This window comes from Acanthochromis polyacanthus, chromosome 9 (assembly GCF_021347895.1).
Source record: "Acanthochromis polyacanthus isolate Apoly-LR-REF ecotype Palm Island chromosome 9, KAUST_Apoly_ChrSc, whole genome shotgun sequence".
In the NCBI taxonomy this organism is placed as follows: Eukaryota; Metazoa; Chordata; class Actinopteri; family Pomacentridae; genus Acanthochromis; species Acanthochromis polyacanthus.
This window is the reverse complement of record NC_067121.1, coordinates 38,402,582-38,546,760: the sequence shown is the minus strand read 5'-3', so window position 1 is coordinate 38,546,760 and position 144,179 is coordinate 38,402,582. Positions and strand designations below refer to the sequence as shown.

General features: G+C 40.6%; 2 protein-coding genes across 5 annotated transcripts in view; both read right to left on the bottom strand.

Moving 5' to 3' along the window:
* st6galnac5a (ST6 (alpha-N-acetyl-neuraminyl-2,3-beta-galactosyl-1,3)-N-acetylgalactosaminide alpha-2,6-sialyltransferase 5a) overlaps nucleotides 1-3,334 on the bottom strand; it is a 107,472-nt gene extending 104,138 nt beyond the window's left edge. Inside the window, exons 1-2 of one of the 2 annotated variants that reach the window (XM_022209606.2) lie at nucleotides 3,007-3,334; nucleotides 251-460 (exon numbers count right to left, since the gene is read on the bottom strand). In XM_022209606.2, coding sequence (XP_022065298.1) covers nucleotides 251-460; nucleotides 3,007-3,021 — 225 coding nt within the window. In that variant the 5' untranslated portion in view covers nucleotides 3,022-3,334. Of the gene's footprint in view, nucleotides 1-250; nucleotides 461-580; nucleotides 2,922-3,006 lie in introns of those variants that run through there. The other variant, XM_051952923.1, reaches the window with a different exon arrangement.
* Nucleotides 3,335-38,573: 35,239 nt separating this feature from the next.
* Nucleotides 38,574-141,113, bottom strand: st6galnac3 (ST6 (alpha-N-acetyl-neuraminyl-2,3-beta-galactosyl-1,3)-N-acetylgalactosaminide alpha-2,6-sialyltransferase 3). 3 transcript variants are annotated; one of them, XR_007944159.1, is made up of 6 exons: nucleotides 140,831-141,113; nucleotides 107,461-107,655; nucleotides 100,890-101,299; nucleotides 52,022-52,129; nucleotides 47,069-49,347; nucleotides 38,574-46,516 (listed from the first exon to the last, which is right to left on the bottom strand). XR_007944159.1 is itself a non-coding variant. In XM_022209607.2 (5 exons), exons 1-5 carry the CDS (start codon nucleotides 140,846-140,848, stop codon nucleotides 49,158-49,160), a joined length of 921 nt encoding a protein of 306 aa, XP_022065299.1. In that variant the 5' UTR covers nucleotides 140,849-141,113; the 3' UTR covers nucleotides 38,574-49,157. The 3 variants fall into 3 exon arrangements, 2 of the variants coding, with proteins under 2 accessions (XP_022065299.1, XP_051808884.1); XM_022209607.2 differs by having other exon boundaries at nucleotides 38,574-49,347; XM_051952924.1 differs by lacking the exons at nucleotides 107,461-107,655; nucleotides 140,831-141,113 and adding an exon at nucleotides 105,476-105,641 and having other exon boundaries at nucleotides 38,574-49,347.
* Nucleotides 141,114-144,179: the final 3,066 nt, after the last annotated feature.

Here is a 144,179-nt window from a genome sequence, read left to right as displayed (position 1 = left end):
TCTTCAGTCGCCCACAGTACAGGTCTGGTGTGTCATCCCTCCCTGTCCAATCAGTGGCCTGCATTCTGTAGCCGCCACATTATCGGATCAACTTGGTACTAAAATAGCAGCTGGAAGCAGGAACTACGTCCTGATGGAAAACCTCACAAACCCAGTAGAGTCGAGCTCAGTCGGTGCTTTTGGAAAAGTGCCAAAAGCGAACCCGTCTCTGCTGCATGCGAAGCCCTCTGCCTGCACCACATCTGCTTACCTTATGGTCGATGATGCCGCTGTATCCCTGCAGCGCCGGTGGGTGAGGCTTGGCCACCCGGACCGAGGCCTCGGTGGGCCGCCGCTGCTGCTCATGCTGCCGGATGCGCGTGTCGTTGGCGTCCCTGGAGGCGCTGTAGAAGCTGCCGTTGTAGACCAGGAAGAGGCTGGCGCACAGGAGGAGCACGAGGAGCACGGCCACCCCATGGCGCTGACACGGAGACACAAGCAGACATCCACAGATTAGCCCTGTTGCACCGGACTGAGTTTAGGCTGCAGCTAAACGACGAAACTCACCACTATTCAGCCTAAAAACACAGCTTCTACTAACCTAATGTATGACCACAGCCTCATCACTCACACTGACAACACTCCTGCCTGTTAGAGATATTTCTTTTCTTAGTTTGCATGCAGAAAATAAAAAGCAAAAAATGACAACAGAGACACAAAATGACTAACTAGCGGAGCAAAATCACAGTAAAGGGATACAAAATGAGTCCAGACAAAAGGAAAATTGCTGCACAGAGAGACAAAATTAGTGGAGAGAGACACCGAATTAGCACAAACAGAGACAAAATGAGGAGAAAGAGGCGCCAAAAAAAGGAGTAGAAAAGAAAATGATCACATATTGATGCAAAATGAAGACAGTGGAGGGATGCAAAATTAGTAGAGATGTAAAATAAGTGCACAGAGATGCAGAATGAGTAGAGACAGCAGCAAAATATATACAGAAATATGCAGAATACCGGCAGAGACACAAAGTGACGACAGGGAGATGCAAAAAATGACAATGAAGGGATGCAAAAAAAGATTACAAAGATGCAAAATATATGTGCAGAGAGATGCAAGTTTAGTAGAGAGAGATGTAAAATAAAATATATAGAAATGTTCGAAATGACTGCAGAGAGGTGCAAGATGACAATGAAGGGATGCAAACAGATTACAGAGACGCAAAGTGAGGAGACAGAAATGCAAAATAAGCAAGAGATGCAAAATTAGAGTGAAGGGATGCAAAATGACTGAGAAGAGACACAAAAATGAGTATAAAGAAATGCAAATTAAGTACAAAGACAGACTAAATGAGAGAAGAAAGATGCAAAATTACTACAAAGAGATGCAAAATGAGCAGAAAAATGACAGTGGAGGGATGCAAAATGAGTAAAGAGATGCAAAATGAGCACAGAGACACAAAATGAGGAGAGAAGCGCATATTTATACACAAATATGCAAAATGACAATAAAGGAATGCAAAAGGATTACACCATGTGAGTACAGAGAAATGCAAAATTAGTAGAAATGAAAAATAATGAGGACAGGGAGATGCAAAATTACAACAGAGGGATGCAAAATGAGCAGAGAGGTGCAGAATGGGTATAAATAAACACAAAATTAGTGCAAAGAGATGCAAAACGATTGGGGAAAAAAACACAAAATGAGTAGAAAGACATGAAAAATTACAATGGAGGGTGTAGAATGAGCAAAGAGGTGCAAGATGAGGGCAGAGAAATGCAAAAAAATAGCACAAGGATACGCAAAATGAATAGAGAGACACAAAAATTACTACAGAGATGCAAAATGGCAATGAAGAAACGTAAAACAAGTGAGTACAGACGGATGCAAAACAGAGACGCAAAAATGACAACGGAGAAATACAAAATGGCTAAAGAGAAACAATGTGTACAGAGAGATGCTCATTTAGAAAAGAAACACTAAAAATTACTATTCAGAGATGCAAAAAATAAAGACGTGCAAAATATATGCCAAAAGATGTAAATTGAGAAGAGAAAGACTCAAAATTAGTGTACAGAGCTGCAAAAAATGAGCAAAGAGATGAAAGATGATTGGGAAAAAAACACAAAATGAGTAGAAAGACATGAAAAATGACAATGGAGGGGTCTAGAATGAGCAAAGAGGTGCAAAATGAGGGCAGAGAAATGCAAAAAATAGCACAAGGAGATGGAAAATGAATAGAGACGAAAAATGACTACGGAGATGCAAAATGAATAGATGCAAAAATGACAACAAAGAAATAAAAAATGACTAGAGACACACAATGAGCACAGAGAGATGCTCATTTAGAAAGAAACACTCAAAATTACCATACAGAGATGCAAAATATGTACAGAAAGATGTAAATTTAGAAGAGAAAGACTCCAAATATTATACAGAGATGCAAAAAATGACCAGAGATGTAAAAAAAATAATAGTGCAACGATTTGCAAAATGTGTGCAGAAAGATGCAGATTTCTAAGAGAAAGACTGAACATTAATATACATAAATGCAAAAACGACTACAGAGATTCAAATGACGACGGAACGACGCAAAACCACCAGAGAAGGACTGTAAAAAGAAGTCGAGACAAGTTGAAAAGAGGAATCAGTTCTGAAACATTCGCACCAAATCGCGGACTAATGAGAAAAGCAGCACTTTTTATCTGCCATGAGGTGACATTTTAAAACACAACAGCTGTCCGTGAACACTAATGAACTCCCGGAGCGGTGAGATCTGCTGCACTTTTCAGGTAAAAGCTGGAGGAGAGGCAGCATCAGGCGGAGAGAAGCAGAACGCAGCGCTGCGATCCAGGAGAGGAGCTTTAACGGAGCAGCTGGAGGTCCATTGTTCACATCCTAATCTTTTGATCCGACACGGCGCGCACACGCACACGCACTCACGCACACACACGGCGGCGTTATTATGGCGACACTTGACAGAACAATGCCGGATTTGGCAGCGGGCTGCACGGCGGGGACCTTTACCATGGGGGTCTTCATGGTGTCTGCTCGCTGCGTCCCGCTCCGCTCTCGGTCATCTTCCCCGGTTCCCGCTCCCCGGTCCCCGGTCCTCTCCGCCAGCCCTCCGTCGCCGCTGTGTCTTCAGCCCGGAGTCCAGCAGTGTTTCATCCAGAGGAGACCGAGGCGACAGATGTTCGCTGGTGGACCTCTGCTGGGTCTTAACGCCCCCGAGTTTCCTGGTGGAGCTGAAGGCGGCAGCGGTAATTAACGGGACTCTACCTGCACGGGACCGGGAACAGCCTTCCGCTCTGAGGACTCTGAGTCTCTACACTTACAGTAAACTCAGAACAGGACTCCTGCTGCTGCATAAAACATGAGAGCATGGAGACAAGAGGAGTCAGAGTCATAGATTAAACCACAGAGATGAAATATGGCCCACAAGTTAACAGATAAATATTCCCACGTCAGAGCATCAAACCATTCTACTGTCTGCACTTTTATTCAGTTACTTTTTGTCTTACTAGAAACACTCAACAAAAATATAAACGCAACACTTTTCTTTTTGCTCCCATTTTTTATGAGATGAACTCAAAGATGTAAAACTTTTTCCACATACACAAAGTCACCATTTCTCTCAAATATTGTTCACAAATCTGTCTATAAGTCTGTGATAGTGAGCACTTCTCCTTTGCTGAGATAATCCATCCCACCTCACAGGTGTGCCCTAGTCTGGCCACAATAAAAGGACACTGAAAGGTGCAGTCCAAAAATTCACATAAATACGACAGAAAACGGTTCAAACGGTTCAAAGGATGTGTTCAAACTTATAAGCAGCTAGTGGGGACAAGGTGTTACGGTGAAGAAATGAGGGAAGGACAGAAAGATGAATCTGTGTTCACATAAGGCTGACGGCTGAACTTAACATGTCAGGATGGGGTTTGCTACATACATGACCTAAATATGTAGCGGTCGGCAGGAATTGATGGGACTCAGAAACACCTCAGAGTTTAATCATTTGTTCCTTCCATGATTTCCAACTCATAAATCATGGTCATTTTGTAGGAGGATCTCAGTCATGTGATCCTCAGCAGGTGTTCACGTCATGTTATAGCGATGCCGTGCAGCCTGCTGTGTCTGGCAATGGGAAATCTTTAACAAAGCCGTGGATCCACAGTATGAGCCGCATCAATGCCAAAATCTAATCACTTGGTCCTTGTGTCATTTCTGACCTTACCTGAAAATTTCATCCAAATCTGTTGCTCCATTTTTGAGTAAAGTTGCACGCGGACAGACAGATTAACAGACTAACGTAGGCCGATCGTCACATAACTCCGCCATTTCCTTGGTGCAGTAATAATAGCAGCAGCTAACGTTAGCTAACTACACCTATGTACTGTAACGTTAAGTAACCAGTAACAAGTTAAGGTTGCTGTAGCACCTTTTGGCACTTAAAAAGCACATGTCACTACGAATATTACTTTTCCCTCTTCTTTTTACAAAAGAAATTATGACTTACTCATAGTCCTTTGTTCAGATCGGTGCTGCTGATCGAAGCGGATCCGTGGCGATGCTGTCGGCAACCTACTCGGAGCCAGTGCAACAAGTCCTCGAACTCATACGACCACACAGGTCGTATGTAACGTGCCCTGGAATATGACCCATGAGAGTGTATTTACGTTGTCAGACAGGAACACATTACGGGATATAATTCGCGAAACGGCTTTTTCCTCACTTTCGCAACATGGGTTTAGGGTTAGGGTTATGGTTAGGGTTAGGGATAGTGTTAGGTAAAAGTTTGTTCATGGTGACGTTTCAGCTGAGACACCGGAGTGTCGATATTTACTCAACCGCTAGAGGTCGCTTAACGTCAAAACGTAACACTCGGTTGTAATACAGGCGTGTACAGACGACCTATGTGGTCGTTTTTTTCAAGGAGGACAGGCTCAATGAATGAGTGTCCTTGCCTCAGTGTGAACTTAACTGGTAATCCATATCTGTGACTGGCCAGTGGGGTGAGCAGCAGATTTGTAGGGGTGCCCACGGCCACGCCAGCCCACCACCTGGTGGCGCCATTGATGTGGATGTTCTTACAGTATATTATGTCTGCACATACACATAAATATTCCAGAAATATACAACATTTCTGAAGTTGATAAAGTAAGAAATGAAACAATGAAGTCAAATGAGAGACGAAGAATGAAAACAGTAAGATGACGTTGGTGAAGTGAAAGCAGCTGATGATGGTGATGGAGTTAATCCATCAGTTTCATCCATTCTGCTGCTGTTGGAGCTTCACAGATCTCACTGAGATTAACAGAAAGCATCCTGCACTGTTCATAGATCAGATCAGAGATGTTTGCTGTGTGCTCGTCCTGATTTAATAAGTGATCAAGAAATGCTAAAAGTCTTTTCTAGAACAGACGTTGATCCCTGCAGGTGGAGTCAGTCTGACGTATGGAGAACTAGAGGTTAAAGAATAGATGGTTTCAAAGCATTTCTCTACTCTAATGATGAGCAGATGCGTGTGTCCTGGAGATATTTGTGTGAAGGAGATAATTGAACATCGGCAGAAATAGACACGATGGATGATTAGAAGAAGGAGAAACTAAACTCGATCACAGAAAATAAGTTGATCACAAACAGACGAGGAAAGACGCTGATGTTCTATTTTTTATTCACTGTCAACGAGTTCCATAAAAAGAAATCAACACTGTGTCCCATTATTTCCTATATTTCAGTATCTATTGCTTCAGGTTATAAAATGGCCTCAATTTCTTACAATAGCTCTATTTTTTTTTCAAATGTTACTTTAGCAAGAATAAATAGTCATTTCTGAGGATTGTTTTCAGCCATGCAGGCTTGAGTGATTATTTCCCAATAATTCATCCAAATACAACTTAAAATATATATATTTTTAGAACTGCCTTTTATCCCTGTTAGCAGCATTATTTATTTATTTCAGCACAGATCATTGCTGCATAAACAAGAGATGGTCAAGTCCTCCCTACCAACTCATACAAACACAGACTGTCAGCGGCTGCAATTAATGCTCTAGTAAAGTTTTGGTTGGGTTCAGGCACAAAAACAAATTGATTAGGTTTAAGAGAAGATTGTAGTTAAAGTTAAAATAAGTGCTGGTTACAATAAATAAACACCTGGTTAAGGTTTTGGATTAAAAAAATGAAGAAAAAAACAGACTTTTGATGGTTTGTTACAAGAAACAAAAAGTGCTTTTCAGGTTCCTGGACCTGCCGGAGCGCAAAGCCAAAGAGAACCAGATCATCATCGAGGAGAAAAGTTTTGTTCCCTGTGAGGATCTGAGGTTTGGTTGAATTTCCTTCAAAGGTTTTAATCCAGATGTCGAGGAACTGATGCCGCTGATGAATCCTGAAGAGGAAGAGGAGGAACGAGACGAATCCAGACGGACGTCACCGACGAGGAAATGGATTTACGATACGAGAGTTTAGTGCTAAGAAGCGAGAACGAGCAGTGATTGACGAAGCTAGAAACAGAACGTCATGGAAATGAAGTTTAATTTTTTGTACGCAGTCAGTTAACGTTGACTTCTTTCCTGTTTTCACTTAGTGTGGTTTGACTTCAAGTTAACATGACCCCAAATTAAAAAATGAGGACAACAGGAGAGTTAATTTGGAGACTTCAGGACTCCACTGAAGAATTTTCTTGACACCGGGTGAACATCTGAGCTCTGTTGTGTTCCACGGGTTCTCCTGAGCACTTTTTGTGCTGTGTTGGGGTGGATTTTCCTGCTGAAGGTGGAAACTGGCATCAAATACTGCTGTTGTCATGGAGAGGTGTTGGGGGTTGTTTACCTGCAATGTTTAGGTGGGCGGTACGCGTCAAACATCCACATGAATGTCAGGACTCAAAGTTTCCCAGCAGAATGTTGCATTAGAACCGGATGGTCGATGTTCTTCACCTGTCAGTCGTCAGATTGCTGTAGCTGATGGGTGTAAATATAACATGTGTGTCTGAGTGGCTCAAAATAAACCACTGCTGGGCTTCCCACAATAAAGGAACATGTCAGGAGGTGCAACAGTGTGGCTGACTGATGTGTTTTAAATGGTTTTTGGACAGAAGTGGAGCTCCTGAGGCTCAGAGGAAGAAAACAAACCCGCTCTGACGGCACAGACGACACCGGTCGCATCCCTTTATGGTTGGTTTTAATCTTTGTTCAGAAATATATATACATAGATAGACAGATTATCACCAGATTTATCCTTTAAGAGGTGCAGAAGGAGGATTTCCAGGTACCTGACACTGGAGCTTGTATTCAGCACAAAGGGCTGTATCATCACAATGCATTAAATCCAGAGAGGAGCTGCTGCATGTTTCACCCCCATTTGCCAGTGATTGTGTATAATCTGCTCACAACAAAAAAAACCAAGGACTCCCCCTGGGAGGCACAAGAGAGACTTCCCAGAAGCAATAACTCACATCGGTGTTGCCATCAGAGTCACTGGGGAATAATGTGCAATAACACATGGTGAGGGTGGAAAAGCTCAGCAACAACAACAACAACACATCAGGAAGGCAGTTTAGCAGAAAGGCTGTCTCTTATTGTAGGGCACTTAAAGGGCACGTGGAGCCTTAACGGGGTATTCAGGAAAATGTGAGCAATTTGGCAAATCGGGCGCTTTTCAAGGGTAACTGTTGCTCCAGTCTTTATTTATGTTTTTGCTCCGTCGCTGTTTTGATCCGCAGCCGCAGTTAGTTAAAATCCAGACGACATAAAACTACAATATCCCCAAGTACACAACATTCAGACCATTCAGTGCGACATCGGAGGGCTTTAGGAGAACAAAGCCGGGTTTTATGCCCACATTTCCTCCTGGGGAGCCAAACAAAAAGTGCAACAAAAGTCTAAACAAGCACTTAGCGGACAACAGGACTTCTATATGGCAACGGCGGCACTTTAATTCCCCTCAGAGCAGATTTTTATCTTCAGCCACTCGACAGGAAGCTGGAGCAGAATCCAAATGAATGTAACACGCTGGTTTCTATGAACACTTCTGTATCTTAATGACTGGTGTGCTTTACTGCTGTGTTTCCTGTTGAAAAGGGATGTTTTTTAACAAGTGCGATTAATACAGCTTTAGTCTTTATTGTCTCCATTTTGGGAAAATGTGAGTCGGGCATTAAGAAAACCCACACGGTAAAAAAAAATTGTTGTTCTTACAGTAAAATTCCTGCAGCTGTTGTCACAAGAACAAAAATTACAGTAAAATATTTTCTACATTTATGGTAAAGATGTTGATTTTAGGGTTAAAAAAACGTGCTTCATTCCATATTTTACTGCAAAAAAGTTTTCACCTTTAAAAATTTGAAAATATACTTGAAAATGTCTTATAAAATAAACTTTGTGTAACTTATAAATATTACAGCATTTTTTCATCAGCAGCACAACAGCTTTTGTATTTAACGTTTAATATGTGTATTTTTGGCAAACGTAGTTAAAACTGTTATAAATATTTAAGCATATGTCTGTTATTAACACAAAACAACATCAGTTTGACCACTACAAACTGTGTTTTTAACATGTAATAAAGCAAAATTCTCCATGTTACTTGTTATAAATATTACAGCATGTTTCCACTATAGTACAACAATACGTGCATTTAACTAGGCAAAAATCGGATTCTTTTTGAAAATTAAATGCAAAAACAACAGTATTGTTATACATACTATGGTATTTTTTTTGCTAAAAACTGTGCAGGAGTCGGGAAATGTATTTTTTCAAGAGAAAAAATATCTGAAAAACACATTTTTCTCCTGATTATGGTGATTTAGTGTTAAATAAACAGCATGAAACTGTTTTAGAGTTCACAGATTTTTACCATAGTTTTTCCACCATAAAATATACAAACATATTTTTTACAGTGCAGACTATGAGCAGCAGCATGGTCTGACTAGTTTAAACTAGATGAGCCCTCAGTAGAGGGCAGAACCACGCCCTCTGCTGGCGAAAACCCTGTCCTCTCTATACAACTGATGCAATATGTATCAATTTTGATCATCGTACGTATCTCCCTCCCTACTTGATCTGCTGACCTGTAACTCCACAACTGAACAGGGGACCTTAGACTGATCTTCAGTGCCAAATTTGATTATCCTGACTTCAGCGGTTGCAGAGATATCGGACCGGACATAGCCACATACATACATACATACATACATACATATTTACTTACCCAGCCAGATACCGCACCGAATGCAATAACCCCGCCGACGTGGTTAACTCGTTTCTGCTGTAAGATTAAAGCATCAGGCCTGCGGTGTGAGCTTACTGTATTCTTTTCTTTTCTGCTGGCTATTTAAATGCATTGTGTCTGCTTTTCAGACAAATGTGCACAAAATCCCAAAGTCACTGCAGGTCTCAGTGAACTTTTAACTGGAGTCATTCTTTAAAACGAGCCTCCCTGTGAGTATTCATGAGGGGTCGGTGCAGATCGCTGCTGCGTGGGCGGCGCCGGCTCTGTTTTAGCTCGACTATCGGGCCGTGAGCAGTCATACAAATTTAAAATGCAATCACCATGCTAGCAATCCAGCTGGCCGGCAGCAGCAGCAGGAGATGAACGCTGATCGATCGGTCCTCGTAGCTCCCAGGTTATGGCGGTGTGGACGCCATGATAAAGATGATGATGATGATAATGAGGCTAGGATGCTGATCAGCAGGTGTTTGTCTGCTCTACCATTCAGGATGACTCCCACTTCCATGGTGATTGTGTGAGGTCCTCGTGGGCCTATATTTCTCCCCTTTATCTTGTCTCTAAATCTGCATCCCGCCTCTGATTTATAAGTGAAAGCGGCTCCCAGGGGTGCAGCAGGATGGGGACCTTGACAAGGGAATCTGACTGGCTTTTTGTCCTTTCCATAATTAGAGAGTACATCCAATTCACCCCGTTCATTACCCCTGGGCCCGGTGACAAATGATGAGCAGGCCTGCTTTAATGCAGGCTCGCTGGCTGCCGTTCAGGGTGAATGAGCAACAGTCCACACAAGAACACCAGCGATAGGAGCTGCATTCACAAGCTGCTTCAATTATCATATCACTAAATGTTAAGAGGGATTTTTTCCCTTCTTCTGACATCCCTCTGAGACAGCAGCTGCACCGGAGGACTGCACAAACAGGAAGGACTTAAAGGACGACACGAGTCACTTTGAATGTTTTGGCACCTCTGTTGGATGTGGGGTTCATGAGACGAATCAGTCCCTCCAGGGATTCACGACACTATGATCACAACAACTAACATAAATTCAAACAATCTCCGTGAATTCTGTGCAACCTCGCAATTTTGTCCAATCGCGGCAACTTTTCCACAATTTTACCACAACAGTACCAGACCTCTACCAGACCAGTACCAGACCTCTAACAGACCAGTACTAGACCTCTAACAGACCAGTACTAGACCTCTACCAGACCAGTACTAGACCTCTAACAGACCAGTACTAGACCTCTACCAGACCAGTACTAGACCTCTAACAGACCAGTACCAGACCTCTAACAGACCAGTACTAGACCTCTAACAGACCTCTACCAGAACAGTATCAGACTAGTACCAGACCTCTACCAGACCTCTAACAGACCAGTACTAGACCTCTAACAGACCTCTACCAGACCTCTAACAGACCAGTACTAGACCTCTAACAGACCTCTACCAGACCTCTAACAGACCAGTACCAGACCTCTAACAGACCAGTACTAGACCTCTAACAGACCTCTAACAGACCAGTACTAGACCTCTATCAGACCAGTACCAGACCTCTAACAGATCAGTACTAGACCTCTAACAGAACAGTATCAGACTAGTACCAGACCTCTACCAGACCAGTACACGACCTCTACCAGACTTCTATCAGACCACGACGGGACCAGTACCAGACTAGCACCAGACTTCTATCAAACCAGAACCAGACCTCTACCAGACCTCTACCCGACCTCTAGTAGATCAGTACCAGACAACTTCCAGACCACTACCAGACCTCTACCAGAACAGTACCAGACTAGTACCAGACTTCTATCAGACCACGACCAGACCAGTACCAGACTAGTACCAGACTTCTATCAAACCAGAACAAGACCTCTACCAGACCTCTACCAGACTTTTATCAGACCACTACCAGACTAGTACCAGACCTCTACCAGACTTATATCAGACCACTACCAGACCTCTACCCGACCTCTAGTAGATCAGTACCAAACAACTTCCAGACCACTCCCAGACCAGTATCAGACAACTACCAGACTGAAGGTTATGGCATTTTGGAGGACATAGTTTGTCGTCCTGCTCAGAAGTATTGTGTGTTTGATGGGAGTGAAGGTGGGATAAATAAATCAGTACAACTGCATCAACACGATTTAAACCTTCATAAATTTATTCAGTGTTATTTGGTGTTTCTTTAGCTGGAGGTATTAAATAAATTGGGAACCTTGTTTTACAGTGAACTTTTGGATTAAAGTATGTTCAGTTGTTTTTTATGCCGTGAAAATCAGTTACGCTTGAAGCTCGCCTGAGCAAAGCTGAAGTCTGCATTTATTCATGAAGGTAAAGAAGCAGGAATCAATATTCTGTAAACAATAAAATATGAAAGGGCTCACCTGTAGGAGAGAATCCACAGATGTGTTCAGTCCTTTCCATTGATTTGAAGGGTCCTAAACGTGGTGACTTTGGCTAAAATGGTCACTTTTCCATTAAAGTAATGTTCATAACATCTCTGTATCACAACTCTGATCATCTTTCTAACACCTGTAGCATCAGACGGCAGCAGAAATCCAAACGAGCATCGCCAAAACAAGAGAGCAGATAGAATAGAATAGAATAGAATAGAATAGAATAGAATAGAATAGAATAGAATAGAATAGGTCTTTATTATCACTGTTACAAAAACAATGAAAATCAGTTTGGCACTCTGTACTAGCAGCATTAAAAACAAACTGTATAAGGCAATATTAACACACACTAAAAATATATACAGTCAAAATGTATACAAAAGAGCAAATATGGACCAGAGATATGAACAATATACAACCATAAATATTTCAATTAAGCATACATATTGCACTTGTAGCCGTATGATATTATCATTCAAGGGGGAATTATAACTGAGGGGCTTTTGAAGTCCATGGGATGTATCGGCATACATTTTTATTAAAAGTAATATATATATATATATATATATATATATATATATATATATATATATATATATATATCATTATGATCATGTCCATAATTATTTATTATGGAAACAATCACTTATTAATAAAAAATGTCTGGACATCACTGAAATGTCAACTATGATACAAAATGTCCCACAATTATACATTGATTCGTCCAGAATGACTTGAAAATGATCCATAATTACAGAAAACTAGTCCAGAATGACATGAAATTTGCCCTAAATGATTTGAAAATGATCCCAAAGACACAACAATGATCCAAAATGACTCGAAAATTGTTCGGGTCAATCTATACCTGAGGGACTTTTGAAGTCCATGGGATATATATGGCATTCATTTTTATTAAAAGTAAAAGAAAAACTCATCTAACTTCTAGATTAGGAGTTGATGAAGCTGCTGTGGCCTTAAGAAGGTAAAAAAAAAAATCAATTAATGCAAGTTAAAAGTCACATTGTTGTTCATACAAATAACAGTGCAGCTTTTTGCCGCACACAGAGAGAATACAGATCCCACCTAATTAATGCATATTCACTGTGACAGATTATACAGTTCAGACACATTTATAAGCTTTTAGATCTGCTAATTGATTTTCATACCGTCACAAAAAAATTCAATGAACCAACCTGTCACCGATAAAGTGAAGTGTGCTCCACGTTAGAAGGACTTTAGAAGAGGGATTTTTTCTAAATTACTGCATTTACACCTCAGTTTCATGCATGTGAAGAGTCACTTCTCCAGTGGAAGTCATGTTTCACCTTTTTAACATGTTCACATGGTGTTTTTATATCTGGAAGACACTCCAGGCACAGAAAGCTGACTGCTTCCTCATTGAAACTACGGATTCAGACTTTACAAACCAAAGGAACCAAACTGGCAGGAGGGAGTTTTCTGTCTCATTTTTCTTCTTAATCTGCTTCCAGTGCAAACATGTATGACTGATTTACTCCGATTTTCAACAGCAAGAGCCACAACATTCAGTTTCATGAGGAAACCACCGTCTGACATCCATCATTATGTACAGTCAGCGATCGTCACATGCAGAACTGATGTATTAAAACTAATATGTCCAATATGTGATGTTTGTTGTGCTTTGGGAAGCAGAGGAAACCTGGAATTAAATTAGCATTGAGACCAGAATGTACTCGTCTGGTAGAAACTTGGCCGAAGTTTGTTGTTTCTTTTCCTTTCCCAAACATTTTAGGCTCCTGATGCTTCCATAACCTCAAGCTTGTGTTTAGCTCTTATTTTAACCCAAACCGTGATCTTCCTCTGAACCCAGTCTGGTTGTTTTTGTGCCTAAATCCAATCAAACCTTTACTAGAGCATTTGTAAATGAGAACATAACAGCATGTTCTGCCTCTGATTGGCTGCTGTTGGGCATGTCAGACACATTTTTGGATTAACCAGGAGTCAGAAGGCATCAGGCGCTGCCAAGATGGCAACGGCAAGAGCCACCACATTCAGTTACACGAGGAAATCACCATCTGACATCCATCATTATGTACAGTCAGTGACTGTCACATGCAGAACTGATGTAGCAAAACTAATATATCTAATAATTAATCTTTATTGAGCTTTTGGGAAACAGAGGAAACCTGGAATCAAAGGAGCGCTGAGACCAGAACATATTAGTTTAGTAGAATCTGAAGTCCACGCAGGGAAAGATTCTGGATGGACTTTACTTTCTTTTTTGTTTCCTTCTCTGTCTAAAAGCCAGTTTTACACTCATGATGCTTCCAAACCTCAAGCATGTGTTCAGCTCTTATTTTAACCCAAACTATGATCTTCCTCTAAACCTAGTTTGGTTGATTTCGTGCCTAAATCCAAGCATCAGTGAATAAGAACATAACAGCATCTCCTGCCTCTGACTGGCTGCTGTGGGGCACATTTCTGGATTAACCAGGAGTCAGGAGGCGTCAGGCGCTGCCAAGATGGTGGAGAAGAACCACACTGAGCTTCAAAACAAGTCTTCAGGAGAACTACGGGTGGTTTCACAGAGGGCTCATCCATATTTATAAGAAAAACAGTTGGACCAACAGAGGACACCTCCAGTCTTCAGATCTGAGAAGCTGGAACTGTTTGGCATTTTCATGTGAATAAACTTTTGTCAATTAATCCTCAGAAATGCTTTTTTTTTCTTTTCTTAACTGAACATTCAGTGAATCGACTGATCACTTACATGATTTCAGAAGAGAAGCAGAGATAATGAGGTCGTTTGAGATGAACTGTGGTTTTAAAGTCAGCGGTGAAGACGGACATTTTCCAGCAGCCTGGAGAGGAAATAACAGAAACATAGATTTATTAAAATGCTATCAGTACCACGGTCTCCAATAATTTAATGACGACAGGGCAGCCTATTAAAATGCTATCCAGGTGATCTGTGATGTCTGCTAATGGTTCTACCTCCATTTTACACAAATTTTCATGTAAATCAGCATCAGATCAGTTCGCTGCTGCATATAAATCAGCTGAGCAGAGCTCTCCCTCTCAAACTACAGAAATAGACTGAACACACTGATAAACTGTCAAATACAGTACAAAGAAATACAAGGCATGAGCTTTCATCACTGATCTGAACCCTCACACCCCATTTACCAGGAGTTCTGGTGCTAAAAAATACAATAGGAGTTTAAAAAAGACCAGTGTTAACAGACAATAGACTAGAATAACATTCTGTATGAAGCTTACGATGTGTAATCTGACTGTTTTTAGCTTCACCATCAACCAAATAAAATTAAAATCTCTAATTCAACCACAATAGAACATTTCTATCAAACATCATATCATTGAGCCAACTTCTACCAATCAGCTGTTAGATCAGCTGGCAACAAAATGTTTCCCATCATGCCCTGGGACTGTACAGTCAGTAAAGAACAGCACCTGGCTTCAAAAACTGTACCTGTCTTGATCTTGCGATGTTCCTCTTGCCTTCGTTTTAGACGTCAGTGTGAGTTGATAGAAATCTGACCAACATGCATTATGAGTTAAACAAATCTTTGCACATCTGGATCATCTCAAATCTGCCTATTGTGTCTTATTTCACGCTTTGTGTAGACTTTGCTCAGGCATTTGACTCTGTCGACCACTTCATTCTGTTGGAAGGGTTACGAAATATTGTTTTTTTTTCAAGAATTATGTAAGTTGGTTCAGAAGGTACTGTTCTGGGTGGAGGATCTTCTCTCGGACCCTTTACCAATTCACAAAGGCATCCCACAGGGTTCAATGCTTGGTCCAACACTCTTTAACATTTACATCAAAAATACAACCCATGCCGTAACCAATTCACACATCCATCTGTACGCCGATGATACCATTCTCTATACATCTAGTTCCTCCCTCTACAGTGCCCTGTCTACACTACAGATTAGCTTCAATAGCATTAAACACACTTTTTCTGATCTTCTTATCTCATTAAACATAAGTAAAACTAAATCTATAGCCTTCAACAGAAACCTCCCACAAATCGAAAACCCAATCAAACGTCTATCACTCAACGGCTCTGAGATTCAGTTTGTGTCCTGCTAGAAATATCTGGGAATTTGGTTTGATTGTTCACTTTCATTTGAAACATATATCAGCACTCTCCTCTCCAAAGTTAAATCCAGAATCAGCTTTCTCTACTGCAATGAATCTTCATTCATGCATTCTGCAAATGGAACTACAGTCAAGAACAGAAGTTTGCAGACACTTGTGAAGGCCATATTTATCGTGGTGGTCCTGAGGTTCCAATGACTCCTATAACTCTGAAGATTCTATATCTGCTGCTCATCACATTTGCAAAGACAAGGACTTCTGAAGGAAAGTTCAAGAACTTTTGCCCACAATGACCAGAAATGTTTGATGTTTGGATGGCAGAAGGTGAGGCCTTTAACCCCACCAACACAACACCTACTGTCAAGCATGGTGGTGGCGATATCATGCTCTGGGGCTGTTTTTATTGGTCTGGTGCTTCAAACAGAGTAAATGGAATAACAAAGCAGATTCTTCAGGAAAACTTGACATTATAAGCCAGTAGTTTGGGCCTTGGATGCTGTTGGATGTTCCAACAAGACAATGAACCCAAACACACATCAGACGTGGTTTATACATGGCTAAATCAGGCTAGCATCAAGGTTTCAGACTGCTCTTCCTAATGTTTTGACTTAAACTCCATCAAGAACCTGTAGACTGTGATGAAGAAACAAGTCTTAAAGTCAACAAAAACACTTCTGGGAGGCGACCATAGTGCCTAGTTAAGGCGAGGATGACCGAGGGGACCTTTCACCAAATATTACCAACGCTGTGTGGATATTTTGATACAGTGGATTCTGGCATATTTTTTTAAAAATATCGACATATTAACAAAATGCTTGTTTTGTTTGACTCATAGGTTTCAATGATTCCACCATAGAACATTCAGAGTTCACAGAGTTTATGGAAAATTCAAAACTGCCATGATTCACATCAAGTAAACCTTTGCTGATGACGATACTTGCTGACAGTTTAATCAAAGATTCACGAATGCTATCTGGGTTAATACTGCTACCCTCCAGCAGAGATGAGACAAAAGCTACAGAGATACAAAGACGCCTCCAGTTATGTGATTTATACGTACGTTTCCCACATGCAGCCTTTGATATGTAAAATCAGTCCCCAGTGAAGTCCTAAAAGTGCAGAATCTTGGCTTTGGCCCTTTAACTGGGAAATGTGAGAGATGAAGCTGAAATGTTCAGCTGCTGCTTAACCTCCTTCATCTCTGCAGGAACGTGAGGCTGGCTCTTTGTGTGATGAACACATTGTTAACATGATAATAACGGCTGACAGGCCATTACGGGGAAATGAATGGACTGTGTCACCAGATGGGACAAAAAAAATTAAGCCTATTCATGTTGGGCAGCAGGTAAATTAGAAAACAGAAAGGATTTCCAGGACCGCATTCAATTAAATAACGTCAGTCATCAGGACGGTTCTTGTGAGAATGAAGCCCAAACAATATTTAATCCTCTCTCTTTATCCAGTAAATTAGAATCATTACGCCCCAATCTGTTGGCCTGCTGTGTGTTTACCGTTAGTGTAGCAGGGCCAGGCCATCGTCCACTGGGGGATCGGTTTGGTTTCCACGTTTGTTGACTGTGGGAGCATCAGGAATAGGGTGATGGGTGTCCTTTGCTCTGCGCTGGCCTTTAATTAAATTGCTCCCTGAGGCATGATGGGAGAGGGAATCTGGTTTCAGGGGTGACTGGACCATGGGTGAGGAGGCAGACCTGGAGCTTTGTGAAGATCCGGCTTTGTTGTGTCTCTGCTGGAGGCGAAACAAACACTGAGTGTCTGACTTCACCACCTCTGAGAAAATAGGAAATGCATCAGTGTTGCAATCCACTGCTTTAACCAGTCAGCTTCATGGGGTATATACAGCATATATATATATATATATATATATATATATATATATATATATGTGTGTGTGTGTGTGTGTGTGTGTGTGTGTGTGTACAAAAAACAAGTGAGACAAAAACGAAACATAAAACAACAAATAAAGCAAAAGACAAAATGACAAAAATGAGACAAAAAACACAAAACGACAAAAAATGAGACAAATGACGTGAAACAAAAGAACAAAGAGACAAAAAATGAGATAAAAAAAGAATAAAATGACAAAAAAATAAGACAAAATAACACAAGTGAGACAAAAAGGAAACACAAAACGACAAAAGTCAGAGGAAAAAACACAAAAACAAGATAAATATTACAAAAAATGAGATACAAAATGACAAAAGAACAACGAACAATCTAGTATTTTACTTTATGATCAAAACAACTTTTCATGGTATAGAAATTTTGTAAATTTATGGTTTTACTATTTTACAATCTGCAGTTAATGTCTTCTGTTGAATTTTTACATTTTGAGGTCCGGACTGGACCCTCTGGAGGACCGCTTTTGGACCACGGGCCGCATGTTGGTCACCCCTACCCAAAGGCCTTCATATGTGAAAAGGAAACCATTCCGATCAACCACAGTCTTTTGGTTTTGTTGCTGTTGTGCAGCATTGAGGTGTAGTAAACGCCTCTTGCTGCTGCTTTTATTGCTTATTTCAGCTGCAGAGACTTTTCGCCCCGTTCAGCTAAAGAGCTGTCGTTTCTCTCTTCCTCCAAATGTAGGTGTAATGCAAACCCTTCTCCAAATGTTGCTGCGCTCGCTGCCATTAACGTGTCCATCCGCCGTTCCAGCTAATGGAAGGTCCCATTTGCTGTACCTAAGTGCTTCTTCTCCCAGTGCTGCTCTAATGTCTGAGCTCAGCCCCTGATGGCTGCCGGTTGGGAGGCGGATTACCGTTTGTGTCTGAGGTAATTTCCACAATCAGACGCTTCCCCTCCATCCTAATTTCAATGTGATGCTCTTCTGGGCATCCAGGCAGAGACTCTTTTCTCCACTTCCTCCCCGGTAATAAGTGGCGGAGGTGAGGGCCAGGAGTCTGTCTCCCCTTTTTGGCTGATAACTGGTTTGGCTGAGTGAGTAATGGCTAATTAACTCCTGAATATGATTGTTTATCTGACTTTATGATCTGACTGCGAGCCAGTTAGTCTGCTGCGAGCCTCGGTGTCGTCGGTGAGTCTGTCCTGACGCTAGCTCAAACCCAGCAGATGCTCCAGCTGGCAGGCTGCCACCGCTGCTGCTTCACCGGGCTGATGGAAACGCTCCGTCTATCATCCGGCCCTGAGGGAGGCTCATCGTCTGCCTCGACATGCTCGCTCTCACCGGGAGGAGAGGAAGCAAGTGGGCCAGATGCCGGGGAGAACTCCTCCTGGAGGTCAGGAGTGAAGGACTGCTAAACATGCAGAGTGAAACCATTCATGATGCTGTCAGAGGGTGAGGCGGCGCTGCTTTTAAACCGCTGCTATCCTGGCAGAATGTGTCATTCAGGATTTTTGAAGCATCGCGTCTTCATTTCAGTTAGCAATTATTTTTATCTGACAAAGTTAGTAAGGGTTTTATGTTGCTGACATGTTTGTGCTACGTCTGCAGTCTTCCTCAGCGTGTCATCCAACGTGATCACGTGTTGATGACGTGTTGATGACGTGTTGATGGCGTGTGAATACGTGTTGATGGCGTGTGATGACGTGTTGATGACGTGCTGATGATGTGTTGATGATGTGTGAATACGTGTTGATGGCGTGTGATGACGTGTTGATGACGTGTGAATACGTGTTGATGACGTGCTGATGACGTGTTGATGACGTGCTGATGACGTGTTGATGACGTGCTGATGACGTGTTGATGACGTGTGAATACGTGTTGATGGCGTGTGATGACGTGTTGATGACGTGTGAATACGTGTTGATGACGTGCTGATGACGTGTTGATGGCGTGTGATGACGTGTTGATGACGTGTGAATACGTGTTGATGGCATGTGATGACGTGCTGATGATGTGTGATGACGTGTGAATACGTGTTGATGGCGTGTGATGACGTGTTGATGACGTGTGAATACGTGTTGATGACGTGTGATGACGTGTTGATGACGTGTGATGACGTGTTGATGACGTGTGATGACGTGTTGATGACGTGTGAATACGTGTTGATGGCGTGTGAATACGTGTTGATGACGTGTGATGACGTGTTGATGACGTGTGAATACGTGTTGATGACGTGTGAATACGTGTTGATGACGTGTGAATACGTGTTGATGACGTGTGATGACGTGTTGATGACGTGTGATGACGTGTTGATGACGTGCTGATGACGTGCTGATGACGTGTTGATGACGTGTTGATGGCGTGTTGATGACGTGTGAATACGTGTTGATGACGTGTGATGACGTGTTGATGACGTGTGATGACGTGTTGATGACGTGTGAATACGTGTTGATGGCGTGTGATGACGTGTTGATGACGTGTGAATACGTGTTGATGATGTGTGATGACGTGTTGATGACGTGTGAATACGTGTTGATGGCGTGTGATGACGTGCTGATGACGTGTTGAGGATGTGTGAATACGTGTTGATGACGTTTTGATGACGTGTTGATGACGTGTTGATAGCGTGTGATGACGTGCTGATGACGTGTTGGACAGATCTGTCAGACTGATCACCTGATAAAAACGACACGCCATCAACATGTCACATAACGCTCTGAGGAAGACTGCAGATGTAGTTGAAGCATGTCAGAAGGTAAAAACACTCATCCTTTCTGACTTTGTCAGATAAAAACAATTGCTAATTGAATCTCAGAAAACAATAAAATGACCATAATATCTCTTCATTTCATTTTGAGCTTTTCAACCTTGGTAGCTAATCGGCTAAAAGAGGCCACTGTGTGGTTTGTTTTTCATGGCAGTAATCCTGTGAAAGCAGCTGAAGCTCCTCTGGACTGATTTCTTCCACTTAAAGGCTAAATTTCAGCTTCAGGTGATGAAACCGGTCTCATTAAAAGCACCTCACAGTCAGGGGGAATCCAATTTTTGTAGAGTCCTGACAATATGTGCAGACTCTCCTCTGCAAAAACTGGTTTTCACGCCTACACAAAGTCTATAGTTCAGAACTGCTCAACCTTCAGGCCTCTGAGGTTCTTTTAACTGCTCTGGTCAGTAAAAGAGACATCCAGCCTTTACAGCTCCAAAGCTTTGGAACAGATTCTCTCTTTTAATCAAATGTTCCTCCATTGATACTAAGAAAACTTCAACACGTTCTCTATGGGTTTTTGCTTCTCTCTATGGTCTTCAGATTTCATGTTTTATCTTATTTTAGAAACTCATCTTACAAGTTGTGAACCTCTTTTGTCTTGTTTCGGTGTTTTATAGTCTTTATTTCTGTTCACACGGATACTTTCATGATTTCTCGTCTTTGAACAAAGTTTTCGTTGCTGCTGACTGATTTCTTCTGCAGGACTCCGGTTGTTTTAAAACTGCTGTTTAAATAAATTCATCTGATTTGATTGCATGCAGATGTTTTGACTGTATTTAATTGAGAGGTTTTTAGAAACTTCTCCAACCATCTCAGAAGTTAAATGAAATAAAACTAACAGAGCACATAGAAATGGAGTAGGTTATACAAACAAAGGTTAAAAATGTAGTTCTACATTCCTAAAATAAAGCAAAGATGTTTTTTTTTAATAAGTGTTGGACAATTATTATGATTCAAGGTTGAAAGAAAATGGAAATTAATTTTCCATTTTTAGAACAAACGGGCTTTGTCTGACTCCTTGAAGTGCCAATTCAAAGTCAAATCCGACAAGACTGGTTTAACTTTACGTGACACTCGCTGGTACTTTTTGGTTTCACCACAAAGGAGACAAATTCTCTTATTAAGGCTAAGAAATGTTTTTAAGCTTGACTGGAGCAAAATAATAGAGAAAAGAATTCAACAGCTCCATTTTCTTGTGTCCCTGGAACTATTAATAATCCAGAGGTGAAGCTATCTGGAGCAGAAAATGCACCAGGACACAGAAAACCCAAATTATCTCCAACAGTGGAGGCAAAATCAGTTGTTTTTGGTCATTTAAAATCCCAGTGTTCCTTCCTGAAAGCTGTCAATCCTAAACAAAGCACAGACGGATCACGGCGTCGATGTACAGCTTGTCATCAGCGCTCACATGGAGACAGACAACCTGATCCTGTTCTGGAAGTTTTCCTCAGCGATTTCCGATTGGTTTGGACAGATCTCATGTTCAGGAGGCTTTGAAAGGTTCTTCAGTCTCTGCAGCCAGATCAGCGGCCCCTCGGAGGATTGGACCGACAAGCAGCCGCTCAGAATAACGCCGGGCTTCTGAGGCTGCATGATAACCGTGTTCATTTGTGTTTGGTTAGAAGCAGAACAACGGATGTGTGTGTGTGTGTGTGTGTGTGTGTGTGTGTGTAATTTGTACTTTGCTTCAGGGCTGGAAAGCTGCAGTTTTTTAGTGTATTTCCGGCAGAGGAAGGATTCATCAAACTGTCAGTGGGTTCCAGAATTTCACCTTTCAGCTGGCGAGGAGCGTCACAGGAATCCTTCATGTCTTCAGCTGCTGCCACGGCTGCAAACATCTCCTGTGAAATCATGGCCCAGATGATTGGAGGCGGCTCTTCTCCACGGCTGGAACGGTTAGCGAAGCCGGCTCGGTGCAATCTGAACCCTTCTATTGAATATAAACAGGCGAGGTTGGATCATTTATTGAAAAACCAGCCTTCAGATTCAGGTTCCAAGCAGTAATGTGATGCAGACTTTGTCCAGATCTCACCGCCTGCAGGCCAGAAGCTGATCCGAATGATAAAACTTTGCGGCTCAGTGAGGCAGCAGAGATTTTCTTCTCCGGTGAAACCACAACAAATACTGCAAACAGCAACACGGATGTTTTTGCAGCTTGAATAAAAAAATAGATTTTGGCAGCTGAATGAGACGATCCCACTGTGGGAAAGGAACTGAACGGTAAATAACCACCACACAACACACCGGATGGGTTTGTGTTTGCAGAGTTTGTGTCGCTTTTTATTCACCACAAAACTTTTGGGGGAATTCTCTCATTAAGAAACGCACCGAATACCAATGCATGGTGTTAACGGTCTGCTGGGCTCAGATCAGGAGACGTCTGGACCCGGTTCTTGGTGGTGTTTTTTGTGTGATTTCAGATCATCTGTGACTGGCTGTTCTCTGATGTTTAGTTAAGGATCGTGAAACTGGAATGTTCTTGACTGCAGAGGTGTCCAAGGCTGAAGCAGTTCAGATTTAAAATATTCAGCTTCTACATTCAGCACACGGACCTGAAATGCAGACACTAGAGGTGCAAGCCGGCCTGGTTCCAGAATGAAAATGACTTTGGGTGCATCTGAAATTACGTCCTCGAAATACGGATTATCTTCCAATTTAAAGCTGCTTTAATCCTCCTGTTGTCCTCATTTACAGACACCAAAAATTATTGTTTCCTTGTGTGAAAAAAATCCAAAAATTCAGCAAAAAAAACCAAAGAAACCCAAATTTCTGAAAATTTGCAAAACCTTCAGGAAGAAAATTCCAATAATTCCTTAAATGTTTCCCTTAAACGTTTGGTTTTAAAAATTCCCCCAATTTGGCAAGAAAATTCTTACAAATATTTTTTAAAAATGAGCAAAAATCTTTTAAAAAAATCCTAAAAATACATTACATAAATATCATTACATCATTACATAAATATCAATAAAACTTGTAATGTTTTCTGAAAGAACTTCACAAAAATTCACTGGATTTTGGTTGATTTTTTTGTGAATTTTCTTAAGAAACAGTTTGAACATTTCTTTTTTCCACTGAAAAATGTTCAAAGATTTCCCTAAAATGTTAAAAAAATGTGGACATCAGAGGTTTCACTGTGAAAATATATATTTTTTCCACATTTTCAAACTTTAAAACGGATCAATCTGACCTGCAGGACAACACGAGGGTTGAACTTATTTTGAGATTTCTCGTAAAATTCAACTCATAACAAGATTATTTCAAGATTGTTTGATTTAACAAAAGATGCATTGTCTTAAAACAAGTCCCTCCATCTGCTGAAATGTCTCTTGTGAAGTGAATTTATCTTAAATCAAGTGGGATGAGACATTTAGACTAAAAATGAGACAAACAGACTCGTTGGGATTTTGAGTTTTTGTCGCTTTATTTGAGCACGGCTGCAGGTTAAACAGGTTGGAACAAACGCTGCTCAGGTGATGTCCATCTCTAGCAAAAGTAAAAGCACTTCTTGTTACTAAATGATCCAAATATTCTTGCTTAGGCTAATTATATTTGGAAACTAGACTGTAATTAAAATGATTTATTTGTGGTTTGCATATAAAACAACACAGAAACAGCAATAAAACGAATAGCGTTGGTTCCAAATGTGGTCTGCAGAGCACAGATTATGTTGAACACATAAACTGTCATCGTTTCTGTGAGACGATTCTCGCTGTTCCCAGTAAATCAGAGACTCCCAAACACAGCTGCAGAACAGAACAGTTTAAACGCCGGTTCACAATGAAACGATAACACATTTGTTGTTCGCTCTGAAGCTGCAGAGTATTTTCCAGTAGAAGTGAGTCTGACTTTAGAAGCTGCTGCTGATGCTAATGAGCCTCCATGAGCTGCAGGTGTGGAACCGTCTGCCTCACGTCTCTGTGGTTTCTGATCACTTCACACATGCAGTCATATAATCTGTGCTGTAGTCAAATTATTCTGCTTATTGAGTCCTGTGTTCGGGTTAAACCTGCAGCCATGCTGAAATAATGCAGGTCACACTGCAAAAACTCAAAATACTACCAAGTCTGTTTGTCTCATTTTTAGTCTAAATGTCCCATCCCATTTGATTAACCACGCCTGACGTACGTCAGCGGGGTTACTGCATTCGCTTTGGTATCTGGATGGGTAAGTATGTATGTGGGTGGCTGTGTGGGTGGGTGGGTATGTCCGGTCAGATATCTCTGCAAGTGCTGAAGTCAGGATAATCAAACTTGGCACTGAAGATCAGTCTAAGGCAGCGGTGTCAAACTCAGTTCCTGGAGGGCCACTATCCTGCATGTTTTAGAGGTTTCCCTCTTCCAACACACCTGATTCAAATGATCAGGCTCGTTATCAGGCTTCTACTGAGCTTGATGATGAGCTGATAATTTGAATCAGTTGTGTTGGAAGAGGGAAACATCTAAAACATGCAGGATAGTGGCCCTCCAGGAACTGAGTTTGACACCCCTGGTCTAAGGTCCCCTGCTCAGCTGTGAAGTTAGAGGTCTGTGTGTGGTTCTGCCATCTACTGAGGGCTCGTCTAGTTTAAGATAAATTCACTTCTAATTTATTAAACAACCTATTTTGTTACAAATTCTAAACAATCAACACAAAACTTGGCACAAAGAAAGATAGATTTAGTAGAAGCATTTTACATTTAGCTAAAGTCTGCCACATTTTATAGTTTCCATGGTAACAACAGATTTGGCAAGATACAAAAAATCTTATGGGACAAATATCTTCAGAAGGAAAACAGCTATCAACACCAAATTTGGTGCTGACTCCTTATGTTACTATGCATGTTTTAAGTAGACAATTTTTCCTATTTTTGTATACTTGAATGATAACCATGAAAAGAGTCCTTTTTTTCTATTTGAGCAGAAATATTAGATGAAGTAAAAAATCTGTCTACTTAAAACATGCATAATAACATAAGGAGTCAGCACACCAAATCTGGTGTTGATAGCTGTTTTCCTTCTGAACATATTTGTTCCATAAGATTTTTTGTATCTCACCAAATCTGTTGTTACCATGGAAACTATAAAATGTGGCAGACTTTAGCTAAATGTAAAATGCTTCTACTGAATCTATCTTTCTTTGTGTCAAGTTTTGTGTTGATTGGTTGCATTGTTTAGAAATTAAAACAAAATAAGTTGTTTAATAAATTAGGGCAGACTACCACCTTAACAAGTGACATTTCAGCAGATGGAGGGACTTGTTTAAAGACAACGCATCTTAAATATCTTGTTAAGTCAAACAATCTTGAAATGATCTTGTTTTGAGTTGAATTTTATAAGAAAACTCAAAATAAGTTTAACCCTCGTGTCATCCTGCAGGTGAAAATTGCAAGTCATATGTATAAAAATATATTTACATGCTGAATATATGTCCGTGTGTGTATGTCAAACCCTCATGAATATTTTACATTTTTCTCATTGTGATTTTTTTCTGTCTTTATTTATTTATGTATAGTGTGTTTTGTTGTTCCAGCTGTAATGTAAATTCCTGACAGATTCGTCCATACAAGCTCACATTCAACAAACAAAACAGGACGGTCTGCATCTGCACGGCATCTATATGTTCCATGCATCTAATGTTGTCTTTATTCGGCATTTCATCTCTAATTAAACATGCTTTATAATCCGTCTTGGTTCAGGAATGTTTGGCCGTATTTTTTCAACTGTATAATTAAAACATGTAAGCGTGTCAGCGCTCACAATGGATTGTTTGTGGGGATGAATCCACAGTAAACTATCTGCAGACTTCTCAGCTCTACTCCTTCATTATTATTTCAGACCACAGTTCTGCTCTCATCAGGTCTGTTTTCTGTTCTACCTGCCAAACACCAGGAAAACCCGATCAGGAGCTGCTGAAGAAAACTGCTTTCGTGAGCTGAAGAGCAAGATCTGCCTTTTTTTCAGACGTTTCCGGAGTCAGAAACATAAAGAGGAATATCTGCTGTGGTGTGCAGGTGAATGTGAATGATGCTCTTCATCTGCTGAATATTTAAACAAGCAGCTGATTTCAGGTTGATAGAGAGACTAAATAATGCAGCGCTAAAGGCAAACACCACCACTTAGTGTTATGGACAACTATATTTGTTGTACAGACGTAGCACGGATCTCAACAAGCGGATCATTGATTTAAACGTGTCAGAAAAGTCACCTGGAGCCATTTCAGATCCAAAACCATCACTGCAAACTCTTACATGTCAGTATGAAACCAAAATCCAGCAAAATTCGCTGGATTTTGGTTGATTTTTTTGTGAATGTTCTTAAAGAAAATATTAGAAGTTTTACTCCGGGCTTTGCAAAAGTTCTGTTACACTCGGTTTCATGATCTTTAGAGACGTTTACATGTCGGAGTGAAAAATTCCATTAAACAAACTGAAAGTTCTACCTTATAGGCAGGTGTCCTTAATACAAATTTTTTTCTCCGGTGAAGTTGTATCAAGATGGAAGTCAAAAGAGTTGAGATATCTGCTCTCCTTTGTGCTGAACATCAGCCGGATGACCGTCCACAGAGTCATGGAGAGGATAAAGAATGGTGAAGATCTTTCAGGTCTTCACCATTCTTGAAAGATCACTGAAAGATCTTCGCCATTCTTGAGCCTCTCCGCGACTCTGTGGACGGTCATCCGGCTGATGTTCAGCTGCTTGGCTCTGTCAGACTTGTTGTGGCCAGCATGAAGGAGAGCAGATATCTCAACTCTTTTGACTTCCATCTTGATACAACTTCACCGGAGAAAAAAATTGGATTAAGGACACCTGCCTATGAGGTAGAACTTTCAGTTTATTTAATGGAATTTTTCACTCCGACATTTAAACGTCTCTAAAGATCATGAAACCGTGTAACAGAACTTTGGCAAAGCCCGGTACATGTAATCACTTCAGATATTTTTAGGATTTTTTTTGGAAGCGGGTCAAAATTTACCCGTTTTAAAGTTTGAAAATGTGGGAAAAAATTTCTTTTCGCAGTGAAACTTCTGATGTCCACATTTTCTGCATTTTTGGGAAATTTTTGAAAATTTTTGGTGAAAAAAAAAGAAATGTTGAAAATGTTTCTTAAGAACATTCACAAAAAAATCAACCAAAATCCAGCGAATTTCGCTGGATTTTGGTTGATTTTTTTGTAAATGTTCTTTTAAAAATATTAGAAGTTTTACTGATATATATGGAATCACTTTAGATATCTTTAGGATTTTTTTGAAGATTTTTACTAATTTTTTTGAAAATATTTACAAGAATTTTCTTACCAAATTTGGGGGATTTTTAAAAAATATATTGTTTAAGGGAAACTTTTAAGGAATTATTGGAATTTTCTTTCTGAAGGGTTTGCAAAATTTCAGAAATTTGGGATCTTTTTTTTCAGAATTTTTGGAAGCGATATTTTTTGGTGCCCCAAAGTGAGGACAACAGGAGGGTTAAATACTCCCATATATGGGCATGTAAATCAATATTGCATTAGCTGCTGTACTTTCTAAATGGTTCCCTCCTCCTGGGTTCAGCAGCAGGCTGTGGGTGTACCGTATTATTATTATTATTATTATTATTAGTGGGGTGCTGTATTAGGAGTATAAATGTGAATCTGCGTGATGAGGAGAAGCTTTCATCTCCTCTTGATTCTGATGCACCTTGAAAGCAGCTGACGCCTCCCAGCAGAGCGTCTGACGGAGCAGTCAGTCAATCATCGGCATAAAACCCAAACCGAATAAAGAAGACGTGGGGCGGATGCATGTGGAAGGAATATAACGAGGCATCGGAGGGGGTGATTGATTGAGCTGAGTGGAGGGAGGCTTTGCACAGAGAAGACCTTTTAGAACAATTCAATTACTGCAGACCCTCAGGAGCAGCAGGATGTTATAAAGTCTGATTACCTGAAGGCTGATGAAAGAACGGGAGGGCCGGCTGTAAACAGACATTAACCGGAGCATTATTTAGCTTCAGCTCATATATTAAACCATCTCTCTGTTATTAAAGGAGGAAAAGCCTGCATCCATGCGTGAGGATGAAACACAGATTTATTCTGTGGGAGCTCCGGCTGTAATTAGTCACAGCTGAATGTTTTCTTTGCCTCGGATACTCTGGAAATCGTTGACATTTAGCTCCATCTAACGCTTTATCTGTCCAACGCCGCTGATTGCTGACAGCCTCAATATGCTGGGAGAACGTGGAGACGGAGGATGAGAAAGTGCTGCAGGAGGTGGAGTGATCGATACGAACGCGGGCTAATTAGTGTAGCGCTCATCTTTCTGCAGGAGGTGGGCGTTAAACCGAGTGATGAGGGCTCCATTAATGAGGCACTGCAGGGTTTACTGTTAGAGAGCCTTTAAGAAACACTAATTAAAACACAATGCAGGCCTGAAACCAACATGGCCGCCTGTAACCGAACAGCACATGGCATTTTTACACAAAGATTCCTCTAAACATTATATATACAACTGAGTAAGACTAAAACTGAAGTTATTTACAAAGATATTGTAGTAAATCTCATTTCAAGTCGTTTAGAACAAATTTTATGTAATTTTGGACAAGTTTTGAGTCATTTTGGGCAATTTTTGAGTCATTTTGGGCAATTTTTGAATCATTTAGGATCATTTTCAAGCCATTTAGGACAAGTTTTATTTCAGCTTGGATCATTTCTTGTCATTTTGGATAATTTTTGTGTCTTTGGGATAATTTTAAGTCATTTTGGACAATTTTCGAGTCATTTAGGAATATTTTTGGTGTCTTTGGGATAATTTTCGAGTCATTTAAGATAAATTTCATGTCGTTCTGGACTAATTTTCTGTAATTATGGATTTTTGAGTCATTTAGGACAATTTCGAGTAATTTTTGACCAGTTTTGAGTCATTTCGGGCAACTTTTGAGTCATTTAGGATAATTTTTGAGTCATTTAGGACAAGTTTTATGTCAAATTGGATCATTTCTCCTCATTTTGGATATTTTTGTGTCTTTGGGATAATTTTTGAGTCATTTAGGACAAACTTCGAGTCTTTTTGGACAATTTTCGAGTCATTTTGGACAATTTTCGAGTCATTTAGGAATATTTTTGGTGTCTTTCGGATAATTTTGAGTCATTTAAGACAATTTCATGTCGTTCTGGACTGATTTTCTGTAATTATGGATTTTTTAATCATTTAGGACAATTTTCGAGTTATTTTTGACAAGTTTGAGTCATTTTGGACAATTTTTGAGTCACTTTGGGCAATTTTTGAATCATTTAGGATAATTTTCAAGTCATGTAGGACAAGTTTTATTTCAGCATGGATCATTTCGGATAATTTTTGTGTCTTTGGGATAATTTTTGAGTCATTTAGGACAAACTCGAGTCTTTTTGGATAATATTCGAGTCATTTAGGAATATTTTTGGTGTCTTTGGGATAATTTTTGAGTCATTTAAGACAAATTCATGTCATTCTGGACTGATTTTCTGTAATTATGGATTTTTTGAGTCAATTAGGACAATTTTCGAGTAATTTTTGACAGATTTTGAGTCATTTTGGGCTTAATAATTTTGAATTATTTCGGATAATTTTCGAGTCATTTAGGACAAGTTTTATGTCAGCTGGATCATTTCTTGTCATTTTGGATAATTTTGTGTCTTTGGGATAATTTTTGAGTAATTTAGGACAAACTTCGAGTCTTTTTGGGCAATTTTCTAGTCATTTAGCATCATTTTTGGTGTCCTTGGGATAATTTTTGAGTCATTTAAGACAATTTCATGTCATTCTGGACTGATATTCTGTAATTATGGATCATTTTCGAGTCCATTTTGGAAAAGTTTTGAGTCATTTAGGAAGCTTTATGTCAGCTTGTATCATTTCTCATCATTTGGATCATTTTTGTGTCTTTGGGATCATGTTCGAGTCATTTAGGACAAATATTCATGTCATTCGGGGACTAATTTTCTGTAATTATGGATTTTTGAGTCATTTAGGACAATTTCCGAGGTAATTTTTGACAAGTTTTGGGTCATTTGGACCAATTTTGAATAATTTGGGACAGGTTTTGAGTTATTTGGAAAATTTCGAGTCAGTTGGGACAAATTTCATGTCTTCTGGCTTATTTTCCGTAATTACGGATCATTTTCAAGTCATCTGGACGAGTCAACATGTAATTGTGGGACTTTTTGTATCATCGTTGACATTTTAGTGATTTCCAGTCATTTTATTAATAAGTGATTGTTCCATAATAAATATTTATGGAGTTTGAAGACATGATCATAATGAACATAAAAATGTTAGTTTTTTTACTTTTAATAAAAATGTATGCAGATGATATCTCATGGACTTCAATAGTCTCTCAGTTACAGATTGACCCACAGTAATCTAATATGGATGAACTAAAAGCTGGTTAAAATCATCTCCATGGATGTCACACAGATGGAACAAACAGGAAGTGTTACCCCGCGGACATGGTTGTCTCCTGACACAGACAGATCAAAAATCTCTCCTAGATTTCCCCTAAGGTTCAGAGAAGCTGTTCTCTCCCACACCGACTCGTTTATTTCTGCTCCTAACTGGACACAGTTTCTGTTGGAACTGAAAGGCTCCAATTAACTGGATCTGGCAGCGAACCTGGAGAGCAGCGCCAAGCGGAGAGTCCAGAAAACATGGGGCTCATTTCAGCCCTCATGGAGGATGCAAATGAGCAGAGAGAGAAACGCAAACATCTGAAGGCAAAACAAGAAAATAAACAAACAGGAAGCGGTGAAGCTTCTTCAGCTGGAGATCAGCGCCGGAGGGAAAAAGATGCTTCACACCTGACTAATTAACTGCACCTGAATAGTAACAAGTACAATCAGTTATTAGAGCAACAGAAGAAGAAGGGAGGAGGAGGAGGAGAGGAAGGAGGAGAAGAAGGAGGAGGAGAGGAGAGGAAGGAGGAGAAGAAGAAGAGGAAGGAGAAGGAGGAGGAGGAAGGAGAGGAAGGAGGAGAAGAGAAGAGGAAAGAAGGAGGAGGGAGGAGAAGGAGAGGAAGGAGGAGAAGAAGGAGGAGAAGAAGAAGGAGGAGGAGAAGAAAAGAAGAGAAGGAGAAGAAGAAGAAGAAAGAGGAGGAGAAGAAGGAGAGAAGAGAAAGATGAAGGAGAAGAAGAAAGAGAAGAAGAAAAGAGAAAGAAGAAGAAGAACGTTGAATGAATCCCAGAAAATAGGAGAATTATGTTCAGTTCACTTATTAGAAACAAATTTCAAAATGCAGAGTGGTGAAAATTCATGGGATGCAAACGAGATCTGATCAGAAATCATCGCCTGCAGGCCAGAAAACCATCTGAATGATAGATTTTTACAAAGAGCAGCTCAGGGAGGCAGAAATCTACAACTCTGAACATCTGCAGCTGGATAATAAACTGTTTAGACGGTTGGTAGAAAACAAAAAGGAAGACTGCATGCTGGGAATCCTGTAAATAAGCTCCAGTTTTCAGCAGCTTTGACTCATTAAATGTTGATGGATTAGTCTTTATGATGTCGAGGACTGAATCCAAACCACGATCAGCTGTTTCTGCAGCAGTTTAAATTAAAATGCAGCTTTTGTGTGAAGACTTTTCAGAGAGCCACTCTGTGCTGCTGAAAATGCTTTTTACCGCATTTTCCCAAAAGATGAAGGAGCTCAACAAAAACAACATTTTCTGGACGCTTATAATCGGTGAAACGAGCGGTGCTTTCTGTGCTGTTCTTCAACATAAATCAGCATCCTGACGGCGCGTTCGCTTCATTTTACTGCTTTTTATTCCATTTTTTTTCATCAGATGTGTTTGAGAAAAGACAGACACATTTTAAGCTTTTTTTTGTGTCGTTTTGCAGAATTAAACGTCACACGATGGTTATTCAGTCACTATTTAACCTCCTGTTGTCTTCATTTACAGACACAAAAAAAAGTGTTTCCTTGTCTGAAGAAAATCCAGCAAAAAAAATCCTCAAATTTCTGAAAATTTGTGAAACCTTCAAGAGGAAAATTCCAATAATTCCTCAAAAGTTTCCCTTAAAAGTTTTTTTGAAAAAAATCTCCAAATGAGGCAAGAAAATTCCTGTAAATGTTTTCAAAAAATGAGTAAAAATCTTCCAAAAAAATCCGAAAAAATATCTAAAGTGATTCCATATATATCAGTAAAACTTATAATATTTTATTTTAGAACATTCACATAAAAATCAACCAAAATCCAGCGAATTTCGCTGGATTTTGGTTGATTTTTATGTGAATGTTCTTAAACATTTCTTTTTTCCACCAAAAATGTTTAAAAATTTCCCACAAATGTTGAAAATGTGGACATGAGAAGTTTCACTGTGAAAATATTTATTGTTTTCCACATTTTCAAACTTTAAAACGGATCAATTTTAATTTTTGACAGATTTTGAGTCATTTTGGACCAATTTTGAGTCATTTTGGGCAATTTTTGAATCATTTAGGATAATTTTCAAGTCATTTAGGACAAGTTTTATTTCAGCATGGATCATTTCGGATAATTTTTGTGTCTTTGGGATAATTTTTGAGTCATTTAGGACAAACTTCGAGTCTTTTTGGGCAATTTTCGAGTCATTTAGGAATATTTTTGGTGTCTTTGGGATAATTTTCGAGTCATTTAAGACAAATGTCATGTCATTCTGGACTGATTTTCTGTAATTATGGATTTTTGAGTCATCTAGGACAATTTTCGAGTAATTTTTGACAAGTTTTGAGTCATTTTGGACCAATTTTGAGTCATGTCGTGAGGGCTAAAACCACCGAACACCGTCCTCCATCTTCATCCAAAAGGCTCCTCTCCTTCACGTTTTGTAATTAGCAGCTTTGGATCTGCAGACATCTGTCCCTGGAGAACACATCCTCCTGCTGATATGCTCCAGAGGTCTGCCAGAACAAATGAGCAAACAGTAAATTGAAAAGACTCCAGTTGTCTCGTTGACCTTCACAGTTAAGCTGAACAGAAAACCTCTAATGTGTTCCAGCTGCCGGCAGAACAACGGAGGAGGCAGCAAAACGTGAAAACATGAGGGTCACACTGGAATTAATAGAGTTCTAACGCTGTGAAGGAAACTGCAGCGATGACTGCTTCTCTCTTCAGCGTTCAGGTGGAATAAATAAGCTATTTTCTCCATTTCCAATGGCTCATTATTCTCTCTTTGTGTAAATTCCATGTGGACCGTTAGCCCAGTGTTCAGCTCCACCCAGCTCGTCTGAGGAATGAATGGCTGAGAGGCATCGCAGCTCTTCAGTTCTCAGTTATCGTGTCATTGGAGCATCCCAGGCTTTCATAAAGAAGACGTAAGAGGCTGCTCATCCGATGTGGTCAGCTTGGTTTGTTATCTCATGCGATATAAATGGAGCTGGAGTTCTCCACGCAGAGGTGAGCACACTTCCTGAAATCATCCATGAAAACATCACAAGTTCTGCTTCTCAAAGCGGCTCGGCCTGTCGAGCATCTTGGAGAGGACGCTGCAGTTTTTCTGCGGCTTTACGCTGACTCCACGACGCTAAGACGAGAACTGTGAGGGAACAAACCGTCTGCTGCTGGGACGTAAACAGATATTGATTTATTTAGATGTCTGGGCTCACTTTCCTGCTGCAGAATCAATCTGCCACCAATTAGATGCCTCGCTGATGGTCCAGTCTGAAGATCTAAAGTTTTTTTTTCCATAGTTTTGTCCTCTTCATGTCAACCAAACCAAATAAACCACGATTCTGCACAAGTTTACAGATAAATGCTGCCGAAAGCCGGAAAAATGCTGCTTTTTTCTGGTCACAACGCTGCTCTTTGTGTCATCGAAAACCTGAAATGATATTTTAACAGCATGTTATTGAAAAGTTCAAAAGCAGAGTTTAAAAAAAAACTTGTATAATTTATAAATATATTCACATTTACATTTTATTCATGATTTAGCCTTTTTATAACCAAAACTAGACCAAAAGAACCACGAATCGACTGTTTCTGCACACAGTTTAAAGTAAAATACTGGTTCTATGCTGTCAGAAGCTGAAAAATGGTGCTTTTTTTAGTTACTTTCGGTAAAACATTGCTCTTCATGCAGTCTAAAACACAGAATCAGCCACTTTAAGCAGCATCAAAGTTCAAGGGAACAAAAAGAGCAGCTCTTTTTTCAGTGATCTAGTTTTTTTAATCAATCAATTTAGACAGCATTTAAAACACAGAACTCAATAAAAAAAACAAAAAAACGACTCCTAAACAGGTGGTTAATTGGAGGACCAGGAGAATTCCCAGTGGGCCGGTCTGACGTTTGGGCTGATAGTGTTTCCTTGTTTGAAGAAAATCCAGCAAAAAAAAATCCTCAAATTTCTGAAAATTTGCAAAACCTTCAAGAGGAAAATTCCAATAATTCCTCAAAAGTTTCCCTTAAAAGTTTTATTTGGAAAAAATTCTCCAAATGTGGCAAGAAAATTCCTGTAAATGTTTTCAAAAAAATGAGTAAAAATCTTCCAAAAAAAATCCGAAAAATATCTAAAATGATTCCATGTATATCAGTAAAACTTATATTTTCTTTTAGAACATTTACATAAAAATCAACCAAAATCCAGCGAAATTCGCTGGATTTTGGTTGATTTTTATGTAAATGTTCTTAAAAATGTCTTTTTCCACCAAAAAATGTTCAAAAATTTCCCAAAAATGTTGAAAATGTGGACATGAGAAGTTTCACTGTGAAAATATAGATTGTTTTCCACATTTTCAAACTTTAAAACAGATCAATTTTAACCCGTAGGACGACACGAGGGTTGATCATTCTGCTGCTGTTCCTCCACTGGCAGCTCTTTTTTTAAAATAGTTTTTAGAACTCCAGAAAAACGCGGGCTAAAATCCTTGATTTCCTGAAATTGAAATACAAAAAAACAGGAATTTTGTCGTTTTTTGTGTTAGATTAAAAAACGAAAAACTAAATAATCTGTCACTTTTCATTTTTTCGTTTTTGATTGCCAATTGAAAATATAAAGAACGAATGATACACGGATCGGATTTTTCTGCCTCTTACTGATTTTATTTTCTTGTTATTGTAAATATAAAATGAAAATCAAAGCATTTTTAAAATTTCATTAGCTGGTTATGTTATACTGTGAATAATAAACTTGCAGACAAAAGGTCAATAATTCTTCTTTATTCATGTGAACACTAATTTTCTTGATATTTCATTCTGCAAAAAAGGACATTGTGATGTTGTAAAGAGCAGTGTTGAGATCAGCCCTTTAACTGATGTTCTCATATTTGTGAAATTGAAGTTGTGATGGAACTGTTTCCTTGCAGAGGAAAAAGAGATGATGGTTTATTAGAAAGTGCAGCACCTTTTATTTTGTTTCTTTATTTTTAAATGTAATATTTTAATTTCTTCTTTTATTTCATTTTTAAGGTTTGGATGTCCTTGAACATTTATTTGAACAGAATATCGATTCTGATATTGTAAAGAATAATGCTGGAGGTGTTGCACTCATGTGGAAGTAAATTCCTCTTTGTGATAAGCGAACCCTTACTGCACTGAATTGGAAATATTTATAGAAAACACACTGAATTACAGGACAAGGCTAGAATTACATGATTTTAATAGTAGTAGGGTGGTGATCTAAAGTGGGCCGGTTGAGGCTTGAAAGTCCAGGGCTGAAAATGAGTCCTACTGCAGCCCTGCTCCTAAAGCTACCCATTTTCTACTTTAGCAAACTTCTTGGTGGTTCTACCTGAATCTAGAACATCTTAAACCTTTGCTGCTGCTCGGTGCCTTTGGGTCCTGAGGGGCTGAATAGGCGTAAACTAACCGTGACGTCACCCGTTGGTTTCAACGATGAGAAAATGAAGCCCGGATTTTGCTACTTCCTGGTCGCCGTTTTGGATGTTTTGGAGCCAGTGACGTAAAAAGCGTCATCAAACAGGCTGGACGGAGAGCAACTAGGGGCAGGATTGGCTGAGGACTCTCTATCCCGCCCACATTTTACCACAGAGGCTTCTGTTGCTGTCTATCAAGTATAGCCACGCCCCCTGGCTCCGCCAACTTTAACAATTTATTTAAAATTCAGTATTGATTATTTTAAGATCGCCCACCTGATCTCTCATTTTGACCATGAAAACTAACGGGGAAAAAGCCATGAAGCTGTAGAACATCAGTCTATCTAATTTTATTTTTTCCAAAAATGAATTGGGGTCTATGGAGCAAAAGCTTCTTGGAGCCAACCCTAGCGGACGGCGTGATATTGCAAGTTTTTGACACTTCCGGGTGCTTCAATTCTGGAGCCAGATGCTACGTCCACTATATATACAGTCTATGGGCTGAATCACTCCTCTGATGGACAAACTGTGAGGATGACGGTCAAGCTCAGGCCGACAACAACTCCAGCTGTCAGTTAATTATCTGAAGCCAGAGGGGTCGTAACAACATTATCCCTGCGCCGTGAATCATTCTGATAAATGCCACAAAAGGCGAAGCTTGGGCACCTGCTGGGCTCGACATGACAGCTAGAGATTAGTGTGGTTGTAAATGCGCTGCGTTCTGAGCTCAGCCAGGACGTTTCTAACATGGAGCTCCTCTGATTCTACAAATAAAGGCCTCTGGTGTCGGAGAACAGCTCCTCCTAAGCCAGAGTCTCTCTGGAGGACGTTTGCCAGATGTGAGAACATTTTCCCCGTCGTGTTATTCGGGTTATTTGGGCTCTGACAGTTCCACTCCTGACTCTAGCAAATGATGTTTACACACCAATAATTGAAGGGAACCTAATTGTCCATAGATTGACATGTTTCTGATCTACTAAGTGCACGTTTGAGACACCGGAGGTCCCAGTTGCCTCCAGGGTCACAGCAGGCTGAGTTCATGTTGGGGTTAAAAGTTTGGACACATCGTCTCTTTCAGTGTTTTTCTTTATTTTTACTAACTTTCTGCATTGTAGATACCGAAGACATCAAAACTGTGAAGCAAGAAGTGGAATTATGAAGCAACAATCACTTATGAAATAACTAAGTATGCTTTTAGATTCTTTGCTGTGATAACAGCTTTTTCAGCCAATGAGTTTTTAGTGGTTATCCACCCTAATGGGTTAAATAAAGACGTGTGGACTTCGTAGATCTTCACATTCTAGAAAAAGCAACGGTGTGAGTTAGGTTTAGGTCATTTTGAGGCAGGAAGGGATTATTTTCATTGAATAAACTGAAATATGTAACTTTCATGCAAAGCTATGAGTCTTTTATTCACCTAAATAAAAATTGTAAAGCATGTTGCAGTATTTGACTAGCCTAGCCGCGCTAGACAACCCACAGCAATGAATTTAATTCTCTGCCAGGGTGGGTCTAGTTACCCTCCGTAAGCGTCGAGGTTGGATTCTCCTAAAACTGGCCGACGAAATCACCATGAAGTGTAGAGTCAGAAGGCGGGCGTAACTAAGTGACGACAGAAGGCGTGACGATTCTGACAGAAACAACCCGGAAACAACCATAGAAACAAGGACAGACAAGAAGATGGCTGCGCACAATGAACAGTTATCCTTCTACTCGGCTTTGGCCACAGCCCTTAAAGATTTGAAGCTAAATTCAACTTGAAAGATAAACAAAGGATAAGAAAGATAAATAAGGCTTCACCAAACTCCCGCATCCTCTGATTTCCGGCGCTCTAGGAACTACGTCAGTCTATTCGTTGCACTGATTGGTTGTATACCTACCCAACTGCTACAGAGTGATTTGAAAGACAACCTTTTAGCCCGCCTCCCTCCCTGTCGAGTGTTCTTAGACCCTTGTGTCTTCAGACCTGGGTCTAGTGTGGACAGGCTAGTATTTGACACTACTGGTGCAAATCAGTACAAAGATGTAGTTTTTAGGACACAGCTAGGTGAGGATCGTGTGTTTTCAATCAGGAAACCGAAACTTCTGCTGCTTCAAGTTGTAAAAATCGCTCCCTGAGTTATAAAAGTTGAACATTTCACTGACGCAGCGTCTGTAATTTCTGTCTCGATACTTTATTCATTACTGTGGCATGAAAAGCACAAATGTGAGCATTATTATTTCAAACCGGCGTTCATTTATGCAGAGGTTACATAAAAAGCCAAACTGTCAGGAAGCGTCTGGACTCAGCACATCTCCGCTCCTCACTGATGTCTTTAAAGAGTTCTCCTGAGACGCCACATTTGAGTTGACAGCTCGTCTCCAGCTCCATTCATAGAACATGAACACATTTTATCAGGTTCCTTACGTTCTCGCGATGCTTACTCGGCTGTGTTTGTGAAAGAAATGTAATCATATAAAGGAGTTTCATGGTTTTATTTAATCCCCACAGTGAATCAAAGACACAGAGGACAGAATTCACGTCAGTAAAAATGAGAACATTCACGATATATCTAATTTTTGCTAATATGCAGACAGCAAAATGACAGAACATTACACATAATCACTACTTATTTTTGAACAAAATGTACATTTGGATAACCTGCGATGATCCATGCAGCATTTGGATGTTATTTTAGCAAAAACTACCTGTTCTTTTTCTTCTACAGCAACCTCAGTGTTATTTTTACATTCTATGCAACTCAAACACACCCAAAGTTTCACGTTTCACAAGGACACTTGACCTGGAAATGAAAAGGGAAAGTGCGCTACGACAAAAAGCAAAACTGTGAGATGTGCACACAGGAAAAGAGTCAATAAAATGACGAAAAGTAAGAAAGCACTTCGAGAAAATGGCAACAACACTCAGGAGGGGACGAATAAAGATGCTACGTGGGTCAGACAATCAGAAGTTCTCCAAACTCATCACCTCCCAGCAGGACAAAGCCGGGACGACGAAGACGAGGAACAGCAAAGTTCACGTCTTTGTTCCTCAAACCTCGAGACGCTTTAATCAGGGCTCTGTTTTCAAAAAGCAGGACTGACCTTCAGTTTGCTTTTCCACCGTTTGCATTTATACACAGCAAGTAGAAAGGAAAAAACCTGCCAGACTTCAGGACAGACGAAACCGTCTGAAAGCAAACAACAGCTCAGACGCCACACAAGGCTGCTCAATTACACGTTCAAGCTGTGGGCGGAAACAAAAGAGCCAAATGCTGAAAAAACACAAATTCAGAGCAAAAAAAAAATGTTGAGAAATTCACTAATAGACGACTTGAAGACACGTGTAGATGTGAAGTAACCCACTGAATGGAAGAAGTGTGAGCAGAGTGGAGCCAAACATGAAACCAGGAACTCTGACCAGCTGCTGGTAGAGGAGAGTCAAGTTCAGATTCAGTGAGTTTTATATTTAACTGGACGGATTCTTCTGCCTGGAAATTACAGAAACAAAAAATGGCAGCAAATTATACTAGAAATGTTAACCGTCTGAACCCCAAAACCTGCAGCAGATTGGAAAGAATGCCATGATTACACCATTTATCAGGACCAGAAACTGCAAAAACACAAAACTACCACCAACTTAAAAGGGGAAACACGGCGAGGAATAAACCCGTGTGTGTCGGGTTTGTTGATTTCTTGGTGCATCAAATCCTGTTTGCTAAAAGTCAGATTTTTCAGCATTATTTTACACCTGTTTTAGGGGGTAATGAAAGTTTAACACTTCAATATTCTACAATTTAGTGCAGCATTTTAATGGTGTCATAAAGCAGCTCTGTTTTAGCTTTCAGGGTGAGCTGTGTGGTTTATTTACTCCACAGGGATTAATTTAAATGAATAGATGAGATGTTAATTTCTCAGCAGTAATAAACCATCAGACAAATGATGAGTTCTGTTTTAATTTTGCCAAATCCAAGCTTTAAATTCCATCAAAACTGCATTATTATACCTCACATTAATTGTATTGCCATAAAAAACCATTTGAACAAAGTGAAATCTGTAAAAATAAATTAAATGACTAAATAAGCACATAGAGCCATTCATGACTTGGCTGTAACTAACGGTCGTGTGACAAAAATTCAGGAACTTCTCGGCTGAACTGCAGGATGTGTACACAAGCATGAATGAAAAATAAAAGTATGAACCGTGAATGTAGAGAAAATATTTGACAGTATTGGTAATACATGTGGACCCTTGTGTGATTCCATTTGTTGTTTTGAGGATGTAGGACATTATAACTGCTACATATTACTAGGGCTGGACCCGAATATCTGAATATTCGTTCGCTACGGCGGTATTCGGACATTAATTTTGGAGAGACAAGATGCTGAAGACCTCCGCTGTTTGGGAATTCTTCAGTTTAACTGAAGACAAAACCAAGACAAAATTTGGACCCGGGACACCAGATGAATGGATCCGAATATTCGGGCCGTCTCCGCCACAAGCCCCGCCCCCGTCGGATGTTACGGGGCGGAACGAATATTTGGATATTTGTCTTTAATAGGGCCATGGCCATAAGTTTGGACACAAGTACCATAACGCTTGTGAATCTTAGAAAATACCACAAAACTGTCACTTACAATACAGTACACAACTCCTGAGAACTATATTAAGTTTCATGTTTAAAAAAAACATCAAAAGAGTTTGGTGTCATTTTGTTATTCTTACCAAATTCGGTTGTGAAAGTACTGCATTTTTTGGTATTTTCTTCTAATATTATGTTTTGGGAACAAAGTTGTTCCAATTGTTGGAATTTATTGATAATATTATATCCCTTGTTGATTTGTTGACTAATTAAACTGGTGCTGTCAAAAATATTAGTTATGTTCTGTAATAGACATCAAAACAGACATAGTAAGTCATGCTGTGTCCAAACTTATGGCCATGGCTGTAGGGCCCGAATATTCGGAGGCCAGAAACCACTATTGGGGCCAGCCCTACATATTACACAGAAGACATTTAGAGTTTTCTCAGGTTCTCGCCGTGCTTGTTCTGCTTCCATGGAGGTGCAGGTTTTATACTGCAGTGAAAACTGAGCCCACAGTGAACAGAAACCTGACAGGAATTTAAAAAAACCCACCAAACTTGGGGTTCAGAGAGTTAAAAATACATTTTTCCTAGTTCTGTTTTTTTATCTACCAAAAATCTCTTGTTCAAAATTATTCATGACCTTTGAACTTGTTGCGGATCTTTCCAGAAATTCCTAGTTCTAGTCCTTTCCATGTTCCAGACCATAATAATACACTGTTGTGCAGCAGATACTAGAGGACTGATTGTATTTCTTTTAAATTAAAAAGTATCCTTGAATTGAAAATAATAAAAGTTCTCCTTGGAAAATAAATGCATCTTACTGTCGGCCTCCAACTCTGCCCACACTTTTATTCATGATGCGGCTGCAGATGATTCATGGGAGCCTATAAGAGGCGTATTCTCCATATTACACTGAATAATGCATCGGTGGGTTTTCTTCCAGTGCATGGAGCTGAACAACGGAGTGTTTGCTGGTCAGAAAATAACCAGCCTGAAGCCAACAAGAAGAAAAACTCACAAACCGCGGCATCGACAAAAAATAAAGGCAACCGTTATTAAAGCAGAGGACGAAGACGAACAGAAAGAAAACGGAACCTTTTTCAACTAAAGGCCTCTGCACACTGCACGATTTAGACCAAAGATAACAACGGTGAGAGAACGGTGGTGATGTCTTCGGTCTTGGCTCTACATCGGTGGTCCTACGTCGCACTGAGAGACGGGTTCAAGGACGACTGTTGTCATGGCGACCAAAGACAAGCTGCCATTAAATTCTGACTGTCAGAAATTTGGGGTGATCGTCTCACAGTGTGATGCTGCTGGACCAAGACAACTAACTAACCAATAGAAATGCAGGATGGAATGACGTACTGACCAGTAAACACAAAGAGACGATTTACGGCGACAAAACGCATCAGAACAAGGATGGTAGAGTTGTGGCAGCAGAAGCCTTTTAGACGTGTCCTCCAGCTAAGCCACAACCGGACAAAACAGGACGAAGCTTCGAAGATTTTCAGTTTTCTCGCTAGTTTCTCTGTGATTGAAGGAGCTCCATTTATGCTTCGGTTGTTTAGTTTTCATGGATGTACGGCGCACGCTTAGGACGTTTTATTCTTCATTCACGTCGACTCATCGTAGGCTGAGATTCAGCTTCGTTTTCATCGCAATCTGCACAGAGCAAACTTCAAGTCGTGCCCAAAGATTATTAGATTCATGTCATGCAGCATATCAAGCTGTGAACTTATAGAGTTGTTAAAATCACACAGTGTGGAGAGGCCTTTATGAGTAAAAAAATAAAAGAAGATGCTAAAATGATTGGATGATGTCTTACAGCAGAACTCTTCTGTTGGTGTGAAGCGTTTTACACAACATGACTGAGAGGTAAAGTGAGCTGCCAGATGAGTGCACAATCACGAGCTGAGAGGAAACGTGTAAAAGATGTACGTTGATCATGTAACATGCATGGCATACAGGATGAGCCCCGCCTCTGTTTTCTCCACAGGAGCAGAAAGAAGGATCGTTTTTAACTCTTCTGCCTCCCAGATCTCCTCGTCAGTCTTTAATATTTTACATCTTCCACCACTCGCTTTGATCCACGGTGGCGCCGAACACCTCTCCACAACATCCCGGAGGAAATCCAACCGCCGACCGTCTTCCAATCCGCTCAGCCACGCCGGGAGGAATTTAAAACGGGACATTTTTGCATTTTGCTGATGCTCTCGTCAGCTCGCTCGACTTCCAATGAGTGACAGCAGGACAGACGAGGCTGAGCTCTGAGGACGGATGCACGGCTTTGACATGCTCTGTCTGGGCAGCAGAAAGGTCAGATTTTTCTGCTCCTGATGCAAAACAAATTTCATAAAGTGCAGCTGACAAACAGGAACCCAGAAAGCAAGGTGTATGCTAGTTTGAAAGTTAAATTTCATCAACATCTGAGTAAAACATTCTACATATCAGCTTCTTCCAGGTTGATCTGTAGCAGATCACTGAAGCCAGAGGACTTTCAGTATTTATAGACGTGTGCATGAAAGTCTTAATGTGAAATAGTAATTTGGCAAAAAAAAAATGCTTGGAAAGTTAAAAGTATTAGCTACTTTCTATAGTTTTAGTACAAATAAAACAGTATTCACCACTGTTTCTTCAGTATTAAATCACTGTCATTTTAATTTGTCTTTTTAGACATTTACAAAGAAAAACTCTTTCATGTCAAACTGAAATCAGATTTCTACAAAGTGGTGTCAATTACCACTCAAATTAGTAACTAAATTACTTGATTAAAAGTACAAAATGTAAAATATGTGACTGCATAAGTATTCACCCCTTTAAAATGAATCCCCTAATTCAACACAGGCGCAGCTAACCGGCATTAGAAGTGCTAGAATTCATGAAAAGGGCATCATCTGGGTGCAGTCAATGTGTCTCAGTGACTGTAGCATTAATACACCTGTATCTAGAAGGTCCAGAACTCCTGGATAAAACAGCACCAAGAGGACAAAAGAATACTCCAAGAACTCTGGGAAAAGGTTATTGAAAGACATAATTCAAAGGATGGATACAAGAAAACTCCCAGATCACTGAATATCCCATAAAGAACCGCTGAGTCCAGTGAGAAATGTGGCACATGCTTGAATCTGCCTGGAGCAGGTCATCCTCAAAAACTCAGTGATTGTTTGTCTCTTATGTAGACTAGTGAGGGAGGCCACCAAGACTCCTAGATTCAGTGGGTGAGATGGAAAAAACACAGCAGCTGTTGCTTGTTTTTCACCAGTGAAAACTTTCTGAGAGAGAAAGCCACTGTTGAAAAGAAATGACATTAAATCTCAGCTACAGTTTGCCAGACGTTGGAGACTCTAAAGTCAACTTGATAAAAGTCCAAAAAGAGAAACCAAAATGCTGCAAACACACCAATCCCACTGTGAAGCACGGTGGTGGCAGCATCATCACATGAAGCATCAATGAAAGCGAAGGACAACCTGATGTAGTCTGAGGAGAACCGAAGACACTCAGACTAAAAACTGACCCGAAGGTGATGAATAGTTGTGCAATCACCTCTTCTACGCTCTCTTTTAAAATGTAAATTATTTGAAGAATTCTGTTTTATGTTGACATGAAAGAGTTTTTTTCGTCAAAATCAAGTGAAACTGACCATGATTCAATTCAAAGCTTCCAAAGAAGTGAAAATGTTTTATCTTCACTGTAAGGAACCCAGACGACTATTAGCAAAATTGGAAATGTCTGTGTAGACTCTCAGTGTTCCAGGTCACGGTCATCTTAAGCATTTCAGCAAAGGACAACTGGGCTTGCATTTGGTCCTTGAAATCAAAAAGAACCACCACCACCACCAACAACAACAACAACAAAAAATCCAGTTGCTAAAGCACTCAGAGAACAAAGACTGATCACCTTCAGAAGTTACTGCTTCTTTACCACTGTAAGAGTCTGTGCTGAAAAACATGCAAAGGTTAAAAAACACTTTGAAGCTCCTCGAGGACTCGTCTCCAAAGTATCTACAATCCTTTAGTTTGTCTCAAACAAAAGGCTGTATTCATGGTGTTTGTTAGACCTGGAGGAGAATGAAACTGAATGTAGATTTAACTTCCCTATTGTTTACTAGAAAATTCCACAGGGTGTCTTCAGCTCGAGGTACATTTAGTAGCTTAGTTTTATCTCAGGCCTTCAGCTACATCTGATGGTTTTAATCAGCAGCTGGGAGTCGAGGGAGAAACACTAGAAGGCAGACCATTAGTTAAGATTATTTGGTCAAACTTGTATTTCCAAGATAAGAATAATGAGTTTTTACAGAGTTATAGTCACTTCTGCTTCTTTATCTTAACAATCCAAAGACACGTCAAGAAGTCCACGAAGACAACGCACACATTTTCAACTATGAATTAATGAACACAAGTTGTAGCTGCCTTGAGGTTCCATTTAGCACCAGCTCACCATCTCCTGGGCCTTCAGAGAGTTTTTCAGGCTCAAGAACTAAATTTGAACCCTTCGTCTGAGTGAAAGTTCTATTGTCAGGGTCTCATAAGGAGAAGAGAACGAGGCTACAATCACTGTTTGTTCAGCAGCTGTAGGAACACTGTGGTGTCGTAGGATCTGGTGCACACGAGGCTGTTTTCCACTGCAGGACCTTGTGAGTTATTTCTGGATGGCTTGAATCGTCTTTGTGAATCTTCTAAGTGCAGGAACCATCTCCAGAGAACCATGTTTAGGGATGTTGCCGAGGGAGGTTCTTCTGAGTGGTGCTATAAAACTGCTGGACGGGTCTTGACTTGAAAACGCCAACAAGTGCCATTTTTCTGCCCTGTAAGTGTCCTTACTTGGAAATTTACCAAATCAGCAAACATAAGCAGCCCTCTGCTGTTCTGTTTCTTGTTTGCTCATAGAATTGAAGCTACGTACAGTGACAGAAAGGATTAAAGGCCTGATTAGAGGGTACAAGCTGTAAAAGTCTGCGCCACCACGGGTCTGTCCTGAGTTCCTGCAGTGGAAAGACAGCATTTTTTTAGATTTACTACTACATTTAGGCTACGTTCACACTGCAGGCTAAAGTGACCCAAATCCAATTTTTTTGCCCCTATGCGACCTGTGTCTGATCTTTTCATGACAGTCTGAACGACACAGATCCGATTTTTTCAAATGCGACCCAGGCCACTTGGATATGTGGTCCTAATTCCGATACGTATCGGATCTTTTGCCATGCGACTTCAGTCTGAACGGCCAGGTCACATTTATCCGACCTATACGTCATTGGTACACGACAAACGTCACTATTCTGGGCTGCCGAAGTCTGCATCTGTGAAGCCTCTCACATCACTATCCCACCACTCCTGGCTGTGACTCCGCACCCACACAGTTCTCTGGACAGACGTTGCTGCCACTACCCTGCAAAACGCCAGGGCCAAAATCCTGGCTCTCTTCCTTCTTGACCTTCTCCTTAAAACGATTAAGTTATAGATATGCTGGCTCCGGCTACTGTTAGCGTCCATGTTTACTTCCGTAAACACTGAACACGCTCTCTGCGTGTCGTTGTTGTGTCCTCTTCTGCGCATGCGGGACACTTTTGGGTCGTGTGAGGTTCACACAGGAGATCACATACAAGTCGCATTTAATTGGAAATGTGAACGAACTCGCAAAAAAATCGGATTTCACAAAAAACTCGGAATTGAGCATTAAGCCCTGCAGTCTGAATGTAGCTTTAGACCCTTTGACAGGCTGAAACTGACTGGGTGTAAGTTGTGTTTTCAAGGTATAGAGAAGTTCCCAGAGAACACGAGGACGCTACAAGTCTCTGTTGCTAATATAATATAGTTCAATGTGTAGGTAGAACCTGCTTCACATGAGGCTGCTTTCCACTACAGGAACTTTGGGATGTTGTAGGACTTTCTCTTGGCTGAACAAAGTACCGACTCCATGGTAGGTCCATCTGAGCAGCCATGAAAAACTGCTATGTGGGTCTTGAAGCTGATTGGTTAAACTTGGGGAAGACCTTTCAGTGTCTTTAATGCAAAATTGCCCATACAGCTATGACAGCAAACTCTCCTTGTGTTACTTCATACATGCACAAAGAACTGGAGTTACATCCAATTACTATTACTAATCAAAGTTGACGCTATGGTTGGATAAGTTGGATTCCACATTGCATTGGAAAGAGAAAGGCTCAAAATGGCTGATTAGGGAGGTTCCTGTAAAAGTTTACACTAACTCCTGCCTGTCCTGAGTTCCTGCAGTGGAAAGACACTTTTTGTAGAATTAGGAACAATATTTAGATCCTTTGTCAGGTTGAAGTTGTATTTTCAAGGTATAGAGAAGTTCCCAGAGAACACGAGGACGCTACAAGTCTCTGTTGCTAATATAATATAGTTCAATCTGTAGGTAGGACCTGGTTCACACGAGGCTGTTTTCCACTTCAGGAACTTGTTAATGTTTTAGGACTTTCTGAAGACAGAATAAAGCACCAACTCCAGGGTAGGGTCTTGAAGCTGATTGGTTAAACTTGGAGAAGACCTCTCAGCGTCTCTAATGTAAAATCTCCATGTAGCTATCACTACAAACCCTCCTTTGTTCTATTTTCTACATGCTCAGAAAACTGGAGTTACAACAGCTAACTAGGTATTAACCAATGTTGGTGTCATGGTCGAATATGCTGGATTCAAAACAGAAAATCTGAAAGAGCCGCTTTGTTCCTGCAACATTTAGTGCGACATCGTTCCAGTCCTGAGTTCTCGCAGTGGAAAGACGCCTTTTTAAACCGAACAACTACATTTAAATCCTTTGTCAAGTTGAACCTGATTGGACATTTTTGAGGGTGTAAAAAAGTTCCCAGAGAAGACCAGTAGGCTACAGATAACTGTTGTTTCAGCAGCATTTCAAACACTATTTTTCACTGTGTTAATGAAGAGTAATCAGCACAGAGGTCCGTTCCTGAAGCAGTGCCGATACAAAAGCTGTTACCATTTAACCAAATTAACAGCTTTAGTTCCAGAAAAAGCTACAACTGAACCCTAGGTTATGAGGATATTTTCTGAAGATATTCTGTTGACCTGGAAATCAACACCTCAGTGCTCAGAGAGAAGCTGGAGCTCCTCTGTGGTGAACAGCAGGAGCAGCTGCAGTATATTACCGTCGTCAGGGACCCTCTGCATCAAGCCGCCTAAATTAGAAGTCTTTGAGTCCTCCCAGTCCTCGCTCCGACCAGGACACTAATCACAGCCTCGGGGGGAAGTCATGGTCACAGCTACCAGCCAACCCACACCTCAGCACTTCTCTGATTATTCTCCACTGTCCTGGAACAGACGCATTCAAATGAAATGGACCGAACCACGAGACGCTGCATCCAAAGACAAATGGGAGGATGTGTTCACACAGTGATTCTGTACACAAAGAGGCACAAAGCTGGATGAGATGAGAGAGGAAGAGAGCGAGAGCATCTTCCTCTGTGTCAATACAATGAACTGCACACTATTTTGCAGGCACAAAATGATAATAGAATACAATTAACTTCAAATGGTTCCACTGCACACATAAATCTCTCCTCCGCAGGTCACAAAGGACTGAACTCCTTCCGTAAAGATGGAGCTTCTAATTGCACATTGCTCTATGGGCTGTGATGCTCACATTGTCAATGGCACACCGTCAAAGAGCGTTAGGAACTTATCTCTGCAGAATAAATTAGAAAAACCATCCAGACATCGAGCCAACGTCACACAGTGTCTCTGAAAATTCAATTTCACAGCATTAGAAAAGAAAAGACATCTTTAGGTTGTGAGTAAACACGCAGCGTCGAAGCCGGTTTACCTGCCAGTTTGGAGAGAATCTGCTTTTAGCTCGCTCGTGTTTTCTTTTTCAAATGACCTTGTTTGCTGAAGCGTCTTTGAGGAGAACGGAGTAAATTGAAACTGACAGAGCATCTGCCTTCAATACTCCCCTCAGTCAGAGATGAAGGCCTGAATGATACTCGTTACAGATTAATTACAGCCTGACAGGAGACAGACGCTCGGAGGGAACAGAGTCGACGAGCTCGTCAGACGTCGACGTCTCGTTTTCAGCTACAGTCCTGGAAAAAGAAAAATGTAAATTTAGCCTCTGTGATGTCTAGAGCCTGCGGGCATCTGGGAGGTCACTGCCAGTTGACGGACGCTTGTTTCTTCTCTTTCTTTAAGTTCAAACCATCCTTTGCTAGACTCACAGAGCAGCGCATGGATCGATTAGCCAGCGAGTCGTGCTCTTCCTTCAGCTCTAAAAACCAGAAGACTTAATATTCAAGAAGCAGGAGATATGTCAGCGTGTCTGGGTCAGTCAAACCTTAAAGTCAATTTGTCTGATTCAGGGGCCTGAATCCAAGCAGGACTCGACCAACAACCTTCATGGAATGAAATTTATGCTAAAATGAAGCTCAGAGTCTCCGCAGAGATTCACTGGGTCTCTGCATGTGGATGATATCCGGTATCTCCATGCTGGTTCAGCCGGGGTCACGACAGCTGCCACGGCGGGTTGAAGAACTTGATGGCGTGAGTCTTGGCCCACTTGGAGAAAACGGACTTCTCGGTGATGAAGCGGTGTCCTCCGTAGGGGGCGCTCTCATGGAGGAGGTACTCAGCACACTCGTCCCGGCTGCCCGCCTCGTAGTAGTGGTAGGGAACCTTTTTATAGCCGTCCGTCCTGAAGGGAAAGAAAAGAAGCCAGTTTACTGAGGGAAGAACCGACACCAGTGATAGCAAAAACAACATTGTCCATCTCCAATCATCAGCGGCTTCCTGCTTGACCATTTCTGATTGGTTGTATTATGGTGATGTCATTCAAATGACCTAATGCTTTACTGCATTAAAAGTCCCCTCAAACCAAAGTTTCTGCCCACAAAGTGGCATCCAACAATGGAAAATACCAGATATTGAAAACAATCATTTTCTTATTTGTATCTGAATAAAGATTTAAAAACTCCAGGACTCTGTTCTAATTGGATCAGACCGTGTACCAATACTTTTGTTTCTGTAGTGCTACTTGTCATACAAAAGTTCAATCAAAAGAATTTTCTTTACCTTTTTGTGCCAAAGAGTTTCACAATAAAAATATTCTATATGTTCTGCTTTGTTTTATTGTGACATATAACTACATATGGTTCAGAAAATATAACTAGTTGACATTTATATCATTATTATATATTATATCATCTATTTGTCTGATACTGCAGTTTCTGAAACCTTGACAAGAAAAAACAAGTTTCAGGGTTTTATCTTTGGTGGTGTCTGAGATCATGTCGTTTAAACGTGGTCTCAAACCTCAGTGAGCAGAAAACATGCTGAAAGTGGTTTGATGGATAATTTAAATGTGTTTTTAATGCAGTGACTATTCAAGATAATATCAAGGATATAAAAGCAGAAACTTTTCTAAAACTGATGATTTGAGATGCTGTGGTCCTTAAATGAATGGATGCAAACTGTCCTCAAAGCTCAGAATGAAAACACAAACTTCGGGTGTATTAACAAACCCCATGTATAGAATCCATCCCTGGATCCCATACAGCTCATGAAATCACTAATAATGGAGCCTCGGGTATATTTTTTCATGTCTATTCTCTCAATGCCTCCTGTTTTAACATGACTAATCCCACAGCAACAAAGAAAAGTCCACAAAGAAATGATTCTGGAACTCGGTCGTGATAAAACTTCTCCTCTGGGATGAACTGGAGCCAAACCTTATCGCTCAACGTCTTTACGCTGTCGTGTCTAATTGGGAACGAATCCCTGCAGTCAGGTGTAAAATTCTGTGGGAAAAGCTTCCAGAAAAGCAGCAGATTACTGTTTGCATCAGCTTCAATTCAGGCCTGGTCTCTCTGGTTAAAGACACACATGCTGATATGGATTTAATTCCATTTGCTGTTTGTTTCTGCAAGAAATCCTGGAACTGCTTCTGCAGCATCGGCACAAATCAGTCTTAATATATATGAAGATTAAAATGTTTAATATGATAATGTGATTCATTCTGAAGCATCTCCTCTTCTAGACAAATGGTTCGACTATTATCTGGTGCAATAAACAAACTGGAATATTAAAACTATTAAAGCGGAGCTCCTTCAGGACAGAAAGCAGTAATCTGAACGGATTCTGCTGCGGGGAAACTTCCACACTCAGCAGGTTTTATCTGAAGAAAAAGAGCCGCTGTTGGCAGCCGAGTCGATCCAATAAACACTCTTTTACTGGAGTGTATTTATGTGTACAACATCATGACGTTATTCACTTCTATTCTGAGCCAAAACACGCCGTAAACCCGTACAGTAGGAAGCGCTCTGACTCACTCTGTTTACAGAGTTTGCATTAGAAGAGAAGGAATCGATAAACCAGGAGGAAGCGGAGGATGAGGCTGTGGGATTCTAACGGTGACTGACGGCTTCATGAGACGACGACTCAACCGACAATCCAGAGAAAGAAGCCAGACAGAAGAGGAGTAATCCAGCATCCCTGCCTCTCCTCTGTCACACGGCGCTGCGTTAACAAATAAATTGAATTTCAGCTCCGTCTGCTGCACCTGTTGAAGCTCCATTACCAGAGCCACTGAGGCCACTCCTCACTAAAGCTCAAAACTTCTCCTCTTCCACCGGAGCGTCCAGCTGCCAAAAGCACTTTGTGCGACGCTAAATTGTCAATTCAGAGCAAAACACAATATCCTCCTGTCTGACGCCGCATGGAGGGAAATAAATGAGGGACGGACAGGCAGAGAAACCTGCACTGAAAACCCTCGCTGAATCATAAAACCCTCTGAGCTGGCTGAATTATCGCTGCTCTCTGCTTTTATTCCATTTCCCGCTGTGCACGGGGAACACGGCGAGGATAAAAGCTGGGATTTCACTGCGCATTAGGTAAAAGTGTTTGATTTGGAGGAGCTCAGGAAGACGAGGAGGAGAGTCCATCAAGGCTGAGTTGACTTCAGACCGAGCAGCGACTTGTTTGTCATTACAGCCAGACGGTAATCATTCACCCAGGACAACCGCCTCAAACGCAAATAAAACCCCAAGCCGAGGTCCAGCCACCCGCAGCGACGCTCGCTCTGCAGCCTGCTGGGTATTCCAGGCAGGAAGACGTAACGGTATTCACGGCACGGAGAGGCCAATATAGATTTCAGCATAGAAATTCAGCCATTAAATCCAGACTGAGGCTCTGGGATTGTAACAGGCGGTCTGCTGTGAGGAGAGGGTGCCACCGGCTGCTGAATGTCAAATCCAGTTTTCACAGTTTATGCATTTTTCATCCAAACATGGAGGCGAGGCGAGGTGAGGGGAGGCGGGGTGAGGAGGTGAGGGGAGGCGGGGTGAGGAGGTGAGGGGAGGCCGGTGTCTTACTTGCAGTAGGTGTCGTTGATCATGCCGTAGACGTGGATCTCTTTGCACATGTCCATGGCCAGGATGAGCGTGAACCAGCCGGTGCTCAGGTAGGAGCCGGACTGGATCCTGCAAACACACAAAACACACACACCTGTTACTGCAACATTCAGGAAAAATCCAATCATCTACACTGAAATAAGAGTTTCCAGGATGCCGTTCCTCTGACCTCTGAGCTGCTCATGAGAATTATAACGATTCTGCTGCTGTGACTTTAAATGTAAATGATTCCCCTCTATAATTAAATACAGGAGGTTGCAACACTTCGGCGTGTTTATAAAAAGATTTAAAGGCTGAGAAAGGCTTTATTAGATTGCTGAACAGCGTCTCACAACAAGGAACAGCAGTGAGCGAAGCAGGAACCTGGAGGGCCGATGCCAAAAAAAGAAAAAAAGTTAAATTTGCTTGATTTTATATTTTACAAAAAAATTAAAACCTGGAATCAAAATGTAGAGCATTTTCAGGTTTTTAGTATTACAGTAAAACTCTGTCATACTCAACAGAAGACATTTTAAGTTCTCTCCGTTCTGCTTCCACAGAGGAGCAGGACTTTATTTTACAGAAAATAGAAATGAGTCCACGGTGAGTAAAAAAGAAACAGGAACAAGAAACCACCCAGAAACTACTAGCTGGAGTCCAGAGGGTTAATGTACATCAGATCTGATTGTTGAACCTCCATCAGCCTGGAGTCAAATTAATTCACAGAAAAAAGGCCTGATATCAGCACAACTAGAGAGTTTCATTTCCATAAAATGTCCGTGAACGAACGTTATTTTGTTGTGAAAATAGCCAACGGTAAAACTCCCATCACACTAATGGATAATAACTGGAGGTTAATTATCGAAACTGTTCAACGGGATGGACTTTTTATTAGCCAGGACTGCATCTTCCTTCCTCCTCATTACGTCTCGCCAAACGTCCAGTTTTTCTAATTCTGTCTGATTATGTCCGTTGTTAAGGCGCTGACAGATGGAGGAAGACGGAGCTCGGCTGGAACGCAGAGAAAGAGCAGAAAGACTCCAAACTGCATCAGATTCTGGAGATCCGCATTACAGAGCTGAGTGTAAATATTAGATCTGAGTTTAAAATTTGACCTTTAATTAAAGAACCTCATAAAGCCGGTGAGCAATTTGCAGGGACGCCACATGGAAGCAGGTTCTTAGTCAACCTGCTTCCATTATTTATGCTTTTACCGATTAATTCTTTCTTTTTTGGGGGTTTTATGGGTCTAAAAAAACTCTGATTTTATTATATGGTATGATTCAAATCTGGCCCCAAGATGCTAAAAAGATAAAATTACACAATAAAATGTTTTAAAACCCAATAAAAATCATTACAGCACACCGGCAGCCATCAGAAGTGACTGAGAGGCTTCAGTTACAGCCTTCAGTGTCACAGACAGAGGATTAAATTAAACCCAGTAGTGTAGGTTTAGATGCTCTTTATTGTAACAGCAATAACAAACACACTGAGGGATTTTTTTTGGCTTTCACTGACCTCCTTAGATGTATTCCAAAAAATATTATGCAAACATATGCATCATTAAATGCAAGGGGGTCGGATTTTAACACCGGAGGAACATTTCCATCCAGTTTTAGTTTAATGGTGAGAGGTGGAGGCTGCAGGTTCAAGGACTCGACACGAGGAGAGATAAATGGAGGATGTTTCTCTCCAGACGCATGCTGCTCGTCTCAGTAAATAAAGCTGAGCTGCTTCCTTTTTACAGTTCAGTTCTTGTTAATGAAACTCTGCTGCTGCTGATCAGGAACTCTGTCGTGTCGCCGTGCGTCTTTAGAGGCTATTTTGGAGAACCGCGATGACGCCGATGCTGTGATCACGGTTCTCCAAGTAGCCTCTGAAGGCCTCTTCATGGTTTCCACATGCACAAGGGTGCTTGTAATGTGAATTCTGTCGCCCGCTGATGTTCCAAAATGTCCACTGATGCTTGTTTCGTACTCTCTGAACAATAAAAAAGCACTCAATGGATTCAAGAAGCCTGAATCTGTAGTACCGTCTTGCAGAAGGATAACGGATCACCTGGTCTTCATTTTCAGTACAGGAGGTCCTCGACTTACATCGGAGTTCCGTTCCTACTGATCTGCGTAAGTTGATTTTTGCCGTAAGTTGGAACTCTCTTTTCTTTGGATCATTTTTGTGTCTTTGGAATAATTTGTCGAGTCATCCATCCATCCATCCATTTTCCTCCGCTTATCCGGGGCCGGGTCGCGGGGGCAGCAGGCGAAGCAGGTCGTTCCAAACGTCCCTCCCCCCAGCGACACTTTCCAGCTCTTCCTGGGGGATCCCGAGGCGTTCCCAGGCCAGACGAGATATATAATCTCTCCAGCGAGTTCTGGGTCTGCCCCGGGGTCTCCTCCCAGACGGACGTGCTCGGAAAACCTCTAGAGGAAGTCTCCCCGGAGGCATCCGAATCAGGTGGCCAAACCACCTCAACTGGCTCCTTTCGATGCGAAGGAGCAGCGGCTCTACTCTGAGCTCCCTCCGGATGTCTGAGCTCCTCACCCTATCTCTAAGGCTGAGCCCAGCCACCCTACGGAGGAAGCTCATTTCGGCCGCTTGTATCCGCGATCTTGTTCTTTCGGTCACTACCCAAAGCTCATGACCATAGGTGAGGGTTGGAACGTAGATGGACTGGTAAATCGAGAGTTTCGCCTTACGGCTCAGCTCCCTCTTCACCACGACGGTTCGGTACAACGCCCGCATTACTGCTGACGCCGCACCAATCCGCCTGTCCATCTCCCGCTCCATTTTCCCATCACTCGTGAACAAGATCCCGAGATACTTAAACTCCTTCGCTTGGGGAAGCAACTCCCCCCCTTTGTCGAGTCATTTAGGACAAATTTCGTGTCATTCTGGACTAATTTTCCATAATCATAGATCATTTTCAAGTAATTCTGGACGGGTCAATACACAATTGTGGGACTTTTTGAATCATAATTGACATTGTTGCTGTTTTCAGGCCTAAAATCAACAAGGCCGCCTATAACCAAACACCACATGGTGTTTTTAGAGAAAGATTCTTCTAAATATTACATATACAATCAAGTAAAATTGAAAGCTATTTATCAAGATATTGTCGTAAAGCTAACCTAAACCTATAACTCAGAAAACCTTGGGGTCTGTCCAGTCGTTTCTTCAGGAGGAAATGACATCATGTGGAGCAGGTCATGTGATCTGGAATCAACACACTTCCTTTAGAGGTGTTTTTGTAATGGGTAACTTAGTGGAAAGTGATTTAATTTGTTATTTTCCGTATAAAATGTGATATATTGCCAAAAAAGAAATATCTGTCATGATTGTCTCAACTAAATAAAAGAACACAATCCAAACTATTTCTGAATCAGCTCATTTTATTATTGTTTAGCTAATCAGAAGGTGGTTGTTATTAAAATCGGACGGCTATTTAGTTGACATTTTAGTGATATCCAGCCATTTTTATGAGTAAATGATTGTTTCCATAATAAATAATTGTGGGATTTGTAAAGACATGATCATAATGGACATAAAAAAATAGTTGTTTTTGTTTTACTTTTAATAAAAATGTATGCAGATATATACCGAAGTCAACTTTTCTGTCTCGTTTTGTAATCTGTCGTTTCTTGGCTTTAAAAAAGCGGCTCTGGAGGATCTTTTAAAAGCTCTGATTGCCAATAATAAAATCTAAACAGTAATTTAGGGGCCTAAAAGTAAGAAGTAAGAAAACATTTTATCCTCTGGTTTAGAGTTATTGCCTCATTGGCTGATTCCAGATGAGGGCAACCTCTAAAAACCCCAAAGCATTCCTGTCTGAGTATAAACAATCCAGAATCAATTTAGAAACCAAAGAGTTTCAGACGCACTGTCCAAAGATTCGTGTGTTTGTGTCTCCGAGTGCAGAATGTAGTTTGGGTCGTTCAACAAACTTCCTCACCCAGAGACACTGCGGGGTTGTGTGGAGGTGAAATTACCAACAAAAAAAAAAGCAATTTGTTGTAATAAAGGAGTGGAGGAGCGCAGAAGGGAAATGGCACATTATCAGCGATACACAGCTCTCAGCCGTCAGAGCTGTCAACACATCACAGTTACCCTGCATTATTCATCAGCCATTACCACACACACACACACACACACACACACACACCCCGTCACACACACACACCCCGTCACACACACACCATCAGGACAGCCGCATGTCCTGGAGCACGTTCAAAAAAAAGCCTGGTCAGAATAAGTAGCGGGTTTGGATCTGCTGACCTGATAACTAACATTTCACAGCAGATGTCTGGAGGTAGAGACCGATAGAATTCTGGTTCTGTGTTCACCTGTGATGGTTCTAATGGACCAGTCTGCTGAGAGGATGCTGCTATTGTGTGGCCAATTTAAAAAAAAAAGATAAGACTTGGCATGGAGCTGCTCTGGCAGGCGACAAATAACATCCAGAGAAGAACGCAATTTGCTTGTTTTGTTAAAGCAGAAAAACACAGTTTTTACTCAAAGATGGCAAACTGAAGGAGTCATGAGGTCTGGGTTTACGGTTTCTGTTTTTTAAAAGTCTCCGCTGAGTCGACTTTCCTCAGAAATGAAACAATAAATTGCTGTTTGGGCAGGAACGAGGCTAGATGGAGAATATGCACATGAAAGCTCCGTTACATTGTTCTTTTCTTGCTCTCCGGTGCAAACCTGAGAAGTGAGGCGGCAGTGATGGAGGCTGATGCCAGGATGCTGCTGGCACTGAAAGGAATGGAGTCAGACGAGCGGCTCGAAGCAAATAATCCCCAAAGTCTGACTGAGCCGGAGCTGGTTGGGCTTCACCTGCCAAGAGCTGGAGGCTGAGGAGCTCTGGAAGCTGAGGAGCTCTAGAGGATGAGGAGGTTTACAGACTGAGGAGGTCTGGAGGATGAGAAGCTCTGGAGGCTGAGGAGCTCTAGAGGAGCCCTGGAGGCTGAGGAGCTCTGGATAAGCTCTGGACAATGAGGAGGTCTGGAGGATGAGAAGCTCTGGAGGCTAAGGAGCTCTGGAGGAGCTCTGGAGGCTGAGAAGGTCTGGAAGATGAGGAGCTCTGGTGAGCTTCCACCAGACTCCTCTTGCCTCCGACTGCTCAATAACTCACTCTTGACATCCACAGCAGGAGACTCGTCCAGGAGAACATCTATGTGATTCAGTCCATAAAACCTCGAGAAGCTGCACAGATCCGATACGACACCTGCCAGGAACACTTAGCGGACAGAACTCATCATCTTTGTGAGAAGCTGATCCACACTCAGGGAGGAAAATCAGTTTGACTGTAAAAAACTGATGATGTAATATTAGACCAACGCAGACACTCAGCGGAGGCAGCGGGATTCTTTGATCTGGGTGTTCGTTGAGAGAAACTCCTGCTCTGATTCTGCTCAGCGCTGAGCTAAACCTTTCTGGCACTCCGTAAACCGTGAGTCAGGATTTAAGGAACAGCTTGAAATTTGGGGAAATATACTCACTTCTTTGTTGCCCACACCGGCACAGACAACACGATCAATAAAAGTCTCCTGCATGGACTAAATATAAACCTCCACCAGCAGCAACCATTAGCTTAGCTTAGCATGAAGTCAGGCTAGTTGTTTCCACACGTTTCAGCTTTCCAGGAAGTAGACTAGAACCTGTAGAGGTGAACAGGAAGTAGACTAGAACCTGTACAGATGACCAGGAAGTAGACTAGAACCTGTAGAGGTGAACAGGAAGTAGACTAGAACCTGTAGAGGTGAACAGGAAGTAGACTAGAACCTGTAGAGGTGAACAGGAAGTAGACTAGAACCTGTACAGATGACCAGGAAGTAGACTAGAACCTGTAGAGGTGAACAGGAAGTAGACTAGAGCCTGTAGAGGTGAACAGGAAGTAGACTAGAACCTGTACAGGTGACCAGGAAGTAGACTAAAACCTGCACAGGTGAACAGGAAGTAGATTAGAACCTGTAGAGGTGACCAGGAAGTAGACTAAAACCTGCACAGGTGAACAGGAAGTAGATTAGAACCTGTAGAGGTGACCAGGAAGTAGACTAGAACCTGTCCAGATGAACAGGAAGTAGACTAGAACCTGTACAGGTGTAGATCTACTTTCACTTTGGCTGACCATTTCGACACCATCAGGCCTGAAGCTGTGACCGATCTCATGTTTTCTGTGCTTAATCTGGGATTTTAGGGTTTTAAGAAACTAGAGCAAGTTAAATGTTATAATAATAAAATAATATAATGATATTTATAATTAATAAGAAGTTACAATGGGTATCTAGAGGTTGATTCAAGTTTTTAGCTGCTTCCAGGTTCTGGACCTCTGAGGTCTCACACTCTGGACTTCCATGGTTTCCCTTTAGTTCTACACAGCGAGTCACCAGCCGGATTCTTCAGCATTCAGTCCTCCACTCTGACCTGATCTTCTCCGGCTCTACATCCATTCCAGCCTGCTATAAGTCTTTATCTTTTATCTCCTCACCTCTGTCTGTTTATCTGGTCTTTCTATCATACCTAGCTCCTGATGGAGTCTTTATCAAAGACGTCTGAGCAGCAGGTGCTGAAACACAAGCAGACGTGGCATGAATGTTCCTCAGATTTTAAAAGACTGGTCGGTTGGCGGTTTGAGTTAAAACTGCTGGACTTCTTTATTTTCTCTTTATAGCACATCACTTCTAACTCACTGGATATCTAATTAATCCTCTGAGCCCCAAAAGCATGTTATCTTTAATTAAGACAATATTTAATAGAGCCAGAAACCGTAAAAACACAAAGATACAGTGGATTTTCAACTCTCTGATGGTTCGTATACCATCCATTTGCGATTTGTCAGAAAACTTGACCAAACGTGAGCTTAAACTAACAGCATTCACATCATTTCTACTACAAATCTCTGTTTTTGTTCTTCAAAAGCCAAAAACAAACCAGAGTCTGTAAAAAATTTTAATTCTCTGCTCCTAACTGCAACCGACAGCCTCAACTGACTCAGATGAAACCAACAACTGCATAAAATTCATGGATTTTTTTGGTGAACTGCAGGCAGTGTTTACAGCAGATAGAAAACAAGTATGAAATTAATTAAAAACTCTAAAAGCACTGGAAAATTGTTGTACAGACTGAGTCTAGGTTTGTTCATTTAAAAAAATATTAAAGCAACTCAATTTTTAGTTTTCTTTTGATGATTTCTAGCTTTAGAACTGTGTTTTACAGTATAGAAAACATGTTTTAGCTCCATCTACTTCTAACCATGGTTGTGCTGTTTCTATAGATCTACAGGACATTATACTGCAGTAAAAAATGAGCCCATGGAGCAAAAAAAGTCACCCAGAAACTGCTTGGGGTTCAGAGGATTTACACATTTTAGGAAAGGCCACAAACTGAGAAATATTAAAATCATATTTTAACAGGGGTACATGCATTTGAAAGCACCAAGCTGGGGAAATTAACTCCTAGATGGTTCTAGTGTTGAGATGAAGTGATGTCATTAGCCTTCTTTTCACAGTTATGTGTTTCCAATGCAGGAATTTTTTGGTTGTTTAAAAGTCGTGTGAAATTTTGTGTGGGTTCCAAATGAAGAACAAGTTCTGCAGAAGGTTTCCAGGGATAACAACGTACCGACTCAACGGCAGCTGCTCTCTGAAGGCCTTTACACACTGTGTGATCTTCAGCCGTCCAAAGATAGACCAAAGAAAGCAAAGGTGAGAGAATGGCCGCAATATCTTTGGGTTAGCTCTAAATAGGTGGTCCAACGTCGCATTGAGAGACAGATTCAAGGATGGCCAATGTCACAAATTTGGGGTGATCATCTCAGTGTGACTGCTGCTGGACCTACGACAACTAGCTAACCGATAGAAATGCAGGATGGAATGACGTTCTGATCAACGCCATACTGGAGCTAAACCCACACAGATGATTTACAGCAACAATGCCATCAAAACAAGTATGTGGGATTTAAACAAAGACAACAAGACAACCTATTAGAGTTGTGGCAGGAGAAGCCTTTTAGACGTGTCCTCCAGCTCAGAGCACAACCAGACTAAAAAGGAATGGAACCCGGAAGGATATAGCAGCTCTCAGGTTAGAAAGCTAACATTAGCGGCTAGCAAACACACACACAACCACCGCCGTAAAGTTTATGCCTTTAAATAATGTGACCCTCTATAGTTGGAGAAGTCATTTTCATGGATGGACGGCGCACGTTTTGATTTCATTCTTGCGCGTTCGACTCACGTACATCGTAGGCTGAGACTCAGCTGCCTTTTCATCATGCAATCTGCACAAAGCAAAGTGTCCAAAGATTATTAGATTCATGTCGTGCAGTGTAGCGAGCTGAGAACTTATAAGATTGTTTAAATCACACAGTGTGAAGAGGACTTTAGCATTTTGATGCACAACATAGGTCAAAAGTGACTCATTTTCAATGGAATGAACATGAGTTCCACAGGACTCAACACTTATTGGTAAAAACTGGAGGAGACAATAAGTTCCATTTATTATTAATATAAGTCCAGGTCTATGTCGAGTCAACAATATAAAATTCACTGAATAGACCAACACAAAGTCAGACTGTTGTGTTTCCATCCAGTAACTATCTGTCATTGTTCTGGTGACTCACAGTAAATGCTGTTTCTTCCTCCAGCTCAATGGAAACAGAAAGGCTGAAAGGACTGAAAGCTAAACTTTACTCTTCATCCTTCAACTTTGTCTGTTGTATGGAACTTTTAAAAAAACCGACATGATGGCAGCATTCACTCTGCAGACCTCAGAGTTGGTTGGTTGGTTTCCGATGTCTGTCTCAGTCTGTTTAAAGTCAACAAAAGTTCCTCCAGAAACTCCTCAGAACCATTTTTTATTCTCCAGTAACTTTGTTGGGGATCTGGTTGGAGTTCTACCTTCATGTTGGGAGTGTTTCTGGATCTCCGGTCCTTGGCGTCCACAGAGGTGGGTCCAGATTTGTCACTTTTTGGTTGTTTCTGAGCTTCGGGGCTTCATCAGTCCACCTATGGGTTCTGGTGAGGACTGACACGGGTCAGTTCTACTTCCATCCAGGTGTCACAGCCTGAACTCTGATCTGGTTTCTGTTCAGAACCATTTTTTATTTTTATAGACAATTGTTGACTCAGAAATTAGAAAATTTTCAACCGATTTAGGACAGCTTCCATTTCATTTTCAACAAATTTCTTGTAATTTTGGATCATTCTGAGTCATTTTTATGATTTTTGAAGCATCGTGGACTGACTTTGTGTCTTCAGTCAGTTTGGATCATTTCTGAGTTATCTTGGGTGTAAATATTCGCCTCTAGTTCCTGCAGTGAAAAGCTGCCTGTTTTTTGCCCTCTAACCTTTTTCTGCTTTGTGCTTTTTAACATCATCTCTGCTTTAATGCAGACGGAAACCAAAAACCCACCAAATGACTCATTTTAACCCCAACGTCGTTCCACTGGTTTTTTGACTTGCAAATCAGCAAAACGATGCTGACTAGTCTCTTCTGCATCACAATCAGATTTCAGCTGTTGTTCTGGTGATTTTTACTCTGGTGTTTTCCTCTACCTTCGAAGCATCGTGTAGCTGTGAGTACAAATAAAGTTGTATTAGTATTGCGGTGCTGAGGAGAAGGACCAGTGAATTACCTCCTGTTCTTTCAGCCACATCCACTCCAGCCTCCCACACATCCATCCTCTATCAACTTACTTCAGACACAATCTGGAAAGAGCATTTCATCAGGCCAACTCTTCTTCCTCAGCGAGAAGAGGGTGGGCATTATATCAACCATCTCTCTTGATCTCTTTTCTCTCTTCTGTTTCGGCTCCGAGAAATTGCCACTCGAGCCGAGCTTCACATATATATTGTCTGGAGCTGCACAGAAACACAAAGCTGTTTCATGGAATGACTTCTTCAGAAGATGTACTGCTGGAAATCGATCTGAGCGACGGCATAGGACCCTCCTCTTCCCCCGGCAGGATGTAGCACCATGCAAATGTGAGTTAGATATTAATTGATAACTTCAAACAGGAACAGAGACGAGTTGTAGCATTGCTCGTGGGTGAGTTCAGCGTAGAGGAACAACGCAGCGTCTCTGAGAGCCTCTGGGACTAAACAGGGACTAAATCCTGAGCAGGCCGCAGGCTGAATACTGGGTTTTGTGAGTTTTTTTTTTCCATTGCACAGACCACAGAACACAGCAATTTATTTTAACGATACGAACCAACAAAGCTCTGTATCGGCTCACTGAGGCATTTCCTAATTCTGCTGGGAGGAAATGCGACCTCCACAACCTGCGTCACGAAAACCACAATCTGCTTCTTTTAATTCTAGTTTTGTTTAGTTTTGTCCGAAACGTGATTAATAACCAGGAGGAGAACAGACGCCTGTTGATGCAGAGACAAAGCTGGTAATTACTCCTGCTGCTTCTGTCTTCTCCTGACTTCCAGCTGATTACGAACTCACCTCTGGCTAAATCTGAGCCGATTCCAAAAGCATGACTTGTTTTTGAAGAGTAATTTACTGTAGTGTTCTTGTTAAGAAGCTGAATAAACTCAACGCCTATCAGTCTGCTCTGTCAGGTTTCTGATTTTCTATATATATTTAATAAATGTTTATACCGTCTTATTGCTGTTGCCTTCAGGAACAGTCATGTAGCTTTTCACTGCACAGAGTGAATCAGGATGCAACAAAACAAGACTCTTGAATCCTGAACAGATCTTTTCTTGTCCTGACATTAATTTTTGGTTGGATTCAGGTCTGGGCTCTGACTCCTCCACAACGTTCACCACCTTTAAAACATTTCTGTCAATCTTCAATTCGATGCTTCGGCTCATTTTATTTGCTGAAAACAAATCTCCCAAGTCTCAGTTTCTTATTCTGTTATTTTCTCTAGACTTTGCTGCATTAAATTACCCTCTACTGTCATAAATCTTCTGCAGCCTGCTGCTGAGAAACATCCCTACATAGTGACACCACCACCACCGTGCTTCACGTCATGATGCTGCCACCACCATGCATCACATTATGATGCTGCCACCACCGTGCTTCACGTCATGATGCTGCCACCACTGTGCTTCACATCATGATGCTGCCACCACTGTGCTTCACATCATGATGCTGCCACCACCATGCTTCACATCATGATGCTGCCGCCACCGTGCTTCACAGTGGACATGGTGTGTCTGTGATGGTGTTCAGGGTGTGGTATCCTCCAAACATACTGTCTAGCTTGATGGCCAAAAACTTCAGTTTTGGTCTCTTTAGACGAATAAGCATTTGCCAGTTGGATTCAGAGTCATCCTCATGCCTTCTAGTAAAGTCTAGTTGAGATTTAATATGAGCTTTCAACAGTGACCACTTTCTGATGCACAGTCTGTCAAATCTCAGCCGCTGAAGCTGGTAACTCCTTCGAAGGAGTCATGGGAGTCTTGGTGGTCTTCCTCATTAATCTCTTTCTTGTACAGTCACGCAGTTTTTGGACGTCCTGCTCTAGTCAGATTTATGTCAGTGCCATCTTCCTTTCATTTTCTAATGATGGATTAAACTGGACTCCAAGGGATACTCTGTGACTTGGAAGTTTTCTTGTATCCATCCCCTGAATTATGCTCTTTAATAACCTTTTCACAGAGATGGTTGGTGCATTTTATGTCTTTATGGTGTAGTTATATCTAGAAGTGCATTAATTCACCAGTGACTGGACCTACCAGATAGATGTGCATTTATACTACAATCACTTGAGACACATTAACTGTACTCAGATTATCTCCATTTCACGAATTGTGACTTTTTAGAAATGTATCGAAAATACTGTGTAGAAATCTGTCTTCTCTTTAACGTGAGTCCTTTTTGTAAACACTCGTCAAAAGAAGCCAGAAGGATGCACACGTCCTTGATGTATCCTTTGTGGTCGTCTTTTCTGCAGCCATGACATATAAAAGGAGTGACGTACATCTGGAACATGTGTATATGTATCCCTGAATGGTGCCATATATGCTCTCTATTTTTGTTGAACTCTTTGTGCTTTACCTCGTTTATACTTCACTCTACATGTGTGTATTAAAGAGAAAAACAGAATGTACTCCATCCGTATATTCTTGTCACATTATGCCACACTGAGTTGAATTTTAAGTCATATATGAGGTAAGCTGTCGGGAACACTGTCGTTCTCATCTGACAGATCATAAAGCAGTGGTAGGCTGGAACACACTGAGCAGAGCTACACGTCAGATTTAAATAACGTTGATATAAAACAACAGCTCTGAGGCGACCGTGTCTCATTCTGTTAAACGCCTGTTGGCTCGACTCCTCTCTCCTCGTCTCCTCTGGCCAGAGAGACGAAGACATCAGGAAGGGAGTCGAGGAAGATCTACAGACTGAGGAACGAGAGGACGGAGAGTCTGAAGCTGGGAGGTGAAGATGTAATATCTAATATGAGCACAAACCCCTTGAACTCCCCGTCGCCCAGATGTCGTCATCGTGACTGTTATTGGACTGTTATGGGCTTTCTTATCTGTTTCTAGATAGAGGTTTTTAGTCCAACCAGCTAGATGCATATCTGTTCATCTTTCCCTCGGATTGATTGTGAACTCCAGTACCTGCTCACTGACGTCAACCAAACAAAATGGAAGAGCTCCTGAGATATTCCAGCTTCCCTTCAGAGGAGCTTTAATGTCTTTCATCTTTATGCAGTTTCAGCTCTAAGACAGTGGATCTCAAACCCCTGAGAAGCCAAAAAAAGGTTCCTGCACCACTACAACACAATCTTTATAATGCAATAACAGTGACATGAGAAATTACTGATAAAAATGGATCCAAGTTGGATTACAGTAAAGCAAACAGCAGTGTCATAAATCATATTCATTTAACTAATGGGAAGTCTCCTGATATGCTGATACAGATAGGGTCCAGGTATGGCTTTATATAATACACACACTACCGTTCAAAAGTTTGGAGTCACTTAGAAATCCATATCTGGAAAGAAAAGCAGTTCAGCCTCAGTTCATCGGGTACTTTATGCTGGGAAACGAACCTGAACCAGGTCAGACTAACTGTCCAACTGAACATCATAACTTGAATGGCTGCTGAACCAAAGTTTCTGTAACATTGACCCAACAGCTGATTTTATTAACCAGTACTCATACAAAATGGACGTTTACAGAAAATGAACTTAAATGAATAACAGCAATGACAAAAGATAAGATGTGGACCTACATAAATGTTCAGTTACACTGCACATGATGGCAAAGATTTAGGTTTACGCTAGATTAAATAAATCTTTACATCGAAGATACTCCAATAAACTGATAACTGCAGAACTGCAAAAAATTATGCTATTTTAACCAGAAATAAATCGATTTAAACTACAGTCACCATTACCGTCATCACCATAATCATCTTCACCATCACCATCACTATGATCCAACCTCTAGGGTTGGCTGGATGCAACAAAACAACCAGTTGTTATTGGCTCAGGTAAATTAATTTATTGCTCAGTGGCTAATTGAACATAAAAGTGATAAGAATACAAGACCGGTGGGTGTTGCCAAATCAATAAACAGAATATAACAAAACGAAGGCCAACAGAGTTTGTTAAACTATCTAAGCACAAGCAAAGAATCTAAACTCCCTAGCCAAACATGAGTGCATTAGCAACACCCACCGCTAGTAACAAAAATTAATACAACAGCGCACAAAACGAACTAAACAAGACTGGTGCCTCTGAACACACATGGTACACACAGTACACAAAGTCTCAAGATGCTAAATGGCTTCGTTAATAAGTTGCTAACTGCTAACTGGAGTCTCAATCTCCACTGAGTCTGCAGGCTCCACACCGAGTTAGCAGCTGCCAAGAGAAGCTCTAAATTGTCCATAGCACCCACCACATGTAACTAACAATACAATACCTACAGAGGCACCAGGGGAAATAGTCACAACCACCAGCCACCCAGACTGAGAGGTCGGTTGCAGATATATACCCCTAAGGCATGGTGATGGCTGTGCCCGGTTGGTTGAAGGTGGAAGGGAGCTGGATGGTGGTCCAATGAGGAAGGTCGGGAGGAGGGGAAAACAAGGCTAGAGTGCAGGTCGTCTACTCTGCAGTCATCAGTGGAAATGGCTGACAGCTGGGGTTCCAGAGAGTCTCTGAAACGAGCTACAGCTAAACCTACCCATGTAATCTCCCCATGCAAAGGCCAAGAAGGAATCCAACTAATGAACAAGACGGAACACAATTACTTGTGGCCGTAACAATCGTCATCGCCATCATGCACCATCTTTGTTCTGAAGGTTGGCCACCATAGATCTCCACAGAGCGTACTAAGAGGCCCCCAGAACTACTACAACCTGCAGTACTCAGCTAACTGATGTGTGCCAGCCGTCGTTCCTCATGGAATCATCCACCTGCCGTCCTTTCTCAATCCACCCGTGGCCCTCTGTACAGCTCTTACGCTTGGTGAGATACACCTGAGTCCCACAGCCGCCTATTTGTCCATATGTGGAGTCCCTAACCCCAGATATCCGGGGAAACTCGGTTTTATGGTGCTGACCTGACCCACTAGTCATCGAGTGAATAATAGCAGTCACCTGTAGACATTAGCATGGGACTGACTAATCCCGTACACGAATTATTCATCCTGTCTGGCTGCAGTTTAACGTCTTGCCCAGGACCTAAGCACACACAGTGTCTGCTGCGTTCTTCTAAACCATAAATCACTTCTGTTGGCTGAACAAAATCAAAGAAATTAGCAATCAAATACTGTAAATATGTTGGAGTGCAGCTGGACAACAAACCGAGCTGAATAAATTACTGATAGAACTGCTGATGTAATTTTACTGCAATGACAGTTTAATGGATAAAACTGTTTGAAATCCATTTAATTAAACTGAGAATAAAGCAAACGCATCCAAACAGGAGTCCAGACCCCCTAATTAGAAGCAACATTTGAGGCTCTGTGCTGTGACCTGCTGTAAAAACATGCTGTTTTATGTGTTTTATGTTGTAAACAGTGCTCTCCATTAGAACTGCAGCATTCTGGGTGTATTTCCACGTGTTGCTGCGTCTACAGGCCAACATGGAGGCAGATAATGTACGACCAGAGACCGTTTCTGCTTTTTCATAGCAGCAGGAGACAAAGTGAACCTCCAGCCCTGCAGCTTCTGGTTTTCATCTTCCTGCAAGGCGATGAATCCTTGAATAAGCTTTTCAGAGGCTGGATAGCATTTTGTTGTGGTATTGTATTCCAAACAGAAGATGTACTTCAGCTAGTTATATATAAATATCCAAGAAAGACAGGCCACAGACAAGGTCCACTGAGTCATTCTGCCATTTAAAATCTCTTTCAATCAAGTTCATGGTTGTAGATCCTCGATAGTTTAGTTCTGATTTTGAGATGGCATTTCTCATTTTATTCTCTTCGTTTTAGTGCTGTCCTTCTGCTTTAAGTGGATTTGAAATGTGTAAAATGTAAAGAGAGAGTTTTATTGATTTTTAGAACCAGATGTTCCACTGGGCTAACTTCAGAAGAATAACCATTAATCCAGGTTTCATGTCCAGAAACGACTCTTTTAACCGCTTCAACTATCAGCTGATTGTTCTCTGAACACGACAAACACAAATGTCTCGTTTGAACCTTTTCTAAACTTTCTTCTGCTCCATATGCAGTATTTTCTGGTAATCCTGAAAAACGTGAGATTTACTGGCTCTGGTTTTACTTTTTCAGATCAGAATCCTGTTCCTATATTGAACTATTGTCCACAGAGTGCACTCCTGTTGAAGCCGAAGTTCCATATTTTTACATCCGTTTCATTTTTAAAATCTCCTTTTATCCCACCAAAAAATGTTCAAAAATTTCCCAAAAACGATGAAAATGTGGACATCAGAAGTTTCACTGTGAAAATATTTCTTTTTTTCCACATTTTCAAACTTTAAAACGGATCAATTTGACCTGCAGGACGACATGAGGGTTAATAATGTTCAGGTTAAAAATCTTGATTTTTTTGTAAATATCTTAAAGACGTCCTCCTGGCCAGATGCTGCTGTGATAATGAGCTACTGAGGAGGAAACCTGCTGCGTTTCTGTCCGATCCAGCCGCCTGCAGCGCGTTCATTTCTGCATGTTCTGCTACAGGCGTGTTCTAATAGTGGCCTCTGTTCTTTTCTGCAGATAATGGACATTTAGTGTTTGCTGGAGGGCGATGACACCAGAATCAATATTTGTATTCAGAGTCAGTCACTGTGAAATCTTCTCTCACTCTATCTTTTATTGTCTTTTATTCCAAAGACACCAGAAGGAGTTCGCTCAGTGGCTTTTCTCTGCTCTGTCTTCACATATGCAGCGTTTTTTTTCTTTGGATTAGTCATTTGTTCTGCAGTCCTTCAGGGCCTGGAGATATTGGATTTCATTCCCTCAGGTTTCTCCTGGTTTCTGGTTCAATACTCGTTCAAATTTTCTACCTCTCTTTCTCCGTTGACCCTTTTCCACTGTTTCCTGTTCACACTCAATCTCTGCTGCTGTTTTTTTTTAATCCTCTCCATCCACTTTCTCTCTGACCCTTTAAACCCTCGTCTTTCCCTTCCTCTCGCCTCTGTTCGTCCCTTCCTGGTCTCGTGTCCGTTCTGACCTTCTGTTCCGGACTTTCCTTCCACCACCAGTTAATGGCCTCGTAGTTTTCCAGAAGCAGATGTCGGTACGAGCGCTGGGAGGACAGACGGCTGGTAAAAAGACACAAACAGGCTATGAACTCTGGAGGCCGACGTCCAGCCAACAGTCAACAGGCGTCACTGCCTCGACATTTTCCAAAGTCAAGCACCAGCGACTGGCTAATCCTGGAAGCTCTCTGCCTCTGGAGGGAAATTATGCCGCATTTTAGGGATGATGACCAAGAAAAAGAGGACAGAAAATACTCCAGACAAGTGGAAATGTACTGTAAGCCTTCCCTGGAGTGAACCAGAAAGATCTCAAAGCGTGCCGCCGCCGCTGCTGATGAAATGTTTTTTCTCCTCTATCATCATTACTCAGCATTCCTCTAATGTGAGATCCCACTGTGCTCACGAAGAACAACGTCTGCACGCACAGGTTCTCAAATGTCCCGATAATCAGCTCCAAAAACAAACTCTGGCAGCTTTAACAGTGGCAGATGACTGATATTTTAGGAAAATAAAGCTGTAAAATCGTCCAGAATTGGTGGCGTGACGGTAAAATCTGCCTCATTAACCCCAGGAAGTGCTGCTAAAGTTAAAGTGGCAGATTTATCACGGCAAAGTTATTAAGGCTGGCCTCCTTCCAGACTCTGCTTGGTCTTTTTTTTTCCTTCTTAGAGTTTGTCTGATTAAACGACTCGCCTGTCGCCCTCTAAAGGCTCTTCATGTCTCATTAATTATTTCATGAAATCAGTGAACACATTCACTTTTAACCCTTGTGTCATTCTGAGGGTCAAACTGACCCGTTTTAAAGTTTGAAAATGTGGGAAAAATATATATTTTTACAGTGAAACTTCTGATGTCCACATTTTCAACATTTAAGGGAAATCTTTGAACATTTTTTGGTGGAAAAAAAGAAATGTTAAAAATGTTTCTTTAAGAACATTCACATAAAAATCAACCAAAATCCAGCGAATTTCGCTGGATTTTGGTTGATTTTTATGTGAATGTTCTTAAAGAAAATATAACAAGTTTTACTGATATACATGTATTTAGTAGGGCTCAACCCGAATATCCCGAATATCCGAATATTCGTTCGCTACGGCGGTATCCAAATAATAATTTTGGTATCCGAATATTCGCCCCCCAGGCGGAACGAATATGCGACGTTATTGTCTTCCCTCCACCTTCGGCTCATCCCGTTCTGTGATCACATAAACATATACACATATGTCTATGTGATCACCCCCTCCTCCCCCCAGACGAAAATATTCGGAGCTCGTCTCTTCCCTTCGCCTTCGGCCCACTTCGGCTCATCCCGTCGTGTTCGGCTCATCTCGGCTCCTCCATTCCTGTTTCTTACCACCACCTGAATGTCCGGGTTGCTGCCGACTCTGACGTCACGCTTCACTTCGTTGCATAAACACAAGACAAGATGCTGAAGACCTCCGCTGTTTGGGAATTCTTCAGTTTAACTGAAGACAAAACGAAGGCAAAATTTGGACCCGGGAGACCAGACGAACGGATACGAATATTTGGGCCGTCTCCGCCACAAGCCGCCCGCCCTCGTCGGACGTTACGGGGCAGAAAGAATATTCGGATATTCGTCTTTAATACGGCCCGAATATTCGGAGGCCAGAAACCACTATTCAGGCCAGCCCTACACTTTTATATTTTTAGGATTTTTTTGGAAGATTTTTACTCATTTTGTGAAAATATTTACAAGAATTTTCTTGACAAATTTGGGGCATTTTTTTTTAAATTAAACTTTTAAGGGAAACTTTCCATGAATTATTGGAATTTTCTTCCTGAAAGTTTTTTTTTTTTTTTAAATTCATAAATCTGTGCAATTTTTTTGGCTGAATTTTTGGATTTTTTTCAGACAAGGAAACAATATTTTTGGTGCCTGTAAATGAGGACAACAGGAGTGTTAAACCTGAGCTCAAATCCCACTAACAGGTCAGAATCCAACGTGTTGTAGCACCTAAATACTCTGTTCAAGTTGTACTCAGCCTAAAAGTAGTGTCAGACCCTTGATTCACCAGGAAGTATCTCCAGTTTATTTTAATGAGATTAAAAAATTCTCAAACCAGTTTTCCGTGATCTCTGTAGCTGCTGTAACGTCTGTTGATTGTTTTGTTTCTGAATAAATAATCAGGTTCTTGTTTGTTTCCTCAGAATTAACAATGCTTTGATTTATTTATGTAAATTTAATCTGGGTAAAAGTGAAGATAACAGAAGGAGACTCGTGTAAATGTTCCCCCAGTCCTAAAGCAAGTCAGCAGAGATCTCTTCTTTCCTCTGACATGTTCTCCCCTGCAGACTCCGTGTTGTTAGCATGATCCGGGCTGCATGTGGAGAGCATCCATATTAGTCCCCCGTCACATTTACGGAAAAAAAAACCCCTCAAAAACAAACATAAAGACCCAAGTGAGCGAGCAGATGGCGCTAAATGGCGGGAGCCCAGAAAACATCACGTCTTCTCCTCCTGACATGGTGGAGCTCCCGGCGAGGGGCTTCCACTGATCTCCTCGTCTCCGCCCGGCAACCAGAGCTTTAATAATTCTCTCAGAGCAGAAGAAGCATCTGAACACCACCCCGGCAGTTTTCTCTCATTAATTTCACAGAACCCCAGTGAGTCTGAGGAGAAGAAAACACGCTAACGCCTCAATCTGAGAATCTTTTTAAGGTGAAAGCGTCTCTGCTGTTTGTCTTACAAGCAGCGTTTCTTCCTACAGTGTACATCCCGGGGCAAAATAAATGCATAATTCTGTCCTGCCTACCTCTGAGATGGTTTAATTCATAAATCAGAGCCATTCAGTGAGATTAAATCCCTCACAGCTCTGCGTACGACTCTAGTAATAAATCATAATTAACTGTAGAACAGATGCTGCCAGGTGCCGTTACCTTTGATGGAAAGATCCAAAGACTGAAAAACGCTTTGAAAGACTTCTACGCAATTAAAAATATTTCATTTCTCATTCTGTGTAGCCCTGAGGAGGGGAAGATAATGTTTTAACCATAGCGGGGAAATAATGTGAGCATGCTGGCGTAATATTGTTTTCATTTCTGCTTTTAATTGAGTTCAGCTGATTGCACTCAAAGCGAATCAAAGTCAGCAGCAATCCGCCGGCGCCGATCGTCGTTTTACACGGTTACCGCCCACGGATCATTCCTCAGTCGGGCTTCAAAGTTCGTTTCTGCTCAAACAACGGGGCAGATGTTCCAGACTGATGGTCTAACCTCGTCTCTCATTTTAAAAGACAAAGCCAGATTAGCAGAGAATCAAAGTGAGCCCTGCTGAGCGTATTTCAGGGCGTTTAATCCTCGCTGCCGCACAATGACACCAACAGCGTCCATTTAGTATTTATAGTCATCAGAAGCTCGTGTTGTGTTCAGTGTTCCGTGTGCTTTTCAGTATTCCAGACACCAAATTCTCCTATTTTAGTCGTGTGGTAAAGTAAATCTACATTCAGACCGCTGAGGGAGGCTCGACCTTTTTCTGCAGCGTCCACATCGACTCACTCTTTAACGTCAAACAGGTTCTTCAATGACATAAATGAAAGTCATAAGAACGCAGCTCTGAAAACTCTGCTGTGAATCCGCTGAGCAAAAGAAGAATCTGTGAAAGTCTGGAAGCAAAAACTGTGTTTCAGTCGTTTACGGGCACCAAAAGTTAGTGTTTCCTTGTCTGAAAGAAAAAATCCAAAAATTCAGCAAAAAAAATTACACGAATTTCTGAAAATTTGCAAAACTTTCAAATAGAAAATTCTAATAATTCCTTTAAAGCTTCCCTTAAAAGTTTTATTTAACTAAAAATCCTCGAAATTTGGCAAGAAAAGTCTTGTAAATATTTTCAAAAAATCAGTAAAAATATCTAAAGTGATTACATATGTATCAGTAAAATTTATAATAGTTTATTTAAGAACATTCACATAAAAATCAACCAAAATCCAGCAAATTTCACTGGATTTTGGTTGATTCTTACGTGAATGTTCTTATAAAAAACATTTTTAAAAAATTTTTTCCCACCAGAAAATGTTCAAAGATTTCCCAAAAATGTTGTAAATGTGGACATCAGAAGCTTCACTGTGAAAATATTTTTTTTCCCCACATTTTCAAATTTTAAAACGGGTCGATTTTGACCCTCAGGGCAACATGAGGGCTAGAGAAACGGTAGAGCACTGTAATGCTCAATAACAGTGATTTTAATAAGATAAAAGTAAAGATACGTGTGCAGTCAAACTTGGAAAATTTCATTAAAAGTTCCTTTTTTCAACCAGCAAGATCTATTTTTTATTGTTGAAAATGACAGAGGCTTCTTCCAAAAGACAGATGATGTACAAGAGGCATCATTGAGGAAAAAAAAAAAACTTCTCAGCTTTTATTTACATTTGAACAAAAAGTGTCCAAAATGATTTGATGAGTTGAATAAAAGCAAATTTAAGAAAACATTTGCAAGAAGTACGAATAACTTTGGCCTTCACTACGTCCAGTTTGTGCATAAATTAAAGCTTTTTTTCTGTGATTTCACTAGTTTCATTTGTAGTTTCACAAAGTGTAAAGCAACCACATATTATTCAGTATATTATTCCAAAAATTACAGCTAGAAACTGCTGAAAAACACAGTTCAGTGTTTGTAATATTAGAGGTTCATATTTGCAGCTTTCCAATTAAAAGTTTCTTCCAAAGCTCCAGTTTCTGTTGGAAGTGAGAGCAACGACAGAAACATACAGTATTTTCCTGTTTACTCAGGTCATTAATTATACGCTTCAGATTAAATGTTTTAGATCCATTACACAGTAAATACTGAACTCAGTACGTCATTCCATTTCTATTGGTTAGTTGTCGTAGGTCCAGCAGCATCACACTGTGAGACGATCACCCAGAATTTCTGACAGTCACAATTTTATGGCAGCTTGTCTTTGGTCACCATGACAACGGCCATCCTTGTCTCTCAGTGTGACGTAGGACCACATCTCATGAAGATCCCACAGTCTGCAGAGGCCTTCAGATGATGAACAAATCTGAAGTGGAGCAGATGTGGTTTATCTCAGCGGCCAAACAGCATCTGGACCAAACAGAAACCCTCCTACATGGAGCACCGCTGGGCCGCTGATCACTGTGAGCTCCGGCGTCATGGAAACCTGTCAACCAGCAACCCTTCACAACACAGCTGTCACCTGTCAGGAGGAACTCAGGCACTGTGAACAGCAGGATGGGATTCTAAGTGGCTGAGAGCAAAGGAAAAAGCAACAACAACAAAAATAAAAAGTCTCAAAGGACCACATCATGGTGAAATATCAGAACTACTGGGATGGATGGATGGACGGACGGACGGACGGACGGACGGACGGACGGACGGACGGACGGACGGACGGACGGACGGACGGACGGACGGACGGATGGATAGATAGATAGATACTTTAGATAGATGCTTTATTAATTCAAAGGGTAATTCAAGGGTTTAAAGCTGCTGTCCGGAGTTTGAATCGCAGCGTCTCCCAAAACACTGTTGGTCCCTCCCTCTGATTTCGCCCCTTTATTTGTGCACGCGTGCAGTACATGAGAGAAGTGCCCGGAGTGCTGCAGCATCTCGCCTGTTTTGCTGTTTTCCCCTCTTCTACATTTAGTACATTTAGTAAATAATAAAGAAATTACATTAGAATGCTGTATTGAGTCTAACTTGTCCTAATACCAAAATAACATGAATCTGCTAGGACGAACGAGTAAAGCTTCAATATGTGATTACACTCGTGTATCCCTCTGGATGACGTTGTTTATCAAACTTAGTGCATTTATGCGTGTATATGTGTTACATTGTTTATTTATTTCTATCTAGAGTTCAGAATTGCATGACTCCTCTGACGAAGAGTATGTCCCAGACGCCCCAACATCTTCCTCCAGAGGTCGGGCATCTAAACGAAGCCGTCAGGCGGGCTATGGAGGCCGTGGTCGGGGAGCGACGCGAGCACCCCGAGCCAAAAAACGTCCTGCAGTCTCTTGGCCTGACAAGCCGTGGGATTGGTAACTTTTCTGGAAGTTGCTGATCCCTGATGCTCTCTCCTCCACAAGCAAAACAAATGTGCGCGCGGTTGCGTAGTGCGTAGCTCGCCCACCTCTGCATGGGCTTGCTTGCTGTGCGCGTAACCGTTGATTGACAGCATGACAAAGCTGAAGCTCGAACTTGATTGGTCGGCAGCGACCGGCGCTTTTTGGAATAACATGGGGGTCTATGAGAGGAAGGCGGAGCTCAGGAATAAATTTTCATATCGCGTCATACTAACTTTATATTATAGTATCGAACTAGACTAACACATTTAAGCTTTGTTAAACAATGATACATAAATTGAAAACAAACGGAAACTCCGGACAGCAGCTTTAATGTGTATTTCTGTTCCGTACAGTCGGTAATGTACAGCTGCTAGTTCTATTTCAGCCTTTCACAGTGAAGTTCTACAAACAGGAGTCGATACGATCACTCTGGTATTTTTCCTGACTGGATGATAACCGAACAGGAAAAGAGCTCCATGGTAATCAGGCTCTAGTCCTGACTTCTGACACGTCTACAGACTGGATAAAAAACAACTAGAAAAAGACACAGTGTGCACTGATCCTGCACAAAATAGGTTAAGTGTTGGTAAAAGAGAGTCAATGAAGGAGGAAAAGCAGCTCCGAGAACTACACCTCCTACAACATGTTTCTAGAAAAACAATGATTTCAATGTTTTCATGCCTTTTTTCAATTCAGTGTTCAAGTTTTACAATTTTTTCTAGTTATTCTGGAGCTAAGTTATGGGATTTTTCTAGTCATTCTGGAGCTAAGTTATGGGATTTTTCTAGTTCTTCTGGTGTTGGCTACGACCCACAGTAGTCTGTGAGAAGGTTCAATAAACCAGCAGAGAACCAGATAAAGTCTCACTCATTCATCACAGAGGGTCGCTACAATATGTTGACCTGTTTTTACAACTTAACCAATGTTGGTCGCTGTTTCTTCCTGTTCCCAGAGTTTTATTCTATCTAATTTTACTTCCATGGAGACGGCTTTCCTTTTCTTCCAAGCATCAGAAGAGTCTGATTTACGCTGGGAGCCGTAATGAAGGACAAAAAGTTAGTGAATGTAGCACAATCCAAGGTGGAGTACAACTGGAGAATGAAGACAAAGACGTCTGATAGCGCCGTGTGACGACGTATTCATCCGCTCATCAACTAGCTCCACATAACCAGTTCTGACACAACGATGAAGCGCCGTAGGCCGATGGCGTCGTAAACCGAAGACCTCTGGGACTGAGGCTTCATTAAATGCAGAGTAACTGCTAGCTTAGCTTGCTAAAATTTAATAGTTCACCGTTTACGGCATGGCTCAGTGGGTAGAGTGGCCGTCTTGTAACTGGAAGGTTGCCGGTTCGATCCTCGGCCCGTTGTGCTCATGTCGAGGTGTCCCTGAGCAAGACACCTAACCCCTAATTGCTCCTGATGGGTTGTGGTTAGCGCCTTGCATGGCAGCTCCCACCATCAGTGTGTGAATGGGTAAATGTGACATATCATCATGTAAAGCGCTTTGGATAAAAGCACTATATAAATACAACCATTTACAATCACACTGCTAGTTTGCTAATTAGCACTCAAGACAATGATTGATGGAATATTTTGCAGGTATTATGTCATAAAAAGCTTTAAAATGTTTCTCTGGTGCTTCATAAAAGTGAACATGGTTGTTGCTCAGATGTTAGCATAGCTAAAGCTGCCAACATTTGCTGTTTTTATTTCCAGTTTCACTATTATTACTATGTTTTACTTTCCTCTCTTACATCACGCTGTCCTTTAGTAAAAGATGAAGCAGCTTTTTATCAGTTTCGACCTTCAACTAGATGAATCACAGCTTATTTTTAAATAAACTGGCAGACATATCAACGAGAAGTTGTTATAAATATCATGCATTGCTAATTCATACCTTCTGCAATGAATGAAAATGTTATTTACTTCGCCTCACTGATACTGAGTTTTAAATGTCATTCATACAACACTTTAATGCAGTTTGTTTAACATTATCTTTCCATAACGGAACCTTGACTTGGTGGCTGATCAGCCTATTAGCGCCACTTATCAGAGCTCCGACAAAAGAACCGCGAGGAAAAGAATCCGTCATTATCCACGACCCGACCAAGACCCGACTCACTTCACAGCAGAAAACAGCAGCGGTTTAGCAGCAAGAAAAGCGTCTGATTTATGCAGAATTCAAAGTGAGGATGCAGTGTTTTGGAAATGAAAGCTTGATGCCGGCTGAGAGGTTTATGGAAGGAATGGCTTTACGATACAACAGCTTATAGCCTTTACCCTCAAACAGAAGCTCCGTTTTTTACGCACCAGATGGAGCAACGACGTCCACGAACCGTCTACGAAAATGTTTTACTCAGAAAGCAGAGGAAAACGTGGCTGAATGTCAGAAGAGGTGAAAAGGTTTTATTTGATAAAACACCGAAGGTTAGACTGAAAGCTCTGCGGTTTATTTTTCTATTCTACTGTTCAACATGTTAATGGGAGGAAAATCCAAAAGATTAGCAAAACAGACGAGGACCGACGGCACCGATTTCTCCGGAGATCAAGACAAAGACCTGAGATCCAGAATTACACACAGAGCAGCTGATGATCATTGATTTAGAGCTCAATAATCAATTATTCATGGCTGGCTGCTCTTGTGGCATTTTCCACTAACACCTACTGAGCTCGACTCTACTGGGTTTGTGAGGTTTTCCATCAGGACGTAGTTCCTGGTTCCAGCTACTATTTTAGTACTTTTCACTGGATTTTGGTTGATTTTTTTGTGAATGTTCTTAAGAAAATATTGCAAGTTTTACTGATATATATCTAATCAATTTAGATATTTTTAGGATTTTTTGAAAGGTTTTTAATCATTTTTTTAAAAATATTTACAATAATTTTCTTGTCAAATTTGAGGGATTTTTTAAAATAAAATTTTTAAGGGAGTTTTTTTAGAGGAATTATTGGAATTTTCTTCTTGAATGTTTTGCAAATTTTCAGAAATTTGGGGAATTTTTTCAAAATAAAACTTTCCTTGGAATCTTTTGAGGAATAATTGGAATTTTCTTCCTGAAGGTTTTGCAAATTTTTAGAAATTTGGGAATTTTTTAAAATAACATTTTTAAGGGAAATCTTTGAGAAATTAATTGAATTTTCTTCCTGAAGGTTTTGCAAATTTTCAGAAATTTGGGGAAATTTTTAAAATAAAACTTTGAAGGACTTATTTGAATTTTCTTCCTGAAGGTTTTGCAAATTTCCAGAAATTTGGGGAATTTTTTTCGCTGAATTTTTGGATATTCTTTCAGACAAGGAAACAATATTTTTCAGTGCCTGTAAATGAAGACAACAGGAGGGTTAGAGCTCCACAATCAGGAATAATCCCAGTAACTGTGCTTCTATTAGCTCGCTCGGCGCTCTTCAGCCTCACCGGGTCGCTCCTCGTACAGTAAAGAAGATTTATGGATCCTCACAAAGAAATGTCACCTTAATACGGAACACCCTCTCGCTCCGGGTTTTACGGGAGGCTTACATCGCACATTTCCATGTTCATCACTCCGTATTATGACAACGCCACGAAGCTGCTCGCAAATCAGAAATGTGAAACGTGACAGGCCGAAAAATGAAGCTATTATTCTTCGTTTAACGGGAACTACAGCCACTGGTTTGACACGCCTCACAGATTCAGATTAAATATGGACTATAAACAGATATTAGTCCATTTAGAAGCACTTTAATTGAGTGTTTCTAAATTACAAAATGATATATTAAAACAAAAGGACAAAATCCATTCATTTGTTGGATCAAGAAATTGTAAAAACACAAAAATAGTTGGATTTTGTTTTGGTTCCTGAACTTATTATGTGTGACTTTGTGGGAAAAATTCACCAAAACTAAGCTTGAAATGTGACATTTCATTAAAAACACTTTATTTAATTAGGCGTATAAAATGTTACCAAATTTAACCCTTTGCTCTAACCAGATTCTGTTAAAAAAACACAATAAAACATGTTAAATATACATTTATATATATTTCTGTACATTTCTATACATTTATGCACTTGAACTCAATAGAAGTATTTGCTCTTTCAGCGTTTCTGAATTACAAACCTCTATATATGCTCCTCTACACGTCTTAATCCTCTGAACCGCAAACCCGTAAAGCGGCAGGTTTGAAAGTAGTTTAATATTTCTAAAAATCACAAAAATTAAACCGTCTGTTAGATCAAGAAATTGCAAAAACATGAAGAACCATCGGATTTTCTGACGGCTCCTCTGTTTGTCATGTGTGACTTTGGGTTTTGAAGAGAAAACTAACAAAAACTAATCAGGATGTCTCAAGAAATTTGCCAAAAAGCACCGAACGAGAAGGTGTGTCCAAACTTTTTACTGGTCATATTTATATATACACCTCCTGTCAAAAGTTTTAGGACACTTTCTCATTCAAATAAAGTAGAACCTGTCCTAAAACTTTTGACATGGGGTGTATATGTGCATTTCAAAGACAACATTCTTCGACTTTTATTTCCTCCTATGACTGTATTTAAGGTTTACACTCTAAAATAAGACAGCAGCCTTTCTAAAAATACCTCATTGTGTAATAAAATGTAAGAATCTACTGGCCATAATAAGGCGTTTCAGGCAAACAGGGCTTTTTGCTGCACTATAAAAGAGAACAATCCTGCATACGTTCAGGTAGAGGCATGGAGAAATGAACCATCTGATTCCACACTGGAAGCCTCTCTGGGGGGGATTCATGTCAGAAAAAAAAAGAGTATTAAAGCAGCTGATTGAAAAGAACCTCCAGAAGTTTTTCATGCAAAAGAAAAACGCCTGGATTCTGATTAAAGTCTCAGAAGAGCTGCTCTGTTGATGGTTTTACAAGCTGATTGTAATGCTGCTGCCAGGAGGTGATTGTCGGCCCTTTTTCCCCACAGTGTTGTACGACCGTAATCTGAAGTGACGAGTTCACATCCAATTTAAGGCCGGACGTAAAACAGAACGTCACTGACAGGAAGCATTACAGCTGCACTCGTCCTTTATGCTCTGAAGGCAGGTTTCATCTCGGTCCACGGGAACAGCGTTACTCCACGTCGTCTTAGAATTAATTATGCAGCCGCTTGCATTTTGTCTTTTGGCTTATTTGAAAACATAACTGGAGCTTCAGTTTGTTGGGCCAAAAGCGGTCCTCCAGAGGGTCCAATCCGGCCCTCAAAGTGTAAAAACTACAGAGAAGACATTAACTGCAGATTGTAAATTAGTAAAACTATAAATTTAAAATCATTTCTAGACCATGACAAGTTGTTCTGATCATAAAGTAAAATACTAGATTGTTCTTTAGTTGTTTTGTGTCTCATTTCTATCTCATTTTTGTCTTTTTTCGTCTGCTTTTTATCATTTGTCTCATCTTTTTGTGATTTCACGTTTCTTTTTGTCTCGCTTGTGTTTTTTGTCTTCTTTTGTCGTTTTGTATTGCGCGTCGTTTGAGTCGTTCTGTGGGTTTTTTGTCTCACTTGGGTTAGTCTGTTTTTTCATTTTGTTCCTCGCTTTTGTCATTTTTGGTCTCATTTGTGTAATTGTTTGTCTTATTTATAGCATTTGTCCTTTTTTTGTAACTTGTTTGTCTCATGAGAGAAGCTAACTTCCTGGTTATCTTGTGATTCCTGTTCAGTTTTTGCTGCTTAAGAGACATTTACAGAGTCACGACAGACAGAGAAGCAGCACATTTAATTCATGAATAATCTGTCAATAAACTACAGAAAACGATAATTGGAAAAATGCCAAATATCGGCCAATCACTGATCTATCCTTGTTTAAACTCACAGAACTCACATAAACTGAGCAAATCCTCACAGCTGAGAAGCCGAAACCTCCACAATAAAAGTCATTTTTGCTCCTAAACATCAGTAAAACACGTCTGTATTGAGATTTCTGTCCTTATTGCTTCCTCTTTATATTCTGCAGTTAGTTTTTCCATCTAAATCTTATTTCTTTCTGCTGCTACAGCTGTATGATTTCTCAATAGGGTCAATAATCTTATCTCCTTATGCCTGAGTAAGGACAATATAGTCCTTTAAAGGACAAATAAAATCGTTCTGAAGAGCGTACAGTAAATATTCAGCTGCAGAGGCTGGAGACGCACCGACACACGGTGGAGCTGTGTGTTCTGAGGCCAGTTTATCTCTTTAGGGTGTTATTTTGTGAAGCCGTGCAGCATTTTGATCTAATAAGACTTATTAGATCAAAATGCAGGTGTGTTTGGTGACCGTTCATGTGCAGCGAAGCAGAGCAGAAAATGCATTTCCTGCCTTCGTCGCTGCGGGCTAAACCCTGATGTCTACCTGCATTACTGCCCAGCTGGAAGAAGAACCGGTTCACGGGAGTCTGACATGATTCTGTTAGCGTCCGCCGCAGACAGATTTTATTCAGAAGGAAGCTTCTCTGAAAGCAGGCTGGACGAATGCGTGTCATTCTGGTGACAGACCCGTTGGAGACATGAAAGTAAAAGTCATCCTCCGGTTTTCTACCACGAGGAATCCAACTAGACGTGAAATGTGGAAAGAAAAGGCAGAAGAATAAAGAGAGAGAGAAGTATGTGGGCAGTCGAGTCAACACAACAAAGCCGGATCCTTGAAGAAAACTGAGTTTGTTGCGGACGACTCTGAATGCACAGACCCATGACCTCAACTCCCTCCAGATCCTCTTAGATCAACTCAAAAAGCCGACTGGACTCAGGGTTGAAGTAGGTTAATAAGAGAGGTTAATGCCAATCTGACTGCCCGTACCTCCACAGCACTAAGGAATGTGTTTGCAGGCTGTGGTTCAGATTATGCTGCAGCATTCCTACTTTACGTCCACGTTTGGCTTCCCTCGTTATGGGGCTCAGTCCATGGCTCAGTGGGTAGAGTGGCCGTCTTGCAACTGGAGGGTTGCCGGTTCGATCCGCGACCCGTTGAGCTCATGTCGAGGTGTCCCTGAGCAAGACATCTAACCCCTAATTGTTCCTGATGGGTCGTGGTTAGCGCCTGCATGGCAGCTTCCGCCATCAGTGTGTGAATGTGACGTATTTTGTAAAGCGCTTTGGGTACCTTGCAGGTATAGTAAAGCGCTATATAAATACAGACCATTTACTGAACAGGAACCTGCAGCTGTATGCTGTTTATTTACTGTGGTCCAGACTGAAGGTCAGACCAACAACTGAAATAGTTCCTGCTGTAATGCTGCTTTTAAGACTCTTGGTTTTTCTGCACGTCAGCTTCACCTACAAAAGCATTCATGTGTGTCTGAACAGGAACAAACCTCCTGTGGAAAACGGCTGCAGCAGCAGCATATTAATGTCTGACAATCACGTACGGCGGCGAGGAAAAGTAAATGAGCCCTCTGGAATTATCTGCATTTAAGATGTGACCAGAAGTTAGAATTATGTTCCATTCAGGAGCAAACACGATCTATTCAACTAATAGCCCACAATCATTGTGTTGTTCTTTTGCTCCATCATTCAAACCTCCACAGTTTCAGACGGAGAAACCATGAGAACCTCTTCGGCTAATAGCGTCAACAAAAGCTAATTAGAGCGAGCAGTTAACGAGCCTGAAGTCCGATCGATGAAACACGATTGCAGCAGCAACTCTGACTTGTAAAAAACATTCGAACATTTTTCAACTTCCTGATGAGAACCAGGCCTCAGAGAACACAAAGCTGAACGAGGTTTCAAAGTAATCTCAAAGAGCTTAACATGAATCAATCCACAAGTAGAGTCACTCTGCGTAGATGGAGATGATCTTTTTACATGGGAGAAAACAGGGAAGATGACTAAAACAGATGCTCGGTGAGGTAAAAACGGACTCCAGAGCTTCAGCTAAAGGCCTTCAAAGATTCAATGGCGCTTGTTAGCATCTCTGCAAACATCCACAGAAGGAACCACAGTGGAACCTGCTGGACTTCATTCCACTCCAGAGGTTTGCCAAGAACCTCATGACACTCCAGAGTGACGCATCTCTGTGGACAGATGGTCTAAATTGTTTGAGGCGAGCGTGCATGAGTCGAGAGGAAACATTAGGGCTTTTTTTTTGGTTCCTTCTCAAAAGGAATCCAGTCAGAACTTTGGACTTGTTCAGTTCTCTGTTAAAACTTTGGTGGCATTAATAATTAAATATTAGAAGTTTTACTGATATATATATGTAATCACTTTAGATATTTTTAAGATTTTTTTGGAAGATTTTTACCAAGTTTTTAAAACTATTTACAAGAATTTTTTTTGACAAATTTGGAGTATTTTTTAAAATAAAATTTCTTTCTTTCTGTCTTTTTTTTCAATAACAAGGGAAACTTTTAAGGAATTATTGGAATTTTCTTCCTGAAGGCTTTTGCAAATTATCAGAAATTTGGGGAACTTTTTTGCAGAATGTTTGGATTTTTTTCAGACAAGGAAACAATATTTCTTGGTGCCCAAAAATACTAGCAATGGCTCGTTGGGATGAAGTTACAGTTCTGTGATGGCGACACAAACTCCATGTTTCTGTCTCGGACATGAACTGACAGCAGCGATCCTTCTATCTGCAGCTTCTTCTCCTGACATCCAAACGCAAAGCAGTTACAGTGAGACACGGACGAAGGCCAGCAAACACCAGAGAGTATCTGACGTCGAGGTCAGCGGCGGTAGTTCACTGACTGGACCTCTCTGTCACATCCCTTCATTTTCAGTCTGGATGTTTCAGGGTCAAGCAGCAATTTTCAGCTTCTTTGTCTGACGCATTTCAAAGCTTTGCTGGAATCAGTTTTTTAGAGGAGACTGAAGCGAAGCAGCCACAAACAGGAGACTCACATCTCCTCAGGAGCCTGATTTATTATTACACCGCCAAGGAACGGATGAGTTATGTGACGATCGGCCTACGTTTGTCTGTGAATCTGTCTGTCTGTCCGTGTGAAACATTACTACTCAAAAATGGAAACGGACTAATAGATTTGGATGAAATTTTCAGAGGAAGTCAGAAATGACACGAGGACCAGCTCATTAAATTTTCACAGTGATGCTGCTTATAGTCTGGATCCACGGATTTGTTAAAGATTTCCCATTTCCAGACACAGCTGCCGGCTCTGTAACCATGACAACAAGTGAACACTGTGTCAGCTACCTGCTGACCATCACATGACTGTGATCCTGCTACAAAATGATGGTGACTTATGAGTTTGGAAATCATACCAGGAACCAATGATTAAACTGTGGGCTGTTTCTGAGTCCTGCTACATGTTTAGGTCACGTATGAAGCAAACCCCAGACAGACAACGGTGAAGCTCCTGATGTTTCACAAAGCCTTTATTTACGTTCAGCCTTCAGCCTTATTTTGAACACAAATTCACCTTTCTGTCCTTCACTGCTTTCTTCAGGAAACACCGTCAGAGCTTCCCTCCATTCCAGCTGCTTCTAAGTTTAAACACATCCTTTGCTAGACAGCAACAGATGGAACCGTTTCCTGTCATCTTTACCTGAATATTAGGACTTTTTGTCTTCGTCATGCCAAGAAACCGCTTCTTAGATAAACACTTCCTGTGCCGCTGGAATGGTGACAAAATAAAAGCCTGTAGCATTAAATATACGCCTTCAAAATAAAAGCATGGAGGGAACAGTTATTTTAACACTAGCAAAACAAAGGCTTGACAAAAGTGATGAACTGATCAACAGACCTTTACAAGAGCAATTTACATGTGATTCAGTATGAATACATAACATGCACACGCATAACGCATGCCTGTGCTCAGCAGAAGGTCATTGTTTGTTCAAGATTTCATTCATCAGAAATGATACGTCAGCTGAGCAGCCTCTCAGTGCTTTTCTTGTGGTTTAATGCAGCAGGTTTCTGTGTAAAAGTCTCACTGGCTGGACAGCAGGGTTTGAAATGCTCTCAAAGGGTCAAAACAAAAAACAAATCTCCAGAAATGAGTTTTAAATTATTAATATGTATTCATTTAGCAGCATGAATGTTCTGGCCGAGCATGAAGGTCGGTTAGAACATGTTGAGTTACTTAAAAAATGTACAAAATCAATAGAAATGCGCAGTTTTCTGTCCTAAGTATTCTACTTTCACGACATACACGTCCGTCCGTCTTTATCTTGCCGCAGAAAGGGGTCTTTTCAAGCCAAATCTAAAAGTTTAAACATCTTTAGTTTGACTCGTCAGAATCCTGCAGGCGTTCTACCAACACTATGAGCACAGAAATGAGTTCGTGTGTGGAAGAGCTGCTTTCAGCTTTGCAGCAGAATCTAACCCTGATCTGCATCAATGTGCCAAAAACCTAAAAGCTCAGAGTCTGAAGCATCGCACTGTCAAACTTTTACGACCCCGATAGAAGGGAAAAGTTAAGTTCAGAGCTTCTTTCTGGACCTCAACTGATCCAGATTCTGCTCATTTAAGCAGGTCAGGAAGGGATCAGTGGCTTACAGAGGCTGATTTTTAAATATATGTCACTTTATTTAGTGCATTTAGAACCTTTCTTTAATGTACGGTGCTAGTACAAAGGAGAGAAACGTCTTTTCAGTTCCTGTATGTCCTGGATCTAGAGAGAAACCGACAGTAAAAAGTGGACCTGAGCACATTTCTGCATCTAGAAGAGTCTCTAACGTCCCAAAGCATCAGAAATATTATTGTACATTTGCTCTAAAAGCATTATTAGTACTATTCCGGTGCTGCTGCCTGTTGACTGAATTAAATGTCCCGTTTCTCTCTGTTCACTTCAACCACATACTGGGTTCTTGAAAAATTAATTTCCTTCCCAAAATAGCAGCTGGGGCCTTTATTTACCTCAACGACAGGAGATAAAATGCCTCCATTTTAATTAATCCTGTTTGTGAGTGAGGACTTCATTTCCAATTCTAATTTCCAGAAGAACGTTTGGTCCTGTTTCAGTCTGAAGCTCCTGTTTGGCCTCTTTAAGGTAAAATATCAGCTGTAAATAGAAACCCAGCACTTCTGGTAACTGTTAGTTTTAACCTTTATATGAGCTCATTAAAGTTCTTGGAAATTCTCCAAAACAGGCAGCAGAGAAACAGATTAAAAAACTATCTAGATCAGATTTAGATTAGAAAAACTGTGTACATGAGTAGAAAAATATGTCCTAAAAATATGAAAATAAGGAGAATGTATGAGCTTAAAAAATAAAAATGTACATTGTTCTGGGAAATAAAAATGGAAGTATAATAAATAATAGAGTATCAATAAAAAACAACTCATCCAGATTTTTTCTAATACTTTTACTTGATATTCTTCTTCTACATTAATTAAAATATTCAAATGTGTTAATTATTTTGTTTTTCAGACGCTTTAATGTCAGATGCAGCAATAACAAGTTAGCAGGGTGATTAAATTCTGAGTTCTGTGTGTTTATGGGATGCTGTAATTAACAGAATAAATTCAGACTCTAATCAGACGTACGGAGCAAAAAAAGTTCTGTACAGATAGAAAATTTTACTGATAAATCATGATCATTATACACCTAGCAGAAAAATAAAGATCTGCTCCTATGAACAGTTTGAATGTACAAAGCACAGAAAAGAAAAAAACGCTAAAAGGTTTGACGTTGCAGAGGTCATCGTGTGTAGAAATATCCAGCTCTGCAGGACTGTTTGTTGTAGGATCAGATTATTTATGAATTTGAAATATACCTGACCATTTTAATCTGTAATGAGACAGAAGAAAGAACCTGTAAAAACTACAACTTTTCTATACTCCGGGTAGAAAAAGAAAAACAACAGCGCTTTTTCCAAAAACCTGTACAACATAATTCCATAAGTCTTCTTTTAATAGTTCTGATGTCTTCAGTATTAATCTATAATGCAGAAAATAGTTAAATAAAAACCACTAAGAAGGTGTGTCCAGACTGTTGACTACTAGTGTAGTTAGTTAGTGCAGCTATAGACTGGTAGTTTACGTTAAATAAGAAGCTAAAAGTAGAAAATAGGGCTGGACCCGAATATCCCGAATATCTGAATATTCGCCTCCGCCTTTGGCCCATATCGGCTCAACTCGTCGTGTGATCACATAAACATATATATATATATATGTCTATAACATATACACATATGTCTATGTGATCACCCCCTCCTCCCCCAGACGAAAATATTCGGAGCTCGTCTCTTCCCTTCGCCTTCGGCCCATTTCGGCTCATCCCATCGTGTTCGGCTCATCTCGGTTCCTCCATTCATATTTCTTACCACCACCCGAATGTTCGGGTTGCTGCCGACTCTGAAGTCACGCTTCACTTCGTTGCATAAACACAAGACATGATGCTGAAGACCTCCGCTGTTTGGGAATTCTTCAGTTTAACTGAAGACAAAACGAAGGCAAAATTTGGACCCGGGAGACCAGACGAACGGATCCGAATATTCCAGCTGTCTCCGCCACAAGCCGCCCCCCCTCCGTCGGACGTTACGGGGCAGAACGAATATTCGGATATTCGTCTTTAATAGGGCCCGAATATTCGGAGGCCAGAAAGCACTATTCGGGTCAGCCCTAGTAGAAAATAGAGGAGGAACGACCGCACCAGACTTTACAGGATCATATACAAATATAATAAATGTATATCTCACAAGTCATCAGTGATGGAGATGAAGTAAGGAAAAGCTGAGCCTCCTAACATGGACATCAAGCTGCTTTGAATTCATTCAGTGAACTTAGTCGCTATTTTCCCCAAACCAGTAAAGGCAGTTTTTTAAAAAATCTATTATTATTCTACTGCGCACTTATGAGCAAAATGAGGTGAAAGTTGAGCACTGAGAAATGTTAAGTACAAAACCTAATCAGGGCTTTTATTGTGAAATGTCAATTACTGGCTGCTATTCTGTGGTTATTCTCCTGCTTGCCTTTATTTTGTCCATGTCGACCATAAAAACAGCCGTTATTCACTCACTACCTGTCTGGATTGAATAAAACACCACACTACCTTCAGGTAAGTTTCTCTTGGATCCATTTCAGAAAAACTGAAACTGAATCTCTCCAGTGGAGCTAAACTACAGCAAGATAAATCATAATGCGGTTATTTTAAGAGTTACTGCAACATGAGTCTAAATTTTAGTGAGAACGGTCCTTTAGTTGCATTTGTTTTCCATTAAAAAGAACCAGTAAAACGTTGATGTGATTTTTGCAGCAGTCTATACCAAATAATCTTAATTATTTATTGATGTTTATTTGACCTTTATTTTCCAGGTAAAAATGATTGAGAACCAGTTTCTCATTTGCAGACATGACCCGACCAAGAGCAGGAATAAAAACACATTAAACCACAAATAGACGTAAAGACAGAACACAGAACTAAAGTAAAGAAGTTAGAAGCATGGGAGCATGTGCACGTGAGTGGAAAAAATGTGCATGAGGTGTAGAAAGTGTGTGTTTATATGAGAAAAGTCCACAGTGATGAGCAGGAGCAGCAGTCAGTTAGAATCTGATGGAGTTAAAGCTGAAGGTTTGAGGGTTTTTTTTAAGGAGTTCCTGTTGTTCGATGCTGCAAAGCCAAAGGAGTTAAAAATAGTAGAAGCACTGGAGATGATGAGCTTCATGGATTCACTAGATCTAGTACGAATCCTGTGGAGGACATGATTTATAGCATCACAATCCTTCATTTATATGATTATTTTTGGGCATTTATCAGATGTTGTTGTTGCTTATTTTGTCTTTTCCAGAAAAGTTGTTTCAAAATGAATTTTGCTTTTTGGTTTTCTCTGTGAGAACATCATGAACTCCATCCAGAACTAAAACCTGGACCTGTTCGACACGAATACATTTTTCTCTTGTTTGGGTGTTTTTATATCTGAGAGTTTTCATTTGAGCTGCTGCTGGTTTAAACCCATAAAACTAAGAAAATCCTCAGTGATTTTCAGCTCATTATTTCTGCAGCTTCAGGTGTTTCTAACATCACAGAGCATCTCTCTGCTGGAGATCCATTCACATCCACTAAATATTGAACAAACTGATTATTAGACGGAGGATGGGTGATTCACTGGAACTATTCTGGGATGGCTGGGGGGTCCTTCCACTGAGTGGACGGCTGGAGATGACAAAGCACAATGACACAACCGTGACATTCACACTCATAAAAACAGATTCAAATAAAACTCACAGAGAGTTCATCGACATTAGAGTGACTCACTCCAGATGATGAACTGCAGATGAAATGTCCATTTTTGGTTCTGGCTGCTGGTTCTCTGGAGGTATCAACGAGCTGTTAAGGATGAAATCTGTATTTTTGGAATGGACTGAAGACTTCCTGTTTCTCAGAATTAGAAGATTCCTATTCCATATGCATACTTCCTCCAAGTATTCTCATCTGAAATCCACTATAAAACGTCCTCACTGGAAAACGATCCACTAAAAGACGTCCTCACTGGGAAATGATCCACTAAAAGACGTCCTAACTGGGAGGCGATCCACTAAAAGATGTCCTAAATGGAAAACGATCCACTAAAAGACGTCCTAACTGGGAGACGATCCACTAAAAGACGTTCTAACTGGGAGGCGATCCACTAAAAGATGTCCTAAATGGGAGACGATCCACTAAAAGACGTCCTAACTGGGAGACGATCCACTAAAAGACGTTCTAAATGGGAGACGATCCACTAAAAGACGTCCTCACTGGGAAATGATCCACTAAAACACGTCCTAACTGGGAGGCGATCCACTAAAAGACGTCCTCACTGGGAGACGATCCACTAAAAGACGTTCTAAATGGGAGACGATCCACTAAAAGACGTTCTAAATGGGAGACGATCCACTAAAAGACGTCCTAACTGGGAGACGATCCACTAAAACACGTTCTAAATGGGAGACGATCCACTAAAAGACGTCCTCACTGGGAGACGATCCACTAAAAGACGTTCTAAATGGGAGACGATCCACTAAAAGACGTCCTCACTTCGAAATGATCCACTAAAAGACGTCCTCACTGGGAGACGATCCACTAAAAGACGTCCTAACTGGGAGACGATCCACTAAAAGACGTCCTCACTGGGAAACGACCCACTAAAAGACGTCCTCACTGGGAGACGATGCACTAAAAGACGTTCTAAATGGGAGACGATCCACTAAAAGACGTCCTCACTTCGAAATGATCCACTAAAAGACGTCCTCACTGGGAGACGATCCACTAAAAGACGTCCTAACTGGGAGACGATGCACTAAAAGACGTTCTAAATGGGAGACGATCCACTAAAAGACGTCCTCACTTCGAAATGATCCACTAAAAGACGTCCTCACTGGGAGACGATCCACTAAAAGACGTCCTAACTGGGAGACGATCCACTAAAAGACGTCCTCACTGGGAAACGACCCACTAAAAGACGTCCTCACTGGGAGACGATGCACTAAAAGACGTCCTCACTGGGAGACGATCCACTAAAAGACGTTCTAAATGGGAGACGATCCACTAAAAGACGTCCTAACTGGGAGACGATCCACTAAAACACGTTCTAAATGGGAGACGATCCACTAAAAGACGTCCTCACTGGGAGACGATCCACTAAAAGACGTCCTCACTGGGAGACGATCCACTAAAAGACGTTCTAAATGGGAGACGATCCACTAAAAGACGTCCTCACTGGGAGACGATCCACTAAAAGACGTCCTCACTGGGAGACGATCCACTAAAAGACGTTCTAAATGGGAGACGATCCACTAAAAGACGTTCTAAATGGGAGACGATCCACTAAAAGACGTCCTAACTGGGAGACGATCCACTAAAACACGTTCTAAATGGGAGACGATCCACTAAAAGACGTCCTCACTGGGAAATGATCCACTAAAAGACGTCCTAACTGGGAGGCGATCCACTAAAAGATGTCCTAAATGGAAAACGATCCACTAAAAGACGTCCTAACTGGGAGACGATCCACTAAAAGACGTTCTAACTGGGAGGCGATCCACTAAAAGATGTCCTAAATGGGAGACGATCCACTAAAAGACGTCCTAACTGGGAGACGATCCACTAAAAGACGTTCTAAATGGGAGACGATCCACTAAAAGACGTCCTCACTGGGAAATGATCCACTAAAACACGTCCTAACTGGGAGGCGATCCACTAAAAGACGTCCTCACTGGGAGACGATCCACTAAAAGACGTTCTAAATGGGAGACGATCCACTAAAAGACGTTCTAAATGGGAGACGATCCACTAAAAGACGTCCTAACTGGGAGACGATCCACTAAAACACGTTCTAAATGGGAGACGATCCACTAAAAGACGTCCTCACTGGGAGACGATCCACTAAAAGACGTTCTAAATGGGAGACGATCCACTAAAAGACGTCCTCACTTCGAAATGATCCACTAAAAGACGTCCTCACTGGGAGACGATCCACTAAAAGACGTCCTAACTGGGAGACGATCCACTAAAAGACGTCCTCACTGGGAAACGACCCACTAAAAGACGTCCTCACTGGGAGACGATGCACTAAAAGACGTTCTAAATGGGAGACGATCCACTAAAAGACGTCCTCACTTCGAAATGATCCACTAAAAGACGTCCTCACTGGGAGACGATCCACTAAAAGACGTCCTAACTGGGAGACGATGCACTAAAAGACGTTCTAAATGGGAGACGATCCACTAAAAGACGTCCTCACTTCGAAATGATCCACTAAAAGACGTCCTCACTGGGAGACGATCCACTAAAAGACGTCCTAACTGGGAGACGATCCACTAAAAGACGTCCTCACTGGGAAACGACCCACTAAAAGACGTCCTCACTGGGAGACGATGCACTAAAAGACGTCCTCACTGGGAGACGATCCACTAAAAGACGTTCTAAATGGGAGACGATCCACTAAAAGACGTCCTAACTGGGAGACGATCCACTAAAACACGTTCTAAATGGGAGACGATCCACTAAAAGACGTCCTCACTGGGAGACGATCCACTAAAAGACGTCCTCACTGGGAGACGATCCACTAAAAGACGTTCTAAATGGGAGACGATCCACTAAAAGACGTCCTCACTGGGAGACGATGCACTAAAAGACGTCCTCACTGGGAGACGATCCACTAAAAGACGTCCTCACTTCGAAATGATCCACTAAAAGACGTCCTAACTGGGAGATGATCCACCTGAGATTCAGCTGAAACATCCTGGATGTGACACCACTAAATATTCCAGGTAATATAGTGCTGTCAGAGTAAACTGGACGACAGTGAAATAAATGAGCTGTGACTAAATGACACCCGAGTTCCCCTGAAATGAGAGGTCATCAGTGGAGCGTTTGACCAGCGCTGTGGTTTCCACTGATGTTTGATTAGATGAGATGAACAGGAGGAGCTCAGGGAGGAGCCGTGTGCTGCTGCACATACAAATGACGTCCATGTTCTCCTAAAGTTAATTAACAGGTAAATGTTGGTCTGGTTCCAGGCTGTATGTGCTGCACAATGATGACAAGAAGAAAATATGCGAATCAAAATGACAAACGTTACAAAAGAGGCTTTTGACCATTAGTGACGTTTGCCTAAGAAACTGGTTTGAAAGGCAGGTTTATTTGTTTTTAAGTTGCTAAAATACACAATTCCTCACACACTAAAAACTGAAAGAATCATCAGATTTCCACCTTTCTAATGGTCTTTGAACTCCTCATTTGTTAAGCACTGTTCTATCAGTAAAATGATCCAAATCTACGTGTCTGGTTTAAGATTCAAGTACAATGAACCATTTTTAACAGATTTTTTTAAATTCTGCAATGTTGAAGGGAACCAAGAAGCCATGTATGATTGAGCAGAAACCATCAGTCATCAGAAAAACCTGTCAGCTGAACTGCAGGCAGTGTAGCAGCTAATGAGTACAACCAGAATCTCGTGTTCAGTGTGCAGCACGATTAGAACACAGAAAGGTCAAAATATTCCAATAAAACATTCGTATTTCACATCTTTCTGTCCTCGCTGACCTGAAAATGTTTGCTTTCTCTTTCTGACAGCTCAGGAGTGACATGACAAACATCTCTTCTTATATTTGAGAACTTTTGGGGGATTTTTTGCTCCTTTCTGTCATTTTCTTTGCTGATTCTCTGCATGTCAAATGTGGAATCAAAATCAAACGAGACGCACAATCAGACGATGCTGTGACACGAAGCCGCTCTGATTCTGAAGACGAAAGGAGTGGAAAGGTTCCGGATGCTGCTCTCTCATCTAAAGGCCAAATCGTTGTTTCCATGTTTGTTCAGCCGTTTATAACCAACGTCAGCTGTTCATCACTGTGTCGCCGTTGTTTATCGCAGCTAATGACTTTACAGCATTGCTACTTCAGTTACGAACATCTGAACCAGCTGTCACATCGATTAATAGTCAATTTAAATAAAAAAACATTCATTTTCACAGTGAAGTCAACCTCTAAAATCCCATCCACCGTGTAAATTTAAACAGTTATTGATCGTTAACATGGCTGAGTCGAGGTCTTGGTAAACTCAGCAGATGCCGGTTTGCAGATTTGCAGATTTCAGAGACTTGGACTCAACAGCCTGATGAGCAATAACCATAATTTAAAAAGTAATTTAAATTGTAGTGGCAGCCAACAGAGAGAAACCAGCACAGGGTGATTAGAAAACTGCAGATCCTGAACTGATTAGAATGAGTTACGATTACAGTCACCACTTCTAAAGACAAAACGTGCACCATCTCTGCACGTTTCTGAATGTAAATACAGAAACCAGAAACAGCGAGCAGCGTTCTGAGAGTCCAGCTTCACTGAGAGGATAAAGATATTCAGGGGAATAAATATCATCGCTCACGCTGTCAGAAACACCTCTGAAAACAGGAACATCCAGGAAGCTGGCTGGAAGCAGAGCCCTGGGTCACGGAGCCGTTGGTGGCAGCGCTATAAAGTGACAATGTGATTTAAGTCCTGTGTCAACGTCCGGTGCATTATCCACGGCCGCTAACAGGGCTGCTAGCAAAGCCACCAACAGGGCTGCTAACAGGGCTGCTAACAGGGAAACTAACAGGCCTGCTAACAAAGCCACTAGCAAAGCCACCAACAGCGCTGCTAACAGGGTCTGCTAAAGGGGCCCCTAAAAGAGCTGCTAACACAGCCCGATCTCACGAGGATTCGTGAAACTGTCACGTAAGTTTTAGTTTCGGTTTCGTGCGCACCAACACGATTTCGTCATGTTTTTCGTGCCGCTCACCACGAAATGCGCACCAATGTATTTTAAACGGCGGACTTTTCGTGCCACTCAGAACGTATTTCAAAAGAATGTGTATATTATATTTTTAATGTAAAACCGTGGCGAATCCAACGCTATATTTTGCATGACATCGTCCCTAAACATAACCCTAACCATAACCCTAACCATAACCTAACCATAAGCCGGTGGTACACTTACCAATTTGCATAGGAATTTCAAGAATGTCCGGCGGCCGGCGGCCGCAAACGCGATCACACAAGCAGTATACGCCGATGGACAGCTTAGATCATCATGAATCCGCCGGTATAAACCACTTTCAGATGTGATTACCACAGCGAAAAACATTTCGTGGTGAGCGGCACGAAAAACATGACGAAATCGTGTTGGTGCGCACGAAACCGAAACTAAAACTTACGTGACAGTTTCATGAATCCCCGTGAGACCGGGTTGGCTAACAGGGAAACTAACAGGGCAGCCAACAGGGCCACCAACAAGGCCACCAACAGGGAAGCTAACAGGTCCGCTAACAGGGCCGGTAACAGAGATGCCAGCAGGTCCGCTAACAGGGTTTCAGGACACTGAACCAACAATTTCTTCTTCAATTCTACAGTTCCATTTATCTTTTATCCAAAGCGATGTCCATCTGAGAGTAGATCCAACACCAGCAAGGATCTAGTCAGGAGGAAACAACCTGGATAAGAGTCATGAAACAAGTTCTAGTGTGATTAAAGGACTGTGGTGTCTACAGGAAGGAGATGTACTAGGATATATTTTAGTTTTTGCAGTCTGTCAAGTGCAAAGGTGTTTGGTAAAGAGCTGGTTATTAGTCTTTTCTTAAAGCCTGAACAGAGTTTGGTAACTGGTTTCATCACTGGGGAACCAATTATTTACATTTAGCTGATTGAAGACGACAACAGGACGGATGGAATCAAAAAGAGATCAGTAATAAAAACACGTTTCTCTTTGAGATTAAATGCTGCACACACAGACCAGTGTTCAGACTGTTTATTATGTTATGATGGGCTGGTTTACAGATTTATCTCTATTTAAAAAGAATCTCATGATTGTTTTCAACCCAGAGAGTCCTAAAATGTGTTGGTTTGCTTTCTGAGGTGTTACTGAGCTGCTCTGTTGTCACCAACATCCAGTTTTTTTTTTAGTCCCAGCTCTGAGCAGCTCCTCCATTTCCTTTGAGGAAAATGTTGTGCAACAATCGACTGTGTTCCACATCCAGACTACAGTTTGGAGCAGTTTTCAGAGTTTGTTTATTTGTTGGAAATGCTCCAACATTTAGTACACAGAAAAATCACTGAAAAAACAAAACAATCTGCATGCATTTTAAAAAGGTTTGATTTTTCTGTGAGCCAGAAAATGGAGGAAACAAAAACAGTCTGGAACAACATTCTGATTTCTCTTTGTGAAGCTTAATTGGTCATTTTTAATTCAAAGATGCAGCTTGATTGGCGTCTATTGTTCAATGTGTAACTCTGGTAACTGCAGAACATTCTAGGATAAAAACTGAAGTCTTTTTGCATAAAATGGGAACCTGAAAAACAACCTCAGAAGATTTAATAAACTTTCATTTTAATGAACCTGACAGGCTATAAAGGCATGCTGTGGTTTAAAGAATGGCCCAAATTACACCATTAATCAGCCAGAAACTGAACTTTCCCGTGGTCCTTTACACATCAGTCAAGAAAATGAATCAAAGCTTAAAATGTGGATATTTCATCAGAATCACTCGACTGTACACGTCTTAAATAAAGCAATGTTGTCTTGAACCAGATTCTGTGAAAAACTAAAAATTCTGCTCTTCACAGCAGGGAACCATGACTGACTCAGCTGTCACCAACAGTCACAGGGCAAAAAATTCAGGGACTTTTTCTGCTGAACTGCAGGCAGTGTATTCACAGAGCAGGAAACAACTAAAAATCCAAATAGTGAAACATCTATGATATGCAGGGTCACCATTTGTTTTAATATTGGTAACAGCTGTGGGCCCTTTGGTAAAAATAATCAAGTGTTATTTTTTATGATGAACTTTGTTATACTGCAGAGAAGAGCATGAAACTGTCCAAGTATAGGGGGCCTTCAGTTTACGACGTCATTGACCTACAGCATTTCGTCGTTAAAGCAGAACTAGTTACGTGGAACTAGTTGATGAGTGGAGCGGATGAATACGCTATCAGACGGCTTTGTTTCCATTCTCCGGTTGGACGCCACCTTGGATTGTGCTACAGTCACTAACTTTTTGCCCTTCATTATGGCTCCCAAGAGTAAGTCAGACTCTTCTGATGCTTCCAAGAAAAGGCAAGCCGTCAGGAAGAAACACCGACCAACACCGGCCAAGTTGCAAAAACAGTTCAACATATTCTGTTGTCTTCTCGTGGAGTGATTTATACACATACATGCATGAAAGTGGTTGGTATTCATGACTTTTCTGAAGATCTGATCGATATCGCGATGCACGTAAAGGCTTTGCTTACATTTTCTCCGGACTTACATCCATCTGTAGGAACGGAACTCTGATGTAAGTCGAGGACCTGCTGTACTACTCATCTGTCATGAGCTGAATAATCAGTAAATGATCCAAATCTAAGCTTAAAATTGTGACATTCCATCAAAATACTATGATTTTGAGATACCGTACTTTTATCGTTATTCTACATGTTATTCCAGACACGAGAACATGAGAGTATTCAAGGCGTCAGTGGAATCCATCTCGCTCTATAGATCCGACTCCTGATCACTGATGAAGACGCTCTCAAAAAGACTTGATGGGACCTATAGCAGAATGTTATGGATGGTACAAAACACCTCCTGGAAATCACACCTCACATCCACGCTGGTCCACCATCATTAGGAGACGTAGACCAGCCCTGGATGGACATGTGGAGAGACACAATGAAGCAGCCGGTCGTTGCTATGGAAACCTGATACTATCAGAAGAGCTTTAAGGTTCTAGAAGGAGACACTGGTCTGGAAGGAAAAGGGCTTTTGACTGAGGGCGCTGGAGGAAGATCTTTATTCATGTCACCGGTTCTGTCGGATGCTGCTGACTGATTTCTGCCTTTGTGTCCAGACTTTAGGGACAGCCTGTATTATAGAGCACTGCAGGCCAGTATTTAGTGAAACATTTGTGTCCTGAAAGACCTCAGTGCAACTTCTTTAAATTGACTGCAGGGTTGAACAGCTCTCTGAGCTCTGCCCTCCTCCTGATTTAAACCAGCCTGACGCTCCTTCCTGTCGTCTTGTTTCCATCATCGTAACCCCTCTTCTAATTCTCCTCCACTTTAATTTCCTCCGTCCAGGAATGACTGAGCTTCCTGACAGCGACTGAATTACTGCTGAGATGTTTACTCGGTCTCAGTCGTGACGCTGCGTTCCTCTTGATCAAGGAAGCGAGTCGAAGCAGAGACGTCTCCTCGGCTGCTGGAGGCAAGCTGGCTAATTAGAGTTGTGTTCGATCACGGTTCCGTCTACGGGCTGATGATTATCCATCCGCTGACAGTAAACCAGACAACACACGTTACAGGCTAACGACAGACGAGCTGCTGCAGAGAAGTAGTTTAGGATCGCCACAATAAACGCATTTCACACAGATAAGCAAAGAAAATCAATTGTCACACTGCAAAAACTTAAAATCTTACCAAGTCTATTTGTCTTATTTTTACTCAAAAGGTTTCATCCCACTTAAATTAAGATAAATTCACTTAACAAGAGAAATTTCAGCAAAATGGAGGAACTTGTTTTAAGACAATGCATCTTAAATATCTTGTTCAGTCAAACAGTCTTTAAATTATTTTGTTTTGAGTTGAATTTTACAAAAAAAAAACTCAAAATAAGTTTAACCCTCGTGTCGTCCTGCAGGTCAATATGACCCATTTTAAAGTTTGAAAATGCGGAAAAAATATATATATTTCACAGTTAAACTTCTGATGTCCACATTTTCAACTTTTATTGGGAAAACTTTGAACATTTTTTGGTGGAAAAAAAAGAAATGTTAAAAACGTTTCTTAAGAACATTCAGATTGATTTTTACGTGAATGTTGTTACAGAAAATATTAGAAGTTTTACTGATATATATGGAATCACTTTAGATATTTTTAGGATTTTTTGGAAGATTTTTACTTATTTTTTTGAAAATATTTCCAAGAATTTTCCCCCAAATTTAGGGGATTTTTTTTTTAATTCTAATTTTTATGGGAAATTTATTGGAATTTTGTTCCTGAAGGTTTTGAAATTTTTCAAAAATTTGGAGAATTTTTTGTTGATTATTTGGATGTTTTTCAGACAAGGAAACAATATTTTTGGTGCCTGTAAATGAAGACCACAGGAGGGTTAATATATCTTAAATTGGGAGGTTTCATGAAAGCAAAAATCCATTTTTGAGTGAAGAACTGCTTCTTCTTTTTTTTTTTTTTTTTTTTTTTTTTTAGCATATCTGGCTTATTTTAAGACACCTAAGCTTGACAATCCTGGTAAAATATAGTTTAAAATAAGTTTTCCCAGCTAATTGTGAGATCTCAATATTCTAAATATTATATCTTATTTCAAGAAATCTTACCAAGCCATTTTTCACTTGTTCTATTGGCAGATTTTTTCCACTTATTTCAAGGTAAAAGTTCCTTGAAATAAGTTTTTTTTCTTGTTTTGACAGGGGCATTTTTTCCAGTGCAGAGTTCATTCCTACCTTGTACGGCTCAGCAGGTGGTATCTTCCGTATTAGCTCAACGTAATGACAGCAATTATTCACTCCTCTCCCTCTGATTACATTAAATGTGTAGCTGCTGTCTTTAAAGCCGTTTCCATGGACACCGGCTAGCTCTCAATGCTGAACACAGCAGTCGAGTTTGAGACAGAAACATGGGGAACAGACCAACATATGGACGAACCTCCGGCAGCATTCTGTCCTGTAATGAGATTCTTCCTCCTAATCTGTGGGCCGAACACGGACGCTCTACACGAAACTCAGCGTCAGCCTCGTTGTCCTGAATGACAGCGAGACAATGGAGCCGAAATGGAAAGGATGCTACGCCTATTACCCAACATGGTAATCCTCTTAAGAAGCTGAGAGGTCTTGATGACATGTGGGAGAGGCAGGAGAACACGGAGTTGAGCGGAAATGAGGTTCATCCCAAACAACAGCGGGTCTCCAGCCTCGCCCTCAGTCATTAACCTGCCGCTGTCTTTGGGGAAGCCATGGGGAAAAGCAAAAACCGGGTGAGTTTGTCTTTAAAATACAGCGAGCGCTTCAACATGACGATACATCACACAGAAACCAACACTGATCTGGATCTCAGAATGTGCCGAGATGCTGTCGGAGACGTCGTCCCACCGGCTGCTTCCAGGGCTTTAGAAGGACTGCCAGGACGCCGCCACCTCATTAACTAGATTCTCCCCAGACCAGCATTTGGATTCTGTCTGTAACCTAGCCTTCCTTCTGAGGCTGCTCATAAGAGCTCATTTAAAGAAAAGGCCTCCGGTGCCGTGTAGAACCTCTTTAGAGGCAAAGCGAAGCAGCGCTTTGACGGAGCCTCGTGAAAGGAAGAGACGAGATCAAAAAAACGTCACAAAGCAATGAGCGGAGCGTCGATATGAACGGAGCGGCGGATGTCAGGAGGGATGAACTGAAGCAGGTTCAACAGAGTCGAGCTTTCTCTGTGAGTCGGCTCAACAAAAACTAAAACCTCAGTCAGAGATAACAGGAAGGATTTTCAGCTTTCTTTAACTTTCTGCTGCTTTCCAGTGACTATTCTGGCCTAAATAAACCGAACATGTTCAGCTTCAGTCAGCAGGTTGTTTTAATGGAGAACTGTGAGGAATAATAAATGTATGATGGTAAAAAGCTGCTGCTGCAAATGATGCTAGTAGAGAACTGTTAAACGAATATATTTATTTTACTAATCAGTTGATTATTTCTGACTGACAGCTGTTTACCCTTTAACTTCATATACTTAAACATGATGTTGTATTAACTCTCATGTCGTCCTGCGGGTCAAAATGATCCGTTTTAAAGTTTGAAAATGTGGGAAAAAAATATTTTCACAGTGAAACTTTTGATGTCCACATTTTAAACATTTTGGGGAATTTTTTGAACATTTTTTGGTGGGAAAAAAAAAAGAAATGTTAAACGTTTCTTTAAGAAATTCACAAAAAAATCAACCAAAATCCAGCGAAATTCGCTGGATTTTGGTTGATTTTTTGTGAATTTCATAAAGAAAATATTAGAAGTCTTACTGATATATATGTAATCACTTTAGATATTTTAAGGTTTTTTTTAAGATTTTTACTCATTTTCTGAAAATATTTACAAGATTTTTTCCCAACTTTAGGGGATTTTTTTAAAATATAATTTTTATGGGAAATTTTTAAGGAATTATTCCTGAAGGTTTTGCAAATTTTCAGAAATTCGGGGGCTTTTTTTGCTGTTTTTTTTATTGTTTTTTAGACTAGGAAACAATATGTTTTGCTGCCTGTAAATGAAGATAACAGGGGGGTTAAAGTGCCTTTAGGTCTGACACTGTCCCATAATGAAAGAGATTCTGCAATTTTTGGACAAATCAAAGTGAAACTAATGTCACTGATTGAATATTCTGTGTCATACTTATAAATAATCATTGTTCTAATCTGTGTTCTATCAGCCGCAGTACCAGCAGTAAACAAACCAAACATAAAAACAGATAAGATTTCTGCATCACCAACCAAGTACATGTTGGTTCCCATGGCAACACGATCCAGCCAGTGTGCGATACTGAAACTACACAGCTTCATTCAGTGGTTTTAGTAACGTACAGATCAACAGGTGTACAGAAAAAAACAGAATCTACAACAATCAGCAGAAGATAACTACTCAAAAAGCAGACAGAACCTGCTCCAGACCAGGTCAGCTCTGCAGCATCTGTTACCATGGTGATCCAGCAGGTCAAAAACAGATCCGCAAACTCTGACTTTAAGCTCAACCTGCTAACCCACTGATCTCTCCAGAACAGCCCTCTGGACGTTTGATGTTTGAGAGAAACCCAGACGGCTCCACTCACCTGTCCTTCCCCGTCTCCTTCTTGAAGACCATGTCGCAGTAGTTCATGCGGTCCTCCGTGGTGACGTAGATGCGAGCATGGGGGTAGTTCTCAGAGGCCTGTCGCAGCATGTTGTACACGATGCCCTTCCCGTCCTTCCTCATGTTCCTCAGCGGCCCCCACACCACGTACACGGTGTCGTTGGCCTGGCCGAAGAAGTACTGGGGCTTCTGCAGCAGCAGGGGGACGCTGGTGTGGGACACCACCCTCAGAGTGGTCCGCCGGCCCACGTCGCGCTCAAACCCCCGAGTGGGAGCGTTGTTCATCCTCCAGATGCAGGGCGAGCGGTCGATCTGAGGGCCGGCGGCCTGGCCGAGCATTTGGCCGGAGCTGGACACGATGCTGCAGAGCTCACAGTGCAGCTTCAGGGGCTGCAGAGGAGGAAACGGCTCCGTTAGAATCAAAAAGTCAGATTTAGTTGGTGTGTTTTCTGCTCTCTACAGAGAGGTTAGAGGTCAGATATGAGGGTCAGAAACGGCTCCCAGCATTCATCATCACCTAAATATCAAACAGTTACCCTCCTGTTCTTTTCATTTACAGGCATCAAAAAATATTGCTTGCTTGTCTGAAAAAAATCCAAAAATTCAGCAAATAAAATCCCCAAATTTCTGAAAATTTGCAAAACCTTCAGGAAGAAAATTCCAATACTTTCTGAAAAGTGTCCATTAAAAGTTTTATTTAAAAAAAATAATCCCCCTAATTTGGCAAGAAAATGCTTGTAAATATTTTCAAAAAATGAGTAAAAACCTTCCAAAAAATCCTAAAAATATTTAAAGTGATTACATGTATATCAGTAAAACTTTAAGAACATTCACAAAAAAATCAACCAAAATCCAGCAAATTTCGTTGCATTTTCATTGACTTTTTGTGAATGTTCTTAAAGAAACATTTCTTTTATATTCTTCTTTTTTCCACCAAAATGTGACAAAATGTTGAAAATATGGACATCAGAAATTTCACAGTGAAAAAATATTTTTTTCCACATTTTCAAACTTTACATTTGCAAAATCTTAAGTAGAAAAATTCCAAAAAAATCCATGAAAAGTGAGCAAAAATCTCCCCCCCCCAAAAAAATATCTGAAGTGATTACATTTAAATCAGTAAACTTTCTAATATTTTCTTTAAGAACATTCACATAAAAATTGTGAATTTTGTGAGTGTTCGTAAAGAAAACAGACAGACAGATGCTAATCATCTGCTCCTTGGTGGAGTATTTAAATATGGACATTCTGTCTTCCTTGTATTATTAAATTCTTAATAAAAAGTGTCGGTTTTTGTTTCTGCTGAAGTTTCAAATGAGTCTATTTTTTTCTTGTCACTAATCCTAATTTTTCTTCACTAACTTGCAAAAAAAGACAATACAATTTTTTAAAGACGAAAATCACATTAAGACTTAGACTTTGATAAATCTTCTCCCGTTCTTCTAATTAAATTAATTCATTTTTAATCCTGAATAAGTGGTTTTCTGCTGATATATGCTGCAGCTGATGTTTAATCTCATGATGTTTTACTTGTGGTGTATTCAATAACAATATTAAAGTGATGTTTTGGCAGGAGGCTGGTGTGGTCAGAACATTAAATAAAATGCATTTGGTAATTATTAATCTCAGAGTTTTACTGGCCTCTATAATTTAGTTTTATTTGGAGTCACACTGGGCCAGAACTAACACAGATTAACTTAATTGAATTTGGGACCTGAGAGGTTGTAACGGTGAAGAGCAAAGAAACTCGGAGTCATTTGTCTTAGTGTATACTTTTATACATCTTATTATATTTACTGGAGCAGGAGGGATTTGTAATGTATCTCCAATAAGAGCTCTTAGCTTCGCTTTGCCAGGAGAGGAAGAAAGCTCCTCTGAATCCGAAATGGGAGATTGAACTAATTGAAGCTAATATGCTCGGTTTGTTTTGATGAGATTAAACTCACTTAAGTGAATGAAAGCAAGACAAAGTTAGAAAAGAAAAAGCACCGTGTCATGACTAAGCCCTGTTCATCATCTGCTTAATGGAGAATAACTGCAATGTCACTGGTCTGAATACATAATGGGGTTTTTGCTGCAGCGTGACAGGAAACGTAAACTCTCTCTAGCGTGATCAACAAACAAGGAGCTTCAGGAGCAAACAGGATCCCACCAGACGAGAGCAGCACAAGAACACTGCAGATTCTCCTTGTTCTGAGACGTAATTCCTGCATAAACGACTCCGGCAGAGCCTTTTGGATCCAGTCATGGGTGAAGGAATGATCTGTAGAGCTGGACTGCTAACTCTCCGTTTATTGGCTGGTTGAAGCACACATCAGTGTGGCCTTCAGCTGTCAGCAGCTCGTCCATCGTTCTCATAACTCCATCACGCCTTTCAGCACTCAGATTGGCTGTTTTCTGAGGGTACTGACTGGGACACGTCTGGACGTTGGAAACCTGTTCCTGACGAACGCTTTTAGCGGAAAAAAATGGCTTCAACTGCAGCTGTATGGAGCAGAAACTGATTAAAAGACCACTTTACTGCAGTGAAAATAAGATTTGCTTTTTTTTTTTTTTTTTTACAGGTTTCATTAATTTTGCTCCAGCAGTAGCACTTTTCTTTTGTTTGCTCACCTTGGCTCTCTAGTTGTGTCACTTTTCTGTTTGAAATATTAGTTTGTGTATCAATATAAAACAAGGAATAGCTCCAAATGTGTTCTCAGTGCTGTTTTGTTGCCTAGTTTACACCTAGAGTGTTCTGAGGTTTAACACTGGCTCATAAATTTAAAGATCTAAACTGCAAAGGTGCTGCTGAGGAGCCCCTGAGCAAAGCTTTTAGTGACAAAAATCAGCTTTACCTGCAGCTGTTTAAAGCAGAAAACTGATTAAAAGAGCACTGCACTGCAGTAAAAGGGTTCAATTGGTTTTACAGCCACACAAATATAAATAAAAAGCAGTGAATGTCATTGCTTCTAATAACAGGAAGTGTATAAAATCTCATCAAAGGAATAAAAGCCTCACACTTTTATTTAGCATGTGCTGCAATCCAGCTCCCAGCAAACCCCAGAATTTATGTCCTTTAAATCAATAAAAAGTTACAGCCTCCTCAGGCGAGATTCATGTTCCAGTTCCACGTTCTGGACGGTGCCGTTTGAGCGAAGCGTGCAGTAATCGCAAACAGAGAGCACTTTTATAATCCCAATAATTCTCTGATAAGAACAGAATCTACTCAGCAAAGCCTCTGATTTGGATGCATGAGTGTGTTTAAAATAAAAGTGGGTTATTTATTAAAGCAGCCTTAATGCCGGGACACAGCTATCATTAAATTGTAGCACTGGGGTCTGAACTTAACCTTGATGTTCATTAACATTCCTCTGAACACGACTAATTAATAAGCAATAATTATTACGTTAACATGCCAGGTATCTCAGTGTAAGACGCCTCTCTGGGACCTGCAAGTCCTTCTGCTTAAAAATTAATTGATTAGCTTTAGCCGTCTGTGTGGAGGAAACTGATTAATTCCAAAAGCTCCACTGGGGAAAGTCTTGTTGTACTAACAGTAAACAAACTGAACTTCAAAATATTAGTTTGCTCACAACTTTGGCTTATTTAAAATACATATAATAACTACATATTTGCAATTTTTAGCATGCTAACGGGCTAAACTGAGAGGGTAAACATTATAGCTGCTAGTACTGTCACCATTAGCATGCTAACAGGCTAAACTAAGAGAGTAAACATTATAGCTGCTAGTACTGTCGCTATAAGCATGCTAACGGGCTAAACTGAGAGTTAAAACATTACAGCTCCTAGTATTGTTGGTATAAGCATGCTAACGGGTTAAACTGAGAGGGTAAACATTATAGCTGCTAGTATAAGCATGCTAACGGGCTAAACTGAGAGGGTAAACATTATAGCTGCTAGTACTGTCACCATTAGCATGCTAACAGGCTAAACTAAGCCAGTAAACATTACAGCTGCTAGTACTGTCGCTATAAGCATGCTAACGGACTAAACTGAGAGTTAAAACATTACAGCTCCTAGTATTGTCGGTATAAGCATGCTAACGGGTTAAACTGAGAGGGTAAACATTATAGCTGCTAGTATTCTCACTATTGGCATGTTAACGGGCTAACCTGAGAGGATAAACATTACAGCTGCTAGTACTGTCACTTTTAGCATGTTAACGGGCTAAACTGAGAGGGTAAACATTACAGCCGCTAGTATTTTCACTATTAGCATGCTAACAGGCTAAACTGAGAGGGTAAACATGACAGCTACTAGTATTGTTGCTACAAGCATGCTAACAGACTAAACTGGGAGGGTAAACATAGCTGCTAGTAAGTTTGTGTACGGTAACAAAAGTTGGGTAGGTACATTTATTTCATCATTTTATCTTCTAAATCTGTTATTTTTAATTGTAAAGACATACTATTTAAAAGAAGTCTTGAAAGTAGAACCCAGTTTCACATTTTTGAAACTAGCGGGTAACTAATAATAGCTTAGAGAGGATTTTATGAACTCTATAATAATGGTTAAATGACCATCCATTGGCACACAGTCCAAAACCAGAGGATATCTCATTACCATTATCCACGGTGATCCAGAATAGAAGTACTCTCCCATCATGTCGGCTATTGTGTGCTTTTCTAAGGGCCTGGCTTCAAAACGTTTGGTTCCAAATGAAAATATTGAGTTTCTCTCTGGGCCTGCGACAGACCAGAGGCATGAATGTAAAGTGCCACAAGACAAATGTTTTCTATTTCTCCTGAAAAGCGGAGCAGCAACGATTTATCACGCCTGCAGACAGACTCAATCAAATGAGGAAAATAAGGCTCCCCATTCCCAGGCTGCCGGGTTATGCATTATATATGCTCGCTAGAGGTCTATAACACCTCGAATGACACCTCGCCGTGGATCGTGTAAGATTGCCTTACTGTCCGGGAGAAATATTACTGCTTCTTCAGGTGTTGCTGTGTGCTTAACGGAGGCTGACAGCTGCACAGCCGGCCTTCACTCCGGACGTTATCACTTACGACATGCGGCACAGCGGAGATACAGGAGCATCACCTTGACCAGACCTTCGCAATTCTGTCCATTCTTTGCCAGAAATTTCAACTCAAACCACTTCTGACATTCGTGTTGAGGCCGATCGCTGCCTTTTCTCTTTCTACTCCAGAGGACTCACTAGTGGGGCGGAATCTGAGCCAAAAAGAGGTCTAAGTCTGCAGAAGCTGCCAGTCTTTTCCTGATTTCCATGAAAGTCCACGGGGAGAGGGCAGTGATTTAAGCAGGCTTGTCTGGAGGCAGAGGGAGGAGCTCACGTACAGATTGCTGTAAGGCCTGATTGCCTCTGGGCCCATGTTGTGTGGATGAAGCTCTCCGGAGGCCGAGGATGACGCCCCACATTAATCTGCCAATATCAGCCTGCAGAATATAAGGCATCCACTTCTGGTGAAGGACCAGCGCATCCATTGCAGCTCCAAATCCAGACTCCAGAACGAGTGAATCCTTCATTCTCCCGTCAGCCGGAAACACTGCATGCAAAATATCAGGTTTTCTTGTACAGAACCGCCAGACTGAACAACAAACACGCAGCTTGGTTTTTACATTTTGATGTGGTGGGAATTAAAAGGCTTTGATATTTCAATTTCCATAAATTGTGCGGGGAATATACAGCACAGAGCTGTTTGAAGGCAGAAGAATAGGATCACGGACATGGCGGTTTGGAATTACAAAGAAATAACGCACACAGGAGACATCAAGCAGGCGTTTTCAGATCCATCAAAGAGAGTTGATATAATGAATGATGAAAATCCTGAAGGAGGAGCAGCGTTTGCCTGAGTGTCTCTGAATGCTCCGTCATTATGGAGGGGAAGCTGAGTGCTGACGGGCTAATGTTAATGAAGAGAAAAGGTTACTCATGTTTGATGCAGGAATGACACCCACAATGTAATATGACAAATGTAGGAAAGGTTTCCGGTAAAACATCACCTGGAGACTGCAGAGGAGAATGATTCACAAAGTAAGACGTATGTGAGAAGAAAACATCCTCCAAGGTGCACAGAATGTGCTTGGCAGCTGCTGAATAGACTGAAGCTCCTCATTGATTAAACTCTAAAAATGCCAGTCTGTGGACCAAAGATGCATATTTAGAAGTTCTGGTCAAGAAAATTACGTTTTCCTCCCTTAAGATCATCCAGCACCGACTGGAACCCCAAACCGCCTCGCTGTTCAGTCGACACCTGTGAACCTGCTGATTAATAATTGCTATGAACACATCCAGCAGATACAGAGCAAGGTTAGCGTGGATTTGGAGTAAGGTGAAGTAATCACCTTCACTCTGGTTTGGTCTTCACTAACTGTTGAAAGAAATATTTAGTGGCTAAATGTTCCACTATGTTCACTAAGTTTGCTGGTCAGACAGCAGAAAGTTGGTTAATCAGAGATTTTATGACTGACAATGTGGCTAAAAAACAGAAAACAATGAACTGAAAGATGTTGGGGAGTAAATTTGCCAATAAAAGTCTTTTATTGGAGTTTTTCTTTGCTGGTGTGTGTTTGCGGCTCACCTCCTGTCTGGGGATGCTGACGTAACCCAGGTGAGGTTTGAAGGCCTTGTACGGCTGCTTGGAGAACATCCAGTGGCTGCTGAACGTCTGGCCGAACACCGGCTGCAGCAGGAAGTAGGGCTTCTCCGAGTAGTTCACCACGACCACGAAGAGCGAGACGGCCACGATCAGACTGGTGGCGATCAGCGACTTCCTCTGTGGATGGACAGAAAACCAGTTCAGGACAAGTCCGACTAATGCACAAACATCACAGAAAAAAGCAAGTGTACAGGCTAGAATGACAAAAGGAAACTCCAGTGCACATTTAAAGACAAACTTTACACATAAAGGTGCACCATAGTTTTGAAAAGGAAGAATTACATCAAGCTTAGCGGAAAAAGTCTCTTAAACTTTTAGTACCGCTGAGCTGAAAACAAGTTACCCAACAGAGACACAAGTTTTTCCAAAAGTTCAATGTTTCATAAAACCGTAAAATGAAATCCTCAGCTTTATTTTTCTCTTATTCTTTGGAGAATTAAAGTCAAGAAGTGAAAGCTTTAGTGCAACTATTTCAGTTAGAAAGTTGCGAATATATAGTTAATACGCTAGAATAGAACACGGTAAATACACTGCACAGATCATTTTTACTCATCGAGACAGAATCTGTTTAAAAATGCAGGACGTCTATATCCTACCTTCAATATTTCTGTCAGAATTTTAGATCTGGTTTATTCCATCAGATGCTTTCTGTACGACCATCTGTGGTTTGCTAGAAACTTTTTTTCTCATAAACTATGGATATTTAGAATTCTGAATCAATGACATACAAAAAAACAAATTCATCTTTAATAGCTCCTGAGATATTCATGTAAACAGCCTCAAGTTGCAGTGTGCATAAAACATGCTGAAAGTGGGTGTTTTTTAAAGAGATTCATCTCAGAAAGTGTTTGAAATATCGAGCTGAAATTCCTTCATAAATATCCATGTTGTAAGTTATACAAATTTAAGGCTAATGAGAGATGGTTGAACAGAAACATCTATAAAAATCTAAAGATCTGAGATGGAATTATTCATATTTCTTTGATTTTGTCTGATGTTTTAACTCTTACAGGACGATGGTTCACCTGGTTTACATTCACATCAACACATTTTACTGCATTTTACCTTCCAAATAGGTGGTTTAGTCGTGTTTCAGAAATAATCTCAGTACGTTATAGGACAACAGCCAAACTAATATGCTCTCGTTTTTAAAAATATGGAACTTTTGCTGCCATCATCCACACATCTCTGGAGTGTCTGAACCCTCTGAAGCTGACACTTTTTGAAACGCTTTTGTTGACCCTGTTTTAGTTTGAAAACTCTTGAGTCTTGACAAGCAGGAAGTACAAATTTTGTTCACTTTCTTGGGTCTTAACTGTCACTATGTCTGTACAGATTCTCAGTCATGCAGGTCATAGCAATCGTAGGAGCTTCAGCAGAAACATCTGGACTTGTCTTGTAGGTTCGTTAAGACGTCTTCAAGAACCTAAGAGAAGTCCAGTTCATTCCCACTGAAGCTCCAATGACTGTCTCTGAGTTGTTTCCTGATTCATTAGGCTTCACTGCCACTGGTTAAATCAAGTCAGATAAATTATAGGTCATTGCTTGAAAGGTTCATTGATGCTGCATTTCCAGAACTCCAGAAAGCCTGACTCTAACCCACAGTATCAGAGAATGTACACACTTAAGAGAAGAATGTCATGCATGTGGCCAATAAATAGACATTCAAGAGGATTTCACATTAAGTCATATCATTAAACTACAGCGAACTGAAAACGGTTCATTTCTACATCTGTTAAATAAACAAACTCATCGGTTTTGGTCCAATCTCTGGAAGAAAGTAAGTGTTCATGACCCGATGTAAAGATTGTGAGCATATTTCAAAATGTAAAGATAAAAATATTAACTTTCTCATCGAAACAGGGCAAGTGAGGTTTCATAAGAATGCATTTCAAGAGAGTCGATAGAAAACCGTCTGAACAGGGAGAAAAATGTCCTTGTTCTGTGAGGAGTCATTTCCTGAGCAGCAATACAAAGAAAGTGTTGAATTCAGTCATTTTGCTTTCCATCCAAGGCTGAGAACTCGCTGTAACCTCCTGCCTTCACTTCAAATGTATCAAGAACGGAAAGATCTCTCTGAAGTCTTCCTCCTTCTTAGATAGTCAATTTGCAGAGATTAGCACTTAATCTCAGCTCGTTGACACGGTTTCATCTTTCTGATGTGATCGACTCGTCACGCTTTCAAACAGCTCTGAGGCTGTCATGTTAGACAAGCAGCAGAGCTCCAAGAATGGGAGTCAGTCGGTCCACACGCAACTTTCTAATCAGTGAATTAAAAAAGGCATTCATGGCTCCCAGAGGATCTGACCAATAACATTTTATCTTGAGCAGACTGAGCTTTCTGGCTCAGAGTGGATCTTTGACAACTAAAGGACGAGTATCTGTAGAATTGTATCCCAACGCTCAGGGTTCCCAGAGGATAAACCCTACTCACTTTGGCTATCAGCAGACTCTACATTTATCACCACCAGCAGACCGAAAAGTGGAATATTTTGACAACTAAAAGAAGACTTCCTGGGACATTTTTGAATACACATTCATGGTCTCCAGAGGATAAATCTTCCTCACTTTGGTTACCAATGGACAGGTTAAAGTTTCTGATTTAGAGTGACATCCATTTGCGACTAAAGGATGAATTTCCCGGAGGACAAACCCTTCTTACTCTGGCTATCCCTAGACTTCACATTTATTGCCACCAGCAGATGGAGAAGTGAAATATTTTGACAATAAAAGGACAGACTGCCAGAAAATTTCATAGGAATATTTAAGGTTTCAAGAGGATTGTTTTTGCTTGAGATATTAGATAAAAAAACAAAAGTTCTTGCTTATTGAGGTAAATATCTCTCTCTATTTATCTGACGGATTGATACAAACGTTCATGGTTCCCAGATGATGTTGATATTTTAACTTCTCTCACTTTACCACTTTTTATCCAAATACCTTCAAAACAATGAGCCACAGATGGAACTGTTAAACTAAACCCACTGAACAGCAGCATGTTAGTTTAGGTATTATATGTTAAGTAATTAAACCAGGAAACATATTTTATGTGTAGGACAACTGTAAAGTCACTGGGGATCATCAGCAAGCTAAACCGTGTGATAAATGAGTCTTTAGGCCTCTGAATAATTCAGGGATTTACACTCATGACTTACAGCAGTGTTGTTTGGGCTAATCTGCATCGACTTTAAGTGCTGGGGAAAAGATTTGTATGACTGACCTTCTATTCAGCTTTTCTGTAAACTCTACGTCCTGCCAGCATGCGGCATAAAAATTCATCTGATATGTTTGTATGTGAATATATATCTTTGCCACTCAACTATCACCTTTTAAAAACATCCTTAAATTATTTTTTTATGTTCTTATTACACAGAAAAGGCTCAGCTCACATTCTACCAAACATGTTTTAGTATGTACTACTGTGAGTTGGCGAATTTCCACTTACGAGGTGACCATTTACGCCCACTGAGCCTCCAATGTTGGGAAGTGCGCCTCTGTGGACCGTACCAACAGGCTTAAGTTGTTCACGTTCAGTTTTCATTGTTTTACGTACGTTTAGGCACCAAAACTACATGATTCAATTTAGGAAAATGCCTGGGTTTGGGTTATAATGTGATCTTTTCACAACACATTTGGACGACCCCATCCAAAGCTGCCCTTTCTTTCCAAAATTTTAGAGAAAGTCATTCATGTCCAGCTGAAGTCCTTTCAAGATGAGCACAATGTATTGGAGGTTTTTCAGTCTGGTTTTAAGACTCTGCATAGCACGGAGTCAGCACTGCTACGGGTTTTTAATGATATTCTCCTGGCAAACGACTCTTGCAGCACTCGGTGGGCATTAGTGGTAATGCACTGCAGTGGTTTAGGACCTATTTGTATGGCAGAACTATGAGTGTGAGCCTCGATGTCTTTGAATCCCCCCCTGCTCCATTGTCTTGTGGGGTCCCGCAGGGTTCAATTTTAGAGCCTCTCCTTTTTTCCTTATACCTACTTCCTATGGGATCCATCCTCAGGAAGCACGGCATCGCCTTCCATTTTTAAACATATGTTGATTTGACACATACCAGACTTAATACAATAGAAATACATTTCCCTCAAAGAGCAGTTGAAGGGCTAGTTTGATGCTATGCTAACATTAGCATGTAGCTCAAACCAAACATGAGAATCAACACGCAGATTCAAAGATTCTATGTCTGAGCCAAAGCAGTTTCGTAGCTTCCTGGATTTGCTTTCGTGTGACCCTGAGCGTTTCCCCAAATGGCCTTCCAGTTCCTGCAGACCACTGGACCGGATCTGTCTCTTTATTCTGTTTATAAAACCTCACAGAGCTGCTTACATGGCTGTAGACTTGTCTTGTCGGAGGATTAGGGCCCCTGTTCGCTGTGCATAAACACAATAATCTACTTTTCTGCCGCTAAAGCAACAGCTGGGTCGGCATTGTTTCATACGCTGCAGAAATGTGCCGGTAAAAGGTATTACAGCCCGACAGAAAGAGGCGAGGGCGATGAATAATGGATAAGAGACAGAGGACGAGGAAAGGTCTCACAGAGGAGAAGATATTGGCAGGGCAGGGCAGGAGATCAATGCACAGAAGAGAGAAAGAATCAGACCGGGGTGGAAAAAAGAAAAAACTCTGTGGTGTGCTACAACATCTCAGAGCCTGGGGGTGATGATAGATTTCAGTCGCACCAGACATGTTTTTTTTTTTTTTTTTCCAGGAAACTTCAATAACATGCTGCTAATCTAACACACAGCACTGGTGGGAAACTCTGGGTTTTTAGGAAGGTGGTGTTTGGCAGACGCTTTTGAAGTTATCTGATGGTGAGAAGATTGGATGTTGTAATGGTGAAGCCCCCCACAGCCAAAGAGCTGCACCACCACCACCTCTGATCTCCAACATCAAACGTCCCCAGGAGGCACCGGCGGCTCCGGGATGAGATCAAACATACGTTGTTTCGTCGGAGGGGGGAGACGGTGACCATTTGCTGAGCTGACAGGCGCATCACAGTTTACCAGTTGCATGCATGTTACATCACGCATCATTTCATGGCATTACTGGACGTCTTTGATCACAAACAGAAGGTCTCAACTTTGATCTAGTACCAAAGAGGACAAATGAGAGATCCCATTTTTTCCACTCCAAGTATTTTACAAATAACACGCAGCACTTTCCTGAAAGGACAGTCAGTCTGCTCCGTGTCATCCAAATAAAAAAAAGAGGAAAAAGAAGTGGCAGGTCGTTTTCTGAAATGTGCTGTAATGGCCAGTCATCAAGAGTCCATTATGGAGCATGAAACCAATTCCTTTTAAAGCAGGAGGGTTCATCAGGAGGGGGAGAAATACAGCCCTCAGCTCAGTCTGCAGAGCTGCCACATCCATCTGTTCTCACGAGGATGGAAAATTTCCTTGTCTCCTTCGATCTCAAAGCAGCCACAAATCACGGGGGAAATGATGTGTCAACGTCTGGAGGCGATTGGAGGCTCGGCTTGGGCGTCACGGGGCGCTGAACCTCCAGCAGCTCCAGCGCGACACCCGCGACACCTCTCCTCGTTCGCCCATCCATCACAGCGATCGCAAGTCGGCCTGTTGAGCCGTGAGACGCCGAAAGTTGAGGGGCCGAGGAAGGAGCGAGCGGGACCATTAACACCAGCAGGATGACGGCTATAAAGTTTCACCATTAGAGCTTTCGGTCAATGTTAAACATTTTGCTTGAGGAATATGACTCCATATGAGGCCACAACGACCTTGTTTGCCGCCATGAGATCAGACAATGATGGCCATTAACTGCAGTGCCACTTATGGTTGCAGCCGTCGGGGCGTTTCATTTAACGCTCCCCGACCGAGCAGCTTTGAGGGCTATTTTTAAAGGTGCTAAAACCCACTCGGAGGGGAATCGATCTCAGTTCACAGAAACTCTGTGTGGCATCGGTGGAACCTGGACGCCAGAGAGCCATAATTCTTCTGCTGTCTCTCCAGCAGCGAGTCTGTGTGACCAGATTACATATAAGAGGAGAACATTATTGATGGCCGCTCCATCCATTTGGGACGATGACCGAACGGAGCCGTCAGCTGTTCACACACTGAGCGATGGCCAGCCGTGTAATCAAGTAAATTTACTCGAGTACAGACACAGTTAGGGAAGTTCAGTATATTCATGTTGTGTTATTTGACGCTGCATTTCAGAAAGAAAACCTGCATTTTTAACGCCACAACATTTATTTAGCAGCTTTAGTTTAACATATTGCGGATACCAAATAGTTTAAATTAGTTCCACCTTTTCTGCTACAAAAGGAAAACACTGCTGATTAAATAGCAAACAGCTCCATTATTACAGTAAAGTTAAAATACCCAGCGAAAGCAAGGAGCTAAAACTTCAACAACAGCAACCCTGAGGAAAATTATTTGTAGTTTTTTCAGCTAAAAGAAATAGAAAGTTGTGAGATTTTAATTTTAAGCATTTTCTGCCTTCACTCTAGTGAGTTCCGACAAATAAGTCTAATTTTTAAATTTTCACTGCTTTGTCCATCATAACTAATGATCTAGCTTATAGAATTATTGTTTAACCCTCCTGTTGTCCTCATTTACGGGCACCAGAAAATATTGTTTCCTTGTCTGACAAAAAAAATCCAAAAAAATCTACAAAAAAAATTCCCCAAATTTCTGAAAATTTGCAAAACCTTCAGGAAGAAAATTCCAATAATTCCTGAAAAGTTTCCCTTGAAAGGCTTATTTAAAAAAAAAAAAAAACTAATTTGGCAAAAAAAATCTTGTAAATATTTTCAAAAAATGAGTAAAAATCTTCCAAAAAAATCCTAAAAATATCTAAAGTGATTACATATATATCAGTAAAACTTCTAATATTTTCTTTAAGAACATTCACATAAAAATCTACCAAAATCCAGAGAAAAAGAAATGTAATTCTTATCATTTTGGAATAACAAATTTTAGTTTGATGAAGAAAAAGTGACGGAATTAGCGTTAGCTTATGCTAACAGTTAGCTTTAAACAGCTGGAGAGCATTGAAGCAGTTTGGTTTTTACATCTGTTTCTAGTTTTTGTGCGGCTTTTGTGCTGTTTTCCACCCACAGTTTAACAAATTTATGGCCAAATGGCTCATTATAAAGTCAGATTTTGTTCATAACTTGTTTTTTTTCTCCTGAAACTGCCGTTAATGTGCTTTGGCTGTGTAGTGCAGTACAGTCAGGGCTGATGCCTTTAGAAATAGTCCGTCCACCCACATCTGTAAATGTTTCTATGCAAATTATGCAGAAGAAGGTCTAAAGCCTCTGATGAAGAAATGCTAAATGTTGGTTTATTCATTGTATTTTAATTGTTGAAATGCCAGATTTAAATATAGTGTGACTAAAAATACTGTAATTAACATTTAAATTGTGTAATTTCTTATTTAGATGCAAACAGATTGTTTAAAACATCACATTATATAAATCCAACATGTTCCCAGTGTACAGCAGTAATAAACGTACTGATGTGGTATTTTATGTTAAAACTACATTTTCCTAATAATACTTATACATTTCTACTTTCAGTGCAGGTCTTTTTCTGTCAGAAAGGTGTATTTTGGCAGAAAAAGATCTAAACCTTCCCTCCAAGCATTACTATCAGTATCAATCACTACTTAATCTACACCAAATAGGTAATAAATCTGAAAATAGCAGAATAATCAACAAGTCGTGCTCAATTCACACGCTGATGAATGAAAATTCAAGGCAAGTTAGCCGTTTATTTCCCTCAGTCATATTGTGCAATCAGACTTTCACCTCCATCAGGCTCCATCCTGGCATGAAGAGAATACAATTCTGCACAAAGAATAACGGCTCAGTAAACAACACGCTGTAGTTCAATCCAAAACGCTAATGGCGATGGGTTCTGCGATAATGAGAGGCTCAACCTGAAGAAAATGGCTCATGAAAAAACATATCTGCTAGCTATTTTCCAGGGTCTCCTGGGCAATGGGCAAAAAACAGAAAATTACATTTGCAATGCAAAAACACTACCTCGCTGGCACCTGATTCCTCCACCACGGTCCAGCGAGCAGTTAAAATCCAATTTCAATTAAGGCGTTTGAGAAAATATTTACCGACTCTTTCTCTCAGTCTTCCTGCTCTCTTTTAAAGACTTACTGAGGCTCTCTAAGGCAATAAGACAGCAGCGTAAGCACAGACTCTCCACACTTCATTCGTGTCATATTTCTGGCTTCAAAAGTCGTCCAGGTACGAGATCACAAACTCTTCTTTCCCTGCAGGCTTCGCTGATCGTTACACGTCACACATGAGCTGCCCTCTAAACCCACAGGACAAAGAGCAATAATCTGAATGTTGCTGCATTTAGATCACGTTCATGTCTGATTAATTCCATTCATGAGGTATTTATTCGTGTCTTTCGGGCTTCTCCTCGTTACATGTGCGCACTTCAGCTCCAGCATTCTTCCAGTTACAGCTGAAATAAAGAGACTGCAAAATGGACTCAAAGCAGAAGCAGTTCAGCTGGTTTTAACTTTTCTATAAACTGTTCTGTTGTTTGCTGAGCAGAACGAGACCGTAGGTCAGACAAACGATGGAAGCAGCTCTATGAAGGGGAGATTTTTGTCAATCAAAGTTTATTTCTGTCGCCGTTTACAGCGGCCCAAAGGGTGACCAAACAGTAAAAAAAATACATGAAGATAACTCAAAAACAACACAGTAACTGAGAACAGGACAAACAATCACACCCCAGATAGCAAACTATGGGTGAATCAGTGTTGAATCTATGTTGAGACCTAACGTAGAAATTATACAGAAAGCACAAGGTTGATAAAATGTTGAGTCAACATTTGCTTACATAGATTACATGTTTGCAAACATAGATTCAACATTAATTAAACATTGACCTGTCAAACATTTTAATTAAACCAAAATACAACGTAGATTCAATGGCATCTTTTAAACACAAACTTCAATGTTGACAAAATGTTGTTGAATCAACGTTGATCCAACCATCAGTCTTCAACCGTAACCACAATTCAACCTTCTTAACCCTAATTCAACATTGATTTCACATCTTTTGCTATCTGGGTAAAGTGTGATTTATGGTTGAAAAGCAAACGTTGACTCAACATTTTATCAACCTTGCGCTTTCTCTATAATTTCTACGTTAGGTCTCAACATAGATTCAACATTGATTCACCCATAGTTTGCTATCTGGGACTCACACCTACAGGCAAATTTAGAATGGTGAACTGTGGAAGGAAACCCACACATGTGCAGGAGAACATGGAAACTTCATGCAGAAAGATCCCAGGAAGGCCGGCATCTTCTAGCTGCAAGGCGACAGTACCAACCACCACCCCACTCTGCAGCCCGTAAAAAATACAATAAAACAATAAAATAAACAGCACTAAAACGGCACTAAAACATAACATCTGAAAGAAATAAAAGCAATGAAGTGTCACCGTGTCGCTAGCTATGAAAAGCCGTTTTAAACTGGAAGGCTTTGAGTTTCTGCGACCGAAAAAGTGTTTTCTGCATTGCAGCAGCGATAATTCAGCAATAAAAAATAAAAATAGAACCGTGAAAACCATTTTGGAGGTGGAGAACAGGTTGAAATCTTCATATTCAGGAGACTCTTCAGTGATTTCCAGACTAAATTACCAGAGCAGCAGTTTAGTAATTACAGATCCTTCTGCAGGGCTCCTAGAAAGTCAGTAAAACCTCACAAAGCTCTGTCTTTATCCAGTCAGCATCTTAAGAATCTCTCCTTTCAGTGCATTAGGGAGCTAAGGCAGCCTGAACATTTGCTGCATTGATTCGCTGCATCGTGTGAGCGGCCGAGCTGCTGCTGCTCCACGGTTCATCTGCAGGCTGCTGTTCCCAGCCGCGGCCAGCAGAGGGGGCAGTCACCCCACAGCTGTCAGCCCGCATCTCCACAAAGCATCAGTGGACCTTATTGGTCTGGAGAGAGCCTCCAAACGTCCGCTGGTGTACTCACAGCACGTCAACGCTAAAGTTTATCATTATTATTCATCACCAGAGAAACTTCAGTCTAAGTTACTCTGAAAATAAAAATGCATCCCATTCATTTCTGTCGCCACTGCTCTTCATAACCAGATAAAACCAAATAAAACAGCTTCCGTTCCAGTTTGAATATCTTTAACCTGAATGACTTCACTAAGTTATAATTTCTTTACAGCACGAGCTCAAAAAAAACATCCAAAAACTGAGAAGAAACCAGAATTCCTGCCTTTGGTGATGAGCCGTGTGGGACTCAGCCTCAGGGAAACAGTCGGGCTGAGGAATATAATAATATGCACCATAATATTTAGTTATTTCTGCGCTGAGAGGATTAAGCTACCAACGGACGCTTTTAAACAGCAAATAAAGCAAAATGTCTCACTCCTGCCTCTCAAATATTTTCTGCTTTTTTCTCTTTCTATTGAAAAAGATCGTATTTTGCACACACATTTTTAATAATGTTCTTAATCCTCATGTTGTCCTGCGGGTCAAAATTAACCCATTTTAGAGTTTATATGTGGAGAAAAATACACATTTTCACAGTGAAACTTCTCATGTCCACATTTTCAACATTTTTGGGAAATCTTTGAACATTTTTTGGTGGAAAAACAGAAATGTTAAAAATGTTTCTTAAGAACATTCACATAAAAATCAATATATACACCCTCTGTCAAAAGTTTTGAGACACTTTCTCATTCAAATACATTCTCAAGTCACATTAGCCCTTTCTGTATTACTGCTTCGGTTTGCACGCTAGCATGAAGCTAAAAGGAGCGCTCATTTTTGTCAACGTTTCTACTGACCAAACCGCGACTGTTTCTCTGAATGTATAAAAAGCGCACCGTCCCGTGCGCGGTCCCACTGAACAAAAACGAGCGCTCCTTTTAGCTTCATGCTAGCATGCAAACCGAAGCAGTCCAACTGCGATAAATACAGAAAGGGCTAACGTGACTTGAGATAAGCAGAGTTCAGAACAATAGACGAAGCACTGTGGTATTCATTAACATAATTATTTACCGTTTGGCGTGTAATGTCCCAAGGTGATGATCAGCCGGTGTGCCAGGCAAAGCAAACCTCCAAACTAAGTTTGGACAGGAAGTAGTACCGTAGGAATCCGTCCTCTGACTCCCCTGCTGCACGCTCAACAGACTGACTGAGTGACACTGCTCGGGCCCAAGACGGAGTTCGACTTTGAACGCGGAGTTCGTTTTTAAACGCGGAGTTCGACTTTGAACGCGGAGTTCGTTTTTAAACGCGGAGTTCGACTTTGAACGCGAACTCCGTCTTTGAAAAACAACTTGTCAACAGCAAAAATGACAAAAGTGTTCCTTAAAAAATAAAGGCGGAGGGCAAAAATGACAAAAGTGTTCCTTAAAAAATAAACGCGGAGGGATAAAACACAAATGCGGAGGAGAGAAAGTACAACGCGAAGGAAAAAACACAAACACGAAGGAATAAAATACAAACGTGGAGGAGAAAAAGTACAACAGGAAGGGATATAACACAAACAGGAAGGAGAGAAAATACAACAGGAAGGATGTCCCCTAGGGGGCTCCGTAGTTTAGGTTGTTTTACCACCATGGCCACCTGGACGTTTTCCATTGACTAGATCTAATGATGAGGCTCATTCCTGCTTATAGATCAAATCCGTAGAAGAGGAAGTCATGATAATAATCCCTGAACCCACGCAGAGGATATAGGCTGTGCATGAGTAAAAATAGGAAGCTGCACAACAACAACAACAACAACAACATGTCCTGATGCTGCACGCTGCTTCCACGCCCCTATCAGCGGTGACATATGAAAGCAAATCCTTCAATCCAGGTCAAATGAACACTAATCTACTGTGCTGGCATTAAAGTGGATCATTATGGAGCCGAGCATCACGGAGAATCTTAATCTGGACCCAGAAACAGGAATCTGTTTGATTTCATGAGGATGAGACTCTTCAGGGGTGGATCAGGAGGAAACACCCCATCCATGGACGCACAGAAACACAGAGCCAGCGCTAAGCGTGTGCTCGTGCGCGTCTCTGCACACGTGTTGTGGTGTGCGTGACTGCGACAGGAAAGCAGTCCAAACCCATCTGACTAATGCATATCTGATATCAAATGGAACATAATCCCCTCAAGTACAAAGGATTAAACACTCCACAGCGTTCACTCTGCTGCAAAGTTTCAGGACGAGAAAAAACAAAACCTAAAAGCGCAGCAGCATATGTTCAGAGGAACGCTTCGGAGACGCTCCGCTGCGGAGGAGAACGAAGAATCCATCGGAGAGAACAGAGGAAGGAGCTGCTCTTCACGGTGCTTTGAGGAGCTGAAACCCAGAAACAAAGAGCTGAAGGTTTCAGGTTTGACTGGAAGGTGATGTGTCGCCATGAAGACCCAGAAAGACACACTGAGTCGTCTGAAGGTCACAACAACGCAAACCACCGAATTTATACTTCGACTCTTCCAGTTTCTAAAGAAAATCTACTTTCTATTCCAGTTTGTCTTTTAAAGCCTCAGTTATTCCTCAGAGTCACAACATTAACCCTCCTGTCGTCCTGTGGGTAAAACTGACCTGTTTTAAAGTTTGAAAACGTGTATATAATTAATAATGAAAATAATAATAATACTGTAATTCAACTTAATGAAATCTGAGCAGATTGAAACTGAATCTTGATTATTGCTCAGTTTTAGGGCTGGCCCGAATAGTGGTTTCTGGTCTCCGGATATTCGGGCCCTATTAAAGACGAATATCCGAATATTTGTTCCGCCCGATGTGGGGGTGGGGGTGGGGGGTAGTTAGTTGTGGTGATGTGGGGGAGACGGCCCGAATATTCGAATCCATTCGTCTGGTCTCCCAGACGCAAATTTTGCGCATTGCCATCGTTTTGTCTTCAGTTAAACTGAAGAATTCCCAAACAGCAGAGGTCTTCAGCATCTTGTCTTGTGTTTATGCAACGAAGTGAAGCGTGACGTCAGAGTCGGCAGCAACCCGGACATTCAGGTGGTGGTAAGAAACACGAATGGAGGAGTCGAAGTGGGCCGAAGGCAAAGGGAAGAGACGAGCTTCCAGTATTTTGGTCTGGGGGGAGGAGGGGGTGATCACATCGACATATATGTTTATGTGATCACACATATGAGACAGGATGTTGCACAGGATGCAACAGAAATGAGTCTCAGTGGTGCTGGAAAATGAGAGGAAATTAGTTTTAAAAAATCTGTTTAAACATTCTTGGATTATTTACATATTTTTGCAGATATATGCTACTAACCTGGCAGTGATTCTCATTAACTGTGTTCTCTGTATTCGGCCATTTAGCCACTTTGCAGCATTTTTGTAAATGCTCCAAAAAAATTTTCAAATTTGTGAAGATTTCTTGATATGATTGCATTTTATCTATGTGCTTTCTTAAAGGTTCCACACACTCATTTTCAGCAAATTAATCAAAATCTCACTTCTCCACAGTGGGTTTGTCCATTTTTTCACACGATATGAGCCAATGTGGTGGAGGGAAGACAGTAACGATGAATATTCGTTCCGCTTGGTAACGTCTAAAACATAACGCCTGGTAATAATGGATAGCAAACTTAGCTAACGAATATTCGGATATTCGGGATATTCGGGCCCAGCCCTACTCAGTTTATTTATTGTTTATTCATGCCCGCCATGGTTCCACTAACGTAACATTGTCATGATTTAACACCCAAACCTGCTTTATTCTGCAGCAGACGTTAAACTTTTGATGCTCATCCACGTGTTTTAAAACTATTATTTTAATACTTTCTATTATCTTAAACCTGATAGTGACACTGTGAATTAAATCACAATATCTGTCAGAAAAAAAAATCACATTTTTATATTTTCCCCAAAACCAAAAAATATTGTTTCTTCGTCTGAAAAAAATCCAAAAAATTCCGCAAAGAAGTTCCCAAAACTTATAAAAATTTGCAAAGCCTTCAGGAAGAAAATTCCACGAATTCCGTAAAAGTTTCCCTTAAAGGTTTTATTTCAAAATTCCCCCAAATTTGGCAAATCTTGTAAGTTTTTTGCTCTCTAGTTCTTAATTTACGTAGTTTTTGCCTTTTATATCTTATTTTGCACATTGCATTTCTAAATTTATACTATTTCTTTAATCTCAGAAGCTTCTAAGTGTTTATTTAATGTCTACTGTTGCACAAAGAGAGAGGAATGTAATTTAAACTCTTGGTATGTCATATACATATTGAAGAATTGACAATAAAGCTGACTTTGACTTTGAAGTATTTTCAAAAAATGAGTAAAAATCTGCCAAAAAAAGTCCTAAAAATATATATAAAATAAAAATATATAAAATATCTAAAGTGATTACACATATATCAGTAAAACTTCTATTTTCTTTAAGAACATTCGGAAAAAAATCAACCAAAATCCAGCGATTTTCGCTGGATTTTGGTTGATTTTTTCCGAATATTCTTAAAGAAACATATATTTTTAAACATCTCTTTTTTTCCAGTTTGCATCCCAGCTGCTAATTTTTTACTAAATTCAAGATTCCAACCAGCAGACGTGCTTTAACCCTCCTGTTGTCTTCATTTATGAGCACCAAAAAATAGTTTCCTTGCATGAAAAAAATCCAAAAATTCTGCAAAAAAATCCCCAAATTTCTGAAAATTTGCAAAACCTTCAGGAAGAAAAATCCAGTAGTTCCTTAAAAGTTTGATTTTAAAAAAAATCCCCCAAATTTGGCAAGAAAATTCCTCTTCATTTACAAAAAATTTGTAAAAATCTGCAAATAAATCCTAAAAACATCTCATGTGATTCTGTATATGTCACTAAAACTTCTAATATTTTATTTAAGAACATTCACAGAAATATATATTTTTTAACATCTCTTTTTTTCCACCAAAAAATGATCAATAATTTCCCAAATATGTTGAGAATATGGAAGTTTTCAGTGCGAAAATATTTTTTTTTCCTGCATTTTCAAACTATAAAACGGGTCAATTTTGACCCTCAGGATGACACGAGGGTTAAAAGACACAAATGAGCGACCCCAGCCGGCTATAAAGGCAGCATAGCTCCACATTTCAGACCACCTGCTGCAGGCATTGGGCTTCATGATGAGAAAAATGATGACTAAACGCTGCCCGCTCCATGATATCTACCACTTCTATTTTTAGAGAGCTGTGAGTCGGACCGTCTCGCCAGAATATCTCCCGGCGTTCAGCCAATCCCAGAAAATAACTTCTGCCGCTCACTTATAACAAGAGTCATTTTAGCTTTATCCGTCTGTAGCGTGGGAGCTTTTAAGGGCGGCTCTTCTGGTCCAGATGGCCGCCGGGCAGACCAGACCAGCCAAGGACAAAGCTACTGTACAATAAAGCACGAGCTGCTCTCCATCCTCCACAGATGTTCCAACTTCAGGCTGCAGGCAGCTGGCAAGGAAAAGTTTAGCACAAAAAAAACCCACACACACACAATTAACTGCAACTTGCACAAGAGAGCAGATGCTGCACGCACAGCTTTGGATTTCTGTGGAGAAGTTTAGAGCAGAGCAGCAGTTGTTCCCTCCGTCTCTTTGGAGGGTCACGGCAGCGAGAATCTGGCTGTTGAGGAAAACATCGACCACAGAAAATCCATTTCAATTTGCCAAATGCCAGAGCAGGATTACTGACATTTAGCAACTGATATTTCCCTTGAAACTCAATAGCATCCCTCGGTAAGTCCATAATAGAGCCTCATCTCATTGATAGTGATTACACACAGCGTCTATATAAATATATATATCCAGAGGACGACCCCACGGGGCATCTGGCAGGATTTAGGAGACAGATGCCGAACATCATCAGCTGGACAAACAGCCAACACGCCAACTCCCCTAATCACTCAGCCGAGTCCAGAGATTTCCCTAAAAGTCTTCTTTGTCCAGCAAATGTGTCCGACGAGGAAAGTTCTCCTGGAAGCGGAGACAGAAGCAATAAAAGGAATCTGTTTGGATTTCAGCCGTCAGAGGGACGACGACACCTCCAGGTTACAGATTCTGCATCGCTCTGACTGGAAAAGTTTTGTCGTCTTCAACTGTACAACAAAAACTGCAGAAACTTCAACAGGAGCTGAAGTGAAGTCAGTCAATCAATAGAAGGTTTAAGGGAGCCTGCAGCTGTTTAGAAATGAACTCACAGAAAGTCAAAGAACATTTGAGGGTTTATTTAAGCACAGAATCACTTCATCCTCAGCGCTGCTAACGTGTTGTTGTTTAGAAGGCAGAAAATGATGTAACAGTTAAAGCACCCAGCCAAATATGAAATAAATACAAAATAAGGTAAGTACCAGCTGACTGGGCCATGTGAGCAGAGAAGTAGCAGGTTCTTCCTCTCACAAAAGAGGAAGTCTAACAGACGTACCTCTACTGATTAATAATCACCATGAAGAGCAAACGAGAACCACAGGAATGTTCCTTTAACCTTGTTAGCAGGGGAATCTTTGCAATAAAAAGCAAATGGAAATAATCAATGATGTGATCATTGATTATTGCCATTTGCTTTTTATTGTTTTCTGTTCATCCTCTAGTCGAGTTTCAGGTCTAAAAGCCAATATCACTCCAAATGTATTATTATTTTCATTGTTGTACACTGTGCTGTTTTCTCACCCTTTATTTCTTACTTGTATTAATGGATGGATGGATGATGGATGGATGGATGGATGGATGGATGGATGATGGATGGATGGATGGATGAATGGATGGATGGATTCTAAATGGATGGATGGATGGATGGGTGATGGATGATGGATGGATGGATGGATGGATTCTAAATGGATGGATGGATTCTGAATGGATGGATGATGGTTGGATGGTGGATGGATGATGGATGGATGGATGGATGATCAATGAATGGATGGATGGATGGATGGATGGATGATAGATGGATTCTAAATGATGGATGGATGATGGATGGATGGATGGATGGATGGATGGATGGATTTTAAATGGACGGATGGATGGATGGATTCTAAATGGATGGATGATGGATGGATGGATGGATGGATGGATTTTAAATGGACGGATGGATGGATGATGGATGGATTCTAACTGATGGATGGATGGATGGATGGATGGATGGATGGATGGATGGATTCTAACTGATGGATGGATGGATGGATGGATGGATTTTAAATGGACGGATGGATGGATGGATGATGGATTCTAAATGGATGGATGATGGATGGATGGATGATGGATGTATTCTAAATATAAACAGGTATTTCAACAGTTTCTTTTGTACTTTTTGTTGCTCCAAATTCTGATTTGATGATGTTGTACAGCAGATGTTTATCGGTTCTGAATGTTGTTTTTCAGCCTCCTTCATTTCCAGTCATAGGAAAAACTATGAAAATACTCATTAGTGCAGCTTCATACTGTAATTAATGCTGATTCAAAAGAGTGGTGAACTACAGACGGAGGAATCTCATCTTCCTGAGCTGTGGAACCAACAGGATCTGTCGGATAAAAGACGTGTTTATGCATTCAGGATGTATTTTTACATCTGAACCAACCACAGCCGCTTTGTTTACAGCACCAGAAAAACTCTCAGAGATTTTCCAAACAACGAATGCAAGCGGATGATTTGCCGACACGGCTTTTTGTTTTACATTAATCCTCTTAGAGTGAAGGTGCTCCAAGAGCCTCAGCAGCAGCAGCAGCAGCAGCATTGTGGAACTAAAGTGGAGCAGCTGCTGCACCGATAAACAGAGCGGACATTTGAACCCAAGGCCACCAAACAGTCGTCGCTATGAGGCAGGTGTTCACAGGTGTTCACTCTCTGAGATGCTGCTGCTCTGTGGTGGCAAATCTGGATGGAAACAACAAAACAAAGACCTAAATACAACCAGAAAACCACCAGTGAATCCTGAACATCACGAAAAACAAGAGCAGCGAGCGGATTAGGATCAACCGATATGGGTTTTATCTGGACCGATACTGATTATTGGAAATCAAGAGAGACAGATATTAGGAGCCGATAAAAAATAAATGTAATGTTTTAACTCTCATGTTGTCCTGTGGGTCATAATTTTTTTAAAGTTTGAAAATGTGGGAAAAATACATTTTCACAGTGAAACTTCTGATGTCCACATTTTCAACATTTTGGGAAATCTTTGAATATTTTTTGATGGAAAAAAGAAATGTTTAAAATATTTCAAAAGAACATTCACCTAAAAATCAACCAAAATCCAGCGAATTTCGCTGGATTTTGGTTGATTTTTATGTGAATGTTCTTCAAGAAAATATTATAAGTTTTATTGATATATATGGAATCACTTTAGATATTTTTAGCATTTTATTCGAAGATTTTTACTCATTTTTTGAAAAATATTTCTGAGAATTTTCTTGTCAAATTTGGGGGATTTTTTTTAAATAACATTTTTCAGGAATTATTGTAATTTTCTTCCTGAAGGTTTTCAGAAATTTGGGGAATTTTTTTTCTGAATCTTTGGATTTCTTTTCAGACAAGAAAACAATATTTTTTGGTGCCTGTAAATGAGGATAACAAGAGGGTTAACGAGGCCTCTTCATTGATATATGTGACTATAAATCTGTACAATAGAAAGAAGCATTATTTGTTTTCCAGATTCTGTTTCAGGTTAATCTGTAGCTGCCTTCTAACTTAGCCGCTAGCAACTAGCCCTTAGCATAGCCTTAGCCACGGTGACAGAAGCTAACTTCCTGGTTCAGTTTTTGCTGCTCGAGAGACATTTCTGATTCCACCGAGTGACTCCAGACAGAGAGAGGAGCTGCATAAGACCTTAAGTATTTAATGTAGTAGTAAGCGGCAGATGATTTGAAAAATGACAGACATCGTCCATGATAACCGGTCAGTCTAATAATCAGTCCTCCCTTGCAGCAGACATTACCCAGAGTGCATGGTAGCATTTTAAAGCTACGCCCACGTTCTCGTTCTACACGACAGCAGAAAGCTCCAGAGAATAACAAGCAGATTAAACAGTTTGTTTTTTTAATGTCCCTCACTTAACCGCCGGCCTTTCTTCGACTGTCAAACCTCTCCAGCTCTCCCAGAGCTCTGGTCGGGTTTCCACCGGGGATGGTCACGCTGGCTGCTGCCTTTTATTACCTCGGCTTGGTACCGATGCTAGCATCACACCTGAACACATCTCTGACTGAACAGAAACCATCTGATGCTGCCGTTAATGATCCTGCAGCAGGAGGACGGGATAAATCCGAACGTCAGGGCCGTAAACGAAGGAGGGAGCGGGCGTGGCGCTCAGTGGGACAACACTAATGCAATTACAGGGATTTTCTGCTTGCTCAGAGGCTCGGTTCAAGGGCAGAGCGGAGAGCTTGAAGGCACGCTGCACTAAATTAGCCGTTACTCAGGGAAAGAGTCAGACCTGATACACTCAGGATTACAGCAGATCAACCCCAGCCTGCTTTAACCCTCGTGTTGTCCTGAGGGTCAAAATTGATCCTGTTTAAAGTTTGAAAATGCGGAAAAAAAAGATATATTTTCACAGTGAACCTTCTGATGTCCACATTTTCAACATTTTTGGGAAATTTTTGAACATTTTTTGGTGGAAAAAAAGAAATGTTAAAAATGTTCCACAAAAAAAATCAACCAAAATCCAGTAAATTTCACTGGATTTTGGTTGATTTTTATGTGGACGTTCTTGAAGAAAATGTTAGAAATTTTACTGATATATATGGAATCACTTTAGATAATTTTATGATTTTTTGAAAGATTTTTACAAATTTTTTGAAAATATTTCCAAGAATTTTCTTGCCAAATTTGGGAGTTTTTTTGGTAAAATTTTTAAGAGAAACGTTGAAGGAATTCTTTCGAATTTTCTTCCTGAAGGTTTTAAACTTTGAAAATGTGGAGAAAAAAATGTATTTTTATGTCCACATTTTCAACATTTTTGGGATATTTTTGAACATCTTTTGGTGGGAAAAAAGAAATGTTTAAAAATGTTTCTTTTTGTGAATGTTCTTAAATAAAATACCAGAAGTTTTAGTGACATATACAGAATCACTTGAGACATTTTTAGGATCTATTTGCAGGTTTTTAAAATTTTTTTAAAATGAAGAGGCATTTTCTTGCCAAATTTGGGGGATTTTTTTAGATCAAACTTTTAAGGGAAACTTTTAAGGAACTACTGGAATTTTCTTCCTGAAGGTTTTGCAAATTTTCAGAAATTTGGGGATTTTTTTGCTGAATTTTTGGATTTTTTTCAGACAAGGAAACAATATTTTTGTGCTCATAAATGAGGACAACAGGACGGTTAAACCACGTCTGCTGGTTGGAATCTTGAATTTAGTAAAAAAATTAGCAGCTGGGATGCAAACCGCGACCTCCAGCAGGTTTTAGATGAAACTGAGACCCTGAAGGACGATTTTTCCAGCAGCTGAACGGTCGGGGTTCGGTACAAACCACATCCAGTTTAGCTGAAGGGAACTCCAGCAGCACCTGAACCTTCGGTAAAAAATACAGTCCTCCCACTCAGCCCCACGCCTCCGACTGCCCTCTGATTCTGCTTCTCTGTCATCTGAGCCGTGGAGAGCGTAGCTCCTTATCAAACATGGCCTCTGCTGATCCGTCTCCTCTCGGTGCCAACGGGCAGCCGGGCCTCGCCAAGACTACAACAAGCTCTCAGGCGCTGCCAAGTGTGCAGAGAGCCAAATGTAATCCAGCAACAGAGCACCAAACGAATCCAACTGGCTGGAGGGCTGTTTCTGCAGCCGCTTCATGTTCACACGCCGAACACATAAATGCTCCTAAAAGTTGATAAAACTGCCAAGAAATCTGTTTGATTTCTTGGCAGTGATTGGCAGTGGTGATTTCTCTGGGCCAGAGACAGAAACCACAAACTGTTCATCCATGAAGGTGCTGACTACGTTTGACGTGTTGTTATGCTGGATCATAGAACCTGAAACACGTGAAAATCTAGAATTCTGCTTTTGCTAAAACAACCAGATGATTCGCTGAGAAGCAGATTCTGATTAGTACTGAACGACCTGTCAGATAAAAGACTTCAGTTCTAAAAATGAGAATTTGCAGTTGGATCTGTTGCACTGGAAAAAATGCTCCTCTAAAACAAGAAAAAAAATTATTTCAAGGAACTTTCACCTTGAAATAAGTGAAAAAATCTGCCAGTAGAACAAGTGAAAAATGGCTTGGTAAGATTTCTTGAAATAAGATGTGATATTTAGAATATTGAGATCTTAAAATTAGCTGGGAAATCTGATTTTAAGCTACATTTTACCAGGATTGTCAAGCTTAGGTGTCTTAAAATAAGCCAGATATGCTAATATATATATATATATATATATATATACTTTTTTTTTTACAAATATACTATATATATATATATATATATATAGTTAAGTTTTTTACTCAAAAATAGATTTTTTTCTTTCATGTAACCTCCTCATTTGAGATGTTTTAACCCTCCTGCTGTCTTCATTTACGGGCATCAAAAAATATTTTTTCCTTGTCTGAAAAAGATCCAGAAATTCAGCAAAAATATTCCCCAGATTTCTGAAAATTTGCAAAAACTTCAGGAAGAAAATTAAAATAATTCCTTAAAAGTTGTATTTAAAAATCCCCAAATTTGGCAAGAAAAATCTTGTAAATATTTTTTTAAAAAAAATGAGTAAAAATCTTCCAAAAAATTCTAAAAATATTGAAAGTGATCACATATATATCAGTAAAACTTCTAATACTTTCTTTAAGAACATTCACATAAAAATCAACCAAAATCCAGTGAAATTCTCTAAATTTTGGTTGATTTTTTGGTGAATGTTCTGAAGAAACATTTTTAGCATTTCTTTTTTCCACCAAAAATTGTTCAAAAATTTCCCAAAAATGTTGAAAATGTGAACATCAGATGTTTCACTGTAAAAATATTTTTTCCCCACATTTTCATACTTTAAAAAGGGTAAATTTTGACCCAGAGGATGACATGAGGGTTAACGTGAACACTTCATAATTTCCAAACTGCAGCACTGCCTCAGATTGCTGCTTTGCTGTTTGCCTTTTCCAGCCTCCTTCATCTCAGATCTCGTCGTTTCTCTGCAGCTCCAGCAGGTGCTCAGTCATCAGACCAATCAGATTCAAACATGCACAGCGTGTTCGTCCACTACTTGTCATTTCTGCGCTTCTGTTCAGCTGGCAGACGGCCTCCTGGATCAGGTTCTAACCCAGAACTGCAGCTCTGGTCCAGGGAAGCATCAGGGCCGGATGAAGCCATCTGATGCTGGCAGCTCCGTCTCTGACTCACTCTCACTTTATCTACCAGTGCAGTCCAGATCCGAGCAGAGAGTGTTAAGAAGCCCGTCTTAATCTTAAACGGAGTGTGACCATCTAATCCCTGAAGCTGGAGAGCTGCAGAACGTGTCTGAGGTTAGCAGCAGATCAGGCAGGTGAAGATAATGCTGCTGCTGCTGATTATCTGACAGATAAGACCCAGGACCAACTGATATTACAGCAAGAACCAGAGGAGAACGGAGAGAAGGAAGCAGACCCAAGACTAGAAAAGCACTCAGAGAGCAGTCCTCCTCCAAGGCTGCTCATTCCCCCATAAGGCGTGGTCAGAAATGCCGCATTTTATATTATTATTGTCATTACTGATGGTCAGAAATCACAGCAACATAGAATGTGTCCATTTAACTCTCATGTCGTCCTGTGGGTCAAACTGACCCATTTTAAAGTTTGAAAATGTGGAAAAAAATCTATAGATTTTCACAGTGAAACTTCTGATGTCCACATTTTCAACATTTCTGGGGGTTTTTGAACATGTTTTGGTGGGAAAAAGAAATGTTAAAGATGTTTCTTTAAGAACATTCACATAAAAATTAACCAAAATCCAGCAAATTTCACTGGATTTTGGTTAATTTTCAAAACTTTTGACAGGGGGTGTATAATCACTTTATTAGGATTTTTTGGAAGTTTTTTCCTCAGACAACGCATCTTAAATATCTTGTTAAGTCAAATAGTTTTGAAATTATCTTGTTTTGAGTTGAATTTTACAAGAAAACTCAAAATAAGTTTAACCCTCGTGTCGTCCTGCAGGTCAAACTGACCCGTTTTAAAGTCTGAAAATGTGTAAAAAAAATATGTATTGTCACAGTGAAACTTCTGATGTCCACATTTTCAACATTTTTGGGAAATCTTTGAACATTTTTTGGAGGGAAAAAAAGAAATGTTAAAAATGTTTCTTAAGAACATTCACATAAAAATCAATATATACAGCCTCTGTCAAAAGTTTTGAGACAGTTTCTCATTCAAATACATTCGAACGCGTCTCAAAACTTTTGACAGGGGGTGTATAATCACTTTATTAGGATTTTTTTGGAAGTTTTTTCCTCATTTTTTGAAAATATTTAGAAGAATTTTCTTGCTAAATTTGGGGGAACATTTTTAAAACAAAACTTTTAAGGAATTATTGGAATTCTCTTCCTGAAAGTTTTGCAAATTTTCAGAAATTTTGGGGGATTTTTTTGCTGAATTTGGGGATTTTTTTGCTGAATTTGGGGATTTTTTTGTCAGACAATGAAACAGTATTTTTTGGTGCCTGTAAATTAAGACAACAGGAGGGTTAAAAGACTAAATGTCTCAAGTCTTCATGTTTGGGGTAATGAATGCTGGACCTTTGCTATGTATATATATTTATATATGTATATATATTTATTTTGTCTTTGCCCTCGTGTGTGACACTGAGACGTTTACAGTCAATAGATGCTTCAGCAGTTTTCCGTTTTCGGGGAAAATGCAGCTAAATCTATTGATTACAGATGAATAACTTCAGTCCGTCCTCCTGTTTCAGGGTAATTAAAGAGTAACAGTTCAGCCTCGTCCCGTAAAGCTTGTCCGGTAATAATCAGGTCGCGGTGCGGAGCTTCCAGTGGCTGACATCTAATTTTACGCTGTGGAGCTTCATTAACGACCTTCCTTATCATCTCCTTCATTAAACTGGGTGTCTTTGCTTTGTGTCGAATCCAACTCGAGGTCAGAAAGAAGAAAATGAGCCTTCCAGATGCTGACAGACTCCATGTGTGAGCTGAAGGTCTTTAGATGGTGGATTAAGATTCAGGGTTCAAGAACTTCATACAGCTGGTAGAAACACAGCGGCTACTCAGTGATGAAATTCTTATTTTGCGAACTCCCTTCACACAACTGAAACGAATAAAATTCAATTCAATTTTATTTATATAGCGCCAATTACAGGTCAAATTGTCTCAAGATGCTTTACAGAACCCACAGGCCTAAAATGACATAAGATAAAAATTAAATAAGAAATAATCATCAAAATAGAATAAAAACAAAATGAGACAAGTAATAGTTCCAAATAAAATCTGTGTGCAAATGTTGGCAATTAATTAACCCTCGTGTCGTCCTGTGGGTCAAATTGACCTGTTTTAAAGTTTGAAAATATGGAAAATAAAAATATTTTCACAGTGAATGTTTTCAACATTTTTGGGAATTTTTAAAAATATTTTTGGTGGGGAAAAAAGAAATGTTAAAAAAATGCTTCTTAAGAACATTCACAAAAAAAAATCAACCAAAATCCAGAAAATTTCTCTGGATTTTGGTTAATTTTTTAGTGAATGTTCTTAAAGAAAATATTAAAAGTTTTACTGATTTATATGTAATCACCTTAGATATTTTAAGGATTTTCTTTGGAAGATTTTTACTCATTTTTTGAAAATATTTACAGGAATTTTCTTGCCAAATTTGGGATAATTTTTTTTAAAAGAAAACTTTTAAGGGAAACTTTTAAGGAATTGTTGGAATTTTCTTCCTGAAGGTTTTGCAAATTTTCATAAATTTGAGGATTTTTTTGCCGAATTTCTGGATTTTTTTCAGACGAGGAAACAATATTTTTGGTGCCTGAGATGATGACAACCGGAGGGTTCATGGCCGATCTGCAGGGAGGTTATCTCCGTGGCTACGGTGGTGAATAACTGCTCCGGCCTCTGCAGCAGAGCGTCTATGTGTGTTTGCACACAGATGTAGGTTACATTAGCATGATAAAGCAGCCACACGCATAAACGCTTCCATGACGGCCCAAAGGAACCGAGAGACAAAGACCGGTTCAGAGGAAGAACTTCAACTAAACCCTGATGTCTGCTCATTTTCTGTGTAGAGATAAAGTATTATGGGATGGCATGGGATGGCAGCCTTTTATTTAGTTTCATTTACTTCACGCTGGTACAACGTGGAACATGTTTATATACGGTTAAACAGCAGAAATGAGCAGCTGTTCCTGAATTCTCTGAGCCTAAAACCGTTTCAAAGCCACTTATTTACTCACTGTCAGGATATTTTCTGTGCAGTATAACGTTCTGTTCCTCTGTGGAAACAGAACCACCAGGACTAGAAGGAAAAAGAACCCAAACCAAACCTCTGGTCTCAAAATAATAGCTCTGAGTGAACTTTAAAAAATCATAGAAAGAATTTTCACATGAATAAAAAGCTTTCATAAAGCATGAAGTAATTATTTTCATTCACATGAACAAATAATACAAACATTATAAATATATATCAATATAAACCAACTGTCAGTCTGGTGTTAAACCCACTGTCGGCCCAGATACAAACCCACTATCGGCCCGGATACAAACCCACTATCGGCCCGGATACAAACCCACTATCGGCCTGCATATAAACCCACTGTCGGCCCAGATACAAACCCACTGTCGGCCCGGATACAAACCCACTGTCGGCCCGGATACAAACCCACTATCGGCCCGGATACAAACCCACTATCGGCCCGGATACAAACCCACTATCGGCCCGGATACAAACCCACTATCGGCCCGGATACAAACCCACTATCGGCCTGCATATAAACCCACTGTCGGCCCAGATACAAACCCACTGTCGGCCCGGATACAAACCCACTGTCGGCCCGGATACAAACCCACTATCGGCCCGGATACAAACCCACTATCGGCCCGGATACAAACCCACTATCGGCCTGCATATAAACCCACTGTCGGCCCAGATACAAACCCACTGTCGGCCCGAATACAAACCCACTATCGGCCCGGATACAAACCCACTATCGGCCCGGATACAAACCCACTATCGGCCCGGATACAAACCCACTGTCGGCCCGGATACAAACCCACTGTCGGCCCGGATACAAACCTACTATCGGCCCGGATACAAACCCACTGTCGGCCCGCATATAAACCCACTGTCGGCCCAGATACAAACCCACTATCGGCCCGGATACAAACCCACTGTCGGCCCGGATACAAACCCACTATCGGCCTGCATATAAACCCACTGTCGGCCCAGATACAAACCCACTGTCGGCCCGGATACAAACCCACTGTCGGCCCGGATACAAACCCACTATCGGCCCGGATACAAACCCACTATCGGCCCGGATACAAACCCACTATCGGCCCGGATACAAACCCACTATCGGCCCAGATACAAACCCACTATCGGCCCGGATACAAACCCACTATCGGCCTGCATATAAACCCACTGTCGGCCCAGATACAAACCCACTGTCGGCCCGGATACAAACCCACTGTCGGCCCGGATACAAACCCACTATCGGCCCGGATACAAACCCACTATCGGCCCGGATACAAACCCACTATCGGCCTGCATATAAACCCACTGTCGGCCCAGATACAAACCCACTGTCGGCCCGAATACAAACCCACTATCGGCCCGGATACAAACCCACTATCGGCCCGGATACAAACCCACTGTCGGCCCGGATACAAACCCACTATCGGCCCGGATACAAACCCACTATCGGCCCGGATACAAACCCACTATCGGCCTGCATATAAACCCACTGTCGGCCCAGATACAAACCCACTGTCGGCCCGAATACAAACCCACTATCGGCCCGGATACAAACCCACTATCGGCCCGGATACAAACCCACTGTCGGCCCGGATACAAACCCACTATCGGCCCGGATACAAACCCACTGTCGGCCCGGATACAAACCTACTATCGGCCCGGATACAAACCCACTGTCGGCCCGCATATAAACCCACTGTCGGCCCAGATACAAACCCACTATCGGCCCGGATACAAACCCACTGTCGGCCCGGATACAAACCCACTGTCGGCCCGGATACAAACCCACTGTCGGCCCGGATACAAACCCACTGTCGGCCCGGATACAAACCAACTATCGGCCTGAATACAAACCCACTGTCGGCCCGAATACAAACCAACTATCGGCCCGAATACAAACCCACTGTCGGCCTGAATACAAACCCACTGTCGGCCTGAATACAAACCCACTATCGGCCTCATCCAGGATCCTGCCGGTTGTTTTTTTATCAGCCTGAGTTCTGCTGCGACACCAGAAGTTCTTCCTCTGAAGAAGCGGGACATTCGCTGCTACACCTCGTCTAACACACCATTTGTCTGCACTAATTAACAGGAAATCGTGTGTGTTTTGTCGCCACACGACCCAGAAACTCCAGAAACCTGGCCTGTTCTGCCATGTGAGGTTAGGAGGAGCAGCAGCGTTCTGACGGGAAGCGATGGAGCTTCGTCCTTTTCCCAGCTCAGATCTTCACGGATGAATTCACTCCAATTAAAACGCTGACTAACAAAGGAGGAGACTGAACCGCTCCATGAAGGCCTCTTTAGTGGCACAGAGGGAGGAAATAAAACGAATCCCACAGGATGGCGGCTCATAAACGCATCTTCTAATGCACCTGAACGCCTCATCACTTATATGAAGCTTTGATGTTTTAGTCATGAGACTTTTCACACAGAAAAATACACATTTAAGTTATTTTTAAACTATTTTTGAGCCTATAAATCTGCCAAAATTCAGATTTTCTACACAAACACACTCCGGCAAAACCTCCAGCTGCAAAACTTCAAAAGTGGTTTCAACACAAATCTGACTTAATACTCAAAAATACAGTTTTAATGAACTAAACTTTGCTTTTCTCATAAAATTCTGGACTAAAATTACCCTGATAATTCAGTCTGAGAAGCTTTGAGGGTGAAATATGGGTTCAGATAGATAGACAGATAGACAGATAGATAGATAGATAGATAGATAGATAGATAGATAGATAGATAGATAGATAGATAGATAGATAGATAGATAGATAGATACTTTATTAATCCCGAGGGAAATTCAAGAATGAAAAATAAGCAACATTGATGTCGTTTTTCTTCCTCCAGCGCGCTAAAATTTCATAAATATTCAGCTTTTCTTTTTCAAAAACACACATGATGTTTCCAGTGTCCCAACAGAAATCTGACTTAACAGAAGAGGAAGAAAACTACACCGTTTTATTCAACAAAATTTTGCTTCTTTTGTTAAAATGTGGGTAAAAAGTGTTCAGATTATTCAGTCTGAGAAGCTCTGCGAGTAAAATCTGGATTCATAATAAATAATAAGCAACATTTATAACAATTTTCTTCCCTCAGCGCCCAATAAAGTCTATAAATATTCTAATTTCTTCATTAACACACATCATAGTGTACCTTTGAGGTTTCAAGCTTTGCTGTTCAACAGAAAACAGAGTTTTCTAGTAAAAATCTGAACTAAAATCTTTGATTTTTCAGTCTGAAAAGATGGAGAGGGAAATCTGTAAATATAATGTTTCATTTATTCACAAATACAAAGATGTGTCTGCTGCTACAGAACCTTCAGAGCCGATAAATCTGTTAATATTCAGCTTTTTTTTGTATAAACGCACACCGCAGCGTCACTGGAACCCTCCACAGCGTCACAAACAGAAATCTGACTAAACTTTGCTGATTTTGCTCAACTGTAGATAAAAATTACTGATTCTTCGGTCAGAAAAGCACAAAAGTGAAATCTGTGATTTCATTTGATCTTATTCAAGCAATCGTTGAGCTATTTTCAGGCTTTCTGCGCCTTTTTAACCCAATAAATCTATAAATATTCCGCTTAGTTCCCGACTCCTCCAACAGAAATCTGACGGAATAAAGCAGACAGGAAGAAGAAAGCACAGTTTCACTGAACTAAACTAAAATCTGTCTTCAAAACTTGAAAAATCCAAACTGAGGTCAAAAGCAGAATCCTTTTAGGAGAGGATTATGTGTGATAAGCCCTGAACATTCACTATTCATTCCACGAAAAAGGCCTAAAGTAACAAAAATGTAAAGTAGAAAGTAGCTGTCTGTATGTTAAATAAAAACTGTTACAGTTCTCGGTGCACAAAAATAAACATTTAGCTCATTTTCAGTCCAGTGAAAACACATGAAAGTGCTGTTATAAGATGGCTGTAACCTCCTAATAAAGACGTCAAATTTACAGAATAAATCCGTCACAGTACATGTTCTCTCATATAAATTCAAAAATAATAAACTAAATATCCGTTAGTGTGCAGGACTTGAACTGGTCTAACCCTCATGCCGTCCTGTGGGTCTAAATTGACTCGTTTTAAAGTTTGAAAATGTGGAAAAAAATATATATATTTTCACAGTGAAACTTGTGATGTCCACATTTTCAACATCTTTGGGAAATCTTTGAACATTTCGTTGGATTTTGGTAGATTTTTTTTCTGAATGTTCTTCAAGAAACATTTTTTTAAACATTTCTTATTTTTCCACCAAAAAATGTTCAAAATTTTTCCCAAAGATGTTGAGAATATGGAAGCTTTCACTGTGAACATATACATTTTTTTTCCCCACATTTTCTAACTTTAAAACGGGTCAGCGAGGGTTAAATGATATTAAACTGAACATTCCGGAATTTTTGCACGATTCTGGAGGGGGAAAAAAATGACATTGCGATGTTTGGTTTTTCTGAAAGATATACTGCTATTTTTTGCAGATTTTGACGGGATGAGCTGAAAACCTGCTCACATGTTAAATAAAGTAGAACTAAGCACACAAGAGCTTCCTTTGAATTAAACTCACTTTAAGTTTGCAAAATGATCCAGTGTTCAGTTAGAAAACTTCCTTAGAACCTAGATTTTAGTCACACTGCCACACAGACCAGCTTCCTGTTGCTCTTAAATGATAATAAACTGAACATTCCTGAATTTTTGCCCGACTTTGGGGGGAAAAAAGGCATTTTAATGTTTAGTTCTTCTGCAAACCTTATTGCTATTTTTGCTCATTTTGATTGGATGAGTTGAAAAGGATAAACTCTCTAGAATAATCAGCTTATTTACATTTACTGGAGTGCATCTGCACTGAAAATGGAAAGTATTTCTGTGTGTGAGCTTTCTCACGCGGTGCGACGCTGACAACCGCATCCTAAAAGTCCGTCTCTGCTGGGATCTCATGAAGACATTTTATTTATTTATTTATTGTTTATTTAATAGGGACCAGTGTATACAATAAACATGTATAACACTATGACATTTATAGCCAGAGCTAATTTGCAAAGTCCGTCCCTAGAAGGGCTTTTACAGAAGAGAGAGAAAAAAAGAAAAAAAACAAAACAACAACAACAACAACATTAATACAAAGACAAATACATTGTGTTCAATCTAAAAATGGTTGCAGACCTGATCCCCTTTTAAAACCCGCTTCAGTTCATTTTTAAAAGCCCCTAGATCTAGGTCTTGTTTCAGTTCGCGTGACAGAGAGTTCTTAACAGACTTAACTTTTGTGTTGCTGATTTAACAAACGAGTCGTGTTTGTTTCTCATTTTCTGTCGCCTGCATGTCAGAAAACCGCCTTCTGTCTGAGGTTGAACTATCAAACTGTGGTTTCACTGTTTTCTGACATTCAGACAAATTAACAAACAAAAACAAGGAGTTTTATTTTTTTCAATCAATGAATATTTTTAGCCTACGAACTGCTGGTGTGACAGAAAAAAAATTATATTTAACTTATTTCAGTATTTTCAAACTTTTTGGTCAAACTATTAGTTGAGAAACAACAAATTTATCATTGATGGACAAAAAGCTGATGCTTTGTCAGAATTTCTGAAGAAACAGAGACTCTTATTTTCCGGTTCCAGCTTCTAAAAGTTCAGAATCTAAATCACATGAACTGAACGTGTTTGAAGTCTTAGTCACACCAAAGAAGCGATCTGAAGAATCACTGAGAACTCTGGGATTCAGATCTGATAAAAACATGTCATGAATAAATCAGATTAACTATAATCAATATCAGAGCTTTCATAAAGAACCAGTTATTCACCAGAAAACTATTTTCTGAAGACTCATCTTCTAAAACTGAATATTTTTAGGTTTTTGAATGCTGGCACCACACCGTTTTTTTCCTTTTTAAATCATTGTTAAATTTAAATCTTTTACAATTTGTTGAACAAAACTAATATTTTTGATATTTTATTGTGATATTTTGCACATTTCTCTAATAATTTATAGAAATAAAAACTGAAAACTACAAAAGCTTTAAGAGTCCCACAATTAATCACCAGAAAATGAATCACGAGCATTTCTGAGGAGAAAAATCAAACTGAATATTTTTAGACTGTGGACATGTTTCACTATTTTCTGATCGTTTACAGACAAAACAATTAATTGAGAAAGAGAGAAGACAATCAGCTGATCGATCAGCTGAGTCATCGATCAAACATTTTCTACTTCTGTCGTCTCAAAGTGATGCTTTGCAGTTTTACTTCTGCAGATATCCGGAGACGTTAACTGGATTTCTGCAGCATCGATTGATATTTCTAAGAACTAAAGACCAAATATTTTCAGTCATCGTCACACGATCCAGTCAAACTGAACATTTGTAGGTTTTATTCTGCAGACTCAGCTGTAGATTCAACACTGTAACGGACATATTTCCCTTTATTCTGATCATTTATAGACAAAAGTCCTGAACTGAGAGTCTGAGCTTTTAAGAATGAACCAGCTGTTGCTAAAAAAAAACAAACAAACAAAACATTGGCTGCATATTCTGAGGTTTTAAAGCATGGATGCTTCAAATTCCACCTCTGTAATGGGCATATTTCACTATTTTCTGATTATTTACAACCAAAATAATTCACTGAGAAAGACAGAAACTAACCAGTCTATCTATTAGTTCATCCATCGTGAAAATACGTCAAACATCCTCGACTTCCAGCTTCTTAAAGGGGATGTTTCCTGTTTTTCTCAGCAAAACTTTAAATCACTGAAAATGTCTGGAGTTTAGGCTGTAGGTCAAACAAACTACGGAAGCAGCTCCATGACAGTGAGATTTTCACATCATTTTATGAAGAAAAAATGAGAATCAATCAGCACTGATTGTTAGTTTCAGCCCTTCTTGACAGAAACGATGATTTTAGATCTTATTAACAGAAACCAGCAGCTGTTTATTTTTAGGTTTTAGACTGGAGGTGTCACAAATCTTTTTACTATATTATGACCATTTACAACCAAAATAATAAACTGAGAAAGCTAGAAACTAATGGCACTATCCATCAGTTGATCTATCAGTCCGATGGGTCAGACGTCCGCGACTTCCTGCTTCTTAAAGGTGATGTTTGACTTTTTTTCTCAGCAAAAAACCTAAACTTTAAATCATTGTTGGCTAAATATTACTGTACTTTAGACATCTGGTCAGACAAATTATATATACTATAACTATATATAACTCTATGAAAGTGAGATGAGGATTTTTGAGGATTTTTCATTCTTTAATAGAGAAAAAATGAGAATTACTTAACATATAATGCAGCTGGTTGTTAGCTTCAGGTGTCACTGACAGAAAATTGTGATTTTAGGGACATTGTTTTTTACCTTTTTCTAATTATTTACAACCAAAATAATTAACTGAGAAAGCAAGAAAATAATTAAACTATGAATTAGTTGATTTATTAATCAAACTTTCTCTGCCCTCAGCTTCTCAGAGGTGATGTGTGGTTGTTTTTTCACACACTCCATGAAGGTGTGATGACTGTTTTTCTGTCATTTAACAGAGAAACATGAGAATTAATGAACATATAGCGAAGATGTTTGTCAGTTTCAGACCTAAAACACTCCTTCCAGGCCTTTCTAACACAAATCCAGAGTCCTGAGGTTGACGTGAACCCGTCTAAACCCTGGAAGCTGCCTCTGCTTGGTTCTCATCCAGATGTTCTACCTTCCCTCCATCACGTCAACACCTGGACTGTGCACATCTGGCTGGCCTGCTTCCTCCAACACAACAACACAAACACCAGAGGACTTGCCTCTTTCCTCTCATGTGCTCAGTCCAAATAAAAACCCACAGATGGAGGATCTAAAGCCTCCACACCTCCAGACCTCCAGCAGATCCAGTTCCTCCTCCTGCTACACCTAAACCTGCTGACAGCCACGTCTCGGGCTCCTGTCGTGGATTTTGCTCCTTTTCCTTCCAGCCAGGAGGACAGGGAGCTCTTACCTTCCACATCCAGGCCATATTCTTATTCCTGTCAGACAATGGAGGACCCGACGGCTCGTCTCCTTCTGCCCCGCTCACAGCTCTCCTCCTCCCGCTAGCGCGTCGGTTCACCGCCGGTGGAGCTGCTGGGTGAGACCTTCGGCTCCATAAATGTTGTTGGAGAGAGAACCGTTATCCGTCTCCCCTCTCCGGTTCTTTTTTTTTTTTTTTTTCCAGCCGTGGAGCTGCTGGAGCTCAGAGCGACGCTGCAACGCTACTGGCCGGTGGACGGTAAGCCCCGCCCACCGATGGACACGTGACCCGCTGACTTCCTGACTCCCAGCAGCATGAAGAAGAAGAAATGTTAGATATTAGATTCATCTAATCCATGATTTATTAGTCTGGTTTTAATATTATAGTATCAGCATGAAGGGAAACGACAAGAAGAGATAAATTCATTTGATCACTGATTTATTAGTCTGATTAAAAAGACTGTTCATCTCATGGATAGATGGATAGATAGATAAGTATTCCAGAGGACATCACTGTTTTATCAGTCTGCTTACAAAGCGAGCAGAAAACTCATTTACAGTTAACTCTCATGTGGTCCTGCGGGTCAAATTGACTTGTTTTAAAATTTGAAAATGTGGAGAAAAATATATATTTTTCACAGCAAAACTTCTGATGTCCACATTTTCAACATTTTGGGGAAATCTTTGAACATGTTTGGTGGAAAAAAAAAAGAAATGTTAAAATTTTCTTAAAATATTACAAGCTTTACTGATATATATGTAATCACTTTAGACATTTTTAGAATTTTTTGGAGGACTTTTACGTTTTTTTTATAATATTTACAAGATTTTTTTTTGCAAATTTGGGGAATTTTTTTTAAATAAAACTTTTCAGGGAAACTTTCAAGGAATTATTGGAATTTTCTTCCTGAATGTTTCCGACACGGAAACAGTACTTTTTGGTGAAAATATTAAAAAATGGCCAAAATCTGACAGTCAAAACCAAATAGCTCACTTCCTGTTGGGTTTGGAATATGGCTGTCACTGACTTTTTTGTTCAACCTGATGTGCTGCAATCTGGTAGCTGTAGGTAAAACGTGCTGTCTGTGGGAAAGTGTAGGGGGCGCTATAGAGTCACTTTGCCACACACCTCCACAATTTCTATCAAATGTTTCACCAGTTCTGATGTGTTCAAATTTTCAGGAGAGTCTGAGCGTGTTTAGGGCCTCAGAAATGCGATTGTTCTGGGTCAACAATAATAATTCATCAGTTCCAAAAGGGTCTTCACACCATTCAGTGCTCAGGTCCTCATCATATTTCCAGTATAATACATTAAAAAGGCAGGAATAGCAGGATCCTGTCATTATAACCAGGCTATACTTCATCAACCAGGACTACTGGAACTGATTATAACTGAAGAAGGAGTGATGATGTCTGAGTATTTTGTGACTCACTGATTTCCCGATTTCTCCTTTTGCAACATCAGCATAACTGGGAAATAGAACATCTGTGGTTTACCACTGTTGCCTCATTTCCATATTTCCCACTCATTGCTAAGTGAGCAACGTTTTTACTGCTGGAAATGATAAAATCTTCATAATACTCGTCATCAGAGGTGAGTAGATTACTTAGTGTGTCTGTAGATCCGTTTAGTGTGGACACAAGGTATGGTAAAATAAAGTTATTACAGTAAAATACAGCAGATTTAAAGAAATTTCTGGTGAAAATCAAGTTCCTTTAGGACCACCAACATATCTGAGGCTGCCTCATAACTTAGCTGTTAGCATAACTAACTTTAGCTTAGCATTCGCTAGGGAATGCCCTGATTTGTGGAGATGGAGATGGGTGTTTTTGCTTATTTATTTGAGTATAATAACCAGTTTTACAGGTTGTCTTTCTGTTAGTAAGAGTTGAGTTGAGCAGAAGGAACCAAAGGCTGTGGGTCACCAACAGGTCAAGCAGTGGCCCACGGCAGCAGGACCCCTCGGGAGGCCGGGCAGGAGGCTGGACTGGGAACCGGCGGCCACTGCAAAGGAACCAGTTGGTGCTGACTCCAGAACTGTCTCTATGCTGGGGGCCAGGCTGTGACAAAAGCCTTGAAGTGAATGCATACAACATCCCATCTAACAATACTGTTGATGTATTCATAAACAAAATAAGCAGTCAGTGCTACTCTGAGCATTTCCACCCGTTAAGCTTCAGTGTTCCGCCCGCGGGACGCTTTGAGATCTGCATAAGCATTTCCTTAAATGTCCGAAGCTGCAAACGCGATTATACAAACACTATACGCCGATGGAAAGCTTAGATTCTCATGAATCCGCCGGTATAAACCACTTTCAGATGTGATTACCACAGCGGTAATATAAACACATTTGTCCGACAAACAACAAATATCCATCCATCCATTCTCTATACACGGCTTCAACGTACACAGTGTGACTCACATTTCCGGGTTCATTATTACACACAGATGAAAATATTCCACAAAAAACGGCCATAATCCAACCTTGGACATCCAGACGACACAAGCCAGTAAACTATTTTGTCCAAAACATGTCCTGAAGTCGGTATAAAATCCATGAATCGGTCGTTTTTGAGGAAATGCACCTCGCGATGCGTGTCCGAAAGTCCCTGTATTTCACGTCATATTTTTATTGACAAATGAAATATTAGCGATTTTTTGTACTGAAAATGGCTGGAATTGACTGCAGCTTAAAGGGCTAAAACTGTAGGTCAATACAACAAGCATTTCAAGTTTTAAAGTGCCTTTCAGACACACTAACATAATATGAAAATATGCTTCATTACTCTCCTGAAATATTCAGCTGCAGACCTCAGAAAGTGGATAAATTATTTAAAAAAAGAAGTGTTCTTACCAGTGGCAGCTCAAACAGAATGTCGATCCACCTTCTGTAAGGCAGAATGGAAATAAAAAGAGTTGTAAGAGAATGGAAATAAAAAGAGCTGAAAGAGAATGGAAATAAAAAGAGGCAACCCTGACCCAACCTGAAGCTCAGCAGATGTGAGGCTAACAGGCCCTCCAGCTTCAGTCTGGACTGTTAAAAATCCGAATCAAGCTAAATATGAAATCAGGATCAAAGTTCCATATCTGTAAGGTTTTAGCTGTTCTCTTCATACATGAAGTCACATTTCCCCTCATAAAGCAACCGCTGATAAATCATGCTGCAGCTCCATGTTCAGGTTATTTTTTCTGAAGCGTGTCGACAAACCACAGGATTCCTGGAGAAAGCAGAACCTGGCTCCATCGATGGAAAGCTTGTTCAGACAGAAGCTCCTCCAACGTTCAGCAGAGACTCTTCAGTTCCAACTCTACCGGTGATTGATTCTAAAGGTTTTTA

Coding starts and splice junctions, on each gene's coding strand:
- st6galnac3 (XM_022209607.2), bottom strand. Junction 101,300..107,460: donor TCAGCATCCCCAGACAGGAG/GTGAGCCGCAAA, acceptor CCTCCTCTGCAG/CCCCTGAAGCTGCACTGTGA. Junction 49,348..52,021: donor ATCAACGACACCTACTGCAA/GTAAGACACCGG, acceptor CTTTCCCTTCAG/GACGGACGGCTATAAAAAGG.